Raw genomic sequence first — 141,018 nt, 5'->3', positions numbered from 1 at the left:
TCTGTTCGGAGCATGCACATATTTGGCTTTTGATTTTTTGTCCTCCCTGACACCTTTTAGGATAAAAAGACTTGGTTTGGGAGGTTCAGTAGCTCTGAAAAACGGAGTGTTTTTCTGAGATTAACCATCCCTACTTCAGGGAAGTATCATATGATACTTTCAATTTCTGGCCAGGGTAACTGCAAGGTTAAACCATCTGGGGAGCAGGAGGCAAGTCGGGCCGCGCTACGCCGGATCCGCCAGTTTCGGGGATGCTGCAGGCGCGTGGCGCTCCCCAAGGACGCCAAGCAGCTTTGTCACCTGAAAGACTGAGTCTAACAGCAAATACGAGTGGCAGCAGACTTATTTACAAAAATAAATGTGCCTGACTGCAGAAGTGCATTGGATTCACCTGGTATTTGCTCCAAGGCTCTGACACTGTGCATTGCCCTGGAGCATGGCAAAGGGCTGGGGAAGAAAACAGGCAGTTATTTGGCATCCGCACACTCGTGCTGCATCTCTGCTCCGCTAGGTTCGCTAAGAGAGCCCCACGGGGATGCAAATGAGGGATGGGGTTTTGTTTGCATTGGCCTCTAGTGTTAAGTCTATAGCATTTTCAAAACTGGAAAAAAAAAAGACACATGTGCCTCTTGTTGACAGAAACATGTTAATCCCAAATGCAGGGGAGAAAGCACTCAAGAAATGGGTCCTCCAAAGGAAATATTGCTCCTGTCCTGCTGCCAAGGCCAGGTCCGGTTTGACTCCTCTACATTGTAGGTGCAGGTTGACTAAGTTAGATTCATCCTCCTGGATCTAGGACGGATTTCTAGGTTGTGCAGCTCATGCTGCCATCAACACAGAGCGTGTGGGCCAGAGGAGGAAGGGTCTGAGTCGTTTAAAGTCACTTTTTCTTCTTTCTCCGCCAGCTGGGGGCTGAGCCAGAAGGACACAGAGCAGGTCTCGGGTGGCTGAGACGCAGCAAATCTCAGCCACTAATAGGGAGAGCTTGGGAAAAACTCGGAGATGTCTTTGATTTCAAAGGGAGAAACAATGGCAAAGAGTCCTTCACAGTTAAGGAAGATATATATTTTTGACAGGTATGAAAATGCAGCTGTTTTTTCTCTTCTCCTACTCTGCCAACGCTGGAAGAAAGCTTGATTTTCCTTCTTATTTTAGACTGAGGACACCTGTAGCAGAAGGTGGCAGGAAGAACACCAGGAAATGCATTTTTGGTTCCTTGCAGCTCACCTTTAATTTCGCCGCACGTCCAGCGCCAGCCCTGTGTTACCCAGCTCGCCCCTCTTAGCTGACGGTAGCTCTGTTTCCCTCCCCGCTTCTGCTGCTCTCGAGCACTTTCTGTAGCCGCGACGTAACGTGCGCTGTTTACATGTCACTGAGCCAGAGGGATAAATATATCTTTCGCAGGTGCATTAACAAAGCTCCGCCAAGAAATGCTGGATCAGAGGATGCAACCGGGAGCCTTCCAAAAACCTGAAAGAGCTTGAAGCGTAAATGGCTCGGCTTCATATGGCAGGTTTTACTATTTTAGAGGCAGGCCCCAAACCTTAGCTGGATAAATGGCCTTAAACAACAGGAGCGGCTCCGTGCAGGGAGATTTCCCAATAGGTGCTTATGAAACCAACTGTTTTTAACGCCAGTTTTAGCAGCGCAACATGGGCAGTTGGTGGGTCAGGTCGCCTGGTCTCCCCAGCACGAGGAGAGTGGCCACTTGCTCCTGGATGCAGCTGGGTCCAACATAGTAAAGCGAGTTGATTTGGGAAAGCAGCTGTCGTTAAACAGAAGATCGTTCCGGGAACAAAATGGCAAGGTACGGTGAACGCTGGACCACAGGGCTTGAAAGAAAAATATTACCATATGTGTTTGGCAAAGTCAGGAGTCAAACTATCCACTACATCCAAAAGCAGGAGGGTTTTGCTGCACGGTGCCGCTCTGCCCTCACGGCAGCTACAGGCTGTGGGTTTTGGGCAGCTATGCCAAAAAAGCTGCAAAAGGTGGCATTGACAAGCAACACCAAGCTCGCAGTCCTCTTCCTGAAATTCACCTCAGCACAGATGTCATTCCCAGGCCTGATCTGCAGATTTGGAGCCAGCAAGATGAGTAAGAGAAGGAGGAGCAAAGGTGCGGTGGTGGTGGCCTCGAAACCCAACCTGGGGCATCAACAACCTGGGGCGAGCCCGTGCCCCCTGGGCACGCTAGTACCCGGGCAGCAGGCAGACACAGCGGCAAGGCATGGGAGACCTGCGTGGGGCAAACTAACCTCTTCTCTGAGTTTGTGCGGCGGGAATGGCAGGAGACCAATATTAAGGGAGGCGATTGGAGGTAGATCTCTGGCAACTGGCAGGACTCATAAATACCTGAGACCAGCAGAAGTGTTTTAGAAATACACTCCAAAAACACTCCGTGAACCAATGGAGACAGCCAGGAGAGGAAATAAAGATAAGGAGAGGGATTTTTCTAATGTGCTTGTACGATTTAGGAGGCCAAGGGCTGTTTTTGGAGGGACTAAGGCATCTGGGAGACTAGGAAAGCTGACAGACAACGCGTCTGTGGGTGTTGCCTGTTCTCAATTTGCTGTTTACCTTGACTTAGGCGCACAGCTGTGACAGTATGGTTCTGAAGAGAAGGTACAAACGACTCACAACGTTGCAGCGCTGAGAGCAGGGCCTGTGGAAAATAGCCACGGGCAACACGCTGTGCTTTATGCCATGGCAATTGAACAGAGGACTTCACCACAGACAAGGTAATATGGCCGCATGGTGACACGGCTGGGCATGTCGAGCAGTGACCAGCCAAACTCAACTCTAGCAGGAGGGCAAGACACACCAGCGTCAATGCAGCAACACATGGTCTTTCCAGTGCAGCTCATCCTCACCCAGGCAACTGGGTTGCCTGTTTGCCTGATCTATTAAATCAATGTATATCAGCTTGCAGAAAGAAGGAAAGGAAGGGAAATAAGTTTTTCACCGGTGGTTTATAATTTGCATTTGTCACAGACAGATCAGTCCTGAACTTGGCAGGTTTCTGCAGGCTCAGGCCTATCTCCCTCCTGCTCAGACAGACCTTTTGCATCTGTCAAAACCTGTCCCTCTCTCCTCACTCCAGTCCTGACACCATCTTAATCCAAAGCAAGAGCTGAAATAACATCCTGGTGCAGAACGGGAAATGCTGCAGAAAACTGTGATTTCTTTCTGCCCAGGGACTAAAGCAGTGTAGGGATGAAAAGGGAAGCAGCAGAGAGCAGGGAGCACAAGGAGCTGAGGAGTAAGGGAAGGGCAGAGCTTATAGGGAGAAGTGAAGCCAGTCCCCCCCTGAAACTGTTCCACTAGGACAGGCAGGACGTGGCCACCAGACAGACTCTTGCAGGAGCAAGAAGGAAGCTTTTCTGCAGAGAAATTTGCAGTGCATCCTGACGTGAAGGAGCTGCCTCTCTCGCCCGTGCTCCTAGCTGAAGTGGATTTGAGCAGTCCCAAGCCTTCTCGCGCTCCCACCCTGGGAAACTCAAAGAGGCCAGCATCCTGTCAGCACAGCCCTTCGTTGCCCAACGCCCCTGATGCAGAGAGGGGCCAGGAGTGGTCCCCAGGGTCTCTGCTGCATCCGTCATCCCAGAGGACTGTGTCTTTTGTCATATCACAACCCTGATGTAGCAGCAAACCAGGGCTAATGAGTCTTACTGGAAATTATTCCCAGCAATAGTCAGGCCAGCTGCTGTGTTTCGCAGTGTGACCCCCATGGAGGATCATCAAGCTGGGTTATTGGCTCGGCATTCCCGAGCATTCCCAGAAAACCACACTGGCAACCAGGTTCCTTCATTAACTGAAGCGCTCACCCTTTTTCCTGAGAGCTAGTAACGTGCTTGCAGTCTGCGTCCATCTGGGCTTGGAGAAAGCTTTCTTTTTTTTCAGGTGGGCATGGGGCTAGTGGGGCTGACCCCTTCACTGCCCTGACTGTAGGAAAAGACGAGGGCTGAGCCAGGCCTTCAGAAGCGAGAGGGGGGAGAACTAGGCATGGGGCAGGACAGAAAAGAAGAAACAGAGCCAAAGCTACATATAAAAGTGAACAGATCTGGTGTGGCTTTATGGGGGCATTTCCTCACTGAAGGCGACACTCTCGCTGCTGTGCACAGAGAAATGGGTGTGTAAGTCTGCTCTGCCTGCACAGCTCCTCTGATGGATGAGAGGCCCGCTGGCAGCACTCTGCTTTCTGCGTTCACCTGTCACCGAGGGCTGATGCTGCCACCAGATTTACTCAATCAGATGCATAGATAAGAGCAGGCGAGGAGAGTTCACGGTGACAGTGATAAATTTACGGTCTCTCCTGCACAAGCCATGAACGTGATTTTAAAAACAGTTAAAGGTCACAAGCAAGGAGAGTGCTGGGTGTGTGGGCTCCTGTCCCAGCCTTCAACAACACGAATGACAAAAACACTCTGCTCTGGCAGTGAATCAACTCAAACGTCTCATAACAAAAGCTGCATTGTCTGCGTTTGGAGGATCCTTCCTCCTCTCACCCCGGCACTGGGGAGGTTATCGGTGTCTGCGTTATTTCATTGTTCAAGAGTTCAAATATCAGCTGCAGAGGTTAGGAAAATACACCTCTGAAAAAGAAAAGCATGAGGGCACACGTGTGAAACGTGGTTTCCTCCTCCCCGCGCCGGGAAGGGCTGGAGGGAAGGAGACAGAGCTGCAGGCATACAGAGCACCACTACCTGCAGCCCCACCTCTCCGCATCCCCCTCCGCTCAGGACCGGGGCCGGGCCCTGAGCTGCCTTACACGGGAAACCAGAGACCACAGGAAGAGCTGCCTCCAGGACCACAACGCTGACTGTTAAGGAAACACCCCTACTCTAAACCCGAAGGTGGCCCTTCTGCACCAAACGCCAGCTCCTGGCAACATATGTCTGCCCAGAGGGAGGGGAGTGTGACTGCAGGGAGATGATAGGTCTCCTAGAGGTACCAAGGCAACCCCAAACCCTGACCCTGGGGCAGAACAGCCCCTTGCAGCAGGTCAGGGTGGCTGGCAGGGGAGCAATGCTGCACAGTGGGGGTCTGGGGATTCTGGTGCTCTTCAAGTTGCCTGTCAGCCAGCAGGGCATCTTTGTGGTGATGGGGGCCAATCACCTACTGGACTGCATTAACAAGAGTGCAGGAAGTCAAGGGAAGAAATTATCACCTCTACTTAGCATTTGTGAGACCTTATCTGGATGGTGTGCCCAGCATCATGCGCCCCAATACAGGACAGACGTTGATATACTGGAGCAAGTTCAGTGGAGGCCACCAGGAAGGTCGAGAGCTGGAGCATGTGAAGCGGGAAGAGAGTGTGTGGCAGCTGGGCTTGTCCAGCCTGGGGAGGGGAAAGTCCTTGGGGGATCTCATTGCTCCCCACAGTAATGGGGGGGGAGGGGTGCAGAGAAGATAGAGGACAGACTCTTCTTGGAGGTGCACAGTGAAAGGATGAGGGGAAGCAGACACAAGTTGCGATACAGGAAATCCCAACTAGGTGTTAGCAAAAAAAAACTTTTCACCATGGAGGTTGTCAGACACCAGGACAGTGGCCCAGAGAGGATGTGGGATCTCCATTGTTAGAGATGTTCAGACTTCAGATGGATTCAAGTCTGTAGAACCCCAGGCCACAAAGAGCCTGCGACATTTGACTTGCCTCCAACTTCTCTTGCTCAGACAAATGGGTGGGTGCTGACAGCCATCCCAACGCACTGGAGACAGCAAGGGACATTTTTAAAACTACGTAAAGTTTGCAATGAGAGGTCACATCTTCTAATAGGGCAATATATAGTGAGAAGAAAAATGAAATAGCAAAGCTTTTGGGCACCTGAACCTTTTGTCAGCTTGTCTGCTGGAAAACACTGTCTGTTTTTTTTCCATCTCTATCAGTCAGGCTAATAAAAGCTATGACCTCTCTCCGCAAACCTTGCCTCTCTCAGGATGACATGGAAAAGGCCAACAGCTCACCCGACAGTGATGAAAAACATACCTCTCCCTGCGGTTTGAGAGCGATTGTTCCTCTGAGAACAGCTCCCTGTAAAAACGCCCATCACATGCCCTGGACTGGGAAGACGCTTGTCCTGACTTTCTCTGTCCAGTTCATTCCTCAATCAGCATTTTATGCTCTTTCTGGAGACCTTTTTACCCAGTTTTCCATAACTGTCATCTGGCAGTATTACATGACAAGTACTGTGCATTAAGGGAGTTTTTATAGCAGCACAGCTCTGTCAAGGACAGAGGCAGTATTTTTTCCTCCATAGGAAATGGGGTTGGAGGTCCATGACCTCTTGTCTTGTGCATACCAGTCTGGCAAATTTCATCTTTGCAGCAAACATATTCGAAGACTTCTTTGTCCTGTCTCACCTCAGTTTCCTGCAGACTGGACAATCCTGCTTCTTCCAGGGGTTTTCCAGACCTCAAGACACTGCTTTTTCCAGCACCAGTTCCCACTGCGCCAAAGCCTTCCCAACATGCAGTCCATGAACCTGCACACAATATCTCAGAGATGCTCTTTCCCATTTCTCTCCACCTGCTCCCAGGTCAGTCAAAACCAATTCCCATCCCAGTCCTGTCCTCCTGAGCACCTGCAGCCATTTCCAGCATGGCCTCATGTGAAACTTCCCAAGCCTGTTCCCTGATCTTCCAGCTAACGCATTTGTAAGACTGTGAGTAGTGCTGGCCTCAGGATGCATATTTCCACGACCACCTCCAGTTTGACAAGGCCCCATTAACAGCTTGTTCTTCATCAGGAGCATATTAACTTGTTTACTTCTCAGATAATAACATAGGTGGAAAGGGACCTCTGGAGGTTTCTGGCCCAATTTCATACTCAGACCAGTGCCAGCCTGGAACAGGTAGCTAAAGGCAATGACAAATAAAGTTGTGAATATGTACAAGAATAGAAATCGTTCATGTTCAGTACACCTCCAAAAAACATCCAGCTCCATCACCTCTATACCCTGCTATTGGGCATCTGGAGACAGCAATTCTTGAGCCCCTCAAGAGAAAAGTATGTGTAAAACCGCTAACTGGGACCAAATCAGCCTGAGATGAGCAGGGCCATGTTCATCAGCAGGGTTAAAGTCATCTCTGTGTTAGATAGTGCCTGATCCCCAGATGCCCTCTTCCCACTGCCTCTCCAAGCCTTCCTCAGCTCTCCCTGAATCCTCAGCTCAGCATCCTCAGGGCCAAGGAAACAGGCTCCTTTCCCCTCCACCTCTGCTCATGATTCAGTAGTTTACCATTTCAAGTTTCATTTTTATTAAAAAGAAAAAAAAATTGCAAAACTCTGTCTCTTTGGCTTTTCTCCCTTTCACTCTGAAAATAGCTCGTAACACTGGTGAGGGAAGGATTCCTTCCTTCTGCTCTCCAGGCTGTTAACTGTTTGTGTGCTATAATATTCCCTATTTCAGGGCAGGAAGTGATGGCTACATGAGAAAGAGCCAGCACTGCAGGTGTACAGTGATTGCCATCTGAGGACCAACAGCCTCACAGCTTCTCTGCTGACAGGCCTGGCAGGTGACCTACAGCCAACACTGGCCATCCCACAGCACAGGGGCCATCCTGGGAGTCCCATAGGGGAGAATCTACCTCCTAAATGCTCCCCATCATATTCACTCTGGGAGATAAGTTAAATTTATTGCTTAAGCAGTGATTTAGCTCAGACACTGGATCAGTCTTTCTGTAACCTCCTTCCTTGTGACACTGAAGATTTATGGTCCAATGGCCTGTACCATAGACTGTCCTGAAATTTTTTACAACACATATTAAGCTTCATTAGTACTGAAAAGCAAGCACAGACCATGTTTATATATCCACATTTTAAGCCCAGAACAAGCCTTTTCCTTCCCTAAGATCCATTACTTGAATCTAGCCCGTAAGTTATTCAATATTTTACAGCATCATTAAATTCATAAATTTGGTAACACCATTAAAAAGAAAACTGCAAATTTGATGCAGGATAAATCGCATCTACTAGAGAACAGGAGAGCCACGATGTTCTTTGTGTCTTTTATTAGCAACAGGAGCCAAAAAAAATGAATTTGAATGGTCTGCCCAGATCACAGTGACACGCTGGGGACAGAGGAGAGAGAGAATGGGCAAAACCCTTTTGGTAGCACTGTGAGGCCTGTGCATTTGGGCTGCCAGCTGGCTGAACCCACTCTGCAGATGCAAAGTAAATCAGAAGGGTTATGAGGATGCTGTATGCTGTACTTAGCCTTGGAGGCTCTGGAGAACATCACTTCAATGTCATCCAGAGAAAGAATAACTAAGGCCTGCTTTTAGATATATAGCAGCTCCAGGATATTATTTGCTTTGGATGAGCTAAGCACCTGCATGCTGAAGTTTTATGCTTTGCCATCCTCTCCCACTCTTCAGCACTCCTGGGGTGACAAGGTTTTTCTCCCAAGAGAAAAAACCAGTCCAGCTGCCTTTCAGAGATACCTGGCACCCTGCCATCTAAACATTTGCCCATTACTCAGCTCTGAACTCGTATTACATTTGTGCTGGGCATGCCTTCTTTAGGCTTGTTGTTACTTCTTCTTTTTTTTCACCCTTTTTTTCTTTTTTTTTTTCTGTTAGGAGGTGGTATTTGTAACAAACCTCGCTTGCTTTCCTTCTGCTTATTACATCGAATTTCTGTTTTGCATAATTTCGGCATGGTGAGGAGTATGGTTCTTATTTGTTAAAAGAAAATAAACCAACCTGAGAATATCTTACTTGTGTGCTTTTACTCTCTGATTAAGATCAAGTTCAGAAATTAGTCATTTATCAGTGAATAACTCCATAAAGTAGTAAAACAAAGACTGTTTTAATCAGCTAAAACCAGGCCTTTTCAAACTCACTCGACGTAAAAAATGGGCTTTGTGATATTGAAGTGGGCCATAACAGACGCTCAACCACTGGCAAAGTTTGACAAAACAAGACAAAATGATTGCCATATTTCCTCCCCAGCTTAATAATCTCGCTGTATGAAGCGGTGCAACAGGCAGGATGTCAGCTAGCATGAAAAGCTGTGGAGCCAGGAGATAAGCCCTTCCCAAGGACTCCTGCTGAATTTCCCAAAATTCAGACAAGAAGGAAACCTCTAAGCCCAGTGTGTGTGGAGCAGATAGAGATTTTGGGTTCTAGGACTACTGAATGTGTGCTGTGGAGCCTCCCACAAGAGCTGTCTCAGGGCTCAAAGCCCCGAGTGGGGTAAGCATGACTTCTTGCTTAGAGAAAGCTTCAGGACAGACATGCCAGGCTGCTCCGACAAAGTGGCCCCAGCCTGCTCCAGACTTGCCAGCTTGCTGGAAGGGGGTGCAAGCGTGCACTTCCACCTCATCACAGGGAGCAGGCTTTTCTCAGAGAGGTGCATCTCGTTGGCATCACTCAGGTTCCTACGAGACTCCTTCAAATAGAGGCTGAAAGAGCCTCTTGGGGCAACCTTAGGACAAGCTGTTTGACAGCCAAGGGCAAACGACGCATTAGCATGTCTGCAGCATCTTTCATTCACCAATGCACGTGGGAAATGCTCATCCCTGAGAAAAAGGTATCTTCTCAAGGTATGGTGCATGGAATCAGTCTAACATCAAGTTAAACCTCTGTATGCAATGGTTTGCATTTGTCTCCAAATACTGGAAGGGCTGAGCTGGGCAATTTCTGGTCTTGAGCCTGGGAGCATCTATCCCTTGGCATCTCCAGGCCAGCTGAGAAGGAGGTGTCAGTACATCTATAATAGTAGTTAATCACCCACTTTAGGACTTGTCTTCTGCTTCCAAAACACTGGAGACCAGCTCCTGCTGGAGAAATGGAATAGGCTCATGCATATGGGGGGATTAACATCTTTCCACAGTGACATGGCAGGTCCTGCTGATCTGGCTAGGCTTAACATGACCCCAGATTTGAGGGTAGAGCTAAACAATGTTTTTCTCTGTAGGCTGTGGAGTGGTAGGAGTCTGCAGGAGAAAACATCACTTCCAGGAGTGGGATGCTGGATTTTGCTACAATTTTGGAATACAGTGATTCCCAAGGTTCCTCAGAAAACCTTTGCCAGTGATATGACTCTTATCTTCATCCAGGTCACGCAGAGCACCTCTGCTTGGGGGAAACAGCACAGCCGCTTGTGGAAGATGACAGCTGAAGCAGGGAAGCCTGGAAGCAGGCTTCGCTTCTGGGGTCACCACCCCATCTCCCTTAGTACCTCCTAGCTATGACTCTGAATGGGGGTCTCAATCTCAGGTTGACTGACTGGCTCCCAGGACTTAACAACCACATCAGCTTGGGAATCTTTCCCGAAGGGTCACCTGCCTGCGTCCATGTGCCCTGCCGCAGTGTTTCAGGACACACTCCAGGCATCCCTGTAGTTTTTGTAGTTTGACACAACAAAATTCTGTGGCAGATATTTTTACAATCGGTTCCTAATCTTACGATTGTTGGTGCTGTGGTTACTTCAGTGACAATACACGTAGCCACAATGACAAAACAAACCAACTGCTAGCCACTAACTGCACTATTTGTCAAGCACCGAAACTGTCACCGTGTGGGAAGGGACAGATGTTGCCTGATGGATTTGCCACCAACAAAGCCGGGCCAAGACAAGCCAGGAAACCTGAGCGGAGATTGAACACCATTCAGTTTCTTTGGTGCGTTCTGTTTTGATCTGATAAGAGCTAGTGTCTGTGGGCCAGGGAAAAACACAAGCCAGTTAGTATTATAATCTGTGGCTTTCATATATTTCTCAAATGAGAAGCAAAAATTCTTTGCATACACATGCTAGCAGTGACTTTATCACAATATATTTTATAAAAGAAACAAGACTATGACATTGGCACGTCCTATCATGTCAGAAACACACTGAGGGCAATTTGGGGTTAATTATATAGGGTTCAGCGTCTTTGGACAGAAAAAGATTTGAGTTTGCTCTCTAATGTCAGTTCCCTGTCGAGCTCATTTGGCTGTCATGTTTTTCTCTTCTCTTTTCCCATGAAGGGTTGGAGATAACTTAGCAGGCTTTGTTTTGTTTTTCTAAAAGCTGGGGAAAACATGCATCCTCCTATGTTGGTTCCAATTTTACTCTGCCATGTCACATCTGTGCTGCTCTGAAATGCCCACAAATCAGTAATTCCAGGGCCATCTGAGATGGTCCTTAAGAGGTGAGGGTTTGGCAGGGTACTTTTGACATCTGTCATGAGAGCAAGTGGATCAAGCTGGATTCCACAGCAAAAGACAATTCCAGTTTTTAGCCTAATTAGAACCAGTGCTCCTGTGAAAAGTTTCTCTCCATAAACTGGCATGTTCCCATGAGAGGAGCCAGGCACAGATGTTCCTACTTAGCTGCCTTTGGCACTTCTCCCCAAGGCTCAGCACCACACATCAGGCTTTCCAGCAGAGCTGTTCCCCGGCAAACAGTCCTTTTCTTCACACATGGCATCCAACAGCAATGGTCCTTGGCACACAGTGCTCAGCATGTAGTTCCTGGTCCAGCACAAACCCTCCAAAGGCCATGATGCATAAGTGCACCTCCAGCTGTGTCCTCAGCAATGTCCACTTCCACTTGCCTCCTCCCTTGTATTTCTCCAGACAGGTCTCTTCAACTTTGTCCTCGCATGTCCCCTTTTGTGTCTCCTCTCACATGTGTCCCCTCCTGTATCCTCCTAGCAGGTACCACCCTTTCTTAAATACATCTAAGCAGAGGCACTGTGTGTTCCTCTGGCACAGTTTTGCTCTGTGGCGGGTTGCTTCCATTGCTTTCAGAACTGTCTGGAATTGGTCATGAACAGCACTGGATGGCTCATGATCCTTTCTCACACAGGGCACCCTGCAGACCCTACTACCAAAACCCTGAGGTTTATGCCCAATACATTCTACTCCCTGCCTCTGCAAAATACATATTTAAGAAATGTTAGAATACATATCCATTAACAATGCAATTTTTAACATCATTGCAACCTTAACATACATTTATAAACTTTATCCTTTCTCCCCTTGTCCCTGCAGACCAGGCTATGGGGTTAACACTGCCACAAACTGAGCAGGTGTATCTTGCAAACATAGAATCATAGAATCGGTAAGGTTGGAAGGGACCTCTGGAGATCATCTAGTCCAACCTCCCTGCTCAAGCAGGGTCACCTAGAGCACGTTAGACAGGGTTGCATCCAGGCAGGCCTTGAAGATCTCCAGAGAAGGAGACTCCACATCCTCTCTGGGCAACCTGTTCCAGTGCTCTGTCACTCTCACAGGGAAGAAATTCCCCCTCACATTCAGGCGGAACTGCCTGTGCTTCAATTTCTGATCATTGCCTCTTGTCCTGTCACATGGGACAACTGAAAAGAGTTTGTCCCTGTCCTCTTGACACCCTCCCTTCAGGTACTTGTACACATTGATAAGATCCCCCCTCAGTCTTCTCTTCCCCAGGCTGAAGAGGCCCAGCTCTCGCAGCCGTTCCTCATAGGGCAGATGTTCCAGCCCTCTGATCATCTTCGTAGCCCTACGCTGGACTCTCTCCAGTAGCTCCATGTCTCTCTTGTAGTGGGGAGCCCAGAACTGGACACAGTACTCAAGATGAGGCCTCCCCAGGGCTGAGCAGAGGGGCAGGATCACCTCCCTCCACCTGCTGGCAACACTCTTCCTAATGCACCCCAGGAGACCAGTGGCCTTCTTGGCCACAAGGGCACATTGCTGGCTCATGGTCAACTTGTCATCCACCAGCACTCCCACGTCCTTCTCTGCAGAGCTGCTCTCCAGCAAGTCAGCCCCCAGCTTGTACTGGTGCCTGGGGTTATTCCTCCCTAGGTGCAGGACTCTGCACTTGCCCTTGTTGAACCTCATGAGGTTCCTCTCTGCCCAACTCTCCAGCCTGTCCAGGTCTCTCTGAATGGCAGCACAGCTCTCTGGTGTATCAGTCACTCCTCCCAGCTTGGTATTCTCAGCAAACTTGCTGAGGAGGCACTCTGTCCCCTCATCCAGGTCTTTGAGGAAGAAGTTGAACAGGATGGGACCCAGTACTGAGCCCTGGGGGACTCCACACCAGTGATGACGACCCTCTGAGCTTTGCCTTTCAGCCAGTTCTCAATCCACCTCACTGTCCACTCGTCTAACCCACACTTCCTGAGCTTCTCTAGGAGGATGTTACAGGAGACAGTGTCAAAAGCCTTGCTGAAGTCAAGGTACACAATGTCCACTGCTCTCCCCTCATCTACCCAGCCAGTCACTCCATCATAGAAGACTGTCAGGTTGGTTAAGCAGGATTTGCCCTTGGTGAATCCATGGTGGCTGCTCCTGGTCACCTTCTTTTCCTCCATATGCCTGGAGATGACATCCAGAAGGAGCTGTTCCATCACCTTTCCAGGGATGGAGGTGAGTCTGACTGGCCTCCAGTTGCCTGGGTCCTCCTTCTTGCCCTTCTTGAAGACTGGAGTGACATTGGCTTTCTTCCAGTCCTCAGGCACCTCTCCAGTTCTCCACGGCTTTTCAAAGATGATGGAGAGCAGCTTGGCAACATCTGCCAGCTCCCTCAGTACCTATGTGTGCACCCCATCTGGGCCCATCTGGGCCCATGGATTTGTGTATGTCTAGCCTGCCCAGAAGATCTCTAATCCTATCCTCTTCAATCAAAGGAAAGTCTTCCTTTCTCCAGAAACCAGGACCATCATCCTGGTCCTGGTAAAGCACAAATGCCAGAAGGTTACAACAGCTTGAACATTCAATGTGCTTTAGCACACAAGCCAATGATTAAGATACTATGAGCAATGAGTAACACTGCTGCTGGAGGTACTAATAGGTTAATGACTCCAGTTACTGTAGGGTTCATCCAGGCTTGAAATGAGTGCAGTGTTTGCTTGATGCAGTGAGGTGATTTCCTTACCTGGGGAGTAAAATGATGAACCAAACAGTTTTGGCCTCCTCGAGCTTTCTCCACATCAAACAAAAGCATTAGCTGAGCTCTGATCTTCTTACAGTTCCTTAACATGGGGCTATCGATCTCCAAAGGGCTTTCTGTCCCACCTCATCACATCCTTCTACTTTTTCTTCAGCAACATCCATAAGTCCCAGGATGTGGGTGAGGAACATGGAAAATTTTCAGCCTTTCTTGACACGTTTTCCTAGGTCCCTGAACTCCCTGCATCATCCTCAACCATGCTGCTAATCTCACATCTGTCTTCCAGCATGCTCCCCCCAGTACAGAACATACAAGTCTCTCCTTGACCAACAGGACTTCCCATCGGCTTATCAGGCAATATCCAGAGGGGCGTTGTAACCACCTAGCTGTCAGAGCCTTTGGGCATTAGTGATCACTGCCTTTTCAGGGTCACTTCCCCTCTTCCTCCAGGGTCACTGAGTGCAAACACACTCCAGCAGTCCAAGCAAACATAGCTGATTGCCTCCTCCTTCCCGGTCCCTCCACAGGCGTTTCTTACCTGCAGGATTACCAGTATCAGATCATTGCTCCACATAACCCCTTGTGAGCTAATCCCAAAACCCTCTGTTCCACAGGGCAGTGTTGCAAGTGGCACAGGCCCCAAGCTCCCCAGAGCAATGCTCTCTTGAGCCATTCACTGTGTCCCACCAGCTCTGGTTTCCCAGCACCACCACAGCCACCACAGGAGCACCTCCCTGAGGCAGCAGCTGCGGGTGTCCTGCCTTTCTTTAAAATCAATCTGAGTAAAGACATTTGAGTTCTTAGTTTCCTACTCCAGGTGTTGGATGCAGATTGCATCTATCCCTCCAGCCCAGTGAGCACTCTACTGCCACCACAGCACAATACTGCAAACGCCCAGCACCAAAACCAAGGCTCCTTCTGCAGTCTTGAAAACACAACAGTTCCTCCAGCTCCAGGCTCTGCCCAAACTGGGTGTTGCCCACATCTTCCACCAATTATTATCATGGGAAAAACAGCCGCTGCCAGGATATGGCTGCCATAACACGGGGCCTACAGACAGCACAGAGCACATTCTTCCACAAGCGTACCTCCAGCTGCATCCCCTACAATGTCCCTTTCTACTGGCTTCCTCCACTTCATTTCTCTAAACAGATCTCTTCATATTTCTCCTCACAAGTCCCCTTTTGCATCTTCTCTCACATCTCCCCTCTCTTAGTGATGGGGATGCAGCCCTCAGCCCAGAAGATCTGTGAATCAGTGCCACAAGTTGGATTGAACCAGATCTCATTCCTGATATTCCTGTTCTTTCCCCGAATTCCACAGCATCAGCCCACAGGCCAGCAATGGGATGGAAGCGGCAACCACTCTGCAGAGCACTGAGCTAGCAAGTAGAGCCACAGGCTGTGTGTGGGAGGACGCAGTGTGCAGGTGAGATGGTGGAGATGTTTGCGCTAGAAACGTGCATTGGGCGGCGGATTTGCAGCACATCCTAGAGCCTGTGGTTTGGGGTTAGGGGTGCAGATATCTGAGGAAAACAAGTCTGCCTGGAAATGACATTTTCTGCACTTCGGGTAAATATATCCCCACTAGCCTATGGTCCAACTACGGCCTTGGCTAGAAAGAGCACTTGGAAGGGCACTGCAGTCAGCCGTATGGAAACTTCCTGGACAGATGTCTGTCCTGCACCTTTTTAAGGCTCTCCAGGGAGATGGCAAGGTACCATAGGATGGAATCATGGGAGCAGTGAGGTGTTCACTGAGAACGGCAAATACAAGGATGTCCATGTTTTTAGAAAGATTTCTACAGGATTTCCTGCTGCTTTTCAAACATCTTTGAGTACTCAGAGGACCCTGGGCCAGGGAGCTCCAGCTTAGCCCCAGCTACACAGAGAAGCATCCTTGCCTCTTTCATTTTGAACCTGATCCATTAGGATTTTGTTCAATACTCCCTAGTTCTTGTATTGGAAAAACAGTGAAGGCTGAAGGAAAAAAGGTTCAGTAAGGGCTGGGTTTGATTTGACCCTTTATGTGGGATCTGAAGGTGATTGAGGGCCCCTATTACAGATGTCCTGGTGCCACAGCCATATTTAACGACAGCTGTAGCTATACCCCCACCAGTTTCACACCAGAATTCACCATCAGTAGTCGTTGACAGTTGATTCATTCATGCTAAAGTGCAGACATGCTCAACAGAGAGGGAGGCTGATACTCCTCAGGGCTGTTGAATATCTGTGTTAGTGCACTGCATGCCCAAAGAGGGATGGCAGGCGGATTTTGGAGCCCAAGGAGAACCTGGCCACCAAACCGCAAGCCAGCCCTGGTAGTATGGTGTCTAGCTATAATGAGAGTTTTCTCTGTTTTCCTGTGGAGGAAGGGGTGACTTTTTCCCCATGTGAACAAGCTGGTGGCAGAGAGTACTGCTGATTTGCAGCAGGTTGAGGTGGGGTCCCAGGCTTTCATTTAGGATCACTGTAGGCGTTACAGATAGAATAATTTGGGGGTTTGGGTGTCTGCCTATTTTAAAGGGCCTAAAAATACTTATTTGCGGCATGAGTGTGCCTGAATTCATCTCTGCCCTCTTTTCCTTTCAATTAGAAGGAAAAAAAAAAAAAAAAAAGGAGAGAGAGAGAACAGTACATGATCCCTCCTTCTAATTATTTCAATATGCGGATAAACGAGACTTACATTGGAAGCGACATGCCGTTTTGTGGCCAACTTGGCTGAATTTCAAGGGATAAAAAGCCCTAAAATGAACCCAGAACCTGTTTATGTTAAAGGCATTAGAGCACGATGTCTTCTACCTTGCAGGGTAATCCATTCGGCTGGGCTGATTACTACGCAGAGGGAGGCGATAGGGGCAGGGCTCCAAGGACCTGGGGGCATTTTGTCCCCTTGTTGCCTGGCAAGGATGTTCCCTAGGAGAGGAAGGACCCAAGCTTGCCTGAATCAGCCCGAGATGCATGTTAGCTGCTCTGAAAAGCAATCGCAACCTGCAGCGACACAGCACAGCCTGGCTACGTGAGCATCCCTCTGCATCCTCCTGCTTGCAACCCACTTTTAGGGGTGCCGTTTGGCTGCAAAAACCTCTCCTCTCCTGCATACTCAGCAGCACCTTGCTACCCCAAATGGCCAGGCCACACATCGGGGCTGAGCAGAGCCCAGACCTTACCTCAGCACAGGCAGAGCATGAAGGCAGCCGGAAAGTGTCCCGCCTGCAAGAGAGCCAGAAGAAATAGCCCTAAGAGCATCACTCCTGCATCCATGTCGCTGCTCGTGTGTCCCTGGGCAGGCATAAGCAGAGACCTAAAACGGAAGCCCCAAATGACATGTCAGGCATGGACTTGCAAAGCTCCTTTGCAAGCATGTGGGCATATACATATACATGCTGCATGTGCACAAGCCTACATGCAAACACACTCGCATGCATAGGCTGCATGCTACCCACAAGGAAGCATAAAGAAATAAAAACCATGACTTCTCTCTTGTGCATCTTCCTTGTAGCAGCTAATTAAAACACACTTGGCAAGACAAGCCTTCACACTGCATGTGCCCCAGCTCTCACAAATGACAAAAATCTGGGCTATTTCCACTGGGGGTTATGACCAAAAAAAAAGATGAAATTTCATTTTTAGGGACAAAGCAGTAACATTTGCAGGCACAGAGAGGAGGAGGGGTGCTCTTTGGGTAGCTATTGCAGGTTGGAAACATAGCGCGTCTTTCCCTCCCACGTCCTCCTCCTAGAATATTGCAACGAAAATGGAAAAAAAATCACTGCAGTCTTTATCCATGGAAAAAGTTGGTTTTCTGGCCAAGCTTCAAACTCAGGAAGATTTAGCCAGAAAACACCAAACCTTTCTCAGCTTGTGGATGCATGCTTCATTTTAAATTTTATGAGAAGCCAAAGCTTTCTGTAGAAAGGAAAAAGGCTTTTATGGTAAATTTTTGTTGTTGTCAAAAATCCAATTTTCCAAAGAGAAAAGAAAAGAAAAGAAAAGAAAAGAAAAGAAAAGAAAAGAAAAGAAAAGAAAAGAAAAGAAAAGAAAAGAAAAGAAAAGAAAAGAAAAGAAAAGAAAAGAAAACCCGGTGGAAAATTTTCAACCTGCCCTCAGTGCAGCTATCAGGGAGCTGGCCTTGTGCCCAGGATGTGTAGAGAAAATGTGTAACATAAGATGGACCCAGCTGTTCAAAGAAACAACTGACTCAGGCAGAAGTTAGACACATGGTATCTTTTTGGGGTTGGAGTGGAAAAAAATCTTTTTAAAAAAGCATTTGCAAAAAAATAGACAGGTATTTTCTTTCAGATATGTTATTCCTTCATTGGTTATACATCATATAAATGCAAAAAGCAGTGCACATGCTGTTAATTAAAAAAAATAGAAGTTAATTGTAATCTGCAAAAGTGTAATTAGATCTTTTCTGACCCTAACGAAACCAGAGCCCCAAACCGGGTAATACTCATGTAACACCACACTTGATACTGTGAAGGCCTTCTTGAAGGGTCAGTTTACGCTTTGCTGAGCTGTCAGAGACATCGTGCAGGGCTGCTGGCTGCAGGGGAAGACCGCGGGAAGGCAAAGCCAGCCCTCCCGGGGCTTCTTGTCTTTTGGGAGCAAGGGGGTTTATGCCTCCTGTCGGCTTGGGAGAAACATTAGTATAGGCCGCCCCACGCTGAGTTTGCAGCGTGGAGGTGCTGAGGCCGCAGTGTGAACTTCTGCAGTTTCCTTTCTCACCCTCCCCGAAGCCTAAATAACGGAGAAGGTGCTCCGGCAGCCGAGCGCCGCAGCGAACGGAGAGCGGGGCTTGCCCTCCAGCAGCAGCTCGCGTGGTCCTGGAGCCAACGACGCACTGCAGCACAGGTGGCCTCTTGCGCCAATTCTCCTGCGCTATTTTGGATGTTCCCTGAGCACTGAGCCGCTCGTTCCTGTGTCCCCATCCGAACCGCCACTAAAGGGGAGCAGAGGGCTGGAAAAGCATGTCTCTCAGGTGGGAGGGCAAGGGGAAACAGAGCAAAAGCCCAGCCATGAGCCGAAAGCACACCTGCGAAAGGTGCTTGCACTAGAGAAGAGCACAAAGCGCGAGCGTGCTCTGCAGAAGAGCATGCACGCCTGCGCCTCCAGTCCTGCCACATGCATGAAGCCAGAGGGATGCACTTCCTTGCTCTCATCCCTGCATGGTGGCACCACTCTGGGACAGACCATGCCCTGGATGCATGACAGAGAGAAAAAGTGCACGTGGTTTGTGATCTGGGCCTGGGAAAGGGCCTTTTGGAATGACTCCCAGCAACCCAGTTCCCAGGCTGGCCAGCAAGTCCAGCCCACTGCAGGGCTCTGCTGGGCCCTAAATCTCTCCAGCTCCAATATTGCCTGCCCTTCCCCTAAGCCAAAGGCAGCGGGTCTACCAGCCACACGAGCAGCCCTGGGCGGTGCGGGAATGGCGAGCGAGAGCCCGGCTCCCGGGCTGCCGCCTGCAGCACCTGCCTTCCCAGGGAGCACAAACAAGTCACTCGTCACAGCAAAACCATGAAAGAAAAACCGCAAAGACCTAAGCACTTCTGAGTCATTCCCCCTGCCTGCTACGGGGCGACATTCCTCTAAAACCGGCTGCCACCTGCAGCCCGCCCCGCGCTGCTGCTCTGCGCTCCTCGTGCCCGCTGTCACACCAAGCACCCTGCTGGGACTGGGCTCTGCTGGCACGATGGTTTCCTCTGCCCATCCCAAGCACCAGGACTAAGGGCTTGGGCAGGCAAAACCTTGAGGAAACGCTCCATTTCTCAGCGGGAGCCGCGTTTCTACGATTCACTGAACTGCTAAGAGCTTGAGCAGCAGGCTCTGGTTGCACCCTGGTGCTTCCATATCGTGCGCTCGTATGGAGTGCATACCTGGCAGCTGGTTTTGCTCGTCCCATTGCGACGGTCGTGATCCCCCCTCCTGGCAGCAGCTCCCAGGGAGGCAAAGGCCGTTTGGCCTGGGCACGCAGGCAAGGGCAGCATTAGCTCCATGTTAAAGACTGAAGAGCAAAGCACAGAGAAGAGCAGAGGTGACTGTTCTCAAGGTCTTAGCACCCTCAGCTGGGCCAAAGCAGCACGCGTGTGCTCAGGGCTGGCCAAGCGCTCTGCTGAAGGTCTCCCTCAGCTTTGCTTTAACACAGATTTGGTCACCGCCTCGGAGCCCTGGGACAGGAGCTGGGACGCGGCGTCCCCCTGGGATGCAGGAGCCGTGGCGGGCTTGGAGGTAACACGCAGCTTGGTGGAGTCTCCAGCCTTCGCCAGGACTTTGGGGTGGCCTCCTGCAGCAGGAGAGCAAAGGGGCTGCGACGTCCCAGCCCCGCAACGCCGGCTTTGCCCATCGACGGCTCTTTAAAGCCCCACGGACGAAGGATGCCGTAAGAGCTCGGCAGCCCCCCCCCCACGCCACGCTCGCCCGGATGTTTTGCCCTGACTGAGCCCCAAAACGTCGGGACAGCTTCGCGACGCAAACACTTCCTTCGCCTCTTTCCTGTAAAATCGTATGCCTTTTTTGTTTCTTTTATTTTCTTTTTTAATTGTGAAAAGGCTCATTTGAAACTTGAATGGAGATTAAAGATTCACAGAAAGTGCTATCAGAATTAGTCACCGGCTGCAGCTCTGCTATTTGCGTGAGTCACGGAGGTTAACTGCGAGGCTCTCCAACCAAAGCCCCGCCGCGTTTTCAATTTTTACGCTGGCCTCAGAAGACCTTTCGGTAACTTTTCGCCCGTTCTGCTCAGAACTGGCAGCTGCTCTCAGGCATGTGTGTTTACCGAAATACCAGTAGTAACTGCAAACACTTTTCCATGTGATTACGCGCGCCAGCCGGGGCTGTTTTGGCCGCGCTGCTTACTCACGCTATGAAAACAGCGGTGGGGCCGAGGCAGCGTCCGACAAGCTCCCCCTGCTGCTCAGCCGCGCCGGGCCGCTCCAGGGCTCGCCGGTGCCCAGAAATTGTGGATTTGGAGCCCTCCTCGCTCCTTGCTTTTATATGGGAGCCTCGGGGGCTGTCGCAGGGCAGCCGAGCACCAGTGCTCGATACGCACCTCGCACCACCAGGCACCTCCACATCGCGCAGAGGAGCTGGGCTCGGCGCCGGGACGGGGCACCCGCGACGCCTTCCCGGTTCGGCCCTGCCTCCCGGCCGCCGTGGGCTGGGCGGCCACGCAGGGCTCGCGGCAGCGTCGGGGAAGCCGCCGCTCCAGGTCCGGGATGAAACGCGAGGAGGTGAAATAGCGGAAGGGACGGCGGGACAGAGCACCATGGTCCCTTCGCAAAGCGCGCCGAGGAGGGGACACCTGCAAGCCCCACCGCGAGCCCCGCTGAAACGCAAGGTCTGGCCCCGCGGGGAGCCCGCTCTGGGCTCACCGGCGGCTAGCGCACGGTTATGTCTTTACAGCGCAGGTTTTGCCTCCTCATTGAAAATTCTCCCTTTGCGCACAAGATGCGAAGGAGGAGAAAGATCATGAGCATCAAACGGTTGGAGAGGACGTATCCAGTACAGCTTAGGGACTCTACTAGCTCAGCCAGAGCGACGGCAGCAGCGTTTAGCCTCCTTCGCTGGGAAGCAGTGGGGATTTAGCCCATGCTTATTCCCACCCAGGGGCTGTGGGAGCAACCCAGTGGGTCGTGGCACGGCGAGAAGAGTCAGGTGCTGGTGGCTTGGGTTCAGAGGTCCACCAGTTCGGAGAGCCAAAGGCAGCTCGGCCCTCGGGGCTGGCGCCGGCAGAGGTCACTGTTGCTGAAAAATTAGCACAGCGTGCACACGCACCAGCCAAAAAAGGGAACTTTGCAGGGAAAAGGCACTCACCACCCTTTGGGCGGGCTGTATTTTAAAAAAGTGCCGTGCTCGCATCACCAGGAGGTGCCGGAGGCAGCGGGCTCTCGGCGGGGACGAGACCCTCGGCTCGGCAGGCACGGGACGGGCCGCCTTCCCGCAGAGCCGCGTGGCTGACGAAGGCCGGGCGCCGCGCTAACCGCTTCCTGCCCCGCGGGCACGCTGCCTTACTGGAAACGGGAGACTCAGAAATTACCACTTCAGATGAGAGAAAAAAAAAAAGCAATAAAAAAAACCAATAAAAAAAGCAGCATCACTCCATCTCGAATGCTCCCCTGGATCGTGCTCGTTCATCACCCGGGCAGCTATGTACCCAAACACAACTCTCCTCCTCCGATCAGCCCGTGTTTTTTCACTGCTGCCTCGCCAGTGCGGACCCAGGGCTCAACGCCTGACTGATTTTATGAATTGTTAAAAGAGGGAAACTATTGGGGGGGGTAAGAAAGCAAAACAAAAAGATGTGGTTTGAGGCAGGCAGGTTGCTTTTTGACGGGGCGCCCGGCACGTGACTCGTGCTGGCAGCAGCGGCAAGTCACGGCGAGTTTTTCCAATTTCTGCGGCCGCAGATCCGCTCCTGTTCGCTGCAATAGGAGCGCGGCCGCAGTGCCCGGCCCGGCCCGGCTGTCCCCTACGGGGCTGCCAGCGCAAGGCCAAACCCTGCCCTGCCCCTCATGCATCATTTTCTTCCCTGTCTCAAGCTGATAGGGAAGCGCATGGATTAGCTGCTAGCTGCTATCAATTCACCCACTAGCGCCAATTGCCGATCCAGCCCTCAGTGCCTCCTGGCGTCCCTGGAGGGATCTGAGCAATGAGAGAAGCATCCGATAAAGAAAGGCCCTGTTTTCACTCCAAAGCAGCAGCAGCCTGGCTAAAAGGCAGCCTTGGCCAATTCTCTTTCAAGGGAGTTTGAGATTAAGTTCTCAGCAAAAGCAGCAAAGAGGAGGGGAACATCATAAAAACCTGCGTAACGCAGCGTAGGTTGGAGAAGCCGCCTTCTCCTCGTGCCTTAAAGCCAAGCTAGGGACTTCTGATAAAACAGAACAACCCGAGACTAAAAGAAAATGATGAAAGGAAATAGCCCTTTACGTATAGCGTGCAGCTAGAAGGGGAACTCGCTGCCACAGGATATTGCTGAGGCCAAAAATTTAGCGAGACGCAAAGAGGGACGGGATGGTCACGCTAGAAAAAGCGCCACAGTCGGAGCGCTAATGATGGGAAGAGGGCTGAAAGGGCCAAAAAAACCATTAGAATCATAGAATTGGTAAGGTTGGAAGGGACCTCTGGATATCATCTAGTCCAAGCCCCCTTCTCAAGCAGTGTCACCTAGAGCATGTTAGACAGGGTTGCAGCAACAAGGACCTCCCTTGCTGAAGCCCAGGCTTGAACCGTGGACCTTCAGATCTTCAGTCCAACACTCTCCCAGCTGAGCTACTTTGGCCCCCTGAGCCCTTCTGGAGGGCAGGATGAAATCAAACACAGGGACAGGTTACCCCTCACGCAGGGGATCGGTCATGACTAGCAATAACCACATCAGGGAGGGAAAGCCAGGGCCTCTGGATGCTGCATCTGCCATGATATTGCACCTACTTCGCTGAATAAACCTATGTTTCCCTGAGCTGGGCACTGCTAGCTCTCTAATTAAATCCTATTAGCATATTAGGAAGGCTATTAAATCCTCAGTAAAGAGATCTGGTTCCAAAGGGGCAATAGCAATACATAAAACAAATCCCTACTAAATAAAGTCTGAGATGATCTAAAAAGACGTCTTTGCTTCCCATGGTCAAAAAGGCATCATTCTGGTGGATTTAGTCAGGGGCAGGTCTTGAAGTCTCAGTCAGCCAAGGTTCTTTTTCACTGGCAAACAAGCGAGCGTCCCAAAATACGGATGTCTCAAGTCTTCCATGTGCTGGCCCACTGATGGGTACATCTGTTACATTTTAATGCTGAGATCAGTTCCCATCAACTCAAAAGGGAGGCTGTGCTGGATCCCCACCTAAATCAGGTGCCAGATGACATCTCACTGCTCTTTCCTCTCTGTCCTCACCCAAAGCTCAAGGGAAAGAATGCTTGTGCTAAGCACTCTGTATCTTAACCCATGACTTCAGATGTTCTCAGCCTTAGTTTGTGCCATACCCCTGCTACAAGACCTTGTCTGAGACTAATGTGGCCACAGGAACCCAAATCTGAAAGGAAGAGCCTCAGAAGTCCTGCTTGCTTGTGGCAGAAACCCTTGACATTTGTTTCAATGCGTCTCTTCTGCTGGGGAATGCACATGCAACAACCCTCATAGCATGAGTGGAGCTGTCACGCTCTGCAGACTCCTCCACAGGGCCAAGCCTGGGGGAGCCCTTTGCAAGTGCCCCATGGCCTAAGGCTCAGTGTGTGGGCAATCTTCACATCTCTATTTGACTGTCCAAAGGATCTAGTGGTTTCACAGGCTGCAGGAGACCCAAGATAGGAGCTGGATGGAAGCAGAGGTCAGAGCAAACATCAGTACAGCAGTCACATGGACCAGAGCAAGGGGTGGACCCCAATGCCTCTAGGCCCAGCCACACGACTTGGACAGTTGCTAGTTGTGGAGTTGGCCAGGTCTTGCCCATGCAGAGCCACAACATACCCTTCAAACCAAGTCCTCTTGCCAAAGTGGTGTTTGCAAACACATGTCCGCTCACATGGAAGAGCGCATACCCATGGTGGGAGCAAACTACGGGCTTCAGTCCTGTGAGTGGGCTGGGACAGGTTTCAAGGTGCCAGGAAACTTCACAAGGCAGCACCACCCTAACACCACAGTCACAGGAGAAGGCAAGGGGAAGCAGGAGATGCTACAGAATAAATCCCTCTCTGCTGAAGGGAGAGGACATTCCTCTGTAAGGTCTCAGCACTTGCTGAACCTCTCCCTCCTTAGCACACATCTCGCTCTCTCCACTGCCTAGACTTTATAGTGTCCACACATGGACCCACAGCCCCTGTGGGGAGTCTGGAGTCGCCCTTCTGCTCCCTTACAGTTGGGCACACATCCCACTGTGGTCCTACACCATGCCTCACCCAGAGCCCAATCTTTCCAAATAGATCATAGATTCATAGAATCAGTAAGGTTGGAAGGGACCTCTGGAGATCATCTAGTCCAACCTCCCTGCTCAGCAGGGTCACCCAGAGCATGTTAGACAAAGTTGTGTCCAGGCAGGCCTTGAAGATCTCCAGAGAAGGAAACTCCACAACCTCTGGGCAACCTGTTCCAGAGCCCTGTCACTCTCACAGTGAAGAAATTCCCCCTCACGTTCAGGTGGAATAGATGACTCTACCCAGGACAAGGTCTGAGGGAGAGAGCCAGGAAGACTGCCCTACAACTGGCTGTGGACCTGGAATGGTCCAGGCAAAACCAAAAAATAAGTTTGCATATCCATAATTTCATGAGCAGACAGATCTCACTTTAAACATGCAAACCTTAAGCTACATCCATGCTACACTGAGGGTACAGAATCCAAGCAAAAAACAGCAGCACAAGGAATATAAGGGCTTGCAGAAACTAATTCTTTTGCAATTTAAAGACATCAAAAGATAAATCAACCAGTTTCAGCATTTTAAGTGACTCCCAAAGACTCACCCATACCAGTAAATCACATCTTACCCTCGCTTGCTGGAAGAGCAGACACTGGGTGTCCAGCTGTGTCTCAGCCTGGCTGCCTTCAGAAGTGGCCCACAGGCAGCCCCTTCTTGCCCATGCTCCACGTGGGGAGGTGAAGGCCAAGCTGGCATTCGTAACGGGCGCCAGGCGCAGCCGAGCTGAAACTCCCCCGTCTCTCTGCCCAGATCATTGGTCCAGGTCGCAGCAGCGGTTGCTTTCAAATTCTGTTAAGCCTTAAAAAGGAAACAGGAAGCTTCTCAGCTCTTGACTTCATGCAGCTTGTGAGGCTCACACACACACACACACACTCTCCTTCCTACCCCCCAAAGGTTGAAGCAACTGCAGGCAAGGTGCTTGCAGGAGTCAGGCCCATGCACTGCTGCTCAAAACTCCTCTAAACCTGGACAAACCTCCCATCTGTCAGGTGGGAGAGTGACACTTTCCTTAGCATACCTTAAATTCAAATTTCTCAACTTCTCTGTTGAAAACCCAGCATTTTTATCATGTCCTCTTCCCTTCCACCCACAGTACACGTCGGACAACACACACACATACTAACTTTGTTCAGCTGGTTCCTAGGTGTGTGGCATGGGCTTTAGGAGGCTAACATTTGTTCTTATAAAACTCAGGGGCTGGTGAGCTGGGAAAAGCATGATTTTATTTGCTTGAGGTGTATTTAGTGTTTCATGGCTCTCCAGTTTATAAGGAAGAAGAAAATAAATTCCTCAATCTGTGAACAAGGGATGCACTCACACACGAGTACAGGCACTCACACACACACACACACACACACACACACACATATATATATATATATATATATATGTATGTATGTATACACACACACACATACACACAGGAGACAACAAAAGTATCTTCTACAGCTTTCCTAATCCTCTTTACTGTCAATCAAGATTTTATACGTTGATGACAAAAAGCAAGTATTAGCCCTTTCTCTCTTCTGTAGTGGTATAAGCCTCCTATGGGAGAGCCATTGAGCAAGACCACTTATGGCATAAGCAAGTAAGTTCCTTTGAGCTCTTGCTCCCAAATCTTTGCCTTCTAAAGCAAGTTTATTCAAGCTGTGTACTCTGTATACAAGTAAAGATATCAAAATCATCTTGAGTTTTCTACAGAGCTTGGTCTTTCACACATTTAACGGGTTTGTGAAAATTTTACCCTTACTGGCCCTAGCTCGAACTGCAACCCACATTCCCTGTGGACAGCAAAGAATATACAAGGGTGCTGTGGCTTTCTAAACCTCTGCTTAGAGTCTAGCACAGAACTGCAAACCAAGTGGAAGACTACAGGTCAGCCCCTAGCCTGGCAAACAGAAAAACAGCATTCATCCGGGTAGCTCAGGTGACAGTGGTCTAATACAGAGCATGCGAAAATCCAGGACTACATGGCTAGGTCTCATGATTCCATGCAACACAAGTGGCTTTCCCATATTTCTTCTGAGTAAATGGCTTTATTTACTTCACACAGCAAATAGATTTTTTTTTCCTGTTTTTCTTTTAGCCAGAGCAGGTTGTCCAGAAAGGTCTGGAGCATCTCCAAGGATGGATACTCCACACCCTCTCTGTGCAACCTTTTCCAGCATTCAACCACCCCTGCAGTGAAAATCAGCTTGCTTACATTCAGATGCAATTCCCTGTTTCAGTTTGTGCCTGTTGCCAATGTCCCTGGGTTCCAGCTGTCTGAGGGGTCCTGCTAGCTGCTCCTGCTCCTCTCCAAAATCTGGAATGCAAATTCTTGACAGCATGAACTGAGGCATCTTCTCCTGCACTCTGTGCAGAAAATGCCCCTGGGACACATTTGATTCCTCCAGCACTTGTTATTTCATCCAAGAACATCATACATGTCAGGTCCATCCTTCTTTGTAACCTCTCTTCTAATGCAGAGACCACGATCATAGGTCAGAAGAACCTGGGAGACACTCACCCCCAGGTCACTCAGTTCAGATAGTGCATGCAGAGAGAAAACCCATAAACTGAATTTCCATTACTAAAGGAGGGGTCCGTGCAATTTAAAAAACAGACTGAAGGCACATGCTTCTGAGCTACAGCTTTAAGTGCTTGTGTTTGAATTCTGTACTTCACCCATCATGTCGGTTAGAGACAACCTCCCCTGAAACAAAAGACTGACTTTCCTACAATGTGTGCCCAAGGAAATTAGATCAACTTCTGAATAGTTCAGATAGAAGGGGATTTGCCATGGGTTCCACATGGCTGTAATGGGCAGAGCTGGTAACAGATCTCAGGTCCTTCCTTCAGAAGGCTTTGAACCACTGCAAACCTTGGTTAAAGATGTCAAACGTTTTTAATAACGTTATAAAAGTTTGTAAAATTTTTCTACTTTTTTTTTATATATATATAATCACTCTTATTTTTCTTCCTCCTTTCATTTCCCCCCCTTTCCTCAATCTTTTGGTTCCCCTACTCAAGGGTTTGGAAAAAGGGAACCAAGATTTGCACAAGTCCCAGAGAATAAGATCAAATCTGAAATTTCAGAATAAGCAAAGTCCAACAACTTGGCTGTGGCTGCTTTTCTAGTAGTAACTAATTCCACCTCTGGCTGCTTTTATTGGAGCAACTCCACCTGTTTTATGAAAAATTAAGTGCTTTGCCTGCCCAGAACAAATAAAGAGTGAGCCATGTTCCAAGTTCAGTGCTCTGGGGAGATACATAAGGCATTGTAGCACAGATTAAGGAAATGCAAACGAATGCCCAATTATTTAAATTGTCTGACTAGTTTCAGTTCTTGCCCAGACATAACGTAACATTGTGGAGGCAGGTGTTTTCTCAGCAGCCACTGACTAATTACAGAACAAAGATTAGCAAAATAATAAAAAAAAGACATAAACAGTGCAATACTGAGTATGTGGCAAAAGTCAAGAGCAGAACAATTTATATTTAGAGTAAGAATGCTTACACAAGAGACACCCAGTAGCCTGTCAGAGAGAAGTCACGTGAAAGACCAAAAAATCATGCCAGTTCTTGAACAGCATTACTTGGCACAATCTGAGCAGTGTGGCAGGCAGTTTGCTTTCCTTCCCAGTCTGATACCCCCAGTGGAAAAGCAAGTTTGGCTTCTTCTGGGCTGCCTATCTCCTAAAATCAAGTACCTCATAGGAGCAGATTAAGATACACTATAGGCAAAGGAGTTATCAAAACAAGGAAATTATATGGTTCCCAGCCAAGGTCTTTTCAGAATTCACCACAAAAGATATATTTGTAAACAAGCTTTAGTTACAAAAGTAAATTTATTTATTAGTTCACTTTTACACATTTCTTAATTCATTGTAACAATTTATAAATAACTCCTGCTCACAGTCAACACATGTAGGGACAAGTTTTGAAGTTTTTGTCGTTTGAAAAGTTACAAAATTAAAGCACATTTTACCTGTCTTTCAAATAACATGAATCAGTGCACATCTGGCTCTATTGTTCAGTCACCACATGTAAAATGAATGTCATGAGTTTACATGCTGGCGTAACTACAGCACCATGGATTGTGGATTTCTAAGCAACAGAGGAGCAAGCCTTAGCAGCGCACGAACTGGCATATTCAATTGCTTGAACTTCAAAAGCAGCTCAGAGAAGTTCGTACTTCCTAAAGAGATTAGAGAAAAAGAAAACAATTACATATTGGTGTTACATGTGCCCAGGAAGAGAGTTATTAGTAGACCACAGAATCAGTCAGTGTGCAGGTTTGTATTTCTAGAGATGCGCTTCTCGCCATTCATATTGCTGCAACACTGTATTAATGAAAATTTTACTGCCTAACCAAGCAGAATTTAAAGACATCTCAAGTTTGTTTAGGATGGCAGGAACTCCCAGAATAGAGGCTTGTAACAGGCAGAGAGGACATAGCAAAGTAGGATAGACGTTTTTTGACCTGAATAAATGCACAGGCATCTGACCCAAAAATATCCAAGAAAAGCCCAGGATGGCATGGCTTGCAAAGTCTTCTGGGCCAGAGGCCTGTGGCCTCAAATAAGGCTTCAGCAATAGATTCCTCTCGCTCACCACTGAGGTAGCAACATTCATTTCACATCCCCTAGGGAAGCCACGGAGTTCCCCAAATCAAAGCCTAGCTGCATTCTTTTTTTTTTTTTTATAACAACCCAAGAAACTAAGCCAGTCCTTAGGCAAGCAAACAAGGAGAACAAGGAGTGGTATATCCTCAGGCAGGGTTGAGGGAGGGCAAAAGAAAAGCCGTCAAAAGGGCTCAGAATTTCCAGTTTCCAGATCACATTACCATTAGAAACCTAGAATGAGTGATCACTGACTAGGTTCTTAAAGGAAAAAGACTTATTGACATTCAGAATAAGGCTAACATAACAAAAAGGTTGATTTCCTCTGTCAAAGCCTCTCTCATCTAGTCTTGCTGCTCTTTAGGAACACAGTCATTTGAGGTCAAGAAAAGGCCAAGATGCTTTTATATTGGCTAATTCTGACTTCTTTAGTCCTGCTTAAAGTGTCTACCTTATACATTAGTACCATTCACAAAGACAAAAAAAATGATGGCACAGCTTTCAGAGGAAATGCACATTGCCACATAATGTACAGGATATACTCCTCTTAATATACAGCATAAACCCCCAAAATGTGTCCGTCAGTTCAGCATGACGTGTTGCACTCCAACCCTACCTTCTAAGCCTCCAGCTGCCAGCTGGCTTGGTGTTGGGACTGAGTGGTAAATGAGGAAGCAAGCAAGCATGCTCAGTTGGGATTCTTCCGTAGGCTGCCCACTTAAGTAGGAATGCAAAGAGATGTCTCCTCCAGCTGTAACATAAGACAATCTGATGAAGCTCGGGGAGCATTTGTGGAATGAAACAAAAGGTGAGACATTTTTTTTGTGCTACAGGAAGTGCCTGCTGAAAAGGGTCTCTCCATCTCCTGATACAGGGCAAGCTGAGGGCTGGTTTGCAAACTTTCTTCCGTCTGCTGTGGTCATTCTTCAGCCTAATCCCCTTCCTCTACTGTGGTCACCCCTCACTTCTGCTAGAAAAGTCTCCCAATACAACATTAGAAAAGGTTTCCCTAGGAAATACAGCCTTTCACATTAACTCAACTTTCCACCCAACAGAGCCATCAAACAATTCTTCAATGAATAGTTTACACCCAATCCACTACACCAAAAACTTACTGTCTTAATTTTTCACTCAGCTGTACAAGATGATGGACGCATTCACACACATACAAATACAAACAGAAGTACTCAAAACAATATTGAAATATTGCTTTCTTACTAAAAAGAATACACATCACTAGGTTTGAGATTTTAAAATTATAGTAGGACTAGCCTTAAGAGAACACTTCAGCTTTTAGAGCTGCCTGTATTCATGGAAATATTTAAGAGATGAAGACTTGCACAAAAAAAATGGACTGCTTAGAATCAATAATGGAAGCTTTGGTTACGGATTTCAATCTGGCCAACAATTAGATATACAGATTTAAAAGTGCATAGCATATTCTATTCTTTCCCTTGACTGACTTCCAGTAGCAAGTTAAAGAAAATTGAAACAAACAGCAGGTAGGCAAAATACGAAAGAGTTACAAAGAAGCAGTATTCAGACATGACTTCAGATTTCTTATGTAAATTGTCTCATATAAGTCTTCCCTTCAATTCTAAAAACAAAATGTTGTTTTGCTCCTGTATGTGACATGACCATAAGGCTAAAATGCCAGACAAGCTGTTTTATGCTAACATACAAGTGCTTTGCTTCAGTTATCGTTTGGCAGTATTTTGAGGTAAAAGTGCAACTGGACTGGCAGAAGGACAAGAATGCTGAATTGTGCCCATGACCATAGTATTAATGTTCTCTATACCTTGAAGCCATTGATCCAAAGCATTATCAATAGTGCACTTCATCACAGGCAGAAATTCAGAGTTCATGAAGAGTCCTCGGTTTGGATTCCTGCTCATCCTCTCCTGATGACTTCGGGAACTGAAAAATTCTAACACCAGCTTTATCTGCCACAGTTCACATGTCTCTGACATTTCTCTTCTTTCTAATCGCCTCACAGCCTAGCAGAGGGGAAATACAAAGCAATTAGAAAAATGTGAACTATACGAGGAAACAAATGTTGCTGTCATAAACATGAAGTGAATGAACATGCTCAAGAACACACTCTAAGTGCACCCTTTCGAAGTACCTACTGAGAAAAACCGTCAAATAATGTTTCTTGTGTAATTTCGGTCTTCATTACCTCAGACTGTTTTCCAAATTGCTTTAAAATCTCTTCTGTCTCCCTGCAAGCTCAGTAATATGTTTACCACTCTTTCTTCCTGATGTTTGTAAAAGTGCACGCAACTAACAAGTCTTGCACCAAAGTATGGCTATTAAACAAAATAGTATTTACTTCACCTGATCAATTGCTATGTACGTGGGCAGCATCTCTGGATTTTCTTGAGTAACACATTCATAAAGAATTGAGGAGAAAAGATCCAGGATTTCCTGTTTCTGATAAAAGACACATGTTTTACAAAGTGCACATGCTAGGTATAACTTATTACAGGTTCTTACACTGCACACATTTCTTTCCATTGCAGTTAACCCATACACTGACATTACATAAATTAATGATACATAGCTTGCTTTAGTTCTCGTGCTTATTAAAACTAGCCAAGACGTACTTATATTTTACTTCCTCCCTTAAGTCATTTTGCACAGAGAAACAGTTCTCCATGCAAAAACCCAACACTTCTGCTGTGATTTCACCTAAATACTGCAGGACACTAAGCAGGGCTCTCAGCATTTGTTAAAACACATTCTGCAGTGAATACAACTGGTGCATTTTCTAACACAACTAGCAGAAACTATGATGAAAACAATGGAAAATAATCTGTACGGTCAGCACTGTTTTGCCTCTTTTGTATTACAGAACATCCCTTACAATATTCCCAGTGCCCACCACCTGAAGGACTGTATCACTGAACTCTGCTCCCCACACTTTAACATAGATTTTCCTACTTTTTATTTTATGAAAAAAAGAAACAATGGTTAGTCCACCTCTAAGTATCATACCTGGCCCATGTTCACAGTTGGTTTGCAAAAATAATCAGCAAATGAAAACAGAGCAGGATCGGAAGTGAAAGCCGAAATTGCTTCTGGCTAAAAACAGATTAAAACATACTCTTAACACGAACTTTTTTATTTTACTGCACAAAAAAAATAGCAATTTACATCCACCCTTTTCCTCTACAGCACACAAATGAGAACACTGCAACCTACAGAAAGCACATCATGGGCAAAATTAGTATGACACTTCTGTCTGTCCACAACAAATGCATATGCACATGGTGGCTCTTGGCCCAAGCTCATCCCGTGCCCTATGAAAGCCACCAGACTTCCTTTCCTTGAAGCCAAGTAAATAACTTTAATACCCATAATCATGTGGCAGAGCTGAAAAATACAGCATGAGCAGCTGTGTGTCTCAACCATTCTACAGGTGTCATTCCCAGTTCACTGCCAGTCTGTCCTTAGATGCATCACTGCTAAAGCTCTTTTTAACGAGGATTTACCAGCCTGCACTGCTATATACCATATTGTCTATGTAAACAGAGGTCTCACTGCTGCTCTGCTCCAGCTAGAAAACCAATTTGGGAGCAATACCTTGAATGCTCGAGCTTCAGAGTTTCTGTGAGTAACAGTCTGTGCTAAGAGACTGCGCCAGCCCATCGGGTCCTCCTTGTATGAGAGCTGCCCAGCTCTCAGTTTCACATACAAGACGCCACCCTTAGAAAGAATTGACCTGAAATAAGAACAACTATGCTTACTTCACGTTGGTATTTATATACAATGAGGTAGACCTGTAAAAGATGCATGAAATGCAACAGCCTTATGTGATAATATCCTTTGCCCCGATTATTTAAACCCTGTCCCACATGCATATACATAGAAATCTTGCTTTCTCACAGGGCAGGCTGCTCTCAAATGATGATGCAGTGGCAGACAATGGGAGAGGAAAAAAGGGGTAAGCCATACTGATACAAGGAATATAACCTTCTGGAACCAATGCAAGTTCTTGCTAGATCATTAAAGGATGAGCTCCCACCACCAAGGACAACCACATAAGTATCTATTGGTTTATGGGCATGCTGTGATGGTGAAGAAGTCCTTCCTTGATTCAGAAAAACCCTGACATTCCTGACCAAGCCTACAAACAGAAATGTGCAACAGTTGAAAGCAGCACTGCTGCAAAGCAGCTGCATGTTTTATCTGATTTAGAGTGATATCAACAGTGCAATTGACTTCAGACCCATGGGTGCCCTTAAAATAACTACATTACCTGTACTGAAACTAACTACTTAGCATAACAACATAGCAGCAATTCACATGCAGTAAGACAGAAAAAAAGATTTCTCCCACACATGTGCACGTCTCCAAAACACCACCAGCCAGCCAGGTCTCTACTATTTTAAAGGGCTGTGGATAGGAAAACATATCAGCCTTCTGATAGGAGGGAGAGCTGACAGATTCAAAGCATCTGGAGTCTGAGGGAACAGGTGAATTCCAAAGGAGGCAAGTTTCCTGATTACCCAAGTTGCTTTCTGCTGCAGCAGCACAAAAAGGCTTTTCCAGAGAGACAAGCTCCAAAACATGATCAGTTTAAAGGAAAGAGTCAACCCAGCAGGAAAAACGCAGGTTTCTACCAGCTACAGTGCAGCAGATAAATCAGCACGTGCCTTCTGATCCAGGCAACTCTGCATTTTGCAGCAGTTCTGTTGGTTATCTTTAAAGGTATGCTGCATTACAGCACTTAATCTAATCTCAGAGTCACTTAAAGTAATCAGAGTAATTACATAACTGATGAAAAATACAGTTGGTTTCTTCTATACTATTCACAGTGACAAGTTACATTGTAAACTGTTAGGCACAAAGGTGAGAATTATTTTACCTACTGAAACTGTATTCCGGTAAGATTTCTGTTTTTCACAGTTGCCCAATGGTGAGTTAAAACATAAGTTAAAATGCATAAAGCAGGACTTTGTGTGCTTCTTGTAACATCAGAAAAATATTTCACAAAGCAGTAATAGTTAGCTAACTCATGTATCAACAGCTTGGGAAATATGACATCACATCAACTCAACTCAAAACTAAAACTATGAGTTTAAGGTAGTTTCTGGTACTACTAAATCCCGCTGCCAATATTTGTGGTTTTTACTATCAAGTTTTCCCCCACCCTGTTTTTGCATGAATAATTCACAACAGGTGAAACCAGCTATGCAGTTTCTGTCTTCACCTTAAAGTGCTGCCAAATGCATAACAGCGAACCAATTAAAACCCAAATTCTTTACAAACCGTAGGTGTTATAACTACAGGAGGTTAAAAAAAAAAGAAAAGAAAAAAACACCTACAAGGTCATTAACCAGTTAAGTAATATAAAGAATACTTACTTGAGATGGTGCGTTCCCTTGGTTAAATCTATTAATAATTCCCAGTACCGTGGTCCCTTCACTCTGATCTGTCAATGTAAGCATTTTTATTACTAGATATAAGCAGATTCATAAAATCAAGAGTTTTCCAGATAAGCCTAAAGTTCTTTCTCTGCCTTCAGAAGGACACATGCCCCTTTAAAGTACTACCTGCCCTTAAAATTCAGAGTGAAGAGAACCCAGCTTTGTTTCTCCTACAGTGAAGTTCTCTGGCATGCGGAATCTCCCTGCTATATCAGATCTTAAAAGCAAGTGACAGTCAAGTCCGAGGAGTAGGGCATGGAAGAAGTTAGCCTGCACACCTCAGTGATGGAATTGTCTTGAGAGCCATTACCATAGCACAGAGTTGCCCAGAGTCTGGCTAAGGTTGAACAGGGATCTGTCTGAGGTTAGACAGAAAATCAAAGAAAAGTCACTTTAGTCTCTTCTTGCAGCAAGTGTGGCACAGAATCTGAGCAATTAGACTTCTCATTACAGTGGAGACTTCCTTTACCTGCTTCAGTAAGTGAAGCTCTGGAAGAAGAGTGGGTGCCATCAGTTCCTCCGTGGCTTCTGCATACCACCGTGTACCCTTTAAAATGCCACCAACATTCACATATTAGTAAGGCTCATTTCAATGCAAATAGAAAGAAAACGTGCTCCTCATTAAGCTGGCAGAGGTCAATCAGTTCCTGTTGCTGGGTTCAGATTAAATACATGGCTTGACATTGCTCTTAACATCACAGGATGCAAGTCTAAATTAAAGGAATGTTTCCCACAGATGGACCAATGCACAACACAATGCAAACCAGGCATGCTGCAGCTGAAAACAAACCAGGCATGCTGCAGCTGAAAATCCAAAGGTTTGAAAAGTAAACTATACTGTCAAAGCTAGCCTTCCACAGCAACAATCACTAACAGAATTTCATCACTTTTGCCAGATCCACGAAGGATCTGCTCTGAAGCTTTTCTCCCCTCAAATCCCAGCAACATTTTCTTTAGTCCTCTCAAGGGTATCATCTGTCTCACGTTAATCTGTAAACAATAAATCCTGCATAAAGGAAGGGGACTCCTCCCCAAAAGACACATAATGCAAGCATCAGGGAAAGCCACTAACTTGCCAGTTTTGGCAGAATTAGGGAAAGGCTGTTAAAATCATTGCCAGTTCCAACAACCTCTGTGCCCCCTCTTCAGAAAGATGAGGACTGTGACCCTAGCTTAGTTTTTACACACTTGACTGTCTGAAGACTTTATGGTGCCTCTTACACATGTCCCATGTTCTGCCCTCAAGGTGTCAAAGCACATACAATTTGTGAGTGGGCTGAGCACATCTCTTCAAATATTTGCCTAAAGAGTTTGGTTTGTCTCCACAACTTGAAAATAAACCCAAGATGCTGGCCACAACAATGAAAACAGCATGCCTTTGGTATATCAGCATTTTCAATCGTTTCCCACACCTTCGCAAAGGCCTTCTCTCTTTCTCCCCTCCCAGACCCATTACCTTGTACGTAACCTCTATCAGTGCATAACAAGGAGTGTTTGAATCCACATCAACAGGTGTCAAGAGTCTAGGTTCTGCTGCCAGCACATACAAGTGACGTAAGGCCTGAAGATGGTACCTGTGTGCGGGAATAAGGAATTCAGCACCTTTGTATACTAAACTGCACACAGCTCAATAGCCAACTACAGCTGTCAAACAAGCATGAAATTTGTAGTAACGTAGTAGCTTTTTTAAATTTTGGTAACATTAGCACTTCCAGCACTTTAGCTAACAGGACAAGACTTCATGAATCACATATTTAAAACTGATTAAGAGTCATAAACGGACAGACCTTGCAAGCAAACTTTTCTGCTGGAATAGCTATGCCACAGTAGCAAGGAGTAGAGCCTCAAGAAATCTGCTTGCATTTCTTTGCTGATCAAAAATCACTACTACCATCCTAAATCTACACTTATTTCTTCAGGTTGCTATAGCTGTGGAAAGCCTCCAAAAATTATTTATAAGGTATCTAGGTAAAAGTTCTAGATCATTTGTCTGTCGATAACTTCTTTTGCAAGGAGATTTAGCTTAAATTAAGAAAATACAAATCATACAAAAGTCTTACCGATTGTCTGTGCTGTGAACAGGGAAATGAGGGTACAGTGCACAAAGCAGAGCAGCAATTGAAGAATTTGAAGTGCTCAGCGAGTATCTGCAGGGAAACATTTTCTATTAGTTTTCAGTGCTAACAATTACTGGCAACTCTACCAGAAGTGTTCAAAATATTTTTGCATCCCACAAAAGGGAAGGACAACAGTGAAGTGCAGAAATGCAATGAATTTGCAGAGGTGTTCCTACAGTAGGCAAAATGAACATGTAGCAGTGGGAAATGAACATAAGCCAGAAACATTCCTATGCCATTTCTAAGTAATGTAATATCTACAAGACACTAAGACTTGCATTTGCAATAGAAAACACCTCTATGCGACTACATATTAAAAAAAAAAAAAAAAAAGTAAATGTCTAGATAAATGTCTAGATCTTCCAGACAACAGGGACAGTTTCCAAGCTGCCACACTTGAGAGTTTGGTGAGGGTTTTTTCTGCTTTTTCTTTTTTTTTTCTTTTTTTAAGGCCTGGACAGAATGGAAATTACTTTGGCATTGATGTTTGTTTTGTCTGTTGCAAAACAGGGAACAATATTGCTAGAAAGGCAGCACTCTTAAAATAGTAACAATCCTAGGAGATGAGTGTGCCTAATACATAACAAAGATGATGGAAAAGCCATGTCAGCATTAAGAGGAGACAAAACAGAGATAGATGCCAAATTCTCACTTCTACTAAGTCAGGAAGAATGAAGTATCCTGTGTTTTCTGACTGTAGTCCTCAGAAGTCAAAGGCTCTGCTCAAGTCAGTGGAAGGCCAAGGAAAAGAATTTGGCACCAGAGAGATGGCCAATAAAAATTCATATTGCCTGAGCTATCTGTCATGTAGCTCTATAAAGCTTCATGCTAGAGTATGCATTTAAGGAAACTAAGTTGAAGAAAGAATTAAGCAGAAAATACTAAATTCTGGCCAACTGGAGTGTGGCAGGAAGGTGGTGGATACTGCATTCAAAGAATGCTTAAGAGGCAGTAAGCGATGAGCATCAAGACATAGGAGAAAAAAAGGAAGATGAAAATGATGCAAATGAATCTGTCCAGAGAATGTCTGGAGGAACGTAGCCACTGAAGGCAAGTGGTTTTGCTGACTGACCTTAAGTTGTATCAGGTTATCCTGACAGAAAGGAGGGCTAAAAGAAGGAGCAATTTAAGCAAACGGAGAAACCAGCGGAGGAAAGAGATAGTTCTCTTCCAGGGTGGACACAAGCACAGTTGCTCCTCCCAATCCCAAAACTGAGTAGCTGCCATGATCTCTTTGGTACATTTATGCATGCCACTTCAAAGCACTACACTTACTAGACTGTCGTGGCTCTAATCCTCCTTTACTTAGAATATACAAAAATATTCAAATGCTAGTAACTACTAAAAGCTTGATCCAGAACTGTTCTGTGCACAAGCTGAGCTCTGACATGAAAACAAGCTGAAAAAAAGCTGTGACAATTTCTGCTGTTTGTCATCAGCTTTCTAAATTCTAAGAGACTGTCCAATCTCCATGAGTCCAAACATGAGGAGGTTCACTGCGTATACATTATTAAACATGAGGTGACAAATAAAAGATCAAACAACTGATACTGAAATATCAAAAGCAGCAAATGTAGGTATGAGTACAGAAAAACAGGAAAAGAATCCTCAGGACCCAAAGCAGAGTCAAAGACATGCAAATCCTCCTCCTCCAGAAAACATCTCTGTCATTTGCCTATGAGTTATCTTCTGACACCCTTTGGAGCTCAAAAACCCTCATGCTTTTCTGCACATTGCTTCAGCTTCCACAGTGAAGGTGGAAGATGAAAAAGGTTGTCTTTGGAAATGCAAGTTACCTTCCTCCTCCCAGAAAGAGGAGCCCCAAAGCCATGTGGTGAGCCAGGTGGAACCCGTAGTTCATCTCTCCGCCTGTCTTCTTATGCATGAAACGGCAAAGCTGAAGAACCTTCAGGTTTCCAGAGCCAGCCATCACCATTGCAAGAGACAGTAGCAAGACACTCAAGCATGTTTCAAGATTATAGTGACCTGTCTTCAAGCACATTAGGAAAAGAGTTATTACACTTCTGTAGTCAAATATATGCTGTTGATCAGACTTAGTATGTAGTTCTCTACTCGAGCTCAAAAATCACGTTCCACAGAAACAGGGAGAGTGGAGAACCAGCAAAGTCCTTAATAAAAATGATTCACAGCCCTGTCACATTCTATAAATTCATTCAGTAAGACAGAAAAGTAAAAGGGATGTTTTTGTTTGCATTAAGACTTCAGTGAGAGTAGAAGTATATCACAGTCTCCCTTCCACCGAAAAAAATCTTCAAAGAACTTACTATTGAAGCTGTTGGTGATGACAAACATTTTAGGAAATCTGTTGCATATTTGTACTGGAAAGAAAAGAAACATATATTAAACAGGGATACAAAGGATAGATTATAACTCTATAGGAAATCTAGGGGGAAAAGTACAAAAACTTCTTACCAAACACTTAAATGCTGCCATATTTTCTGAACCAGCAAATCGAAATCCCAGTGATAAACATGCACCAGCAATGATGTAGACATGAGCTTGCCTAATAAGCAACATAAACGAGTATCTCTTTTACTCATCTGAATAAGCATCACCAACTTCCTCATTATATAAAAAAAGATTCCTCCTCTAAAGTAAGCTGAGAAAAAAAATCCCTGAATATCAAGGAATAGATTTTCTTTACATATTGGTATCTCTATAAGTTTAGGTTGCACATTTCAGAAGTAAAATTTGGCTTTATACAATCTTCCTCTCTAGCTGCAACCAATCTTTGCTGTGTTACTTACGCCAGTGTCTCTAAACTCAGGTCTTCAGACGAAGGCAGCTCTGTTGCGTGAAGGGATATACTATTCTCTCTTATGATCTGTAAAAAGCATAAAAGGTAGAAAAAGTGATCCACAGGATCCTCTCTGAACGTTTCTGACACCTAGGCTTCATAAATCATACAAAACAGAAGGTCTGTTTCACAGGATTACAAAAGTTAACTTCTTCCACTAGCTATTGCTTCATCACACTTCTGATCCAAAAGGGATGCTTTTCAATGCTCACATATCTGGTTTCTTAAAGACTTCTAAAGGCAATGGCAAAATTGTGTCAGAACCTGTCACTGTATGTACTCAAAACAGAACCAGATGACTCCTAAGGAGACCATCCTGTCCACTTGCATCCTGTATTTCTGACAGATAAATATCTGACTTGTTCTTAAAAACTCCAGTGGTGGTAAATCCATGCTCTATGCAACATATCTTGGAGTATTGCTGATCTCATTGTTAGACAGTTATTCCTAATGCTCAGCTGAAATCTCCTTGCAGCAATTTAGCATATGGCTTCTTGTCTCATGGATGTGGAGAAAAGTTTAATGCCTTTCTCCTTCTGGCTCTTTCTTCATCTTGAAGAGTTGTACCTCTCTTCAATCCTCTCTTCTCTAGCTCTAAAGCATCAATATACTCTACAAAGAGTCCCCAACACTTCCATCATGGTCCAGAAATCCAGTGCAACAATCTTCTGTTGTGTGAATATCAAATTCAAAACTTGTCTTGATTGCAGTCTTTGGTCCAACAACACCTGGAATGTCTCACAGGAAGGCAACTCTGGAAGCCTCTGGTTCAAGCCTCTGCTCAAAGGAGGCCACCTTCAAAGCTAGATCAGGTTTGCTCAGGGCCTTATCTGGTTTAGCTTTGAATAACCTCAAAGATGGATATCACACAGACTCTCTGAGCTCCTCTCCTAATATTTGACTACCCACACTGTGAACACTTCTTGTCCTCATATATAAGCAGAAATTCTCATGTTGTAGTTTGTGTCCATTACCTTCATTCTAACGGCCTTTCTTCAATGGCCCATCAAGATTTATTTAGCCCATCAAGACTTTTGTAAAAACAGAGCTGTTGGTCCAGCCCACAGTTTTTCCTACATCATAGTAAGTTTCATATAGCAAAGAAATATTACAAATTAACATGTGTTTTACTGTGAAGATCATGTGACAAAGGAAATGCTCACGTGAGTAACTATTCAGAGAGATGTAAAATTTGGAAGCAAACACATTAAGTGTAAATACCTACTTGAGGCACATTGCTATTGACCCACTTGGAATTGGGCAAGATATCATCCCACAAGATCAGGCATCGAGCCAGGGTCTAGAAAGGTGAGAAAGCCAAAATGTAAGGAAGGAAAAAAGTACACAATGATAACTGGTTTTTTTTTCTTAACTATAAGAAATGCATCCAGAAAGAACAGAAAATCTAGCTACCCCCAGCAGCTCTTTAATTGCTTCTCAGCCTTCATATCAAAAACTCTTGTTTTCAGGAATTTCACATTCTGTTTGCAAAGGAGTCCCATAATAAATTCTCTTGCGGTTTGTATATACAGCTAGAAAACAAGCTGAAGTATAGCATGTACCTGTAACAGATCCCTCAGGCCTGACTGATTTTTTAGTCAGTGAAGTTCATTGAGAAAAGCTAAAGAAATTTACTATTCAATTTAATTTAAGACTCCTCATGAAATGTATTGTTCAAATATTTCTCTCTAAATTCTGCCTCTCTCTAGTGCTGCTCGACACGCAAACTGCCCTCCCACAAGCAGAGATTTGTTTGAAGGTCTCAGTTTGGCAGGCAAGTAATGAATTTCTGAGTTATCAGATAATTTAGGTCTTCTACATGATAGACGGGTGCACTGGATTTTAAGATGCATTTTTAGCATTGTTGAATAAACTGAGAAATGAAACAAAAGAAAATCTTACTCTCAATAAAAGGAACTCTGGTTTTACAAAGTCCAATAAATACATTGTATCTGGTGCTTGAAGCCAATCAGCAATGGATCTGCAGAGCATAGTAAAGGAACAGAGTTTAGAGATTGTACCTGGATGCACAAAATTGCCTGAGCTGCACAAAGCATGGCCAACATTATGGCAGTTTAAATGCCCACAAATTATTACAAAAAATCCAAGTAATTCCAAGGTTAATACCTGTTATTAGTCTTTAGATAGATCATTGCAAGCGCAAGGGTGGCACCTGGACAAGTAACATCCACATTTATGGTGTCTCCTTCCTGTGAAAATACAACACACTTTCAGATTAGGCAACTAGGAAGGCAACAGCCTGTACTGATGTGTATAAGCATTCAAAACTCCCATGGCGCACTGAGAAACAGACACACTGTAGTCTAAGCCACCAGTATTTTCAGCATAAGCAAGCAAGAATGATGAACAGATTATAATATGTACCTTAATCTGGTAACTGGGAGACTTGTGTTTCTCTCTGTGCATTCCTGCTTGAAACCGCCGGTGACCTCCAACCATGTACTGGTAGAGCTGCTCAGGAACGTTGAGGTCTGACATGCCTATCAAATTACTGCCATGCTAAGGAATGAAGAGGAGAAGAAATAAGAAAAGTGCCTCTTCATGCAAGAAAAAAAGTGCATTTGGCCAAAAGCAGTTGGGATTCAAGAACGAAACAGTTCTCAGCACCTCTGTCCCAACCTATAATGATTCTTCTACTAGTTGCAGCTTAAATGAAGAGAGGCTCTTACCCCCAGGCAAACCATGCCTAAGGCTAGCCCAGATGCAAGCGAATAGGATTCTCTGTCGGTGCAGTACTCCATTTCTGGTCCAGGGGGACGTCCTTGAGAGAAACAAAACAGTGAGATTCATCTTCTAAAATTCCAGCTAAATAAACATAGTTTAATCAATCATTACATTTCTAATGAAATGAAGGAAAAAAAATCTGGCACTTCAACAAAATCAGGAAAGTTCTCTCTCCCATAATTGTTATTCCATCAAACGATAAAGTCCTCCAGAAGTAGTAAATATTGCCAAGTGGTATGGTTAGAGTTTATAAATCCAGCAAAAATGCCATGCTACAATTACATATATTTTGAACGTATTTACACCTATCAAATGTTGGCTGCAGAGTTCAGAAACTATAGTCAAAAAAGACTGCGTATATTGAAATACTAGAAACAAAATAGATATAACTTCATCCTTAAAAGTTATCCCATTCTCAGTTTAATAAACTGTAGCCTCTTTTAACTGAAGAGTTACATATAAACATGAATTAAAACTTAACTGTCAGAAATAACATCAGAACAACTACACAGAGAGTTCAGATGATCAAAACCACTTATCAGCGAGAGCTGTTTGGAAGGCCTTAAACTACACAATTTGAAACAAGAGACTTGAGGAAATGATGGCTCCACTTCCACCATCCTAGTGAGTCAAACAGACTGTCCTTGCAAGACATAAGCTTTTTTCCATCGGGTGCCTCAGTCTCTAGTTTCTGAAGGGACAACTCCTTTGTGGATAGATATGAACAACAACATGTCTGAGAAGTGCCAGCTCCAGCAAGCATACATTAAGCAACAGATCTGCTCAGGTGCTGTAGAGAGTCAGGATTTCCGTATACATAGCATGCAAGTCAGGAGAAACATGTTACTACAGACCATTTAGCACACAGCTGGCCACCCTAGACTAGTTCTACTTGGACAAAATTTCCACATGGATAAAGTACGTAGGTCCAGCCCTAGTGCTGTTATTACATTTCTACTAATTCAGTGAGCACTTTCTGTGATACAGAACAGAGTTCACAGTAACATCTATTCCTTTGAACAGCAGAGGATAGGGTTTGGCAAATGAGAGGTGACTATTGCAGTGGCAGAGGTATAACAGAAAAGATTCATTACAATTTTCAGGTCACAGATGCACCGTGTAAAACATGCACGTGTTGCCTCTCTCCCCCCTAGTCCACACCCAATTTTTCCTGTGTTAGCACTTACCTATTTCAGCCAGCAGGACCTCAGCCGTGTGCCTGTGAGCAGTGCCTTGATAAACGAGGCCTATTCCTATCACAGCAGCCACCTGCACATTGTGCGGGACATCCAGCTCCGTTGAAGTTGGTGGCAGGAGGGCAGGTATGTGAATGCTCAGGAGCCGGGTAATAGCCATATCCATTGTGCCCAGCTTGGCAGCAGAAACACCAAGCAACAGTCCAATACTTGTCATTTCATGGCCCTGAGGCAGGAAACATATGCATGATGAAATAAGGTAGGGAAGTTCAGAGCGGGAAAAATGCTCATCCCAGCTGAAATTTAAGTCTTACATTTTCAAATATACACAGCAGTTAAGCTTTATGAATCCATCTCTTAAGGAAAATGAACTATCGCTGTTGCAGGTGTAAAGGTTATTTTCCAAATTTATGCTCTTGTTGTAGGGGCAGACTTCAACCCAAATGGAAATTCTTACACAATGAAATGCTAAGCATGGTTATAATGGGGAGTTTTAGTTTCCAAAAAATAAGTTAAGTTTTTTAAAAAATAGAAACAAAACCTGAAGTTTTTGCTTTTAAAAGGTCCTCATCTCCCTAGCAGTTCATTTTCAATGCTTCTCTCACACCAAGCCTGATGTTCACTGGTGTATAAGCTTGAAAGAAATCACACATTTACAACTTCTTACAACTTAAGGTGGGATTTCAAGAACACATAAGATTTTCAGTTTTTTAATGCAAACTACATAAAATCTTGAGCCTAGCTCTCACTCTGTACCGCAGAAAGATTAACAACATGAACTTTTTGATACAGAATGAGCAGAAGTAATTCACCTACCACAATGAGGTGTGCATCAACACAGTGCAGAAAGATCTAGTGACAAAACTGCTAGAAAAAACTCTTCAACAGAAATAAGTCATACACTAACATTAATGAAGTAATTGTGAGTCTTCTGTATCAGGAAACTTCCAATTCAGTGTTTCAAAGTAACTTTGTTGGAGCGATGCTGTGAGAAAAACCCTGCAAATAGTTAACAAGATTTAAGGACTATGGAGAGAGAAAAACAGTACTGCAAAGGATAGCCAGCTCCAGCCGAATAACTTTGATGAAACCACAGCACCTTGAAGAATGTGAGAGGTAGGCAAGAAAAAAAAAACAGAACAACCCAGAAGTAACCTTAGGTTCATTAAGGTTTAACAACATATTGTACAACACACCCTTAAATGAATAATGAGAGGGAAATGACATGATAATAATGTTACCACCTCTTCTCCACTTTCTACGCTAATTAACAGGAACATTAAAGTGCAAGTGTGGAGAGAATACCTGATGTAATGAAATTGTAACCAACAGAAAAATTTGTATAGAGTACTCCCTGAAAAGTGTATAAAAATGAAGAATGAAGTGTGCTAGCTTCGAGGATCTACCACCTAGCACCCATCTCTGCGCAGAAATGAAATAAACAAATATCTCGACCCCATGCGTCTATTGGATGCTTGCACACCGGGTAACAGAACCCAGTTTTGGGACAACAATTTGATTTTTTTTTTATGTTTAAAGAATTGAAGTTCTATAGATATTTCTCTCCATTGCATATGAAAGAAGGCCTCACCTTTGTTAAGTAGTCATGTATATTGAGCGTGGCAAGTTTTGTGAGATGTCCATTGAGACCCAGAGCCATGAGGAAGCCTGCATATTCATTTGCTAGTTCAGCAATTTTTGGCTTGTTATAGACAATCCACGCAGAATCTATCTGTGAGGCAGGTGCTATCTTCAGTCCAGCAGCCACACCGTTGTGAAAGCTAGCCCAACAAGCCATGTTTGGAGGTACATCAATGTTCCCACTGTTAAGGTCAACAGTAGTGTTCCTAGGAGGAGCACGGCCTGCCCAAGATAGAATCATTAAAAACAACTAAGACAAACTAAAAGAGAGAACAGCAAAGAATAACTCTGTTTAGCAGTGCTGTCTTCTTGTTTCATTGAAATCCCAGAGGAACAATATTAAAAAGTGCTAATCCAAAGAACTTCAGAAACAGCTCTCAGCTCCAGTAGGATACTGTCAGTGAACAAACACTGACAGTGTGCTAGGTAACACTTCTGTTCTGAAGACAGTCAAGGGTATCTTCAGACATGTCAGATGACAGAAGCACAGTATACTAGATAAAACAGCAATTCGGATTTTGGAGTATCCAAGTCCAATATGGTCCTAATACTGACCTAATTCTGCATGTCCTCGGGCAACTTTTTTCACTCATCTCAAAGCATAGCTAACATAAGATGCCAGCGGTAGATAATAACATTGCCCTTATGCATCTGAGGACAAGAAACTAGCAGGTGCCAAATTCAAAACAATAAAAGGAGCTACTTTGTCATATAAAGCACACTTAAGCTACAGAATACTACATAAGTTGCAAATCTTTACAAAAAGACATAGAAGATAAAAAGTTTAGATAGCTTCAAAAAGCAACGGGGTAACTGCTGAAAGAAACTCCATATTCTGTTAAATGCAAAAATAGCCCAGACACTGGCGGCTGAAAGAATGTATCAGGGTAGCATCACTCCTGCTTGTTCTCAGTTGTTGGCAGCTATCAGATGGGACAATGGGCCAGAAGTCAGAGGACCACAAGTTTAGACTGTGTGAGGGGAAAGGAGTAGAGCCAAGTAAGCAAGAAGGGAATGGGAGCACCTAGAAAGAATAAGGGGAAAGGAGTCACACTTGGGAGAAAATAGGCAGCAAAAGAATCTGATCTCTAGGATGTGTTCTGCCTTCAGAGCCTAGAGCAGAACTGCGTTTCCCTAAAACCTCATCATTCCTCTGCTGTCAGGAAATACCTGTGAAAGCCACTGGCCAAACTCCCCCTTTCCTTTCTAGCTAGTCCAATAGGTCAATAGCTTTCTGCTGCAATTTATTTAATCTGTCGTTGCAGTGAATTCAAGTGGCAGGATCTTGTGCGGTGACTGCACAGGCTCCAACACAGCAAGAAGTCACTGCCTGCGAAAGATACAGTTTAGCTGTAGATATGCATTTGGAGATGCAATTAACTTGCAGGGAAGACAAAGTGCATTCTTTAATTGGGTTATTTATGTTAAAGTCAACACAATTTGCAGGGCATGTTCCTATGTTCTTGAGAAGGGCATTTATCCAGGAAAGCAGATGTATTCCAGCAGACAATTATTGCAACTTCAACAAACCAAACCCTGAAGAAAATGCTGACCAACATACCTGTTAGATTCAGTTTTGGGATAGGCAACTGTTCTGTTGGAACAGGATGATATGAGAACAAAGTAAACATTCCTCGTCCGACAGGTAGTGCCATGGTTCGCTGGCAAAGCTGCAACAACCTGTTGTGGAGATTAAATCAAAACTAAGCCAATTGCTTAATACAAACAAATATTCCAAATACATGATACAGAATGAACCTACAGAACAGGCACTAGCGAGTTGTTTTTCTGACTATAAGACAGCATATCATCTTCACTTTTTTAGTAGGCTAAACTTGTAAAGCAAAATCTTCAGTGTTTAAAAGGTTAACCTCAAAGATATGCTGACAACATGTTGAAACTTTCCTCTATATTTTTCTTAAAGCTGGGGGTTGTTAAATACGCTATGGACAATTTAGCAGCCGTATCAGAGACAAAGATGAAAGTAGAAAGCAAAACAAAGTTGACTGCCATATGCAATCTTGCTATGACTAGTGATCACATCTAGTAATAACCTGTGTACAGAATTGCAGCGAACAGAGCCAGCAGTTTGCGTAGCATTGTCTCAACTCTGCCTTGAACTTCTGGGGCCCATGTTGGACATTGTGGTCTGCTGACCCTTGTGGGACGAGGGGACTACAGAGTGACTCTGCTAACAGGTAAGGGGAGCTGGGCAAGGGCAACTGCAGGAAGCCTTAAGCTCTCCTGGAAGAAGCCCCAGCACTTATCACCCACTGTAGCTGGGTATAGCTACTGCTAAAGAGCAGTCTCCGTTGCCCCCTGAATAGAGGGAGCTGGGGCTTTTGACACAGGTAGCCCTTGTTTAGCGTGGATCAAGTACCCTGTGAGTCGGTAGTAGGAAGAGGTCTATTTAAGAGCCAGGCCTGGAGTGCAGCGAACAGATGCAGCAGTTTGTGCAGGAGGAGTGTAGTTAGGTACAAGAGGATATCTTTCTTCTTCCCGTGCTAGAAGCGCCCACTTTTGCTAACACGGTTGTAACTCGCCGTAAAGCATTTGCCAGTGGCTGTGGGAACTGCTACATCAGCTGTGTCGGAAGTTTAACCCAGACAGAGCCTCTTGTAGCAGATGCTGCCCTACAGGTCTCAGGCTGCAAGGAGTGCTTAGAGCCTCTCCAGAAGGCCTGGACTGATGGTCCGCCCTCCTGCAAGAGGTGTGCTGTTGTTGAGGATTTGTGTCGTCAAGTCGAAGAGTTGTGGGACGAAGTCAGTAGGCTGCAAAACATGCGAGAAAATTTTTGTGAGCAGGAGATAGACAGGGTTTTCTCAGAGACCTTACTGCTCCCAGAGTCCCAATCCCCTGCAGCAGGGGAGTTGCTGGAGGACTCTGTGAAGAGCGAAATAGTACAGCACAGCACTGTCGAAGAAGGCCATAAGCTAGTTGCTTCTCAGACTAAAAGAAGAAAGGCCCCTAGTCCTCCTGTAGATCTGGAGTTGCAGTTGAAGAACACGTTTAGCACACTCCAGGATGAGGAGAACCCGGACCTGGCCTCAAGGGAAGCAACTGAGCTGTCTGACCCTGTGCCTTGCGTGACCACTCGGAAGAGGCGACGAGTGGTTGTAGTGGGTGATTCCGTGCTGAGGAGGACAGAGGTGCCTATCTGCCGACCTGACCCCTCCTCTAGAGAGGTTTGCTGCCTGCCAGAGGCAAGGATATGAGACATGTCTGAAACGCTACCAAAGCTTGTCCGCTCCTCAGACTACCACCCTTTGCTGCTCTTTCATGTGGGTGCTAACGATACAGAGAACAAACTGGAAACATTCAAAGAAGACTTCAAGGCCTTGGGCATGGTGGTCAAGGGGCTGGGAGCCCAGGCGGTCTTCTCATCGGTCCTGCCAATTAGGGGGAGGCATGGGAGGAGGAGTAGGAAGATTTCCCAGATCAACAACTGGCTACACCACTAGTGTTGGCAACAGGGTTTTAGATTCTATGACCGTGGAACATGGTTTGAAGACCAACAAGTAGTGGGGAGAGATGGGATTCACCTCACCAAGCAGGGCACATTTGCCTTTGCAGACAGGTTGGCCAGCCTAGTAAAGAGGGCTTTAAACTAGGTGGCGGGGGGTGTCATAGAGACAGAGTAGACAACAAAACACAAGTTGGGTTGGGAGGCCTCCAACAGGTACATGGAGCTGGGAATGTGTGTTTGGGACATGGCTATGGGGGACCACTGTATACCCTTCCTGGGAAACCTGCAGGCATGACCACCTCTCTGAAATGCCTGTACACCAATGCACACAGCATGGGGAACAAACAGGATGAGCTGGAGATCCGTGTGTGGTCACAGGGCCATGATCTCATTGCAATCACAGAGACATGGTAGGATAGCTCATGTGACTGGAATGCTGCCATGGATGGTTATGTGCTTTTTAGGAAAGACAGGTCAGGAAGGCGAGGTGGTGGAACTGCTCTTTATGTGAGAGAGCAACTGGAATGCACCGAGCTCTGCCTAGGGGTGGAGGAGGAAGAGGCAGTCAAGAGCTTATGGGTAAAGATCAAAGGGCAGGCCGGCACAGGGGCACTGTTGTGGGTGCCTGCTACAGACCACCTGACCAGGAAGAGAAAGTTGATGAGGCCTTCTGTAGGCAGCTGGAGGTAGCCTCATGATCACAAGCCCTGGTTCTCATGGGAGACTTCAATCACCCTGACGCCTGCCGGAGGGACTACGCAGCAAGGCACAAACAGTCCAGGGAGGCTCCTGCAACACATTGATGATAACTTCTTGTCGCAAATGGTGGAAGAGCCTACAAGGAAGGGTGTCCTGCTGGACCTTGCTCCTCCCAACAAAGAGGGACTGGTTAGTGATGTGAAGGTTGGGGGCAGCCTTGGCTGCAGTGACTGCGAGATGGTGGAGTTCAGGATCCGGCATGAAAGAACTAAGGCAACAGCAGGATTGCAACCTTGGACTTCAGGAGAGCGGACTTTGGTCTCTTCGGAGACCTACTTGGAGGAATCCCATGGGTTAAGGCCCTAGAAGGAAGGGGGGCTCCAGGAGAACTGGCTACTATTCAAACATCGCTTCCTCCAAGCTCAAGAGCAGTGCATCCCTCTGAGTAAGAAGTGCAGCAAAAGGGGCAGGAGACCTGCGTGGGTGAGCAAGGAGCTCCTGGCCAAATTCAGACAGAAGAAAAAAGTCCATAGAATGTGGAAGAGGGGACGGGCTACTTGGGAGGATTACAGGAACGCAGTCAGAGTATGCAGAGATGCTGCGAGGAAGGCTAAGGCCCAGCTGGACTTGAGTCTGGCAAGGGATGTCAAGGACAATGGGAAGGGCTTCTTCAAATACATCAGCAGCGAGAGGAGGACTGGGGGAATGTGGGCCCGCTACTGAATGGGGCAGGGGCCCTGGTGACAAGGGATACAGAGGAGGCTGAATTACTGAATGCCTTCTTTGCTTCAGTCTTCACTGCTAAGGGCAGCCCTCGTGAATCCTGCAGCCTGGACGTGAGGGAGAAAGTCTGGAGAAGGGAAGACTTCCCTTTGGTTGAGGAGGGTAGGATTGGAGAGCTTCTGGGCAGGCTAGACATCCACAGATCCATGGGCCCAGGTGGGATGCACACATAGGTACTGAGGGAGCTGGCAGATGGTGTTGCCAGGCCACTCTCCATCATCTTTGAAAGGTCCTGGAGAACTGGAGAGGTGCCTGAGGACTGGAAGAAAGCCAATCCTGGTCAGCTAGGGGCTGACCTGCTAGAGAGCAGCTCTGCAGAGAAGGACCTGGGAGTGCTGGTGGACGACAAGTTGACCATGAGCCAGCAATGTGCCCTTGTGGCCAAGAAGGCCACTGGTCTCCTGGGGTGCATTAGGAAGAGTGTTGCCAGCAGGTGGAGGGAGGTGATCCTGCCCCTCTGCTCAGCCCTGGGGAGGCCTCATCTCGAGTACTGTGTCCAGTTCTGGGCTCCCCAGTACAAGGGAGACGTGAAGCTACTGCAGAGAGGCCAGCGTAAGGCTACGAAGATGATCAGAGGGCTGGAGCATCTGCCCTATGAGGAACGGCTGCGAGAGCTGGGCCTCTTCAGCCTGGGGAAAAGACTGAGGGGGGATCTTATCAATGTGTACAAGCACCTGAAGGGAGGGTGTCAAGGGGACAGGGACAAACTCTTTTCGGTTGCCCCATGTGACAGGACAAGAGGCAATGGTCAGAAATTGAAGCACAGGCAGTTCCGCCTGAATGTGAGGGGGAATTTCTTCCCTGTGAGAGTGACAGAGCACTGGAACAGGTTGCCCAGAGAGGTTGTGGAGTCTTCTCTGGAGATCTTCAGGGCCCGCCTGGATGCAACCCTGTCTAACGTGCTCTAGGTGACCCTGCTTGAGCAGGGAGGTTGGACTAGATGATCTCCAGAGGTCCCTTCTGTGAAGGCTGACCATAATTCTCTACAATTTACTCTGGAAACACTTTCTAGACTTGTTAGATGACTCAGCTTGTTAGGTCAGATAACTTACTGCATTCCTTCAGCTTCCAACTTTCATAGTGCTTTGCATGCTAATGATCTTCTGAAGATTTAGTTTTCAGTGAGAATACACTTTTAAACCACCCCCCTCATTAAAAAGCTCAGTGAATAAGATGCATATGTCCAAGCTAATGTGAACAGCCTGTGCCAAGCTTACTAAACTGTGTAGCAATTCTGTGGCTTGCGACCACTGGTTTTCATCTAATTCAGCAATACCCTTAGGAATAGTTGACTATTAAATATATGTAATATGTATATGCATGTGTGTGTATATTTATAATATATATATTTTCAATACATAAAGATGATTAGATGGACAGCATAGCAGCAAGCCAAGATTCAGTGAACTCTGTTGGACATCTTAGCTTACCAATACTATGTGGTATCTTTTATGAACAGCATTTCCCTGTACCTTTTTCTACGAAGAACTAGGTATCAGTAGAAGTAAACCTAGTTAAAGCAATACATGAGGAAGCAAATGGGGGGGCGAAATTCCACTGCTTCATTACATACCCACCCTTAAATCCACCAGCACCTCCACAGGAACACTTCCACCAACAAAGAAAGGGATAGTCTTTAACACAAGTAGCCCAAACAGCTGCTTGAGGCTTTGCAGCTCTAGCTCTGCAAAAACCTGCATGTCTGGGGAAAGACAGGGGTGTAGGGCAGCAGACGGTATAGCACCAGAACATGGCAGCTAAAGAGGCTGAAGTGAGCCATGGTTTTGGGTGCAATCAGAGGGTGGAAGGAAGGCATGAATGTTTGTGATGCATGACATTATTCAGACTAAGGCTTGAGGGAAGGAATCAGGATCAACTTACACATTACCTAGACTGGGGAGGGAGAGTGCTTATAGTGTGTAGAGTCTGTATCACACAGATTAACCTTTACCAGACAAATATGCCCCATTTAACCCCATGTTATGACTATGATGCTCTCTCTACAGTGTGTTTCTCCTGAGTAGCTCCCAAACCTGCTTTTATCCTGCTTTTTAGAGGGAGAAGAATGCTGCAACCTGCTTTCACATTGCAGTTGAGATCAATGTGCTGTTTGGAGTTCAAACCAACAATCTTTCCCATATGCAGCTTGAATCCTGAGAGCATTTCAACTCAATACAGAACGGTTTAAGTCCACTGAACCTTAAAGACTTTCACTCTAAAATCCAACCCTCCTCTATGAGTGTTTACACTCAGGCCTGTCTACTTTAATGTTCATTCCAGGACTAGAATATATCACATTGTTTAGTAGCCACATTTAACTTTAAGACACTAAAAATATTCGTTTTTTTCATCTTAATGTAATACTTATGAAAAACTGCCAGAAATGGAGAGAATTCTTTACCGGTTTTCTTTTTCTTCTATGTATTCATGGTCACTAGCTTCTGGCATCTGCACTACATTGACACGTACAGGACGGGCACTTTGCAGGAGTCTTCGTACTTCCTGTACTCTCAAATCCTCACTCCATATTAGTGACATCACTTCTTCATTCATATCATTCATGCCATCCTCATCCTCTTCTGATTCAGATCCTGAAGGAATATCAGAGGACAGCACTTGGCCCACAGACTGAAAGAGAAAGAAAAAGAAAAGGTATAATTTCCAGAAGTACAGACACAACACAAAATAGCAAGCATCAGAAAGGCAGCAAATACTAGCACCATAACTGGAGTACACTCAGCAGTTACCTGCACTGAAATCAGTCTGCAAATCATATGGAATGAGATTCTTGCCATCACAAGTGACATTATTCACCCGTTCATTATAAAGCCTCTAAGATTTCTTAACACTGTAATCAACTACAGCTGAATAGAATAAATAACTATCAAGACAGAAGGAGATGACACCTCAAAGATAAAGCAAAGGTTCTTGGGCAAGGACTGAAGAGCAGAAGCTTGAAGAAGTGATTTCAGAAATCTTGTTCTTTCTTCCTAAACTAGTTGTTGTTCCAGAGCTGCAGAATGAAATGATTTTCCTTTCTTGCCTGCACAATTATCTACAACTGCTAAGGAAACACTTGTATTCTTTCTCCAATTTCAGCAGTAAAACAGAAATCTATACCAGTATTCCAACAAGTATTTGAACAGAGGTTTAATCCCTGAAGAAACAGTCTGCTGTGGACAACCTGGGTTTCAGATTAGATACCTACAGACTCTCATCCCAATTGGGACTGCTGTTCTGCATACTCAATGCCTCTCCATCCAGGCACATGTTTATTAGCCTGATCATGCATATTTTCCTGAATCAGGACTTTAATTTGGATCTGAATTTTTTCCAACAACCTCTGAAAAAAAATAGATTACCTATTAAAATAAACAGTTAACCCACAGAGAAGTGAAATCCAAATGTTTGTCGTCGTCATCAACCAACTTGGGTTCCACTGTGGTACTGGAACATTTTTTGAACTCACATGCCAACTTCTTCATGACCAGAGAATACTGAAGCTTTCAAAGTGATTGGAAGCATAGTGGAAATGCCCTCTCCATCTTTGGATGAATTACAAAAACCTGGTTTAGGTCTCTGTCCCCCCTGTTTATTTGCATCAAACTAGTGAGGGAAAGGACCAATAACAAGAATGACAAAGATGGTATTGGTCAGGATGCAGAGTATGCCCACAATTTGCTTACACTATACTTTCTCCAAACTAGTCTGTCACTCAATATGAAGCACAAATTCATTTAATTTGTTAAGTAGCTCTACAGAGATAAGCTTTCCTGCCAAATGTAGTATTTCCTTATGGCCTGACCAAATGATTTGGACGTCTACCTTAAGGTGGGCTAGCATGTTCTTCTTTCTTCTCTATCTGTCATGGAGACAAATATTGATATAATTAATCTAGGAAGAAAAATTACAACAAAATCTCTAAACTGGTTATTTTTCCTGTTTTACTCCTCAGAACTTCAGCAAGTTGACAGAGAGAAACACAGACTAGACCTAAAACAGGATCTTCCTAAGCCTCACTGGTAACACATAACATGAGGAATGCAAGTAAATTACCAGCTGATGAATAAAACCATTTTTTTCTGATAAATATGCCCTAAATCTCAATACATAACTGCACCACCCACATAGCCAGCGTCCGTTTTGAAACAGGAAACTCCACCCTGCCCCACTGAGAAAAGACAAACAATTTGGCATTTGAAGATTACTTTATCCTTTTAAGGTAACACACTTTTGAAGCATTGTTATAAAGTAAGCGATGAAATCTGATTTATCATCATTTTAGATTTAGCATAGTTACATGAGGGCAGAAAGTTCACCAGCTGAAAAATGAAATGGATTTTTAATGAATGGTGGCAAATGAGATTTGAACAAGTAATTTGTTTACTTTTCCTCCAAATTATTTCTAAAAAAACCCACATTTTTTCTGATATGTAGTCAGTCAAAGTTTTGTTAAAAAAATTTAAATTCTGTCTTAGCTTTGAAAGTGATTTAAAAGGGCCTCGACCAAAAGGTACTTGAGAATGCAAGTTTCCTCTTTGTGAATTCTGAAAAGACTGCAGACAATTCACACAACAGGAGCGGAGACTTTTATACATGCCACTATAGCCAACTTTCAAGTAGAGTTTTGGCTCACCACACAGTCCTTGACAAAACCACCTACCTAAGGCAAGTTGCCACACACTCACTATTAGAAGAGAATGTTTAAGGGAAAACAAAAAAAAAAAAAAAAAGTGCTTTTTTCCTCTCTCTACTTCAGGATACAAAGAATTAAAGCTTTTTCGAGAAAGAAGAGAAATATGAAGACAGGGTACCTCAGAAAATATACTAGCTCTTCCAGAGAAGAGATTCCAGCTCTGCCAACTCACAAAGGTATCAGACTGACAAACATCCACTTCCCTTCACTGTGCCATTGCCTGTTTTGATAGCAGTGTCTCTGAATGGAGCACCAAAATCTCTAACACCTCCCAAAAATGCAGCTATTTTAGAGAAGAGGACTTACAGAAGCATTACCCCACAGGCAAAGTTTTTGAGGACCATACTTAAATGAAGTTTAAAATCTATTTTATATCAATAGTCTCCAAAGTTATGCACCATTACTCTTCCTGTGTCAGATGCTGATTTTTATACTGCAGTCCTCACAGGGGCATAGACCACATGCTTCTCTCTCAAATCCTGCACCTTCTGTATGCTGTAACCTACAGCCCTGAACATCTGCAGCTGGTGCAGTTCTGAACAGCTGGAGAGCTCTGTCCTGTATCCAGTATCATGAAATCCATGTACGTCCATACTCACAGATTTACCCTTTTGCAGGTTCCCTTCACAGGCTTGCTTGGAAAGATCCTGGCGCCCAATCAAAAGACAAACTGCTTCTGGCCAGTCTGAGGCAGGCTGCTCTCGGCAATAATATATTGCATCTCTAATAGGAAGGGCTACACCAAAGGGGAGAGACTCCAGATCCCTTAAGGTGAAACCTTAAAATTAGTGAGGGAGGTAGAGGGGAACAAAAAAAAAAAAAAAAAAAAAAAAACTTAATCAAAACCAGGCAAAACGTATTTCAGATTATGCAAGCACAAGACATTTATGGTTGTAACCATTTTGCACATTGAAAAACTGCTCTTACCAAGATCAGTCATCCAAATAACTAACTTTTCAGCCAGGCTAGACACAGATGCACTCTGTCTGAAACTACATCTGTAAAATAATGGAGAATAAAGGAGAAGCCAATAAAAGCTAGTCAAACTCAGAGTGTCAAAAAAGAGTAAAATTATAATTGAACAGCATTAAAAACATACCTATTGTCATCCTGCTCTATTTGCTGTTTTCGTTGTCCTAAGACAGACAAATAAGGTCATGTTAGTCCCATTTTCTCCAAAAAGTAAGCATATAACACATACACAAAAAAGACGCTGTGAGATACTACAAGGGCATCACAGCATCATTACCTGTTGTAATTTTGTATAAGTAATGGGAGGCTTCATTAGATACAGCTCTCTCATCACCAAGTATGTACAGAGCCACACTCTAAATAGGAAAGAAACCATGACACTAAGTTATTTAGTCTGCAGCTAATATTATATTGCCTATCAAAACCAACAGAAGATATCTTTAGTAACTTCAGTGGGACAAGTCTATTATGGAAACATCATTAGTAAGTGTAGATTAAAAATAACTGAAGCAAGTAAATGAAACTCTTCTGCTTTAGATTTAAGTTTGTCAAAATAAATCCCGAAACCATTAAACAAGTTTTCCCTGATTGTTTCAAAGGAAAAAAACATATATATGTATATATACATATATAAATATGCTCAAACAGAAAGCATTCCCAGTGATTTTTGCTACATTTCTCACATTTCTTTGAATTTTTGTTAAACACACATTTTCTACCAACACAATTTTTCACACACAGTCCCTCTACATCTTGAATGTCAGCTACTTTGTGAAGGCTACAAGTGAAAGCTTTTCCCATTCAAAGCAGGGTTCATTTCATCTAGCTAGGCAATGAAATCAGTGATCTGTCACCATGTTTACCTTTTGGTACTGCTAAACAAGCTGCCAGGCCAAAAGCCAAGAAAAGAAAAAGGAAAAAAAGCAAGAAAAAAAAAATCTTTTAACTTGAAGGAATTTCAGTGCTGCTGCTTCAACTCCTCATACTTTCAAGGAGAAGACAGACTGGCCTGGCCACTCAAATCAGTGACTCTGTAACTAGTTCTGAACACTTGGGTCACAGCAGAGTCTCTGGCCTGTTTTCCCTCTTCAGGCATGTCAGTCAACATTTCTGTTTTGAATCCTGCATTGAAAAGTTTTCTCCATATATTCTTGGTGAACAAGGGAGCAAGGCTGGCCAGAAAATACTATCAGCATTGATAACTACTCATGCAACTAAATGCTTACGTTGGTACATGCTCAAGAAAAAAAGCTGGGAAATTCTCACTCACAAAATACGGTTAACTCTAAGTTACATTATTACTTTGCACATGCCATTGCTGCAAACCACAAAAAAAACTTCAGTGAAGCGTAGGCCACTCACTCTGCACTCACCAGCTCTTCTTCCCAACCTCAAATATCTCCTCCCATCTGCTAAAACCCATCTGCACCTTGAAGTAATATTGATGTGATAAAGAAAGGGACTCTCAGGGATTTCTCTGCTAAACACATATTATTCCCATTGTAGAGAGGCTGACAGCTCACAATTCACTGTATTACAGAGACTCAAGAGAATTTCATGCAGATGGACAAGGTTTATTCAGTATGGAGCAGCAATGCCCCGACTGTGTGCTCAGGTTTTCCAAATAGTACGGCCACAGTCATATCTCTCAGGAGAGTTATTTAGCACAGACTCAACACTGCTCCAGTAGGCTATTCATCTGCTTCAGTATGCATCTCTTGCTCAGTGAAAGACGATTAATTGCTTTGTTACTTGAATTTGCTCTGAGGACATTTCACTCGCAGGAAATTAAACACAGGGGGCAAACCCTGGCAGCACTGGCACCACTGTGCTGCTATGCCAAGAGAAGACAAAGCATTCCCTTTGCCAAATTACATACCAGTACTACCAGTTTGCTCCTTTCACAGATTCCCGGTAAGTAAGGATAAGGCTGCACTCCTTCTCCCTTCAGACAGGAACTCAGCCACTGAAAGATACTTGGAGGCTCAGTAGAAAAAAATGCGGGATGGTGCATGAAACCTGTTTGGACTTAATCATATGAAAAGTAATGACACTGAGCTCAGAGCAAACGCACAGAAATTTTCCACTATTCACAAAGCAAGCCCAACAGTATTTCTTTAACTAAAGAAAAAGAAAACCCAAAACAGTGTTTCTTCAAAACTTTATAGATCTCTCTTCCCTCCTGTTAGATAGAGGTTTACATATGGACTATAACAAAAGCATGAAACATCTGCTTTTCAAGAACAAGTATCTCAGACCACAGTCAAAAGAAACACGCATAATTAGTACTTCTCAAAACGTCAGCGGAAAAGCCCTGCAATATAACAATATTAAAATATTTAAGTGAGATGACAGCCTAACTGTAATCTATTTGCCTTTCCTGTCCACAGAACAGTCTGGAAAGGCTGACCAATCCCATCAGAATATTTTTGGTCAGAAGAAGCAGTTGTCTGTTTTATACCACTAGTGAATTTCAGCTGGTAAGACAGATGCACAAACAAGATATGCCCTTTAACTTCAGGAGCTGCTTGCTTCTAGCTCTAATTTAGTTCTTACCAAATATGAACTGAGAGCCTGCTGTCCACAGATGCTTGTCCACAGGAGAGCCACAGCTCATTCCCAGGCTTTTACAGAGCTTTCTGCTGACATTTCGCAGCCAGCCCAAGGGGGAAATCATCATTCCCTCCCAAGCCCTTGTTCTGTAAAGAGTTCCATAAGACTGGACTGAAGGCACGAACCCATGACTGTGCAATTCTGACAGCTCTCCAGTCTTTGTAAGAGGCTATTAAAAACAAAGGAGCAAGGCAACCTCAGCACTGTGAGCGTGGTTTTGCATTTGGGGACTAAGTCCTGAACAGCTTTAAAGACAACAGTAACCAACAGTTTTAGAGAGATTACTTGCACACCACTACCAGTGACTTATTGGCTCCACAGAGCCTTAATTAAGCTCACCTTGATCAATTACACAAGTCTGTCTAGAAGTCTTCACAAGGGCTGGATAGTCTCTGTAGTAATAATCTATATAAGCCTCAAGTTTTAAGTCTCTAGAATGAAAGAGATAACAGAAAACGTCACAGAAATGCAAACAGGTTTTTTGTCTTCCAATATGATTCATGTTTATTTAATGTTTGTGTACACACTAGATATGTGAAGGTCCAACTTGCTTACCTAAGACAGACTGTGCTCATGGACAGTTTTAAGTAGCTAATCTGTATGTTTTTTTTCTTAAATGCAGTTCTCTCCAGTTATTAGCTTGGTCTGCTTTGTCCCACATCACCACCACCAGTGCTAAGGCCTGTCACTACAGTTTTCCTAAAATTTTACTGGGGAAAATTTTAAAGCCAGTAATAAATTTAGTTATCTGAAAGATATGCATACATACAAAAAGGCTAGGAAGCTGGCATCTTCTAAAGAATGATGCAATCCTTCATCGTAGACTTTTTTCTTACCAGCATTACAGAATAAACAACAGGGCAACCCTTTCAGCATAAGAGACTAGATGCCGCTTCAGAAAACTATCCTAGGCATTCACTGGTGCTACTGGTGAAGAATCTGTTGCCATAGGGATATTTTGGTAGCAATACAAAATACCATTTGGGGAGATGATACTGGGTCTTTTATTTACGTGTGTATCTATAGCTGTACTTCACATATAGAGATATAACAACATCTGAAGGCAGTTGTGGAACAGACACAGGAAGATGCAGCCATCAGCACATGGGAAGACACAAGAACCCATGAGCTCTCATGAGCTGAGCTGAGACAATGCAGCGCACACAGCCTAGAGAGGCGATGCGACAAAGCAGGTTCTGCTCAAATACATCAGTCTCTAATGTAACACAAGACCCTTTTTAACTTCCCAAAGCATTATAGCACAGCACATCAAGAGGTTGAAATACAACAGCCACTATAAACTATCAACTTCATCACATTGCTTATTTGACTTTGAAACTGAGGGTACAGTCTTAAGAAAATTCTGAGTCTAGATGTAACTCCTCATTTCTTCCTCCCTCTCTCAAAAACAGTAACTATATTTAACCTTCTTAAATTTTTTTAAGTAAAATATGAATAAAAATAGCCATTAATAGAGGAAGGATAATCTAATGTAACAAGAGTACCATTCCATGGATTCTCAGAGACTCCTCAATTATTCAAGATACTACTTAGGTAGCTTCTGAAGCACATGATTACAATTTTATTCAACTCCTAGGAGTTGAAATCAAAAAGTCTAGACAGAACTGAAGTACTAGATCGCTTTACCACTCCCTCATTGCAAAACTGAGGCCTCTGTTAATGTTCACCCCAAACTCACAATGCTTCCCAAAGAAGCTCTGTAGCTGGCTCTTTAGCTTTCCAAAGTAATCCTGGCAATAGAACGAGGAGTTCTGGGTCTCATTATTCCATTATTCCCCAACAGCAATAAGTTGCCCCTAAGCTATACTGGGGCCCAGCATTACCACTGGTACCAGCACATTCTCTCCAGTTTGCTAACAGTACAAAAATACCCCAGTTTCTCATTATGACCTAAATCTTACCAGAAGCTAGATGATGGGTTGTAGATGTTGTAACCCTCATGGGTTACAGAACAAAAAAAATTAAGTGTGTGAAACCATTAAATGCAGAGGACTATGGACTATGGCTTCCAGAGGACTGGAAGCCAAGAATGTCTACATTAATTCTGTTTCTGCCTGCAGCAGGATTCTCCACTCTCTAGTCTAGAAAATTTGTTGAGCACTCTCCTGTAGTCTTTTTGTGCCAGACAGGGGTAAGAGCCACTTACCAAGAACTAATATTTGTGAATCACACTATGACAGAAAGTGGTACAAACTGTATAAAGGGTTTGCTACAGCAGGCATCTCTAATTATAGATTTTTTTTTTTTTTGAATATTCATTAATTTTCTTCAAATATATGGAAAGTCAGTTCCACTTTGCAGGTAATCCACAAATTCCCCATAAAAATAACACACCTCCATCATCAAGAGACAATGTACAATACATACGTGCTGCGATTTGAATGTTAGACATACCTGGCCAGCTGAACCAGAAGAACAACAAGTGAACGAATTGCTTCTCCCATTAGACAGTTCAGTTTAAGCTCCTCATAGATCAGATGAAGAACAAAGAAAATAGCAGGAATGTGGGTGAAAAGGAGGGTTGAGGAATCCAAGCTAAGGCTCTGTGAAAAGTCGTCCTTTGGAGATGAAATTTCCAGAGGTTCCAGTCGCAAAGCCTTGGCTACAGGATGAGACTCAAAATTTCTATGGTAATCAGAGTTCAAGAGATATTCCCAGTCCTAGACCAAACAAAGGGGAAGAGGTTCCACGATAAGGATAATCTGCCAGTAAGATAACTCCAAAGCATTTTTAGAGAGGAGGTTTTTCTCTACATACAATTAACATCAATATGATTGTTCTGTAGCAAATGTGTATGAGTATCTCAAACCCTACAAGCTACGGAGCAGAGACTCAGGTGGTTTACCTTTTTTGCTATAGAGCCTAAAAGAATCAATGAAACCTTAGGTTTAAAGGAACAAGATAAATGCAAACAGATTTAGAGGGCCTTCTTTGCACCACTATTCTGTGCATGAGACTTCACTGAGTATTTGTACAAATCATCCAGCACTCTGCCTTTACTGTACCTTCATAGTCCATAGTACATCAGACATTAGATCCTGACCTATGCATCACGTAGACAATGAACTGTAACCCCACGGGCTCACTGAGCTGTTCGTTCACAAAAAGTTAATGGCATGACTGGAACCCCATAGCTTGTAAGCCTCCTGTGCAAACTATCTTGGGATGACTCTAAGCTTCATCCAGTTTACTGTCTAAGTAAAAACATTTTATTTATGCAAAAGCCAGTGAATCAGTCTTGAACACTCCATTAAATTCTGTAAGAATCACTTCACCTAACAAACTAGAGGTGCTGAGTGGCCAAGAGAGCGAGCCAACTTCGAAGGGGTAGAGCACCTAGGAGATTTGACACTGTCAAGAAACTACCTGGGGTTGCTGTGTAATCCAGGTTAGATTCACTCCTGAGTGTGACTTGCTTCTCTGAAAGTATGGCCCTAACAGGAAAGGTAACTTGATACCAGCCACTGCATAGGGCAATGTAACTTTTCTTCCTCCGAAGGCTTGTAATGTCACATGAGCTCAGAGGAAATGTGCCACTCAAATGGCGTTTCCTCTCGCTTGGTTATTTTATTAAACAAAAGCAAACACTTATTTGTGAAACAGAACAATTTCTTACTTCATCCGACCCTGTTTCTGATGGCCTAGCCTTCTTTGGAGCAATAACTGGTGAAAGTGATCCCTCAAAGTCAAGCTGCAAGAAACAAAAAAAAAAAAAACAAAAAAAAAAAACAAAAAAAAATCATTCAATACTGGAATTTCCATGGTTGCATAACTGAATCAACAATCACAACATCTAAATTCAAATGGATGAGTTAGTGTTAATAACGGAGATATATTTTAATTGCTTTCATTGCTATCCACATATCTATGTTGTTTTTTTCCTGTAACTATTGCAAACATATTTACTACTAGGAAACTCACAGAAAACTGCAAATACATTCAGTAAAACAATTGCAAAAATAGAACTTTAAAAGTTGTAATTCAAAAATTGCATGCAAAACCCTTTTCGGAAAACAGCAACTTGAACTGTGACTTGTACTTCCGATCAAATTAGGCTTAATATAGATTTGTTGAATCAAAACTTTAATGTAACACTGTCAGTAATGAAATGGAATAAAGTCTTCATAACTCATTTTTATTAGGCCAAGACAGTTGGTGGTAAATACATTTTAAATATCTCATATGATAAGCACAGCTTAAAACATATACTTGAAACTTAAAAACATGGAATTGACTGTGACATCTTGTTACTTAAAGAATATACACTACTTCTGACTTTCAATGTTTCTCTAAACATTTTGAGCCTTGAAGAATTGTCAATGGTATTAATATAAGCTAGAAAATCAAACTCACGAGCTTGCTTACATTTCGTGTCCAAGCTAATCTCTCTGTATTGTAACCCATCATATTCATGAGACATGTCACAAATAAATTCCATTCTGAGTGATAGCTTGGTCCTCCTGGAGCATTATAAGCATTGTACCACTTGACAAGCATCTGTACAGCTATCTCCTTGGGTAAGACAGATTTGAGCCCTTGCAGACATCTTTTCACTGTTAGAAAAGAAAAAAAAAAAAGGCATATTTTGCATTTTACTTCCTAGTATTACTCTTCCCATCACTGTTGGAAATCTCTACAGCTTTTGGACCTATTTTTAACTTTCTGGAAACTCTTTCAGAATAAGACACACCACACAACCCCTGTCAGCTGTTCTTTAAGTTCAGGTTGAGCACAGCCTTTCTACCTCATCATGCAAAAGGAAAAATTTATTTTGCTGTTCTAAATGTTACTCTTCTTTCATCTATGGTACACAGAAAATGTCATTTACCAAAAAAACAAAAAAACAAAAAACAAAAAAAAACACCCTTTCAGCTCATTCTTGAAACCAACATGTGTCTAAACTGACATCTCAAACCTTGCTCAAGCTGTAATACATGCAACATTAGAGAACAGCACTATCTAAAGAACAAAGGAAATTTTGAAAGTCCAGCTGGTGATGCATTAAGAAAGCCACAGAACACCCCAAATAAACAGTAGTAGCTCTAGGAGGTAAGTTAATAGAGCATGGAATACAAGGTACTGAATCATTACAGGCTAAGCAATGCATAAGCTACCACCTTAAGAAAAGATTTTTCTAAAAATTACAAAATGTTTCATGTGATGGACTCTGATTCATACCTAATTCTGAAGTGGCAATTTCAGGAACTGTAATTCGAACCATCGTATTATTGCTGAGTTCCTACAAAGAAAAAAAAAGTTGAACCACAAAATGCATCTCCGAGTAAAAACAGGGCCCTTTTCCATCAACTCAGAATTCATTTATACATTAAGCCTATTCCTAGTATTTGGCTCTTTGCTACACTACAGATCTGCAACATCAAATGCTAGCTCCATGAAACATTTAAAATGGTTCTTGAACTGAATTATCTGAATGACTCAATTAACTTCAGTGAATTCTAGAGTACTCTGCAGAGAGAAAAATGTGGAAGCACCAAAGCAGGTGTCATGCTTAACTGTGGCCCAGGAGCTGTCAGCAATGTGTCACTATACAGCAGAAGTCAATTTGGTCCTCATTTTGTTTTGATAGCAAAGCAATGATTAAGCCTACAAGAGAACACCTACCAAAGTTACTCTGTTGTGGACAGGATCTCTCAGAGCATGAATGAAAGTCCCCAACTGCTGAAAAGTACAATCTTCAGTATAAGCAGAGTCATGAAGTTTGGAAGAATCCCTTAGCTCTGGAACTGGTGACAACAGCACACCCTGCAAAGTAATAAAATGATTGCTTAGGATGGTTAAGAGGATCTGAGCAAAGAGCAGCTAAAATTACTATTTTTAATGTACCAACCAGTATTTTGAAAACAATTGTCTTTCAAATCTTTACCTCAGAAAATTTTATAAAATCAAAAAAGAGCAGCCCTAAATATATGCAGGTTAATCCCTGTTTATTCAGAAGCTGTATTGAAGAAGAAATTAAAAAATGTTTAGTTCAAGGAGGCACTCTCAGAAGTTTTTTTTTTTTAATCATTTGAAGAAGAAATGCCCACTTTTAATTGCCAGACAGACATTAAACCAATAGGTTCTTTAAGTGCCTTTTCAATTTACTGTCAGTTATTCAAATATTTTGAGCAACATGAGGTTAGACTTCCATCACATGCCCAGCTTAGTCCTCAGCCACAACACTACATATTCATTTATCCTAATGTATCAACACATTCAAACAGGACAGTGAAATAAGGGCCTGTGGTAGCCATGGATGGAGACTGTGGATATGCAGTGTCAGAAACAAAGGTGGGAAAAAAAAAAAAAACAGTGTGTGACAAGCCATAGATAAGAGAAGCAGAGTCTTAACAAGTCTTCACAACAGTTTCTCTGGCAAAACACTCAAGGATTATCTCTCCTCCAACATTTATCCATATTAAGCAATGAGAAGGGACTGGAGACCACTCTGCAAGACAGTCAATACATCTGTCTTCAAATATCATGCAACAAAGAAACAGATATATCTCAAAGTGTTTGAAAGCTTCATTATGCACTCTTAAATAGAATTTACTAGTGATGAATACCATTTCCACTACCACTGAAACAAGCCTCTCTCCATAAGAGTAACAGAATATGCACAAAATTTATATTCACAAAAAATATGTTCTGGTAAAAAATTTCCAGTTACTTGGTAAGTTGCATCCAACCTGATACAAATAAACCCTTTTCAAAGCAGGATCTTCTTTTCTTACCTCTTCTAAGGGCCCCAGATGCTTATTCAAAGGCTTGGATGGAGTGCTGATACTATCCAAAGGAGTGCTTGGCCAAGGCATTTGGTTGGACATTGTCAGGGAGGGAGCAGGTAGTCCAGGAATGAAAACCTTCCCCACCTTTTTGTGTAGAATATATAGGAAAAGATATAGTTGATCTTCATGCCTTTTCAAAAAGCTTGCTTACAAATATGGACACTTTGTTTTCAATATCTTAAATAAAAGTAGATGTATACTGAAACTAAAGCCTCTGAACATGAGATTAGAGATTGCCTAATTTACTTCCTTTCTTCAGATGACGACATACTGGAAAAGTACCATATAGGTCAGTGTTGCACATTGATACAGGTCTACTTCCACTAGCAGTTCTGGCAGGGTTTCACTCAGAAAGCTCCATTTTCAAAGGGCATATAAAAACAGATAAACAGAAAGTACATATTTCAGGGTCCAAGGTTCCTGTATGCAGAGAAAGAGCACAGTGCATCTCTCCACAATTAAAAGACACAATTATAATTATTTTGAATTCATTGTGCCCATCCTAACAACAACCCTTTGTAAAGCAAGATAATTTGACATCTAGAACTCTGGCATGCCACAGTGAAATTTGAAAACTTAGTTTAGGAGATATCCTTACTTTCAATATTCTTGAAGTTTTCTTTTATTAAAAGCATTTTATTACTTTAATCCTTTGCTACCACAGAAAAAAAACTCAAGGGGTTATTTAACTGTACCACAAGGTGTCAGTGATTCTTCAGAACTGTGTTTCCAGCACTGCACACAAATTGCACTTGATATAAGGGCACATCCACTTTCCTAAGTAAGTCTCAAGCCACAAGCATTCTACAGTAGTTTAAAATGAAACCTTGAGGTACAACACACACAGGATCTGATTGCACAGTCCAGTTTACACCCAAAGATTCAAACATTTGGGGACAGAAAAATTGTGAGCGTGTTCAGCTACTTACCCGAACCACTCCAGAATAAAGTACTAGATTTCCGCTGCCATCCAGAACCAGCAATGTATCAATACCCTGTAAGAATTAAGCAGCATATTCACACCCTTGTGTTTAAGTAAAAAGATGACAATTAGATGACAAAAGAGACAAAGTAGAGAGATACTCCACAGCAGATACTCCATACAGCAGTACATACCTGCACTGGAGCTGCATCCTTTGCTTGAATATTGGTGACAGAACCAAAGATCAGCTGTGACTTATCGTTACTCTCTTGAAATTTTACACAGCTAAAAGATTTGAGAAAAGAATAAACATGTAAAAGGACTGTCCTTCTACTTGGTCTTACAGAAAGACGACAGAAAATTGAAGTTGTGTTACATGTTGCAGTTACTTTTATTATGGTATACCTGGCTCCTTCCTCCTTTCTTTGCTTGTTTTGCCCTGCTAATCAACTTTTACTCTGATGGTGTAACTAAAACCCCCAATGCACTTCTATAGGGTAAAGTTGGCAGTAAATATCATTCAAAGTATAGCAAATACCATATCACAATTTCAGTCCAAACTGTCTATGCTACTGCAGGTAAATACATCTTATGATGGTCAGATTGATGTGCACCTCATGTCACCATTACAGATTCCACTAGCTGAGGGAATATGCATGTTAAAACCCATATCTAGTTGATAATTTTTAGAGGGCTCCCCTTTGTTCAGCTATCCCCAAGATATGCATGGGAATGCTCACCGTAGCTGGAGCTGGGATTCCACTAAAAAGCACAAGAACTTTTGCCCACAGAGGTCCGTGGTAATAAACACTTTTGATGCTTGAGAATTCTTCTCTCTGTAAATAAGACAGTGATCAGCAGAGTATTTGGTCCACTATAAAAATGTTAATGGAGGAAAACATGTCCAACAAACTGTTAGATCACACTGAACTTCAATTAGCACATCAAGTGGCCAGAATATGCCAGTCTCCATTTCAGCCACTGCTCTAGAAACTAGTTTTCCAGCATCTCAGTTCTCATATTCCTTATTTTTTCGTGTGCACAGCACATGCTAATTGGCTTTATTCTCTAGTTTAATCTTAAGTTTTATGCTTTAGTTTGGCATTCTACCCATGGTCATATTTTATTGCAGGCAGCTGTGCCCACTGAAAGCTGCATCTGGTTACACCAGAAGAGTTCACTGCTAGATAGATCACTATCAGCCATCTCACACTCAATGCCGCAAACTGACACAGGCACAGACAGCTAAGGAACTCGAGCAAATACAAACTTACAGTTATAGTCTGATATGAACAAAAAAGGTAAGTCTAAGAGAGGCAGCTGTGCCTTTCCCCAGCCTCAAGCTGCACTTTCTTTTCTGACAACTAGAATCATCTTCCTGCAGCAGTCATGAAGAAAGAGAAATAATCCCTATTTGTAGTGTGTTTCCCTGTCTCCTCTCCTTCTGCCAGATCAAACAGGAGCCTTCTACAGCTCTGGAGATATGTTTTAGCTCAGTCAGAAATAAGACAAAGCTCTTATGTGTGTTTCACGTCTTTTGGTGGTAATGGGGAAAAAGGCACTCCACCTAAAAGATTACAAAAATCCAAAGCAGTAATGTTTGAACTTAATCTGCTTGAGGCATTTCATGAAATCACTCTCCAATACAGAAGGTCATGAGCCAGCATAACACAAGTACCTAATCCCCTTTTCAAAGCAGAGCTAGGTACTTCACAAGCGTGATTAAAAAAAAAAAAAAAAGACTTGGAAGTACAAGTCCACGCATCCATTTTAAGGTGTAGAAAGCATATATCAAAACAAGCTGTCATTTTATTTTTTCCCCCAAGCAGAAATCCAGAACCTCTGAAATCCAAATACAAGCATCTAACCTCATGTTTGTGATGGTTTCCGTCCACAGGTGATCAATACACAGCTCTGGAACAATTGGTTCAGTTTCAGGTACAACGAAAGAATCACTGGCAGTGCTGTTTGGAGAATGGGTAATACTGTGCCTCTTTGGTGACTGCACATTACTGGAAAAGTTGAACCTCTGCACTCCTGAGAAAGAGTGCACTCCCAGGGCAGGGGAATGAGAGCGGCTGCAAACCAAGACATAAAACACTACTTAAAAGTGGATTTACAAAAGCATTTACAGAATTTCTGCTAAGCTTGGGATCTCCTACAGTGGTAGAGAATTTGAAAACAAAGCAACCCACATACACACCCAAACCCGAGAAAGTAGCTAGTTCAGTATTTGCTTCCTTTAGCAATACACCTTGGCAGAGGAAAACAGTTCTCTAATTCACTTCTAAGCATCTGTCTGAATCCAATATATGAAATTTTAACAGGAAGAAAACTAACACTAATTGTGGCATCCATTCTGTCAAAAATCTATCCCCACCTGTTCCTTCTAAATACAATTTGTTTTAAAAATACTAAAAAACTTTACTCTCTAAGTCTGCAAATAATTCCTAATTCCCTTAGTGACTGGCTATGTGACCACAGGACAGTCTCTCTGGCACACCAGTCACCCCCTTGTACTACGGGGATAATAGCACACCTGTGCCACAAGAGCACTCTCAGGAGACTTTGAGGTGTGACAGGGCAGGCACATACACCTCAGGTAACAGAATTGTAAGAGCAATACAAGGCGCACTGCCTATTCTACAGGGCCTATTCTTTTGGCATCGTCTGCGTACACGGTATGTTCAGCACTCACCTCAAAGCAGCCATGTTGGAGATGGATGGTGAGCGGGACTGCATGCTGGGTGAAGACATGGATCTGCTCTGGCTGTGAATAGACGAATAGTTCTGGAAAGGGGAAGCCACAGGAGAGTCTCCTTTCGAGAGGCTCCTGAGATGAGCGGTCAAAGAGCTGCTGGTGGCCACATGCTGCGGCGTGCCCATCTGTTCAGCAAACTTCAGCACTGTGTTCTGCTCCTGGGTAAGAAAACAGAACACTCTAGGCACAAACAACATATAGGCAACAACCTAGCCAGGAAGTCATTTGAATAGCTTGTTTCAACAAGTAGGTGCTACATCTTCAGACCAAGCTGCTGCTTGAGCTGTTTGAGCTTCTGCTCACATTTCAGACCACTTCAAATTAAGACTCCTCACTGAGCACATGCAAACATGTCAAGCAGTAATCTTACTGTCTGGCGCTCTCTGCACGAGGCATACGGCAGATGAGGTAGGATTACTCAAGTTATTTCCTTTTATGAACAGGTAGAAGTTACTCCCTCCAATCATGTTTTCTCACTCCCAGTCACAGAAACTACTCCTGTTTTTCAAGGCAGTGAGTTGTCATTGCTTTTCTCAGAGAAAACTGCTTAAGCAGAATCAAAACCTTCCAGCATCATGAAAGTAATATCATGACAAACACAGCATCCTGCATGACTATTACCATTGCACAAGTTGTAACTTTGCATCTAGTATCAATAAGCGATTGGGAAACTTGATCCTCTGACTGTGATACAGGCTAACACATGAAAGAATCTGCTTTTTTAACATCTTACTCTATTATATAAAATACATCAGAAATATCAGGCACTTCGATAAATACATGCATAAGGGCATAAAAACACACCAATATTTTTGATAATCATGTTTAGTCAACAGTAAATTTGTACCTCTGGCTTTACTCTACGAAGAGCCCAAACTGTGTGTAAACTCTGAACAGTATCATATGTCATCATGATGGAAGGTTCAGCATTGACAAATACAATCCTCAAGGTGTAGTCAGCAACGTACTGCACTCTGGCAGAGCCGAACACACCTAACAAAGATACAGTGAACAGGTTAATCTCAGTTAAGGCAAAGGGATCATTTCTGTAGCAGTGTTATCAATATAGGGCTGGCATCTTTCATACCCTCTTTCTTTTGTAATTCGGATTTCTTCGCATTTTCCTTGATTAAATGGGATTGGGAGATTTACAGAGCTTCACATATTAAGAGTTAGTATTAAGCACTCAGATGCCAGACAGCAAATGCCCTCTGTTAATGCAGCAAAGTGCTTCATTAACATTTTTAAAATTTCTTCAACAGGAGCTTCGTGGGCCTATCCACATGTACAATTCTCAAACAAAAATTTAGCACACAGACAGTTCCAGTGCTATAGTATACGCTGTCTGCTGAAAGGTTTGGACAAATCTCTAAACACTCCAAAGCCTGTTTCCCCAACCACCAAAGGAAGAATGCAACACAACATAAATCATTTATAAAACATTGATCACTTAATGAGAAATAAATATTTTCTAATATTCATACATCAAACACCTAAACATTGTTATATGCACATATATATTTAATAAACATGTATAGATATTATACCTACATTTGATTACATAAATTTTGTCCTATGTTTACTACAGGATACATTCAGCTGTATGCCAACAAATCTCATTATTGTTTAACCAATGAGAAGTAAACTTTAAGGAAACAACTAAAATAGGAAAGGTGATTAAAATAGCTATCAATCAATGTTTCTGCTAATGATTAAAAATAATTTTCATAAATCTCTTGACTAATTAACTTAAATCCCAGCTGCATGTGCTGGTAGGAAAAATCCTGACTAGGCTTGATGTTACTATAGTTAGAGGAAATAAACTGTTATATAGACATGCTAAATATACTACTTTATTATTTATAAATATCTTAATCAGAGTTCAAGTATATCCCAGTTCTGTCAGAGAGGGATCTTGTCATGACATGCATACAGAAGCTGACTGCAGATGTGACACAGTTTCAAGGAATTAACGAGACTTAAGGGAAAGAGCTTAAATACAACCACCACCTTTGAGCAAAAGGCTCTTCATACCTATGAAGACAGGCACAATGTATTTATTATGCCCGATCTAAACACCTAAAGTTGCACAGGAGACTTGGACTCTGTTCTACAAGCTCATTTGTGCAAGGGAGGCAGGAATATTGTTCACACATGCTTCATCAGCATGTCAGAACATCACTCAAAGATGGCAAAACTAAGATTGTGTTGAAGCAATGATGTGTGCTTGAACTTCATACTTCCTGCTCTGAAAATGCTCGAGTGTGTCAGAACTCAACAACTCTGATTCTTCTTTTTTGTTGCATGCCACCATTTCAATGTTAGTATTCTGTGAACAGAAAGCATCTCTGACCTCCCTTCTTCAATCCCTTCACCTAATGAGCACAGGATGAGAAAAAAAAATGGTGCTCATGGGGTGGGACTGTGACTAAACAGGGAAAAAAAGTGCCAACTCAGTAGTCCCAACCTTCATCTCTTTTGCTACCACCTTCTCTTTCCCATTCATCATAAAACACTTTTTCACCATGCCCAATCTTCCTTGCTCTGCTGAGCATTTCCTGATATCCTCCTTCCACAGTTTCAAATCTCTCTTCCTCTTCGCCTACGCTCACATCAGTTCTCTTCCTTCCACTCTCCCAATAGTTCATAACAGTAACACACAAACTTATTTCTCTGCTCCAACTTTTTAGCTCCACATCAAGAAAAGTTGCGAGAAACTGACAGAAGGACACAAAGGTTATTTATTAGGAAACCCGTCACCAGAAAATCCAGGAGTGGCTCCACCCTAGACCCCATTGAGTACCCCTGCCCAGCGTGTTTTGCTTATCAAGCTTTCAATCTTTTTCTTCCCTCTAGGTTACACTAATTCTCTTGACAACACTTCTGCTGTAAAAACCATTACCTGCATTCAGTTTCTGATAACACTTTAAAACATTGCCCTTACAATGGGCCAATTTTCAAATAAGCATCTGAGGAATGCAACTTTAGCTGAATACATCCCATGTGGATTGCAAGTAGGTTGGAGAGGATAAGAGCCTCAGTTTGAACACAAAGGATATGAAACTCCCTTTCCCATTCCCTAAAACAAAACTTTTCAGAAAGCAGCTTTTATAGAGAGCGCACATTTGGAGGTGGGTCTCAAAAAAAAAAAAAAAACCCTTGGTCACCCAACCACAAATTTGAATCACTGACTAGTCACATACACAAAAAGCAAGTGTTGGATTTCAGAGCATTTAGAATAGCTTTAAAACAAACAGACTTCAGCAGCACTACTACATATTCACCACAACAACATAAAGGGAAGAATCTGCTTTCTAGAGTTCTTAACTTTATGTATAGTAACATGCCAGAGCAACACCACCACAAAGATAAACTTGCTCTTATCTTCCAAGATGTTCAAGGAGTCCAATTATAGCATCAATTGCTCCTAGCAGTAGATGAGGCAGCTAAAACAACCCATTTCTGAATTCCTGAAGAAGAAATTTCATTTGAAATTTCATAATGACAAAAATGCTTGCTGATACATTAAGCATTTGATGCCACACTGATAGACTCCAGCTGACACACCTAAAGATGTAAACCTACCTCCAGATTTGCAGACAAGAGGTGTTATCTCATCTAATGGATGTAGCATGCTGAACATAGTAGGCAAAGGCTCCCTGGAAATAAATAAAATATGTTCAAAAGCAAATTTTATGAAGCATAGTTGTTCTCTCTTGAAGCTGGTACAGCTGCTGTGATTCCAAAACAGCTCCTCAGACCTTAAAGTCAGAACTTGAAAGCTAACATAGAGACATATTGCATTAATGGAAGCTTGCTGGATTCATTGAACTAAGTCAGAGTGGCATATCAAACAGGATGACTTATTTCAGTTTGTGTCTTACAGCACTTGAGAATGACCCCACCTGCTGGCCACACCAGAGACTCTGGCTGGCCTAAAGGAACAGAGCTAGCACCAGGCTGAACACCAGTCTCTGAGGCCTGGGATCGATGATACAGCAGTAAGAAGAGAAAGCTCTTTTAACTCCGACTCAACTGAAGAGGTTGGGTTCCACAGCTCCCCAGGGTCTCAGTCCAGCAGACACCCCGAGGTAATTTTTCATCTAACACATGGCAGCTATCGAGCCAACCACTGACAGTGGCAGGAGCAAAAGGGCGAGTTTTCATTGCAGGGGGAGTTTAAGTACAGTCAACTAGGATTTTTGCAGACCACAAGAGAACAAGCAAGCCTGGGACTAGTGAAACTTTACTCTTTACTGGACCACAAAGAGATCCAGTCTAGACAGGTAGTCAACTGCTAGCCACCAGAAATAAAACATAGGGTAGGACGCTGGACGATCCTGAGCCACGGCCAGGGGTTCATATCCAGTGAAGCAGGTCTCCCAACTCTTTACCTCTGTTCTTAACTGGATCAGGACACCTCACTATCCCCATTGATAGAATATGGAGAACACATCATACCCATACACTGAATGTGCCATCCAAGCTAACATTTAAGTTGGTACTAAAATAGAACATCCACGTAACTTAGTTTGAGCAAAGAGGTTTCAGGTGATCCCCCCTTGAACACTTTGAAGATCTCTATTTTTAATCTCAAGTCTCCCAAGGACTAGAGTATCACTAGAATAGATGCAAAGCCCATGAGAGAGCAAGTAGATATTCAAGCTGCTCATCAGCATACTCATCAACTCTTTATTCTGCCTCTTGGCTGTATGACCAGCCATGAAGCATGGGGTCTGCAATTCTAACCAAGTATGTGGAAGAGATAGGGCAGTGGAAACATCTGACATCCAGGAGGGATGCTCCATCTATTCAAAGCATTTTGCAGCTGAGAGAAAACTATTTTTCCACAGTAGTCCCTCAATGCCTCTCCCAGCCCACCATGAAATTCACAGCCTTGAACTAATTCCCAGGACAAACATTAGTGAAATTGGGTTAGTAATACTCTGCCTACCTCCCATACCCTGTTCCCAGGATCATCATTCTAAACTGGTATCATAGTATCAGAAATGGAGTTATGACTGTTAGCATATAACCCCTTCCTGCACGTTCATGATATTTCACCCAACTTCGAAGTTCACTTGCCCCTGAGAATCACAGACCCTTTCATTACTGCTCCTCAGCTCTTGAATTCATGCATTAAATTAGCAAACAGTCTATAACAAAACAGTCAAAAACTACACACTACATACCTGGGTGGACTTAGAGGCATTTCATGTGAAGAACTACTGCGCTCAAATAACAAACCATATTTTGTTGGCCAGACGTTTGCCACCTATAAAAAGTTACAAACATTTATGACAAAAAAAATCAAGTTTTTACTATATTGCATGTTTGAATATCTATTTATGTAGGTGCAATGTTAAGCCCTTTTTTGATAGGAGTGTAATGTAAACCACAGCCCATTCTCAAACTGTGAGGATAGCATACCTATAAGCTTCCCACATCCTACACCTGATTGCTGTTGCTACTCAGATCTGATAGCATAACAGGCCTGTCTAAGGCTGTGACCTCTCAATCATGCAGAAACAGCTGCAGCATTTTAAGGCAGTATAATCTGCATCTCACAGCCTGTTACCACCCATACCTTAGCTAGCAGAATGAATCAGGTGAATATTCTTGACATGCTCTGATTCTCATAGGTCCATTCCTTTGGGCAAGCTTCTAAGAATTTGCTGTTCAATCAAAAAAAACTTGTTCTGTGATCCATCATTACAATGTCTGAGAACCCTCAAAATACAGAATATCAATATAATAAAACATTCCTAGATAACTCCACAGAGTTTTCAGTTCTTTGAGTTTAAGCTACAGACAGGACTAGAATAAAGTATTCCAACACCCAACCACAAAGCCACACTTGAATCAGCTTTGCCACATCCACCCATTGGAATGAAGAATTCATGCAAACAGCAGCGCTTCATGTATGCCTCCCCACCTTAATACTCCGTACAAAGAGATAAATAGACTTAATCTGGGGCAAAAATAAATAAATAAAGCACATACCTGAAAAGGTAAAGCAGCAATGTAATCCTTTCCCTCTATGCTATGCACATTTATACACGAGTTCTGCAATATGCAGATACATTTCTCTACTATTTCGTTGCTACCTGAAACTGGGGAAAAAAAAAACACAGTGAAGCTTCTCTGTTTCCTTGGATATCTCTTGTATACAAAATATAAGCTTGTTCTGGGGCAAAAGGGATTCTTAACATAGCAGTTCTGGATGACTAAACTTCTCATGCCAAGCAAACTAAATTCAAAGTATTTGCTTGGTATTAAAATAAGCATAAAACTTACCTTCAGCTTTTTCAGATTTTTCCTGGGGTATAGTGAAGTCACACCATAAGGCCTAAAGCCAAATACAATACAATTATTTCTGAAGAACAATCTGATGCTTCTATTGAATTTGATCATTCTTTATTTCACAAAATAAACCCATCTTAGACCCCTGAAGCACTTTTTGAAAACACTCAACTAGTATCCCTTAGCTAACATACATTCTTTCAATTGCTTCCTGTCCACATTTTCATACCTGTAAAACAGGGCTGTCAACAGTGAAAGCCTTATAAACAGTAGATGCTTGGTTTTTACTTCCTTTGCTCCAAATGACCATATTGCTGGCCACATACAGCTCTTCATCATAGTCCACTTCCTCCCCAACAGCGCTGACACCTTTCCTCAATTGCCAACTTTCCTGAAAACCAAGAGTTTTAGGAAAAGTTACAAGATTTAACCAATAACAGGATAATAATTTAATAAGCAGTGTGACTACGGTTGGTGATAATTTCTCAATGATCATTTTTAAATAATCACTTTACTTTTAAAATAAATTGACCAAATCAAGTTAAAATTTTTGGAAGCTACCGAAAAGTAGACTAAGTACTGGTTTGCACTGCTGATGTTTTTCCCTGCCTTCTCCCTTTTTCTTAAAAAAAAAATAAACAAACAAAAAATGCCCCAAAGTCAAAACCAGAAAGAAATAATTTGACATAGTGAGACAGACCAAGAGTAAAACCAAGTTTTTATTAGCAAGTGCTGCGCCCACTGTTCTCACTCTGCCTCCAACGCCAAATCCAAGGAACGCCCCTCAGGAGCATCCCGTGTCACTGTTGTCAGCAAGTACATCAGGCTCGGTGCACCAGCTAGCAGCCTGCCGCTTCTGAACGAAACGAACAGGACCAACTGCAAGCAGCACCCGATGGGGTCAGACAGACAGTCCATCGTCTCCAACGGCATCAGGAGGAAGTGCTATCTAGCACCAGTGCCTGAGCCTGGCCATTTCGCGTTCTCTGCTCCGCTGCTATCCACAGGCACCAGACCAGGGGGTTCATTCTCTGCAGTGCCTGTTTACGGGCCTGCTGTCTAACCCCTTCTGAGCTGGACAGTACTGTTTGCTCTCCACAGCTTTCTGTGGCAGCTAGTTCCATAAGTTCACTCTCCATGTGCATATGTGAAGAAATTATTGCTATTATCCGCTTCAGACTGATCCCTCATTGACTTCGGCAGGATCCCTCACCGCCCCGCAAGCTGGGGGGAGGCCGCGGCTCTACACTCCCCACAGCCATCACCCTCATTAGCCTGTAAGCCTGTCCCTGCCCCCCGATCCCTCCAGACAGGGGTCTTCCTAGCCTCTCCTCCCAGGGCCGCTGCCCCGACCCCTTCCCCACGTATACATACACATATATACAAATATACATATATAGAGAGAATTTTTTTAAAAGCACTACCCTGCGCTTCTCGTGGATGGAGACCTCCTGCAGGGAGCCCACCAGGCCGGCGGCCCCGTCCGAGGACCAGAGCTCGGAGGCGGGCTGCAGGCGCCGCAGCTGCAGCGTCAGGGCGTGCGGGTGGCGCTGGCAGTGCTGGCGGCCGCAAGGGGCGAACTCCTGCAGGTCCCCGGCCGCAATCATCGTCGCCCTCTCTTCACACTTGTCCGACATGGGGGCCCGATATCAACATTATTTCTGCAACGGAGCCGAGGCGCGCGGCTAGGCACCCCCACACACACCGGCAGGCCCTTGGCAGGGGCGACGCCAGGCTCCGGCGGCTCCTTCCCAGGGCGGCGGCGGCGGCGCCTTCTCCTCATATGGGCGCGGCCATCTTGGCGCTCCCAGAAGCCCGCGCGGCGTGGCGGGAAGGGGCGGGGAGTGTCGCCATGACAACGCCGAGGGGGCCGGGCGGGAAATGGCGGGCAGGGCGGTGGGGCGGGAGGGGAAATGGCGGGTGGGGGCGTCCCAGGCTGCGGGTGGGTTGCGGCGGGCTCTGGAGGCTATGCTTGTTCCCCTTGGGGTGATGCCGTGGGCTGAGTCCTGCCGTGCTGAGGGAAAACCGGTTTCAGACCCTCGCATGTGCTCACTGGAGCCTTCCTCCTTCCATCCCGCCTCAGGAGCAGGCCTCCTGGAGAAGGAAGGGTAGCCGTGGCGTGACAGAGCAGCTAGTGCCGTGTTTCCAAGGGCCTTTCTCTGGTGGCACAGACATCTGGGTCTTCCAGGCGGCATCGCTGGCCTGGGATTTCAGCAGTCACTGCATCAAGGCTGTTCACAGGCCAGGCGCTCTGCAAAGAGGCAGGCAACGGTTGCGGGTGTTTCCACATCCCATTTTCTAGATGAGGTGGCTAGACAAGGTTCATTTCATCCTCAACAAGTTGCCTTCATCAAGGGATAGGCTTGTGTTGCCACACTTTGAAACAAAGAATGTGTGAGCTACGAAACAGCAGCAGACAGTTTCACACCATCTGTCCAGTAGCAGCATGCTGGAAGCATCCATACTAGGGACTGTGATGGTCAGATTGGGCTGAATATCCACAGACAAAAAGAAAAAGTGCCCTAAAACTATGTACAGTTCTCCATAACCGTCCAATTTGGTGCTGTCATTCTTTTTCAGGCAGGAGTATATGCACTCGCAAGCTTTTTCACCCACAGCCTTCAGTATAGGGCTGAACTGTTAAACCTTAGCTGATCAGTAGCCTAAATCACTGGGAGCTGTTGTTTTCTGGTCAGCTCTCTCTACCTTCCTTTTTCTGGGAATAAACAGGACTTTCTCAGCACAGTACTATTCAGCTGCCTGACGCTGCTCGCTACACAGTCACTTGCAGCAATATTGCAGCCTCTGCTGACTCTCAGGAGTCCGGTGTCACTGAAATAGGCAATTTCTTTCGAGATGTTTTTAACTCTCATTGTTTATTCTGCCATACAGATTTATAATGGATTAAACAGAGAGCACTAGATCCATTGTTAAAATTTCTTGAGGGTTTCCTGTTGGCATTTGAGATCCCTTTGTGTGTGAGGGTGCTGATGGGACTCCCTGCCAAGCTCTTGACAGGAGGAAGCACCAAGCCCTAGAGATTGCTTAGCAGCTGCAGTGCAGGGACCATGTTCTGCACGCATAAGGCTCAGCATGAGCAAAGGTGCTTACTTAAGGTGCTTTCCTCCCAATCATAAGTCTTTCCCCCAGCAACAGAGAAGAGAAAACCCTTTAAAAGTGGGGAAACTGCTCCAGATTGGCTGGAACTCTAGATGACTTCTAATGCTTTCTTTAAGAAACTAGGCAGCCATGGCACAAAAGGGGAGGTCATCTCATGGATAAATGATTGGCTGTAGGATAGGAAACAGAGGATAGGAGCAAATGGGGGTTTCACAGGGGAGAGAGTTTCCTGACTCTGAACAGGAGCCAATTAACTGCATTCTAATGGGGCATCACTAGAGCTGTACTGTTGGGTCAAGATCAGCTGTACTGATGGATACAAGGAGTACATGTAAACCCTACCCTGTAAACCCCAGAGTACTCCCCAAAGAAGGGAAGCACGGCTCTTAAAAAGAAAATACAGCATCCCTTAGACATATACATAGGACTAGCAGGGCCTCCCAGACCCCTGCTACCCTGCAGTCATCAACAGGAATGTTGTACCACCCCCTTCACAAATTTTAGATGCTCATATGGTATGGATTAGCATAACTCCTTCAAAGTCGGAGTGCCAGCTAAAAATGCAATACCTTAAACGCCCATGGTCAGTATCTGGGGTGGCTGTTCTTTTGTCTTGAGAGCAAAAGGTGTTGTATCATCCACAGTCATTCCTGAATCCACCCAGAGACAGCCTGTGACTTTTGTAAAATCTAAGGCTGGGGATGCTGAAACCTTCACAGCTGCATCTCTGTGTGCCAGCACTAGGTGTCAGGCAGTTATCATGGCATTTTGCTGAGAACAACCAGATTTTCCCATACTCAAAAAGAGTTATGTGTTTGCATGCATTTATGTACAACCAAATGTCACCTGTGTGTAATTAGGCCTTTTGGCTTCCAACACCTGCTGTTCTACGTTGGTTACTGTGTCATGGCACAACATGCAGAAATAGTTGGGATCTGGCATGTACTCAGCTGCCAAAATCTAGGAGGAAAATCGGATTATTTGTATTCTGTTAAGAACAAGTTACACCTGTGAGATCATCTCAGTGCTATTAGTCTGTCCATATTGCAGGCACTGTAACATATACAGAGAGCCCTCTGCACCACACAGATACAGTAAGAAAGCCTAGCATTTTCAACCATTTGTACATTGTAATGTGAGCTTCTTTCTTTAACTCTCACATTTATTATAGCACACCTAAACAAGAGGATGTTGCTGGCTACATTGTTACAGAAGTACACTTTCTCCATTCATATCAAAGTAGTATAGCAGAGAGTGCTTTTCTTTTTTCCTTAGTACCTATATGAAGTGCAAAAGGAGCTGAAAGGAAGACTGAGGGAGATAATCACTTATTTCTTTTTCAGTTACAGTCTTACAGGAGTTGCATTTGTTTAACAGACAATAATCAAAGGAGAAAGAACAAAACATTTAAGAAATACCCTGACAGGAACTGGAAGATACCAGTTTCATGTGAGAAATCAAAAGCAGGAGAAGTTGAGAAAGCATTGAAATCATATTTGAGAGCACTGGTCAAACAAGTGGTTTTGAGACTCCTTAGTTTAAGTCATGACAATAATCATAATCATTTTCTCAGAACTGAGAAGAAGCCTGCTGGGGAAAACCAGATTGAGCAGAAGTGGTAAGGGTTCACCACCTGCAGAGTGCTTTCAGATCATATCACAACTTCTGGCAGGAAGAGACAGAAGAAATGGTAGCCTGAATCTACAGAGCAAAGGACAAGTTTCCATATAAAGAACGATGGAAGTGTTTGCACCAATAGGACTGTGAAATACAAACAGCAACTTTATGGGCAAGAAAGAATGCACAGGGCTCAAAACTAAGAACGTTTTAGCCAGCATCCAGCCTTTGGAGATGGCTTCTATTTTTGCAAAATTATCTACAGACCAGGAGAAATTATCGTAGGAGGAAACAACTGAGACAAGGGACAGAATGTGCCTGGTAAGAGACACAGCATGCACAATGTGCCTAAAGAAAGCAGGAAAAAAAAAGGAATATTTTTATAGCAGCAGAAAACATTTAGTTTTCTCTGTGCAAATTGTTTGAGAGCTATATCCCGAGACCAGGATATAACATTTAACACAAATGGCACATCTACCTTGAGCTAAAAACATGTCACTGAAAGAGTATACTATTAAAAAAACAGAAGTCCCTACAAATAGAAAAAAAAAAACAACATATAAAACAACATATACAAAGAGGAAGCAGAAAAGAAGGAATGAAGAGATTTAACAAAAGGAAAATGAAAATACAGAAATAGCAAGTGGTAACAGCAGATGACATCCCACAACCCGATTGCTATGAGAGTTGCATTTCTGGTAAACAATCTGATTTCATACATATTGCACTGAGTCCAAAGTCTCTGAATGGTCTTGTGAAGAAATGTTCTCAATGCTGTGAAATGAAACTGCAAAAAACCTGAAGGATCAAATTCTGGCACCACTACATTGCCGGGCACTTATGAAAGCTCATGTAACGCTTACTGAGATGCTGCTTAAGAGAAAGCCGAGAATACCGGGGGAACTCTTGATGCTACCCAGTGGGGATTATAACTTCTCATAAAGCATCAGAAGGCCTATGATGATAAAGATCTGCATCTTTGCACCCACAAACAGGACTCTGCATGTTTCTGTGCGTAGGTATACAAATACAGCAGCAAATTAGGACTCAAAGGGCACTGGCCTCTTTTCAGTGGGAAGTCCTGAACACATATGTAAATACAATAATCTTTGCATTGGAGAGCCACAGGCTGAAACAGGGACTTAGAAACTGCTGATGTCTGTGCAGTTGTATAAGCGCTCTCCCCTTCTTTGGAGACCACACTCACCAACGTGATGTGTGCTGTGCTGTATCACGTGGAGAGCGGCAAGCACAACTGATTTAGCTGGTTCAGAAACATATCCTGGCACTCAAACAGACAAGTCAGACAGCTTTTGTTTTCTTCTCTTACAATCTGTCCTCTGATGAATAAAGATTCTCCCTTTATTTCAGTCCTTATTCCTTTGACATCTTCCACTTCCCAGGAAGGGCTGTGAGGTATTTTTCAGGGCCAAATGTTGACTGAAGCGCAGCCCTAAAAGGAAAGACACTGGAGACAGTGGGAAAAGGAGATGATATTTAGGGAGATCTTGTGAGTCTGACCACACAGGTACTTTGGGACCAAAAACACTCGCCAGCTGAGTGCTGCTTCCTGGCAAATGTTGAGTTTGGGCTCTGAAACAAAAAAGTACTTCATCTTCTCTGAGAAAAGGTGATCAAGTTTGAAACAATTTGTGGTCCAGAGTTCTAGTCTTGGAAACAACCTGAAAAAAAAAACAAAATCATTTTGAACAAACATATAATCTGCATACGCTGGTACGTTTCAGCACTAACTGTTGGAATCTGGCAAAGCTTTAAGTGATGGAAAGATGAGTTGTATAATAGAAAGTATCAAGGCAAACCAAAAAGTGTTAGTGATACTGAGCCTGTATGTTGTATGCCCTTATAATGACATGGAAGGAAATGAAACTATTGTCAGCACAAAACTCCCGGTGGGAAAGGAGTAAATTCATGAATTTATCTATGCATGAAGTTAGATGGGAATATCAGTAATCTAACAGCCAAGCTTCCTTTTGGAAGAAGAGGGCTTTCCATATTCGGTAGAGGCTGAAGACAAACATTGCCATCCTTTGGCAATATGCTGGGGGAAAATGGAGACTGTGTCACCAAACCCAAGAGCAGGCAAAGTGGTCACACTCATTTCCAGGGCAGCTCATGCTGACTGGTAACTTACCTTTCGTATCATGATCTTGGCATAAGACTTTCTTCCTTGGTCGCTGTTTCTTCCTCCTCTTCCATGCACAAGCATCTTTTTTCATATCAAACTGTGCCCAAATGAACTGAAACAAATCATATTAAGCTATAGACACCAGCTCCAGGCACCAATTTACACCAGTGCTGACAGATACCAACCTACTGTAAATAAGTGACCCAAACTAAGGGATTTTAAAGAGCTTCTAAAATCCTCTTTAGGTGCCCGTGTGTTTTCCTTGTTTTTTACCTTTTTTTTTTCACTCTTCCTTTTTTTTTCCATACAAATTTGGTCCTGCTTCCTCTCCTAATCCAAATACATGTTAGCAGGGTACATGATGTGGTCGCTATGTGAAGAGATGTTTCCACTCCATAGCCCACAAAAGCTCTTCCATTGCTTTGTTCCCAAATAACACAAAGCCAGCAGCAATGGGAAACATAGCCAGATGAAAGAGCATCCACAAATAACAAGCTCATGTAGTGATTTCCAAGAGCCAGACTGGAAAGATGAGGGGACAAATTCCTTCTCCCCAGTCTCTTCCTTGCTCTTAAGTGATGTTGAATGCACAGGGAATTCACTCAGAATTTTGAAGGAAAAGTAACACTGCTGAACTTGCGTGGAAGGCACTAGCTTTTCAGCACTGCTGAAGATGTTTAGTCTTCTTGCAGCAGCTGTAATACATTTTTCTTCTCCCCTTTAATCTGGGCCTCCAGTGACACGTGCCTTTTCTTAGCTGCTGATCACTTCAAGATGTTAGAGGTTTGTCTGGAGTGAAAGAGGCAGTGAAGGGGAAATTCAATCTCTATCACCAGGGCCTGAGAATATGCAATGAATAAGCAGCTTTGCAAATCAAAGAAGTCTGGCAATGATTTGTTCTTTTTTTCACTGAACTTGGATATTTTTTCTTCCCAACTGGAATAGATTTCAGACTAGATTTCATACAGTTCTTTTGTTTCTAGTAGTCTGAGAAGGGTACTACCTTTCCGAGCTCTCATTATAAATTACACACAAATAGAAATAATAGCATCAACAGAGAGCTGTCTTTTCGCTACCTATTTCCGTGATGCGCTGATGCTTTTTTAATTGGAAGAGAACAAAACATACATCTCTTTTAGTAACTTCATTTTTCTGCAAAGCTATGAGAAGACTCTATGGAGTTCTTGGAAGAAAATTACACTTGTGTAATAGTTTCAGGGAATTTTATGTGCAGGGAACAGAGAGATTTCAGTAGAAAAATACACAAAGTCTAGTCAAGTATGAGCCAGTCAAGACTGACTGCCCATTTCCCAGGTCCCAGTCCCTTCCCATTTATGGTGGATGAAATGCTGATGGTCTCAATACAACTTATTCTTAACCTCTTCAAGCATGTCCAGCATTCAAATCAACAAAGTTACACAAGCAAATAATTTAGGCCAGGACAGAGATGAATTTCTTAGACCTGCATGTCCACTTGTCACCCTCTGCCACCTGGCCCATCTAATCCAGCGAGGAGCAAAACCTTTTTCCATAGCAATGTGGGAGCTTGAATGTCGTGGGCCAGCTGAGCAAAGAGCAGTGGGAATTCCTAGCCCAGTGGCAAGTCTCATGGTTTTGGAACCAGTGGCTTGATGCTCAAAGACTTGCATGGTCTTCAAGGTTTTGTCTAACCCAAAAGGAATGACAGTCTCTTTTCAGGTACCCAGGAAGTCCCTCATTTCCTTTCAGTGCCATCAGGAGACACTTGTTCTCATTACATCTCCCCTTACATCAAAGGGCCTGTATTGCACACTGGTTTTGTTTGGCCTCTCTTCCTCCTTTTCTAATTATGGCCTCTTTTTATCTCTGTCTGCTTTTGTCCTGCTATTTTCATCCAGGAGAATGAAAAGGAACTTATGAAAGCCACTGCCCTTCTTTCATCACACCATACTCTTGCACAGGGTCGTGCATCTGCTCCAGCAGGCAGCAATGTCCCAGTCTGTCTGGGTATCCAGCTAGATGTGGTGTTCTGCAGGAGGAAGAGGTGAGAAAGAAAAGAGCCAGCCTTGTCAACTTGGAAATACGGCTGTAAATACTCTCCTGGAGATAAAACTAGTCCCCATGTGTAGAGAAGTTGTTCATCCCTGGACATCTGAAAGACAAACTCTTATCCTAAGCAGCAGTGATTGATCTCAGCTTTTTACAGGGATCAAGCCCAGCATGTAAGCTTGGTGGAAGATGGCTTAGATAGCTCTTGATCTACCAGGTCAGCGTCCTGGGGCTCCAGCTGGGCTTGCAGAGAGAAAATGTCCCTACTAAAGCACTTCAACAAATAAGGCCCAAAAAATGTAACTGCCTGTCCTCCCACCCCAGGAAACTGGAATGATTGGCAAGCTGTACTACCTTCTGTATGGCTGTCCCCAGCACCAGTGCTTGTGTGCCAGTGCCTGGGTGTCCATGTGGCATTGCAGGGTGTATCCATGTCCCAGTGCCCAAATCAGCATATCCAGGTGGAGGATGTACCCATGTCTCAGTGCCCAAGACCCTGTAACCCAGTGCTCAGCAGCTCATATCCCAGTGCAGGGGGTGCCAATATCCCAGTACCTGAATTCCCACATGCTAGGGGAGGATATACCTGTGTCCCAGTGCCCAAATGCCCATATCCTAGTGAGGTATGTACCCATGTCCCTGATCCCAACGCCCATGTCCCAGGACTCAGCTAGCATGTCCCAGTGCATGGTGCACCATGTTCCAGTGCACAATATACCATACCTGAGTGCCTCTGTCCCAGTTCATACTATATTCATGTCATAGTGCCTATGTCCTAGTGTATGATCTACCTGTGTCCCAGTGCTCATGTCCCAACAGAGGGGCTTCCTGTGTCCCGGTGCCAGGTGTATTTATGTCCCAGGGCCCATGTCCCAGTGTCCATGCTGGGTGTACCTGTGTCCTAGTGCCCACATCTCGGTGCCAACTGTATCCATGTCCCAGTGCCCATGTCCAAGTGCTTGGTGTACTGGTGTCCCAGTGCACACGTCCCAGCAGAGGCGCTACCCCTGTTGCACTGCTGGGTGTACTTGTGTGACAGTGCCCATGTCCCAGTGCTGGGTGTACCCATGTCCAGTGCTCATGTCCCATTGCGTGTTCTACTCATGTTCTAGTGCCCCCATGCCAGTAGAGGGGCTGCCCTTGTCCCAGTGTCAAGTGTGCTTGTGTCCCAGTGCTCGTGCTATGGTGCTGGGTGTCCCCGTGTCCCCGTGGCATGTCCCAGCACAGGGGCTCCCTGTGTCCCAGTGCCAGGTGTCCCCCTGTCCCAGTGCCGTGTCCCAGTGCAGGGGCTCCCTGTCTCCCAGTGCCGGGTGTCCCCGTGTCCCAGTGCGGTGTCCCAGCACAGGGGCTCTCTGTGTCCCGGTGCCGGTGTCCCCGTGTCCCGCCCCTCGCGCCGGGAGCCCCGCTGCGGCGGGAGGCGGCGATGGGCCGGGCCGGGCCGGGCCGGGCCGGGCGGGGCGGAGCCGCGCTGCGCCGGGGCGCCGAGGCGCAGCGCAGCGCGGCGCGGCGCAGCGCGGGGCAGCGCAGCGGGGCCGCGGCCGGGGCCGGCGATGGGCGCGGGGCGCTGGGCGCTGCTGGCGGCGCTGCTGGCGGCGCTGCTCCCGCCGCGCTCCGGGGCCGGTGAGTCCGTGCGGCGGCGGGGGATGCCGCGGCGCGGCGCGGCGCGGTGCGGTGCGGTGGCACGCGGGAGCTGGGGTGCCGGAGCTATGCAGACACCCCCCCCCCCAGCAGCCAGGCCCGGCTGGGCAGCTGCCCCCTGGCTCTGGGTGCTGCTGGGGCCGGGCAGGGCAATGCGGGGGGAAGCAGGGTTTGCCCAGCTAGAGCAAGGAGCAAAGGGTGAAGGACCCCGAGTTGTGCAAGGCTGTGGTCCTGCTGGAGCCCCTGCGGCTTCGGAAAGGGCCCAGCCAAGAGCAGGGCGCTTGCTCCCTGCCGTGGGGCCTGTGTGCACGGGGAGCATTTCACGCCGTGCTCGCAGCTTAGCCCAGCAGTGCTTCGGCACAAGCAGGTCTGTGCATGGGCAGCCCCATGCCCACAGCGATGTGGGCAAAGATTACATCCCAGTCGGGAGGCTCGGCCGTGCTTTCCCTGGTAGTTTCTGGCAGCAGCACAACTCTGTCAATCCCAAACACGGAGCAGTAGCTAGATTCACGGGGAGTCTTTCACAGGGAGCCTGTAATGTGCACGCAGTCCTGCAGAGGCAACGTGTGTCCTGGGAAATACTGGGGTTTGTGCTGCAGGGACACTTTTTAGGGGGCTATCAATCCCCTGCATTTTCAGTTGCGCACATTTGCCTAGAAAAAGAAATGCAAAGAAGCAAACAGGTTTTGCACTTATGTGCGGTGGTCAGGGCTGCCTTATGCTCAATTGCAGGTTGTGAACTCCTGTGGGTTTATAGTCTGTGTTCAGGGATGCTGGACATCTTGGTGTCAGTACAGATGGCAGTCATGCAAATATTTGGGGCAGAGTAAGGTAAAAATCGTGACTATAACAGCAAAAATCTGCAATAATGGGAGCTCAGAGGAGTTCCCAGATTTGAACAGTAATCTAGTAATGTTTTTTTTAAAAAAAAGCAGCCTTTGAATCCAGAGAATCTCTTTGGAAGTGAAATGTACCCCTGGGAAAATTTGCTTCTTCTGACACCTCTCTGAGGAAGATAGAAAATGCCACAGGCTGAGATGCAAACACTCTATATCTCCTTATATCACATTCCTACACTCTGGATGTGAAGATGCACTTCAACAAGTGTGTGAGCAGAAGGCTGTTGTCATCAGGTGAATTATTTCCAGTAACAGGAAAACCAGGGCTACAGATGTAGTGATTTTTTTTGGCACATCTGTATGTTTTCTAATACATTCCTTACTGGGACAGTAGTAGAATGGCTTACTGTTTCAGGCATGCAGTATGTAATTTCCCATTTATTGTTTTAATCCGTAATAAAGTATCTTACCCCTAATAATAGGCAAACTTGCTTGTTAAGACTTTCTCTAGACATTCTCTAGGCTAGTAACAGGAAAGGAATGCCAGACCTGCTGGGTGTACACTGAGCCTCTTTCTTTCTCTAATACCTGCTTCGTCACAGCAGTTGGTTATTCTGCCCCTAGGGCTCTGGCTGCACGTTAGGAGGTGGCATTACTACACTTTAGTTTTGCTGTGATTCCAGATGCTGATTCCAGGTGTTTCAAGAGACCGGCATTTTTTTGGAAAGGAGTTTTTTTTTCCATGCTAGTTTTTGTGTTGGTCCAAGGTGTAGTAAGGAAAGGGGGCTGCTCCAGTACCTTGGGTAGCCACGCAGGACCTTTGGAGGTTGGTTTCAGCTCCTTTGCTCTAGTATGAGCTTTTAGTGTGATTCTGAGCAAATTGCTCTGAACACAATAAGAGATGTCCTAGGCCCCTCTAAGACACCATAAGGATATCTGTATCCCAAATGGCATGGTATGGAAGGGGTACTTAAAAGGAGAGCTCTAGATTTGAGAAATTTCTGTTGTTGCATAAGTCAGAGCACAGAGAAGAAAGTGTTCCAGTCCTGAGCCTGCAAGCATCTTTTTCCAGCTAGTCAGTGTAGAAATTATGGCTGAGAGCCCTTTTGCCTTTAGAACTTTTTCTTTAAACTTGAAGCAATCGAGAGTATGGGGGGAGCTCCCAGGGAAGAGAAATCAAACCGTGCTTTTTGGGGCCCCACGGGCTATGCGCAGCGTCTGCCAAAGGCAGCGACTGCCAGCAGACGTGTGTTGCTTGTGTCCTCCCCAGGGCAGGAATCACCTTAGGAAATGGTTAAAGGCTACACATAGCTCAAAGGAAAGCTGAAAAGCCTTGAAATGGAGCATGAAAATTGCTATTTCAATCCAAGTGCAAGCTTTTCTTTAATTCAGTGATTAAAAAAGTCTGCTCGGGTGGCTTGTGTCAGGAAGTGAATGCGTACAGTTTGGATAACCTCTGCTAACAGGAGAGGAAGGGAGGGGGCTTTCGGGCCGCTTGCTGCCTGGTTTGTTTTCGACAAATCTTTTTGGAGCTGTTTGGCCCTTTTAAAGTCGGTCACCTGGCCAGCGGGCTCAGTGGCACAGAAGTAAATTGCAATAGGCTGCAAGTTTAGCGGCAGTCACATGGCCTTTGTTTGTGTTAGGATAGTAAAGATTAGGAAGCACATTTAAAAAGCTTAGAGTCTTTTTTTTTTTTTTTTTTTTTTTCCTGAAAGGGAAACCCACTCTTTTGTACAGTAAGCCGCGAAAGCGTTTTTTCTTTCCTCCCTAAGACCAGGCTAGGCAAAGTTTAAAACTTCTCAAACTTCTGTTTAGCAGTGTCACTTCTCAAGAGTTAAAAATAGCGAGCAATTTAGTAAAGGAATATATCCAGCCTCAAAATTAGGTTGTGTTTCTTGGCTCTCCGTAAAGTACACTAGACTCATGCTCCATTACTCACAATAGTAATGACGTAGCTTTAAAATCTTGGAGTTGTTTGATGTTTCGAGACTAATACTTGCCTCGAAATAAACTCCACTGACCTCTGGTTGAGTAAAAAGACCGTGTTTTTTACCTGCATTACTCTTTTTTTTAAATTGTAAGTAGCTTTTTTGGAAGTGGCAGATTAATTTAGATAAAATTCCTGTATGGCACAAAGAGTTTGTTTGTTGAAAGCAGCAAGGTAGATTTACCTATCTGGTGGGGATTTTTGTTTACCTGGGAAAACCTCAAGAAAGTTGGAAGCGATCTAGTAAAAGCATCTACTTGTGGCATATTCTTTAGATCTCTTCCCTTGAAAGTTTTGTTTTGGAGGAATTGCTTTATATGGAGCTACTTTTCATCTCGCTCATGGCTGGTGTGGGGAGTGCTGGGAGGGAGGAGGAAAATGCAGTTGGAGGACTGCATGTTAAGTAATTTGTAGGTGGGGGAATGAAGCCCTTCGAAAGATCTGGTAAATAATCTTCCCTTGGGAAAAATGTCTGGAAAAAAATAGTCTGCAGAGAGGAATGCGGCACTAGGAAAACAACGCTAAATAGCACCCGGCTCCTACACACCGTTTGGAGGCCTTTCTTCATAACTCCACAGTTATTTTTGCTCTGAAAGCAACTCAGTGAAGGCAGTTTGCAGAAACGCCTTTGTGATTGACTCCCGGAGTGTCTCTGTGTTACAAAGCAGCTACCAGCTGTGTAGAGCAGGCAAAATACCCCAAAATGCTTTCTTTGCTCTGTGCATTTACCTTTTTTTTACAAGCTGCCTTCTTCCTCCTGCTCCAAACACTGCTGCTGTAACTGCTCTACTCACCCTGTCCTGCCTGCAAATTGCCTAAAAACAGATCCCCCTCTGGGACTCTGCCTGAGGCCCTTTCCCCCTTCATTTTTGTCATGTTAATTGAACCAAATTGAGCGGGATCAGCTTACACCACCCCTGTGGCCCCCGGTGGTTGATCAGAAAGAAAAGGCTGGCCAAGCAGATGCCTTAAACTGCCCCTGAAATCCTGCGAAGGTCAGCTGAATGCCTTTTCTCATCCCGCCCTTTGACCACAGAGGTTGCAGTCCGTCTAGTTTTGGCCATCACACATCCGGACAGCTGAGGTCCAGGTTGCCTATGTCAAGTGTGGTGAGTCCAGTGAAAACAGGTCTGGGTTGAAGCTGGCTAGAGATGGCCAAACTCAAATCATGCTCCTGTGCTGTTGCTACGGCTGTACCTTCCTTTTCCTTCCAAAACATCTGCCTCTGTTTTTGCTGTCTGGCTGTGGAGGACTCGGTTGGAGGGCAGCACGGGCAAGTTGCAGCATGGGCAGCTGGGGAAGTGCTGAGTGCGAACAGAAGTGCTGCTGTGGTTCTTCACACCACTTGTGCATGTAGCAATGGCAGGTAGTCAGCTGAAAGTGTCTGAGATGAGGGCCCCGAAAAGGATTTACAGAAGCGGTGTGTCCCAAATTCCTCCTGCTTGGGGATCCTTTTATATTCCAGTCCTGGGGCGTGATTCAGCAGAAAGCGCTACCTCCAGCTCCTACTTTTCCCCTGCCAAAGAGAAGTGTAAGCCTGAGCAATTCCCTTAGCTCAGGCCCTCTGGTTTGTTTCAAGAGATTTTTGGAGATGTTTCTTATACATCCAGGCTTGAGACAGCCCCCAGCTTCATGTTACCTCCTTGGGGCTCTTAGAGGTTCTGAATTTACAGTTTCATCTGTAAACAAACAACCTTTAATTATTTATTGATGCAATTGGGCTTTGAAGGGGGAACTTTTAGGAGAGTTACTGGGTGGTGGTAACAAAACTGGGGTCTTTTTTTGCAGATGATGCTCATAGGAATCAAGGCCTGAGGCTATATCTATCGCTATTAGCAGGAGCACTGTCAGCAGAGTCCCACCATGCTAAGAGAGGCATCACTCCCATTAGTCATTGGCCTCACCAGAGCACAAAGCAGACCCGAGAAGAGCCTTCAGCCACCTCTCTAGGACAGATTAAATTTAACCCCACAGTTGGACACATTGTGATTAATGAGCACAAAGACGTCACGTTCAATTGCTCCATTAAAGTACCTCATTGGCTGGTCAGGCCAGACACCCCTGGCATTTCCTTGTGGAAGGATGGGAGCGAAATGCACACACTGGACCGCATCGCCACCAGCCACTTTGAAATCTCCGATGAGGAGGAAGTAGCAATGACCTCCACCTTCAGGTAACCAGTGCAGTCCTTCTTGTGCAGATGGGGAGGAGGGGCTCCTCTAGCCCCCTGAGTGTTGGCTCATGGGGAGAGGCTGGAGGGCAGGTAGGTAGCAAAATTAGGAGGCTGGGACTTGGATTATGGTTTGGAGTGGGGGGAGGACTGAAGTTTGCTGTCACTAAATATCCAGAGCTCAACTCTTCTTAGGCACTATCCTCAATGAACAATGAGGAAAGCAAACTGCTGTACCTCGTTGACTGACTTCTGCCCATTCTCCCCATTTGCAGTTAAAGGCTATGCCAACCCGAGCAGCCAGGAGTGAAGATAATCTTCATTCTGGCCGCCCCTAGTCCTCAAAGCCTTGTTTTGGAAACCCAGCTTTTGTTAGAAGTGTGTTATGGGGTAGCTGATACTGATTCAAGCCCACCTCCAGCTTGACAGTATTACTGTGTCCTTCTGTGGAAGCTGTTTGCAGGACAAGTCTCCCTGTAAAAGCCCTTATATGGTCTCTGTTCTCTCTTGTAGCATCCGTGCTGCCCAGCGCTCAGATAATGGCTCCTATGTCTGCAAACTCAACATCTCCAATGTAGAGATTGCATCAGATCCAATCTTCATGCAGCTAGAAGGTGAGCTGGAAGAGAACAAAGCCAAAAGTGTTGATGGTGTGAGATTTGCTGAGATCTGTCTGAGGGGCATTCCTAGGAGCTGTGACCTCAGAGCTGAGAGCTGCTGGCCGTCCACCAGCAATTTTAAGTATTAGATGGGAAGGGGCTTATTGCCAGACCTGGGGACAGCTTCAAGCAGGACAGTTTGCGGGCTGTTGTTACAGACATTGCCCACATGCATGATGCTGTAACTCCTGAATCTCTTGCTTCTCTGCTTGTGTCTGGACAGGGCTCCCACACTTCATTCGTCAGCCTGAGAAGTTGAATGTCACGAAGAACAGCCCTTTCAACCTCACATGTCAAGCTGTGGGCCCACCAGACCCTGTGGAAATCTACTGGTTTCGGAACAACATCCAAGTCAATGCAAAGCCTCACATATCCCCGTCAGTCCTGACTGTACCAGGTAAGCCTGGCAGTATCTTTGCATGCTGGGGAGGCCTGTGCATGGCCTTCAGGAAGGGAATGGTAGGAATGTGTCTTGAGCAGCCTAGCCTTACAGCCTGTCCTCTTGGCTTTACAGCTCCCTATTAGGCAGATGATGTGTTCCCATTCACCATCATAAGATTGTTGCAATCTATTTTATTTTTGTTTGGCACCATCCATTGCTGATGCTTGGCTGGAAGGCTGTAATCTTGTGTCACCAAGCACTGAGTCAGTGTTGCAGGACTGTGGTGGCCTATGGCAGACCTATTCAAGGCGGGCAGAAGCAAGACCTTTCAGGCAAAATGGGCAACATAGTGTCATGGAGGCACAGGATAAAAAGCACATTCAATGAACTCGCACAGCATTGGTGTGGGTGCTGGACACCTTTGCTGCATCTGTAGCGTGGCATTTGAGCATCTCTTTGAAGACCTAGATGCTATTGTCAGGAGTTTAGTTTACAGCCCTGCAGTTCACATAGCATGTGCTCCCAGAATCTCAGGCAGCGAAAGGAATGCATCAGGAGGATGCAAAGGACAGAAGAGCCCAGTCTCTTGTGGGAGCTCCTTCCCTGCCCCGGCTGTGATCACTTTCACCCCATGAAGGCTTTTCCCCACCAGCAGGGACCCAGAGAGACTGTGGGATCTCCATCCTTGGAGATATTCACCACTTGACTGGACCATGAGAAATCTGACCTAACTTAGGAGTTGGATTTAACTTCAGAGATGTCTCTGCATTGAGTGGGGGTTTGGACTAGTGACCTCCAGAGGTCTCTTACAACCTTACTGTATTTTAACTCATCTTATTTTAGTGAAGGACTCTTAGCCCAAAGACTCATCCATGTTTTCTAGGGCACAGCAGTTAGTCTAATAAATAAATAAAAAAACCCTTCTCTCCTATATCCTTACTATTGTGGGTAGAACATGGCAGTGTGTGTTGGCAGTTTTCTGATAGATTCCTCCTACCAGGAAGATAAAACCAGCTCAGCATAGGTAAGTTTCCCAAGAGGTTTGGCACAAAATATGAATGTCAAATTGTATACAGCAGGGCTCAGCAGTCCAGTTGAGTTTGCAGAGATACCAGTTTGCAAAATTAAGCTCCAGCCTGCAGATGCTCAATCTGTCTCCCTTGCAGCCACTGATTGACCAATTGTGCCAGTCTCTCTGAGCTACCTCCCTGTTGCTAAATTGCTTAGCACTGGGGCCACATCCAGCTCTTGCAACTCTCCATCCTTACCACTGAGAGCATGGTTCTGCCCAGCAGCCATCTGTGCTGCTTATTTGGCAGCCCTGGGGACTGCTCTGTCAGGGATGATCTGGGAGCAACAATGCCTATGCAGCTGCCTCTGGCTGTAGAAATTTCCTCTGCAGAAGAAGGGCCTGCAAACTCTGTCCTACGCAACAAGCTGATTTTTCTTGTAGTTTGTGGCCAAGCCACCCAGTACCTTGCAGCTATTATGGGCTATATTACTGGTTATGTGCTCTTTTGTCTCTAGGAGGCTTGGTGTAGGCCCCTGTATCATGTCTGCAGGCCAGCATGGTGGACCACAGGGAGAAAAGTCCTCCATTGTAGCATAAAAACTCATGTGATTTTGCTGCAGATGCAGAAAAGAGGATTTCTTGATTTGCTCTCAGAAGAAGGCTGCTAGCTGATAAGCAGCTAGACTATAACTGACTTGTCTCAACATCCAAAGATCTTTAAAAGGCAGTGAAAGTCAGAAGAAGTGACTCTGCTTGGATTTTCTGGCATCTGGTAGGCAAATGTTAGGTCAGGTCACTTGAACAGTCTCCCTCCTGGTCCAGGAGTTTTGTTGAACTTCGAGGAACTGCTGCTTTTTTTGGTGAAGGCTCGGCATGTCCAGGACACTACAGCAAATCCTTACATGTTGCAATAACAAGAAGGCATTTCACCAAAATCAACACAGATAAGGTTGTTTTTGATCCCCCTAATAACAGGGTGTTGCTACAGGATTGTGACCAGGTGCTACTACAGCTGGTGTCCCGATAGCCTTGATTTCTCTCTGGGCTTGGGTCGGTCCACAATGAATGGGTTCATTCTAGTTCTACAACTGCAAGACTGTATTCTTTCCACTAGAGAGGAAAAGGCTGTAAAACCAAGACCTGGACATTGCAAACAGCAATGAAGTGTGCTGGTATAATGGAACAGGCTGCTATATCGTCTCCTTTCCCCCTTTTTGTCCAGTGACAGTTACACCCTCCCTCTTTGCAGCCAACCTTCCAGATAACTGCTGTAGGCCTGGCTAAATGAGCTGCAGAGGCATATGGCTGGGTTTGTGCACTTCAGTGCAGATCTTTGAGGATTGATGAGCTGAATTAAAACTTCTATGAATGTTGCATACAGTTTGAACTTCTCTTGGGGAAGGTGGCAGGGAAATGCTCCCAGGTACCCCTCCAGGTGTGCCCTGGAGGAACAGCTTTGCATTCGCAGAAGAGCCTTTGCACAAGACCAAAATCCTGAGCCCTGTGGCTTGCTGGGGTCATCTCACACAGGCCCTGCTAACACTCTAGGGATAATGAGCAGGAGTCTGTACTTGGGTATTTCCACTGACCCCGAAAGCAGTCTTATCAGCAGGGAGATTTGAGCAATCTTCAAAAAGTGTTAAGTCATCTGGTTCAAGCTATGGTGGTGGGCTCTTCTGCTTTCTGCCTTTCCCTTTTTGAATATGAAGCAAGTGCTTACTCAGCAGGTTGTGCAAGGCGTCCATAAAAACACACAGTCCTATCCGTTCTGCCAGATCTCACACCGACCATGCTCACAAGCTTGTGGTGTGGAAGATGGGTGAATTAGCTTGTTGGGGGTCACCCCTGGCCACTGTGCTGCAGAAGGGATGAAGGAAGTGGTTAGTGTGAAAAGAGAGGTCTTTTGTGTTACTGAAAAAGAAGAAAGTAGCCATAAAACAAAGGAAGCCGTAAGAGTTTTCTGTGAACAGCAGGTGGAGGGTTGATGTGATTTGGGTGTTTTGGACAGTACAGCAAGCAGATCCTTGTTTTTCCCACTGCAGGTCTTAACGAGACAGCACTGTTCAGCTGTGAGGCTCACAACAGTAAAGGGCTGACGGCGTCGAACCCAGGGCAGGTCAATGTGAAAGGTAAGCAGGAACGTGTCAATAGCCTTACCTATTCAGTACAGATGTACAGCAGGAGCTGTTCTTGTCTCCACCCTTCCCAGTAATCATTCTTACATTAGCAGACAGGCGTATTTTTAGGATTTCCATATTTATTTTTCCCCATTTGAAACCTACATTTAAAAATCAAAACAGGATGCATGTTAGAGCATGGTCACCCAATGCAGTTCCGTCATTTGGGCAAGCATAGCTCTAGTGTTGCAGCCATGGGAGGAAGCACCAAAAAGCACATGTGAAAGTAGAACTGTCAAACTCAGAGGAGGTTTCGGAAGGGCTGCATCACTCTTTTCCTTCCTTCACAGCCTGGGCTGTGCTTATAATTTTCCATGGGAAATGATGGAAATTCTTGACATTCCTGATGGGAAGGAACAACTCTGGCAACGTAAGGAAGTTGTTCCCAAAATATATCATTGGCACTAAGCAACCCAGAGTGCTGTTTTCAGCTTAGAAATACATAATACGGTTGAAATAGATCTGAAAAATGTCTCTTTGTACCTGCCCATTGGTCTAAAATATCCATAATATGCTGATATTGCAGCTATAGCCAAGGCAATCCATATATTTCACTACAGTCTGAAAACTACAGGAGTTGCCTGTGGGAAGCCAGACAGGCCATGTTTGTAAAAGGGCATGAGCTTACATGGGCTTATACAAGGCATCCAGGTTGTGGTACTTTTGTACAGGCCTTTCTGTGGCCACAGGTCCTCCCATGCCCCATGTGCCCTTACTAATGCAGCCCCACTGCCTCCCTCTGAGGTAGACTGAGCATCCCACAGGCCTCCAGCTCAAGGCATAAGGACCAGATTCAGCTCCATCCCCATCTTGGAGCCTGGAGTTTCTGCAGCCTGGAAATTTGCAGAAATAAGAGCATGTGGGCCCATGAGTTCAGTGTCATGCTGCTTCTGGACAAAACTGGCATACTTCACTTGTGGCATGGTGGGCAAATGCCTGTCCACGGGATACACTTTACACTAGCAATGTTTAGGCAGTATCAGAGAAGAGTGGACTCGTTTTTTCTCTGCAGGAATACCGTCTGCACCCACTAGTGTGCGTGTCCTGAACAGAACAGCCCACAGCATTGCAATATCCTGGGTCCCAGGCTTTGATGCATTCTCTGCTTTAAACAGCTGCAGTGTCCAGGTAAGCATGTGGCCCTTGTCCCTACAACCCACTCGTACATGGAGATTCAGGGGCAGGTAGTAATCAGTGTTCCTGTAGTCTTTGGTATGAACCACACAGATTTTACTAGGCCATTAGTTTGGGCACATTGACTGAAATAAGAACTGTTCTGCCTGGACCCTGCCATCTGGGTAGCCAGTGGATTTGTGGTTACGTAAGGTAAGTGGTGCAAGCTCAACAGTGAGCAGAGTCCCTAGAGGTTTGGATCTGGGGCAGCTGGAGCACTGTTGAGTTGGGCAGGAAGCTTTGAAGGAGCTGCTGAAGACCAACTGTGGACCTGGTGCTGTCTGCTTAGAAACAGCAGCTTTGCTGTGCCTGCTGCAAGGGCAAAGACTCTGCAAGAGGGATCTCACGGAGAAGCCAACAAGAGAAGTTGTGAAGCAGGATTTTGTCCCAGGAGCAATGTGGTTGAGTGGAGCAGAAACGAGGGGCAGTGGGAACAGCAGAGTCCCCCGTTGGGAAGAGCCCACATGGGTTTGTGCCTGTGAAGTGTGTAGGAGGAAACCACAAACTTTTGCACTTTTAGCCAGCTGTGCTATCCAGTTCCAGAGTAACAGTCATTTCCTTGGCTTACAACTTCCCCACAGAATTTATCTTTGGCATAGCCACATGGGCAGAGCTGGGTGACATACTGGCAGAGAGGTTTTGACATGAGGAAAAGAGTAATTCAAGGGAGGTGGTGGATTGTGATGGCACAGGCCAGTTTTCTCTGCAGTACGGAGGTGCTGCTCAGCTACCTGGTCATTGCAAGGATGGGACAGGAGGAGCAGAGCCATAAACTGGGCTGTGCTGGGTGCCACTGCACAGCTGGCTGTTTGAGTGGGCAGAGTAATCAGGATACGAGTCCTGGTCCTCAAACTGTGAATCATTAAGGCAAAAGTTCATGCTATCCCTTTTTAGACATCTACAAAACAGACAATCAAGGAGAAAGAAGGGAACTTCTTAGATGGAGTTTTAAATCTCTCTCTTTGGGTGAGATAGTCAGATTGTCATATCTCCTCCTAGAGAGGTGCCCAGCACTGGTCCAAGAAGCTCTTTGGGAGATTTTGAAAGTCTTGAGTTTACTAGCACATGCTTGTCCTTACTTTTATCCTACTGATTAAACACTTCCCAACCAAATGACCTTCCTAGTGGGGTTTGGAGATGGGGGCTCATCTCAACTTCCACTCCTGACATATTGCAAGCGCTTAGGAGGAGCTGAGGGGTCTGTCTCCTGGACATGTCAGTGGATGCCATCTGTATGCAGACAGTCCTGCAAGTAGTTTCCACCTGCTCCCACTCTTTGATGTTGAGTTTCATAGTTCAAGCCCATTGCTTGCTCTCTTGTGGATGTGTTTTTTTATTTGCTTAACTTGAACTTCAGTTCAGATAACACAGTCTATTCTAGGATGAAGAGTAGCCACTGGCCAGGAAAAATTCTACATAATATAAATGCAGCCTATTGTGACTTAATTAAAGTTTCAGCATTTACAAACCCTTTGTATTTATTAACCTTAGTGTCAGAGCAATCCACTTAGGTACTTATCTCAAAAGTTGCATCTCTTTCGGGGCATAAACAGTTATCTGCTTTAAAAATGTTGTGTGAAATTTTACTGGCTGGAAGAGAACAAGCTTTGGGATCTGGATGATGACGACAACTGAGATCAGGGTTCAAGCCTGGTCCAATACCCTCCTATTACCATCTGATACCCTCCCATGAGTCAGAGCTCTGTTAGCACCTACTGATGAGCAAAGGACTGCACAGTGAAAAGAACCAGCAAGACAGACTGTGTTTCCTCCCTTTTCCTCTCAGCAGTCTCCCCCATTTCTGTGTTACATTTCCTCTCCCTCCTCAGGAGGGATGCAATGTGTAAGACCAGGTAAAAGTGAAAGGACTTACAGAGAAGAAAAGTACTAGTGCTAATCTTAGTGCAGTATCTACTGCTACGTTCCTACTAGAGCTCAGGAAGCGGGGTGGAGGGCCAAAGAATTTCCTATGACTTAATGTTCACAGTCTGTTGTTAGGAAGTAGCCTTTCAAATTGGAAAACAAGGCATATTTATGGCAAAAACATAGCTGTGACTAAGCCTTTTTTCTCCTGTCCCCTTTGATACCCCCCCTAGTTTGGGTAATGTGACCCACCCACCAAGTAACTCATTTCTGAACATATGGGTGATTAAAATAGAAGCTGTTATAATCACACATAGCAAGTTTCAGCTGATTAAGTTTGTAAAAAGCCTATTTTTTTCTTTTAATACATTGATCTAATAGACTGTTTCTAGAAAGACAAGTTTAGGATAGAGATAACTCGGCTGGCTCAGAAGAATGGCCAGTCTTAGTGGTATTTTCAGAAGCTGTTTGTGTTGCTGGTCCCCTCATCAGAGTATTTTACCCTAGCTTTGTGACCTTCTTAGCCTTGTTCCTATCTGCTTTATGAGGCTGAAGGCAATTCTCTTTAACTTTTTGCTGGAAAATACTGACAATGTCAATGCTAAGATTGTCTTGTATGGCCCAGGCTGCCCTGTGGGTAGTCTTATTCCTCAGTCACAAAAACAGGCTGCCCGCCACCCTCAAACCGTGTTCAAAGGCTTTTGGGAGGACTGTGTAGCTTTGTACTTGTAATTCATGCTAAAACACAGGTGAGATGAGACAAAACTGCCTAGAGCTGGGAGAAAGGCTGTCTTTTCAAGGATATTTCATCCCAGATTGGGTTGTCTTTCAAGTTCATTGCCTTACTCACACTAGTGTCCCTCATTTTCTTTGTTTAAAAAGAGGTTTTCTTTGTGTAAAAAGTGTGATTTGTTTTTAATACATTGAATTCATTCATGCTGCTAAATTTAATGATAGAGTTTAATGAGGTCTGTGATTAGTTTTTCTAGAATGTTTCTTGAGAGAAAGTAGTGCTAATACAGTGAGAGAGGTACTGTGGGGCGAGTGCCTTTAGGACTTTGAAGAGTCACAGGTTGCATCTAGACCTTTAACAGCCTTGGCAGCTCAGTCCTCCCTGAATTTGTCTAACTCTCTTTTGAATCAGTTTATACTCTTGGCTTCTGCAACATCTGTTGACAATGAATTCTGTAGTATAATGATGTGTTGTATGAAAAAGGACTTGATTTTGTTTGTCTGAAACTTGCTACCTGGTAATTTTATTGTGCACTCCTTTTGCTTCTTATGGCACAAGAAAGGGCAATTCATCACTCCCCTTTCCACAGTAGTCACAGTTCTACACGCCTCTGTCTTGTGCCTGCTGCAACTGTTTCTTCTCTCCGTGTTTGAGACCTAGCCTTAGGCTCTGTGAATGGCCTGCTATTGGTTTTGCACTCAGTAGAGATGAGACAGCATCCAAGAACAAGGCCCTGGTGTTGTTTTGATGAAAGAGCGAGAGAGGCAGAGCTCTGGATCCTGTTTACAGATGTGAAATTCCTGCAGTGCGTCTCATTTCTGCAGGTTGTTGCTGACTAATCCCTGTTGTGGACTGCTTTTTTTTTTTCAATTAAGGTCAGAGAAGTTGTTCCACAAAGCAATGTCTCACTTCTGCTCTTCAGCACCTCAGTGCCTCCCCATGTGTATCACATCCAGCACCTGTGGCCCATGGAGGACTATAACATTAGTGTTTCCTGCAAAAATGAAGTTGGCTGGTCAGAGTTCAGCCCCTGGATAACAGCCAGTACTACTGAAGGAGGTAGGAAATGAGTAGCTAATATTGAAAAGGGCTTCCCTGCCTAAGTCATGCAGCTGTGTTTTGTGCAAGGCTGCCTGGATGAGATGCTAGTCTAGAGTTGTGAGTACTTACAAGCTGGGACATCTTTGCTCTGTTGACTGGAGAAAGGAAATTTACCCACAAGCGGTCACCTGCTGGAAATATTAAAAGCTATAGGAAATACTGTGTACTTTCTGGTTGAACTATGGCTTTTCCTAATGGCAGCAGAAGCCCTCTAGGGAGTCTTTCTTATTCTGTTCCTTGATCTTGTCCTTAGGAACCCTGCAGAGAGAGAGCAACAAGCTGAATACAACAGCCAGGCTGCTGAGGGGGAAGGCATAGCTACTGGGAATCACAGGGATGTAGGAGCAGGGGATCTGACTGGGAGTGGGCCTTCATTAGACAGCAGATCTTGATCTGCAAGAATTGTTTGCAGTCAGACTATGATATCCACAAGGGCTAGACACCTCTACCTTGCTCCCTTCACCTTCTTTCTCTTTGATTTCTGCAGCTCCGACCACTCCACCACTGAATGTCACAGTATTGTTCAATGAATCCACCTCCTCCCTGGAAATCCGATGGGTGAAACCACCCCTAGGGAAGATGCATGGGGAACTGCAGGGCTATCATGTCTGGTACGGGTGCCAGGACTCCAAGGGATTGGTAAGTCACTAGGGGAATGGGAAAGAGTGACTAAAGCATAGCAAAAATCCCAGTAGGGATCAAGCAGTGAAGCCTGTTTTGATCTTGGTGCTTCCCTATGTTCTTTCGGAGCCTGTTTGTCTTGTTGTCTTGTGCTCTCATCTCAACGTGTTTGATACAAATGGTCTCTCTGACATATGTTTATGGTGGGCATAGGTCATACAATTAATGTTAGGAAGAAGGAGTTCTGCTTAAAGAAGACAAGATGTTTGCCCACCATGGCTCCTTGCAGCTGATCAGAACCTGCTTTCTATAAAATAGAAGCGAGATGCTCTTCCTTGTGTTGAAAATCTTTGGTATTGTCTTTGGAGAGAGTGTCTGGGCTTGGTAGCATCCCATGGCACTTTTATCAATAGAATTAATCATAAGGCATTTGCAAGAATTTGTTCACTGGGATTTGAGTCATTCTCCTGCCTCACATTATAGTCCTCTCAGTAAAGTCCTAGATCATCATAGGTATTGGGCAAAACAGCCCAAGAGATGGGCAATGCAGCTTCCCAGCCAGGCTCTACATGTTGTTGGAGAGCCTTTGGAATGGAGACCTCAGGACACTCACCAACATCATGCAGACATATCCAGTCATTGCTTCAGCACTACGGTTTGGTCATCCTCTGTCCCAAGCTGAAAGCACTGAAGGCCTATATTCTGTGTGGAAGGAGTGACTCACATTCTTTTTTTGTAAGATGTTGCATTTTCTGTTCTCCTTTTATGTTTCTAAAAAAGAGCATGTATAGATCCAGCATGATGAAGTCAAGGAAACAATATTATGGTCTTGTGACTATCATGAAAAAAAAATGCTGACACATTTGTTGTCTCACAAGCAATAAGTAAAAAACAAGACTTGCCCTCTGAGCTCTGGGAGATTGTATGTTTTTGCTTTTTTTAAAGTCAGTTATGCAGTGAAGTTTCTGCATAGAGCCCAGGTCAGATAGCTGTTCTCATTAATGCTGGCTTTCAGGAGGCTAAAAAATACTTCTGGTGAGGATTAGATTCAGATGAAAGGTAGGGGTGAAAGGAAGATTTCCTCTGGAGGGCCTTGACTCTTTGCAGAGAAGAGGTTGCAGTTGTGTTAATTGCTGATTCATTTCATCAGCTTATGGGTTTTATGGAAGAGCAAAAATGCAGGTAGTGATTTCAGCATACAGACACCCAAGGGCAGGGACCAACACTTCTTTTTATGAAGTCCATTAGAAGATTAAGAAACACAGGAATGGCTTTATGCCTGTGCTGTAACCTATCTCCAGAGCACCTGTGAGTTAGCTAACCTTACTGTGATGCTGGATGCTCAAAAGCATCTTGCTAGGCTGCCTTTGATCTTCTTCTGGAGCAGATGGACAGACAGATTGAAGCTCAAAAGCAAGGTGCCTTCTGTCAAATGAAGCTCTTTTCTCTCAAAAAGAAAGTCTCTGGACAGGCTAAATATGAAATGGCAGATATTCCCTATTTCTTTTGTCCTTCCTGTGCTATGGCACCAGACGGCACAAGTACAGCAAATAACACATATCCTTCTCAGACTCCTCCCAAAAAGATAAACAGTTTACAAATCCCACACAATAAATACTATGAGATTCTTTATTTCTGTGCCGGCAGGGCCACCTGCAGGCCTATTTTTCTCTACAACCACTCAAAAAAGGATTTAAAAACTGAAAATTTGGTTTATTTTATTATTAAAACAGCAATTATTGTATGACCCAAGGCACCTGAAGTTGGGACTTGAAGAATTTCCTCAACTATTACAAGATTCATAAAAATCTTTAGATTTGGCAGTTTTGTGCTGCTAGAATTGCTGTCACTGCTGAGTGACAGTGAATATAAACATGGGGACAGTGATTTTTTGCAAGATTCAGCTGTCTACAGGCTGTGTATCCCACACAAAAGCCTGTTGTCCCACATCTCCATAGACAGCGCTATACCAGCAATAGTGACCCATGAGGCACCAGTCATCTCTCCCACCACCTGCACTTTGCTGAGGCTGGAAGTCTGATACCCTGTGGCCTGTAACCTCAGCAGGGGAGTCATCAGATGGCCTAAAGAGGCAGCCTGGGTGGGAAGGGGGTCTCATCTGCAGTCCCTTTTTACTCATCCCATTGGCTGCATTGCAGACATTGCCCTCCTAAGGTGCTCTCCATGATCTGTTTGATATCTCTATAGCTCTGTCCTCAAATGACATAGCAGAGCTGTGTGAGATATTAAAGGATCCTGGTGCATTTTTTACAGTAGCAGTGGGGAAATGGTCTCATCTGCATTTCCGCCTAAGGATACCATGAAAGCAAAGCTATTGGGAAAGGGTGGGAAAATGAGGATAGGAGCTGAGCCAGCAGCGCATGTATCCACACAGGCAGGTTTCTGAGGACCTCTTTCATTAGCATGTATGGAGCTGTGCCTGGTGCTTGTGCATGTTTCACATCCATTTCTGTGGCTCTTTTATATGCCTGTAAACAGAAATTAGTTCCCTCCGAACACTTATTTCCTCCTCCTTGTCCACCAGTTCTCCTCTATTATTGTTTTTGCTTGGCCCTGGAACAGCCAGGCTCTGCTGTCCACACCAGCCTGCCAGATGTTTTGCTCATCACAGAGTAGTTGCTTTGCAGATGGGAGTCAGCATGGAGCAGAGGCAGTCACTTTCTCAGCTATTTGGCTGACTCACAAAAAGATCAGGAAATAACAGGGAATTTGCAGGGAAAAGAATGGCTTGTATTTTTGTCAAAGAAAAAAATCTGTGCCGCAGAACACAGCGACATCTACAATGTTACCAAGCAGGGAGATGCACTCTAAAACTGGAAATATTATTAGCTTGACACAGAACCACAGTCAGAAAATATCTGCCCCAAGATCTACTTTTTGCAGCACTTTAATGATCAGACCAGGAGTGCTGTGTCTAAATGCCAACAGAGGTACCTTGCAGATGAGTGGAGGAGACAGATTCCGGCTGCCAGCAAGCATCCAAGCTCTACTGCTTTCGAGGCTTGCAAGCTTGTAAGTCTCAGCTGAGCAAGCCGAACACTTTTACTAGTTGTGACAACGAAGGCTGTGGGCCAACACGCGCATTACCAGTTCTGGCTGTGTTTTGCTGGTGCTTTCCTTTTGCACTCCCCTACCGTACCAGGCAAAACACCAGCACTGCAGAGGATGGCGCTCTGCCAGCAGAAGCACAGAGCACACACTGTCTCCGGACGGAGCTGGCTCTCCCTGTGCGTCAAATCCCCCATGTTATATAAGACACACCACGTGGTCCAAAGAGGGACAGAGCTACAGCGTCGTGGCGTCTTCTGTGCCAGCTTCTGTAAATCTGGTTCACAGTCTCAGTCAGGAAAGGAGCTTTAACTCTTGCTCTAAAAATGAAGATTGACATCCAAGTTTTTATGGGAGATATGTATTTTCAGGGAATGGAGTTGACATCCTGCAGAAGGGAGGGAGTTAGGAAAAGAGAGGCATTTCAACCCTCAATGCCTTTCCTTCTTCCCTGCAAGACCACTTCTCAAGTGTTGCCTTCTTGCCTCTTTTCTAGCTAAAGCTATCCATCCCACTGCTGTGACAATCAAAGAGCAATAGCAGCTAGAGGGTTAAACGGGAAACACTGCTCAGCTCCTTCCCAAATCCCATTTGGTTCTCGAAGGGCTATTATTCTCTATAAATAGCTTGCTGCTGCTGTATTTCCTCTGGGCTTTTGAAAGCAAAGTCTTGTAAAACCTTGCTAAGGGAACAACTCTCAATAAATCTCAGGGTTTCACTCCTGTTGTGCCCTTGGCTGGTAGGCTGCTCTCTCCCTCAACACAGGCTTTTCTTCCTTTTCCTTTTCCAGCAGAATGTCTCCTCTGAAGCCCAGCAGAACACCAGCGTGGCCATCGTGCCCGTGGAGACCACAAATGCCACATGCTCTGTGCGTGTGGCTGCCATCTCCAAGGGAGGAGTGGGGCCTTTCAGCAGCCCAGCAGAAATCTTCGTCCCTGCCAGTGGCGGTGGTGAGATGCCTATATCTTGCATGTGCAGCGTGATTACAGGAGGAGGGAGGGATCTAGCCGGTGAGGTGTGAAGGCACGTGGCTCGCCTTCTGTTTGCCCACTGGTTTGGTTATGTCCGTCTGATCAGAATCCCCCACTGCTGCCCTGCCCGCTCCATATGGCATCCCCATGTTCCCATTTGGATGCCCTTGCCTTGGACTAAGCTATCTGGATAGAGCACGAAGAATATGGGGTCTTAAGCATGCTTTGATAGCCAGAAAAAACTGCAGCCAGAAGAGACTTGCTCTCCCCGTACTGCTTAGCGTTGCTAAGATAAACCCACTTATTGATGCATGCTGTTCATAGGCTATTTTCCCCCTGCCTTCATCTCCCTTATAACTCTCTGAGTTTTATTGGGTTTGATGTCAGCCGCTGAGAAGTCCTCCCTGGTTCCCAGGGCACTGCAGACTGACTCTCTCTCTCTGTCTCTGTTATGAGATGTTTTCTCAGGGTTAATAACCTCAGTCCCCTCTTCGACTGCAGCCTCCAGGAATGCAGACTCCTTTATCATAGCCCTGGGCTTTATCTGTGGGACGGTTTCTGTTGGACTCATCCTCTGCTTGTCTGTGGTCATCCAGAAAAGATGCATGGAAACAAAGTATGGGTAAGCCAAAGGGAAAACAGTCTGTGGTTGTGCACTAAGCTGAGCAGGTCACAAGCAGCTGGGACAAGGCCAGACAGGGACGTTTTGCTTGCATCTAACACTGCACAAAGGGAGAAGGCTTCTGCCTCCTGGACCAGTGTCATTCCCGCAGATAGCATTGTGTGTGCTGGTGGTGAGGGAATGAGTATGGTTTTATTGCATGGTACTTCCCTTCCTTCCTTAGCCCAGCAGTTCACCTTTCACTCACTATTCCTATTTCTAAAGGGAAGTAGACTTGTGCAACTTGGTATAGGAGGAGTGCTCTTGACATTTTGACACAGTGATGAGAGAGCAGAGATGTATAATATCCTGTGCCTTGTGGCCTCAAGAAACCCTCCTCCTGCCTCTTCAAACACAAACCTTTTCTGAACCAATGCCTGAGTGTGATGATCCTCAGTCCATCTAGTGGCACGCTTGTTCCAGTTCTCAGCCTTCTCCAGGCCAGAGAGACTGCCTGCTGGACTGCACTACTTAGCAGTATTTTTAATAATGTAGATAAAGGACTGTTTTCTACTATAGTAAGCCAACACTACTTCCTCCCCTTGTGACTTTCTAAGTGGCATTCATCTGCCCTGTGCCATTGTTTGTGGGAAACAATTGTGGTGTTCGTAGCTTTTCTTATAATCAGTATCATTCTGATATCCAATCACAAATGGAAATTTAATTAATCCCTTTGTAAGAGCATCATTTCAATAAGGTAGTATACTGAGCTGGATAAGGAATCACACCTACTTTGATCTCCCAAAGCATCACCCCTGATCCCACTTTGGAAACTGTTTTTTTTTTTCAGGATCCCTTTTCTAACTTGTGTAACATTATGGAAATCTCTCTCCTTCCAATGCTTTTTCCTTGAAATATCTTGAACAACCATTGTGTTTTTCTTCTCCAGAGCTGGAACTCCACATGGTCTCACATCAGAGATGTTGCACAGCATCTTCCAGCAACATGTGCACAGCCATTTCAGGGCTGTACTGTAGGGCTCCCTTTGATTTCTTTTTGGCTAAAGTCATGATGGCCCCATGTGCTAACACAGAGCCTTGAAACATTGGAGTTATGTATCACACAAGCAAACAGATTGCTTTAGGAAGTGATTGGTCTGAGCATGACATTCCTACCAGTGCAGACTGCTGTGTGATTGGGAAATGAGTATCCCGTTTCCTCCCCAAAATACCTCTGTGACTAACTCTTTTATAGATCAGCCATGTTTATCAAGTGGCTGTTTTGATCAGACATTGTAAGCAATGGCACTGATCGAGTAAGAGGGAAATGAAAGAGATTAGGGCAAACATGTATTTCCTTCTTTACTGTTGCTTTCATTGGTAACAGTGTAGTCACCCACCCCTGCAGCTGCAGCACTGTCTTCCTTGAATAGAAGAGAAAAAGCCATATGTGGTCCAGCATGTTCTGTTTCCGTCCCACTAGGAATGCTTTCAGCAGAAATGATTCAGAGCTGGCAGTGAACTACACGGCTAAGAAGTCCTACTGTCGCAGAGCTGTTGAAGTTACATGTAAGTATTTTTTGTTCCTCTCTACTGCCAAGGAGGCAATAGAGGATATCTCAGCAGAGTCAACAGAACAAACCAGCAGTAAATGTGTGTATCCAGGTATAGGGCTGATTCTTTCAGCTTCTACTGTGTCTGCCAAGCTGGGCTTTCTTGCCCGGTCAGCCATGAAACCTTTATGCTCCATCTCTGGCTGGACAGCCCATGGGCATCAGCGGAAGCTTGGCTGTAGCAAAACTATGAAGCCCTGGCCCTTTACCATCTTCCCCTGTTCGTACCGTGCAGCACTCTGGTGTGTTTAGTCACAGGCTCATTGCAAATGGTTATCCCATGGCTACAATCTCTGTTGGAGGTAAGCTGAGCTCCTGCTCCCTTCTCTTACAGTGGGCAGCCTGGGCATCAGCAACGAGCTCCAGCAGAAGCTGCAGGATGTTGTCATTGACAGAAATGCCCTCAGCCTGGGGAAGATCCTGGGAGAAGGTAAGTGATGGTGGTGCCAGGGCTGGGGATGGACTTGAGGCTGAGCTGATGTAGTATGGAGTGTAACTGTTGCTTCCATGTACTCTTTCCTGTGTCATTCTCCAACTTCAGACCCAGGGGAGGTGAGTCAAGATGCCCAAGTGCTAGCTGAGAATTAGGACCCCTGGGTTTGTGTCCTCATTCTGCCATTGATGAGACAAACCTTCTCCAGGTAGCCTTTGGGGGATGAGGTCTCTATCTTACAGCCTGTCAGATCTTTGAGGATATAATGATGTCCTAATAGGTGGTGCTCTGGGGTGTGGGTAAAATGTTTGCTTCTTTCCCGTGCTACAGGGGAGTTTGGGTCAGTGATGGAGGGACGTCTCAGTCAGCCCGAAGGCACCATGCAGAAGGTGGCTGTGAAGACCATGAAGCGTAAGTTGCCCTGGCCTTGGAACGCTTAATATTGTTTGTTCCGGTGGGTGCCAGAGTTCCCTATCTGGTGCTCTTTTACCCTGGACCATGCAGCACTTAATGGAGTCAGTCAAAACCATGTGAGAGAGCCTTGCTCTAAGCTCCCACACCACCCACCATTCTTCCTTTCCTTCCCTGTGTGATTCAGACCTCTGGACTCTCATGGCTCAGTGGGATCACTGGGTCAACGTTGCTGTCTCTCTCACTGCATCCTCCCTGTTCTTCCACCACCAGTTCTTGGTGTCAGCCAGAGAGAGACCAAACCAAGGCAGGTGTTCTGAGCAGATGCTGAGTAGATGCTGAGCAGCAGAGGAGAAAGCATGCTGGGTATTTGGGGAGAAATGTGTGGGTTGTCACATGTCCTTTTCCAGGTGGTGGTGAAGGCTGATGTCTTTGCTTGTTTCCGACCAAAGTTTTGCTGGGAAAGGAAGCTCATGTCTTTTGGCCAAGGTTCTCTTGAAGTGTTGGGAAGTGACAGGACTCATCTCCTGCTAGATGAGAGACTCCTGGCTTTTTAGGGGTCTCTAATCAAATCTAACCTTTTCTTCATACCACAGCCCCTCTACACCCTGAGCTTGGTGCTGCTGCCTGAATGGGACAGGGCTGCTCCCTGCTTCTGCATATTAAATAAACCCGATGCTGGTGCAGACCACTGGAGTGAGGTCCACCCTAGTCTGTCTCTGCCATCCTGGTGGTCCCTTCCCTCTAGATCTACATGGGAGATGTGCTGGAGCAAAGAGTGAGGACAGCAATGACTCAGGTTGTTAAAGCTCTCTGTGTTTTAAACCTCCTCCTTTCCTGTGCTTTCCAGTGGATAACTTTTCCCAAAGGGAGATAGAAGAGTTCCTCAGTGAAGCAGCGTGTATGAAGGATTTCGACCATCCCAATGTCATCAAGCTCCTAGGTACAAACTATTGCTCCCTACCTTCTAGCTGAGATGGGTTTCCTGGTTTTGGGCTACAGACCCAGAGTGGGGAGTGCTTAGGTCTCGTTTATCTGTGGGAGGTGGTGCCTTTGCCCACAGGGCTCTGAAAACTGTTTTTTCCAGGTGTGTGCATCGAGCTGAGCTCTCAGCAGGTCCCCAAACCCATGGTGATTCTCCCATTCATGAAATACGGCGACCTGCACAGCTTCCTGCTTCGCTCACGGCTGGAGATGGCCCCCCAGGTAATGAATGCAGGGAGCAGAGAGCCCTGTGACTGGGAGGAGTGAGGTGGGAGGTGGGACTGTGTTTCTGTGTTTCTTTTGGGGATAATAGGCAAAACCTGCCTTTTTATTTTTATTTTTATTTATTTTTTTTTTGGTTTGTGGTCCTGCTTCCTGCCTTTGTCAGATGATGATGGTGGAATCTGTCTCTCACAAAAGCCTTCTCAGGATTCTCGTTCCAGAGTTCACCAAGGCTGAACTATTTCTGTTATCTGTTTCAGCTGAGAAGCTGAAGCCTTTCAGATACAGGGAGAACTTGGTACCCACAACCACATAATACTAGGAAAATTTAGCTCAGAGGGGACATCTAGAGTTTTCTGGTCCAGCCTCTTGTTCAGAAAAGGCCAGTTTCAAAGGTAGATCAAGTTGCTCAGGGATTGTCTAGTCTAGTCAAGTTTTGAATATCTCCAAGGATGTAGACTCCACAGCCTCTCTGGGCTCCTGTTCCAATGTTTGACCACCTTCACGGGTAAATATTTTTTTCCTAATACCTAAACAAAATTTCCCTTTTTCCACCTTGTGTCAATTGTCCTTCATTCTTCCACTGTGCACCTCTGAGCAGTGTTTAACACTGTCTTCTCTGTAACTCCCCATCATGTAGTTGGAAATAGCAGTTAGACCTCTCTTTTGCCTTCCTTTCTCCAAGCTGAACAAGCGCAGCTATCTCAGGCTTTCCTTGTATACCATGTTCTTTAGGCCCCATCTTAGTGGTCTCCTCTGAACTTGCTCCAACATGTTGATGTTTTTCTTATGCTGAGGAGCCCCAAAGCAGTATCCAGATGTGGCCTCACCAAGGTGAAATAAAGGGGAGGAATTACTTCCCTCAACCTGCTCGCTGCCCACTTGGTAATGCAGCCTGTTAAAAGGTTGGGTTTTATTGATACAAAGATGAACTTCTGAATCATGGTCAACTTGCTCTACATCAGGATCCAGGGGTCCTTTTCTGTAGAGCTTTTTCCAAAAATGTGTGATATTAAGGCTGCAGGAGGGAAATGCAAGGAGGAAAAACATCTAGCTGCAGGCAATGTCCAAATAATCTGAAAGAGGTGTGATGGGTATTCAGTGTTAAAACAGACCACAGCAGTGTATGGTTTGCCAGGACAGGCTCTTCTGGCTGGCAGGATAGCCTGGCAGACAGTGCTTACTGTTACTTCTAGAACAACTGTCCCAGCATGTGCAACTCCTGCAGGTTTGTGATTCAGTAAATCCTGTGGTCTGAGGCTGTTACCCAACAGGGATGACAGAGTCCACAGTGGCTGTCGCTGTGGGCTCCTTGTATTCTCCAAGAATAGCTAAACCAGTAGGAGTTCAGCCAGTAGCCCTGAACAAGGAAGTGTTTCAGATAAGACAACATCTGTTAGAGCCTGGGGAAAGCCAAACACTCTCGTGCCTTGCAGTTCTGCAGCAGTCAGCATGGCCTGTGCACTGTCAGTCTTTCTGCAGAAAGGGCAAATATCCCTTTCTTTTAAGGAAGGACAATGCACATTGACTGTGCTCCAGTCTTAGCCCTCTGAAGCCCTTGTTACTCCTCTGAGTGCTCGACCTGAACAGGGGTATTCTTTTAAGATGGTCGCCTGCCCTGTTGTGTCCTTCCCAAAGGACTTCCATGTTCTAACCAGTATCTTCCCATCCCAGTTTGTGTCCCTGCAGACATTGCTGAAGTTCATGGTTGATATCGCCCTGGGGATGGAGTATTTGAGCAGTCGTCATTTTCTACACAGGGATTTAGCAGCTCGAAATTGCATGTGAGTTTGTTTTCCTCCATTTCATCATGGATAGACAAACAACAGTGGAGACGCTGTGGTTTTATACCAGTTGGAATGAACCTTCAACTTGGTTTTCCTTAAATAAAATCACCATTGAACTTGAGAGACATGGAAAAATAATTCAGTCTGAGGTCTCTAATTCAGAATTTGTTTTATCAAACTTTTTTGTTGTCATTTTCTAAGCTGTAGAAAGCAGTGAGAGGAAGAGACGGTCATATACAATGTATTCCAAGGGCTAGCCTGTTGGAGACCTGTGCATTAGTCCTTTCTTTGCAGGCTTTGCCTCAGCAGGACTTTCTGATGCTATTTCTGCCTGACAGGTTACGGGACGACATGACAGTGTGCGTAGCAGACTTTGGTTTGTCTAAGAAGATTTACAGCGGTGATTACTATCGTCAAGGCCGAATAGCAAAAATGCCAGTGAAGTGGATTGCAATAGAGTCTCTGGCTGACCGCGTGTACACCACCAAGAGTGATGTGGTAGGTAAATATGGTTGGTCACACAAAAAGAGGGAGTCTTTAGTTGGAGGACTGATTCTGAGGGCTGCTAGGTGTAGTTGTCCATATTTGTGGCAGTTCATTTTGTTTGTTTGTGTGCCTTATAAATGCAAAAGCCGGAGGAACAGGAGGGTGTCAGTAACAAGATGCACTGACCTTTCATTGCCTGCCCAATATCCTGGAATAGGTTTACTGAGTGGGCTGCTGGGCTATTCTGTGCCACTGCTTATTTCCAAATTCGGGGAAGGCAGGGTTGGAGATATAACTATTAGCATTGTGCAAAAGCCCAGTGGACATTAGAAAATGACCTTTCCCAATGAAAAGACTCATTCATTCCTCCTGGAAATGTCCTTTCAGCATGCTTTCCCTTTGTTCTTGCAGTGGGCATTTGGTGTTACCATGTGGGAGATAGCAACGCGAGGGATGACGCCGTATCCAGGAGTGCAGAACCATGAGATCTATGAGTACCTCTTCCACGGGCACCGGCTCAAAAAACCTGAGGACTGCTTAGATAAGCTGTGAGTGTTTCTCTCTACTCCTGCCTCTAGACTGCAGTGCAGCCTGCTTGCTCACCTCCTGGTTGTGGAATTAACCTGTGTTTTGCTTATCCTAGGCCGAGGCTGTTTTTCTGGGGCATTACTCATCGTGTGGCAGGTTTAGCTTAGCTGGTTAGAGCATGGTGCTGCTAATGCCAAGCTCGTGGGTTTAATCCCCGTATGGGCTACGCTGAGGGTAGACTAGATGATCTCCAGAGGTCCCTTCCAACCTTACCATTCTATAATTCTATGATTCTCTTCCCTTTGCAGTTCTCAGTTCTTAATGTCCTTTTTTGTAAGGACACAACAACCAACACACGTTGTGGATTTGTGGCTTAGCACCATATTTGGCTGAAAAGCCCCCAGACCTGTGCCTGGTGGTGCAATTAAAGAATGTTCCCGTATGACTATATTCCCAGCTGCTGCAAACCTCTCCAAGTAGAATAAGAAAACCCTGTACCAGAGAGAGAGTTACCTTCCATTTCACCCTAGAAGGGTTCTCTGGTGATTTCTCTGACAGTCCCCAAAACAAAAATTGTTAAAGAATGAATTTTTAAAATGGCAAGGACTTAACCTTCTTTTCTTTGTGGGGTTGACTGGCAGAGATTTTACAGGAACCCACAAGTTTATGCTCAGAAGAAAACTAACCAGAATAACAGTTTGGGACAAATTTTAAATGAAAGCATCGCAGAAAGAAAAAGTTCAAAACCTTTAAAAATTTTCATACTCTCAGTTTCAAATAGCCCAATAAGAGCCAAATCTCAGAGTAGAGCAGAATTTAACCTAGAGATAAAGAAAACCATCTTTTTAGTTCCAAGCAAACTTCTGCATGGAAATCCCAATGAAAATCTCCAAAGGAAGCAATGTGTTTGCAGGGTTTGCACAGAAGGCTATTGAGCTGAGCTGTTTGCAGCATGGTGGGGTGGGAAGCGCGAGAGATCACCTAGCTTGGTCCTAGGCTGTGAAGACAGGAGCAGTTTGCCATTTGTGATGAAGGGATCAGACTTTTTTCTTTTTTTCAAAGATAGTATATATTTTAGCCAAAAAGTCTTTGCTGGTGATGCTGTTCTCTACCCTGCAAGTTGCACTCAGTCATTCTGTTCCTAAAACCAGCAAACTTGGAGAAGGGAAATGGCCACATTAGGAACCTGAAAACATCTATGTTTCTAAGCATCTCAGAGAGGGCTTTTGTTTGAAGTTGACTGAGCTGTCTTTAGTCCCTGAGTTATTCTCAAGTACCGTTACAGCTGAAAATGTTTAAACCCCACCATGCAGCTCCATGAACAAGAGCTGCAAACAGAAAACTGTCAAATTAGCAAAGTTGGTAGGGGTTGTGCAACGATGCTTCAATGGTCCCTATTCAAGACAGTAGCCAAAAGCCTGCAGTCCCCTACGAAAGAGTGTGTTTGTCATAGGCTTGAGGTCCTTTCTCCTTCATAGCCGCCTGCCTTACCAAAGAGCACAGGGCAGATCTGCAAGGTGGGCACGGCACGTGGTGAGTGCCAGCACAGCCCACAGGGAGAGGTTTGCAGCCATGTCCTGCAGCTCTCCCCCTCTCTTTGCACGGCTGTAATATGTTTGCTACGTGAACCACATGGAAAGTTTGACTTTCCCAGGGGAACTACTGGCAAGCAATTATACCCAGAGATGTTACTCAAGCCCTGGAGCTTGGGGTGTTTGAAAGGCCTTTCCTTGAAGTAAGCAGCAAACAGACCTTTTATTGGATCCAGTCTGCTGGATGGCAGATGAGATGGTGCACATTCAGCAGTTAATTGCTTTCAAAGAGGTGCTGTGAGTTTCCACTTTGTCCTGATGTCCCTAGTGAGAGAGGACACCTGCAGAAACAGTACTGTAATAGGGCAGCTGCATGTGTATGGTGACAGACCAGCCTAAGAGGAGGAGTTGGTTTTGCTTTGTTTTAAAGCATAGCTGCTCAGGGCTTTACCAGTTCTCAGCTGTCTGTGAGGAGCAGAGAAACTAGCACACGTACCTCCCATAGCCTAGCACCTAGTAATATCCTGCATGATACCAGCTTCGTCTCCATGCTTCCCAGGTATGAAATAATGTCTGCGTGCTGGAGAGCTGACCCTGCCAACCGACCGACATTCTCACAACTGAGGGTTCATCTAGAGAAGCTGCTGGAAAGCCTGCCTGCCATGATGGAGTCCAGGGATGTCATCTACATCAACACAGGCCCATTGGAGGAGAGCCTGGACTCCACCCAGGACTCGGGGTTCCCCCAAGCAGACTCTAATTTGGACCCTGCAGACATTGCCGAGCTCTGCTGCTCCCAGGCGGAGACAGCGCTGGTGGCCGTGGATGTCCACAGCGATGAACGATGCGGGGCAAGGTATGTCCTCAAGAGCACCAGTGAGGAGCAGCTCAGCAGCCTCGTGGAGGAGGCTTACGTACCACTGCTGCCTGATGCAACAGCCCCTGTGGGCCCAGCATGGTCCGAGGCGAGCACCTTGCCTGTGGACAGCTCGCTCACGCAGGCACTACCACACACCGACAGCTGCATGGAGGATGCTGAAGTGCTGTGAAATGGGAAGGCTGTGAAAAGGGGAATGGAAGTCATCCTAGTGAGAAAGTTTCTAGGGAGAAAGACAGAGATGTTATATTTTAATAAACAATGGTCTGTTTTATTTCTTCTTGCATTATTACTTTCATATTGGAAGATGCCCCTTCCCAGGAGCTGTTTCCTGGGTTGAAGTCATGATGTTTTGGTTTTGGTTTGGTAATTAAATGCTAGAACTGTTTTTTCTGTGTTTGGAAGGCTTCTGATACTTAAACTCTTGGGGCTCACACATCAGAGACAGCCGCTCTTCCCTCGCCGTGGTGGAGATGGAACGATGGCAGCAGCTACCTAGTGTGGAGGTGTGAAAGGAAACAGATATACTAGCAGGTCTCCCTGTGCCAGGAGAAGGCATGGGAGAAAGTCCAGCCTGCCTTTTGGAGTGCGCTTTGGCTGAGGAGAGGCTTGTGGTGACTTTGGGAGGTTTAGGCTCTGCCTCCCCTGGTGCCTTGAGCGGGGATCCTGTGGGAGACAGCTCTCCGGGCTGCGTCATCCCTGGACAGACAGGTGGTTCCTGGTGCATCAGTGTCGTGGAGATGCCAGGACAGGGGAGGGCACCGGACCGGCTGGGACTGGGCAGAGGTGTTTTCCGGTTAAAGCTGTGGCCACTTCTTCAGCTTCTGCAGCTCTCAGTGGAGAGATGGCTTTTTGAGTTAACAGCACATGGTTTTGCAAGCGTGACCAGTCCCTGATGGCACATTTTCACTTGTGTTGTTCAAACTGGTCAGTGGACAACTACCCTGTGTCTGCACCCAGATCTGGGTGGGAGCCAACCTTAGGTATCTGTCTTCTCCCTGTTCCAGTATTCATTATCCCTAGTGTACCTGTTTCCTGTAAGTGCAGAACTGGAGAACCTGCTCTGGTTTCAAAGGAAAAATAATGACACTTCGGGGTTTCCCATGAAGGCAGTCAAAAGAGAGGGTGTGATTTCAGAGCAGGGAGGATTGCTCATCTGGAAACTGTAAAGTTCCCAGTCCATGCTTTGTTCAATGGGGAGTTACAGAATCTCAGATGAAGTGGAGAACTGAGAGTCAAGGCTAAATTATCTGCACAGTGCTGTCTGCGGTGCCTCGGGAACTGGAGGTGGTAAATGGTGGCTTTTTCAATGGGAATCACCATGAATGGTAGGGGAACCTGATATACAGCCCACTGGGAGATTTCATACTGAGAAACATCCCAATCAAAAATTGCAGGCAGATCCCAAACAGGAACACAGGTCCCCTTTTCAAAATTCCCTTTTCTCAGACCACCTATTTCAGTCCATCTCCGTAGCATCACTGCTCGGATGGAGGCACCAGCTCTGATAGTTGCTGCAGGGAGAGTTGGTGAGTCAGAGACCAGCCCTGCAGTGCCAGGGTGTCCCTGCAAGCTCCTCTGCAGGTATTTCCAGGGAATATGCAGAGAAAATGAAGAATCTTAGTTCAATAATAGGGAAGAAAGAAGCTCTAAGAGGGGAGGTTTCCCACAGGGATGGACTACCTTCTCCTCCAAGTTCCCCCTGCTTATGTTTTGCCCCCAAAACTCTCCCTGATATCCTCCCTTGTGGATACTGGTCAGTGGGCTGGTGGTAACAGGGTGGGCACCCCATGGTGCTGGGCTCGCCCGTGCTGGGCCCTGTTTTCTCAGAGCTGATCTAGGTCTTGTCTTCTTCTCCCACAGTTCGGTGGCTCCACTAGCCTTGTGGGTGATCACACAGCACAGCCACCACGGGAAGGGCTGGTAGGCCCCATAGGGTTAAAAAGGAGGGGAGCTTGTTCAGCATGGAGGCAGAAGGAGTGGAGTTCCAGGAGGTGCATTGTCAGCCACATGGTTCTTTCAACAGGAGTTTCAGCTGTGCAGTGTTCTTGTTTCATTCCAGAGGGCATGTGATGGCGTGGACCTTCTGAGCACTCTGGTGCTTATATTTCTCTTCTGTTTCGGGCAATTTCCACTCTTCCCATAGCATGGACTGCTTTATAGCAACCCACTGCAGAACAGAGAGATGTCTTAGTCTTTTGATCCCCTCTGCTGTGTGGGCAGTTAGTCAGACCTGGACGCCACAGCAGTCAATTCATTGTGTTGCCATGCTGCAGTTGCAGAGATGTGAGGTATGTGCCATGGGACTAGTCCAACAAGTTCCTGCCCCCTGGGTGCCCAGAGCTCTTTGAAGCATCAATAACCACTTCTGGAGGGGACATTCTGTAGCAGATCCTCGGTTCAGGGGCTCCTGGAGGTATTACACATCTACCCTGCTTACACTTTACTCTGACTAAGTGTGCCCCAGAATAGCTGAACTGTGGTGCAGTGGATTGAGGTCCCTCCAGTCCCACATCAGCAAACCCCCAGGCCTCAGGCATGTCAGCCTGAGGGCAGGCAGTTCTCCGTACCTTGCAAGCAAATGTGCAGGCTCTGGTCCTGGCAGGATTCTGGCTTGCATGCACCAGGAGCACCATCTACTGGTGTCTCCTTGGGCATGTGAACAGCAGACAGAACTAGACTGCTGCTTCATCACCTCTGAGCTGAGCACAAAGGGAGGCCACGGCCCCTTCCCCCCCTCTCCCCCCCCCCATGGCTGGAAGGTTTGACTCACACTGCGATGTTCTGACAAGCTAGGACAGGATGAAGATGGATGAAACGGGTTTCTTCCCTATCTCTCCCAGGGAGAAGGAGGTGTCCAGGACTTCAGGAGCTAGGACAAGTCACTGATAACAGTCCCACTGAAGCCTGGGATCTGGGACAGGATGTCCAAGGATATCATGTTCCCTGGAAAGATGTGCTGACCCTGGGGCAGACACCAGTCTGAAGAGGGCTGGAGAGCTATCTCAGTAGCTTGTGGTCAAAGCAGAGGAGAGAGAAAAAAGTGCTTCTTCCAGTGCCATCACCCATGACATAGACCTAGCTCGGGCCACACACAGGCTTTTCTGCCCTGCAGTTCTTTCTTCAGTGTCAGAGGAAAGTGAAAGGAGGAATGAGCAATTTGTCAGGGTGAACATCCCTCATTTCCAGCTTCCACTTCTTTGCCTTGCCCAGTAGATGGTGCAGGGACCCAGCACAAACCAGCCCATCAGCGTCAGGCTGTCTCTCACAGACTTCTATCCACAGAGCTTTGTTTACCTAAAGCTGTGCCTAAAGCCTTAACAGGCGGTACGGAGTAGAGAAACATGGGCTTGTACTGGGGAGGAGATCCTGCTGCCTAGGTACCACGTCAAGGAACAGCCCCAGCCGCAGCCAAAGCAAGTTGCTGATGGCTGAACATGACCTGACATGTGTCTGCTTGGAACTAGCCCCATCTCAGTACACCAGCAATGAAAGGCAGTCAAAGAAACAGCCTGTTGGACCTCTGCAACAAAATCCTTGTAGAAGAACACTGTGTCAGGTGCATTTAAGCCCACACAGCTGCTTCCTGCAGTGTGCAAGTTTGACCATAAGAGCGTCATAAAAACCTGTGATCAGGGACACACTGCTACATACTTTTTGAAGCCAATAAAGTTAGCTAATAAGATACTTTATAAAATAAAAGATCTAATAAGATGAAGCTAGTAAGGTAGCAATTGCTGATAGCTCCCATGATTAACCAAAGTCTCTCCTCATCGCTAGTTAAAACATAGTTATTGCAAAGCAGAAACTGCCCAGGCACAGAAAGAGAGGTATAATGGTTCAGACAGGGTCTTCGTCCTATTTTTCTCTTGCTGAGCTGGCAGATACGGCTTGACTTAGCTCACCGGGAGCAGTGGATAGGCTTCTGCTTGCAGCCCCTGTGCTGCTGGTGACTGTGCTTAAATGGGGGCAAGGGTGCCTGGGAGGAGCTGTGCTGGATCGTGGCATCAGGTCCTTGCCCAGTACTCTGACAATTTAGCTAGTAATGAGGGTTTGGGGGACTTTGGCCAGGCAGCCGGGAGCAGGGGCACAGGCCAGGTGTAGCCAGCATGGGCTCCATCTCCAGCGCCAGGGCTGGGGTACGTGCCCACTGCTGCCAGCTCCCCCCACACTGGTGTCCTCTGGCTAGGTGACCAACGAGAAGAGCAGCCCATGCAGGAGAGCCCAGCAGAGCTTTTTCACCCGCCAGCAGCTGGTTATTGCCCAAGGAGATCCACGGATCCAGAGAGGGAGGATGCAGACAGCTACTGCTCCGGAGCTGGTCTCCCCTCCCATGCAAGCAGGCAGTGAGCCTCTTCTTCCCCGGGGCGGAGGAAGCACAGTCCTCCCCATCCGAGGGCAAATGCAAATCCCTGCAATATCCCACTGGGGCGGACTCACTGCTGCGGGGCTTGCCAGGGAGCCGGCACATTGCTGAGCGCAAGGAGCAGCCCGCCGGGCTAGCAAACGCCCGGGGACCAGCGTGCGTGGCCAGGCAGAGCCCAGCTCCTCCAGCAGCCCGCTGCTGCCGTGCACTGAGCGCAGGGCTGGTGTGGGAGGGATAACTCATCCCAGAGCCAGAGCCAGAGGTGTCGGACGGAAAGAGCTCGCCGCAGAGGCAAACTTCACTGCCAGTGCCGCCTTCCTGGAATTGCCGGGGACATCCAGGAGGTGGGAAACCTTTTGAGAGGAGAGCCTTTTTCCCTCAGCAGGATCATGACTCGGGGGTTTCGGTACAGCCTCTTTCTGTTGCTGTTCCTCGTGGCATGCCAGGAGGCGCGGGCTTCCCAGGTGAGCATCGCGGCCGGGCTCGGATGGGGGAAGGAGGACCAGGGCCCCTCTCTTGCAAAAACAGCATGGCACTGACCACTGGGGATGTTTGCAGGAAAATCAGCAGGCTAAGCAGGGGCAGACTGGATATGCCCAGTTTTCTGCGCTGCTGCTCTTTCTCCTGGCTCTCACATTTTCCAAGACCTGAGTTTGTTGCAAAGATATCTGCCTTAGAAATGCTTTCTGGAGCTTTTTGTTTTCTTCTTTTTCCTATCTTTCCAAAGCAGGAATTTCAGGGTAAGCAAGCCTTCTGGATTTCTCTACCTCCCTCTTGAAATCTTCTTCGCTAGTTTACACAGTTCAAGACATGAATATATGTTTCAAGTTCTGTAAAATTCACTCCACCTGTGTCCCTAACAAATGGGTCAGGACTCTTTCTCCACGCTTGCACCCCCAGCCCAGTTGTTCTCCTGGGAAAGTCCAGGCAGAATTTCAGGTGTCCCCAGCATCTCTCCCCGCTGCTTTGTAGCCAGCTGCACCAGCATTTTGAAGGCAGTTGCCAGGCTGTGAGCCCAGATGGTGTTAGCAAGGATGTTACCTTTATAGAGCGTGGTTTCCGTAGGGCTTTTGGTTGAGTCTGATTCCCACAAACACACATTAAATCATGACCAAGCACACAAGAACCAGCGAGCACAACCATTTTAGTGGGAGAGCCAGAGTTTGTGACAGTTAAACATCCCTACAGGCAGTCAGTGGGTGCCCTGAAATCAGACCACGTTCAGATGTGGTGAAGAACTGCTACCTTGCATCTTGTCCTCCAAGCGCACAGAGAGGGTGAAGCAACGGCTGCAAGGCTATTTGCTGGCCCAGGGGGGGATGGTTAGAGACAGGCCTCCTGAGCGATGCTTTGAGAGCCGTCCAAGCCCAGGCTTCTGGCCACATGGGCTCTTTAATAAACCAGTGAATGAGTGGAGGGGTAGGGAAAGGGAGGTGGAAATTTCCCGCCTGGAAGAAGGCATGGCCAAGTGTCCAACAATACTACTGGTAAGGATATGGAGGGTAAAGATAGACCCAAAGCAGGTAAATCCTGCCAAGATTTCTGCTTTTTTTTTGTTAAAGTAACCAATTTACCATTTCCTTTTTTTTTTTTTTTAAGTGCTTCTGTGACACAGGGCAGTTTGGGGTGAGACTGGCCTTGCAGTGGGAGGAAGGTGAGCAGGTTGGGCACAGTGGGAAGTGAGTGAGGCCATTAGGTTGTTTATTCATCGGACAGGATCAGGCCATTCTGGTGTTAGCAGTCACAGGGGCATGCAGTTTAGAGGTCTACATTTTTTTTCCTCCATAGACCTTCAATAGCCATCGCAAAGGCACTTACCCACACTTTGTGCACCAGACTAGTGACAGGACCTGGAGGCCGACAGTCCTCCTTCTGCAAGGGTTCAGCCCAGGCAGAAGCGCTTAGCCCAAGCCTTTCTCCCCAGCAACCAAACAGAGGGATGTGGAGCCCCTTGTTTTCTCCATTTGCTTTGCCTTTGCGTGCTTTGCCCAGCAGACGCATGGACCAATTCAGAGCCAAGACTCTGATGGCTTGGGCTTCCCCAGGAACGCTTCCTCGTTGAAAAGAAAAGCTTTGTCTAGGATGGAAATGAAGCTCTGCAAATCTTTGAGGTGCAGAAATGACTACTTTGCTTTGCTCAGCTCTTGGTCTTTTTTTTTTAGTTTTTTTTTTTTTTTTTTGGTTTTAAGTTAGTTCTGCAGGAAACCTATAATAAAGATGCCCATCTCCTGAATGAGTCAGTCCCTTGGTAGCTATTAGTTTGCAGGCAAAAGTCCCACAAGTGTTTCTGGCTCCAGAAGAACTCACAAGACATCTGTTTTCCTATTATTTTGTAATATGGAAGTGGGACACAGACCTAGTTCCAGCAGGACTAAATATGAGTTATGGCATCTCTCCCAGGACTAACAAAGTGATTACAGCTCTGCTTGTAGCATTAAAGTGCTGCATTATCCTCTTAAACATCGGAAGCAGGCTTGAGCTAAGGATTTCTCTCACAGGCTAAAAAACCCTTGCATCTGGTCACATGGAAAAAAAACAAAACAAAAAAATGCCATATCTGAGAAGATCTTTGATGCTGCAGAAATCTTGAAAAGACCATTCTCATAGAGCCAGTGCAGGCTGTTTGCAAGCAGGCTAGGTCCTGGGTCCTATTCCTGCTTCAGAGCTAGTGGAGTCATATACTAAAATCATGTCAGGAACCGCAAGCTCAAAGGGGTGGAGGAGGTGATGTTGCTCCTCCTTCACACGGCACAACCACTGCTCCTGGGGCTCATGCAACAAGGTTGTTTTCCATGGCAACATCAAACAGTGAGGAGCAGCTCACGAAACAGCAAGTCTTGACAATGATTTGGGTCAGGGAGGTGGATTCTTGCCACAAAGCTCTCCGTGACACTGCGAAGCACCCATGTGGGTACTGAGATATCTACCAGCTGCTTTCCAGTGTCACTTTCCTAAAATCTATTTGCTGGGAGACCTTCTCCCGGACAGGGAGTTTCCACCAGGTATTCTCCTATTTGAAAGCCATCATAATCATCTTGGTAACTCTTGCACAAAGCACTTTTTACAAGGACTAGCTGTGGTAGCAAAGTTGCTGCTGCTCTTGTGTGCAACTATCACAAGACACAAGGCCTATAGATTACATTTGGTTGCGAGGAAGCCAGTCCTCTGGGTGTTACAGAGCAGTTTCCAGATCTGTGTAGACCATAGAGTTTTCTTTCTACTGCCTTTCTGGAGGCTGTGAAGAACTGAGAGGGAACAAACCCTCTTCCCAACCTGTCCATGACAGTGGCATAAGGAGGTGTCTCTACTGGAAGGTGATGGATGTATACAGCTCTAGACATGCTCCAGCAGGCAGGTCACTTCCATAAAGACATCTACACTACTCTCAAAATGTTAAGAAACCCCACCATATTCCATTTGGGCCTGCTTGGACACCACACAATGAGTTCAGAGAGTCATGTAGGGGTTCCCCTGTTCAAATCTTGCACGGGGACAGTAGGTTGGAGCAGCAGGTGGAAACCAGGGAAGCAGGAGAGAGGAGGAAGGGGTAAATGCTTGGCCTATGTCCCTGCACATTCTCTACAGGGGAAGCAGTCTGGGGGCATTTGAGGCACCGGCTCTTCCTGTTGAACTAGTGGTTTCATCTTTGCAGAACTGCCTAAACAAGCAGCAGCTCCTGGCTGCCATCCGCCAGATGCAGCAGCTGCTGAAGGGGCAGGAGACGCGCTTCACTGAGGGCATCCGCATGATGAAGAGTCGGCTGACTACACTGCAGAACACAGTGACCAAAGCTGCCCTGGACCCTCCTGCTGGTAAGGCCATGGGCTATCTGTGGCGTTGGTTCCAGCTTGCATGGCTCTCCAGGCACTGTCTGCTGCCTAACTGCTCTGCCTCTCTCTGGGGACAAAACCAGATGCAGAGCCCATCCTTTCATCCTTGGGCAGGGCTGCCCCAGGGAGGGGGCTGGATAGCTCCACAGCTGGGTCCTAGATCTCACCATCAGCTGGGGTCCTCTGAGAAGGCAGACTCCTGCATATTTATTGAGCATCCTGGGTCCCAGCCTGCCTGCCGTTTGGCTGTGACCAGCAGGAGAAAAGACTGGACTGTGGGTGGATGAAGCACTGAGCATCCATCCTTGTCTCCCATCCCCAGTTGTCACCCCCAGCTCTGCCCCAGATAGTTGCTGGTAATGTGTAGACACTTTTTGTGGATACAAATGGTTTCCCCAAAAGCCTAGCAGTGACTCCTCCAAGCATGAAAGAGGGAAAGGATTTTTCATGCGCAGATAGGTAAGCCTGGGTCGGGTGGATCCCCATCACTGCCCCCCTTCTGGGAATGCTGTGCATCCATCTTCCTCTTCCTCCAGCTTCTTACTCACCACTTCATTCCTGGCCCTGGGAAGCACCTTGGGATCCAGTTACTGTTGGTGCCCTGAGCAGAGTTTGGTCAAGCACATGGTTCAGTGTGCAGTCAATGCAGCCCTTTATAAAACAGCTCCAGTTACCTTTATAGAATCAGAAGATTACTGAGGAGAGCAGGAAGTTCTGGAGATCTCTGATCTGATCCCATGCTCAGAGCAGGGACAAGCAGATCAGGTAGCTCACGGCTATGTCCAGTTGAGGTTTGGGTATCCCCAAGGATAGAGATCCCACAGCCTTCCTGGGCTCTTGTTCCTGTGTTGGCCACTCTTGTGGTGAAAATATTTTTCCTGATACCTAACTGGAGTTTTCCATGTCACAGCTGGTACCTATTGCACCATGTCCACCCACTGTGCACCTCTGAGAAGCAGCTGGTTCTACCTCCTCTATCACCCCCCATCAGACAGTGGAAGATGCAAAGAGATCATTCCTTTGCCTTCCTTTCTCCAGGATGACAAATTCAGCTCCCTCACCTTCTCCTCTTACATTGGGCACTCCAGTCCCCATCGTGTGGGTGGCCACCACTGGACTTGCTCCAGTATAATGATTTTTCTGTTGTTTGGGGGCTGGGAGAGGGGACAGAATTGGACACAGTACTCCAGATATGGTCTCACAAGTGTGAATTGTGAGTTTTAGAATCCCTGAACATCCTCATGCTAAAATGCTCCCAGTTGACACTGGCATCTGGAGCATCACCATGGCTTTGCTCAGGTTGTAACTTTACAGATGCTGGTGTGTACTGGCAGATGACCCTCTTCCTATGCAGATTCAGCTGAGGGCAGCTCTATCTCTTTCTGTAACAGGCACCACTGCCAAGGGGTCCTGGGAAGTGCTCCTTTCGAGACTGGTATCGAGGAAGGTTGCTGGAGTTTTCTTTAAGCCTCTGAGCCTGGGAAATGGAGACAGTTCCTAAGGCAGAGCTCTCCCTGGAACCTGGGCACCAGCTCTGGGCTAAGATGCCCAGTAAAAGCAATGGTCTTGTATGCAGCTGCACCATTGCCACTGAAGGACTGATGTGCATGCATGCCAAATGCTACTTTTTTCTTTGGGATGTGTCTTGACTGGGCCTCACTTAATTCTCTTCCACTCAGACAGCAAGCAGTAGGCCTTGGATGTTCAAAACCATGCTCTGTGGTGTTTCCTGTTTGAACAAAATGGGTGCAAAATCAGATGAACTCTCAAACATCGACAGCAGGGAGTGCTTTAACCACAGAGCTTGAGCAGAATGTCTGCTGAATTCCTCTCATTTTCTGATAAATACTTGGCTCAAACTCAAGCAACTCTCCAGCCTAGTAAGATATGGGAAGATTCAAGAGCCCTTGCTCAAGCCATACAGTTAGCTGTAAAGCAGAGAGCTCTTGGCATGCTACTGAGGAAGAGTAGGCTGAAAAATTACATCTGCAACAAAAAAAACCCACAGTTTTCTTGCCTGGATCATGAAACCTGGATGGTCAGCAAAAACCCTTCCTAGAAAGGGCAGAACTATGCTGTTGCAAAGGTAGAGACATCTCAATCTGGCCCAGCATCAGTTCAGGCAGCTGTAGGAAAAATCATTTATGCAGTCAAGAAAAGGAGTCTCCTCTTGCATGGGAAATGAAAATATTGCTTGGGAGCAAGACTGGCGTGCGGTAAAAGGTTATGCTGCTTAGCAGCACCCAACGGCCGTGCTGACTGTGCAAGGCTCGTACATGAGATCAGGAGGACAAGGCATGGGGCACCATTGGTCTTCTGGTGCAGCAGCCAGACTGTGGCAGTGGCATCTTTGCAGTGTGGTAAGGAGTAAACTCCACTCTCCCTGCTCCTTCCCGGACTGGCACAACTCTTTGGTCTTCAAAGGATCATGCAGATTCACGGAGAGCAGGTCCATGAGGGGGTGGGTAGCTAATAGGATAAAGAAGGGATGCTCACTCACCCCACCTGAACTGCTGCGGGGCTGCTCAGCTCTGTGCATCTCTTCTTGGCTTTCTCTTCAGGGTTGGATATTAATGATTAGCCTCTGCATAGCTGGAAAATCATAGAAGCAGCTGTTAAAGAGATTTGGTCTTGTACGCTGGAGGAACTGGGTAAACTGTGTCTCAGGTGAAGTTAGAGACAGTCAAGATAAGTCGATCTTATCTGAGAGCACTGACTGAACATTGCATGGGTTGTTTTCTACTGTATTTGAATGCCTAATGAACCGTGTGGCCATGCTAGGACTCTAATAAAACGATTGGGCAGAACAGCAAATATTGGTCAGCAATGGGCACTGGCCCATTGTGTTTGCCTGGTTCCTTCCTGAGAGCTTGTAAACCTTGCCTCTGTAATATCGGTTTCCTTGTTTGACAACAGGCCTTCCAGACTGTGGTAGTGACCATTAACCCAGCAGGTTCACAGGGACTCTCCCCACCTCCTTGCACACTGGGATGGCAGGGCAGGTGGAAAGGAGCAGAGTCTAGGGGGATAGGAGAGCTGTCAAACGCCAGGGCCCTTCGATTAAAGAACAAGCTACACCTGAGTAAGCCAGGTGCAACACCTCAGTGAGTGTCATGCTTTCCCTGTTAAACTGATTTAAACTCTGCCCCCTGCTTCTTTCTCTTCTTCCTCCTATCCTGTATTAGGAGGGGACTGTGGGTGGCCAAGGTGCAGTGGCTCTAGCAAGCTTTGCTGCAGCCCTACTTTCTCCTTCTTTGCATGTGCAGTGGTGTCTCCCTGGGTCTACCCAAGGAATTATGCTTGAAGCTGAATTGGGAGTGATGCTTATAGGGGCATTTGCAAATCTGGTGCTGCCTAGCCATCAGCATGTTGCCATTGCCCACCTAGGCAATCATCTCTTAGCAGGGTAATTTTGCAGGTGGTTTTAGGACTGGTGATGATAGGTGTCACAGCTTTTGGAGGGCTTAATCTATCAAAGTTTTTATGAAGAGAAAGGAGATTAAGCTCTAAACAGGGCAGAAGGTGAATAAGGAGTGCATGGGTAGATTTTCAGCATGTAAACTGTTCTTGCTGCAGGCTGAAGAGCTGCTCACACAAAGAGTATTTGGTCAAGTCCTCCCTCCATGGGGATGCTGTCTAGGAGGCTACTGTGGAAGTTGCTCTCTGGGGGTATTTTGGATGTGTGTTACAGTTATGGCTGAGACAGCTCTGCTCTCTCAGCTGCTAAACCACACGGATGGTGAGTGATTGCTAGCATGAAGGATGCAAGTAATTCTGCACACAGGCTGGCTGCCTACTTTGATAGAGTAGTCTCTGTGAGATAAGGTGTGTTTGCAAAACAGGTGAAAGCTTTGACCTCCTGTGCTTTGGTTTATTTTCTTAAAGGCTTGCCTCCTGCAGCTTATGCTTTGAGGTCAGATGGTGGTGTGCTGGGTCCGTCTGAGTAGTGCCTTATTGCTGCCCCTTCCAACTCCTGGATCAGAGCTTATTTTCTGTGTATGAGGCTGTTGGTGCTGGCTGTCACCAAATGGGGCATCCTATCTCTCTCCCTTAGAAACTGTGCAGTATTTTCCCATGTGTGCTTGAGTGTGTCCTTCAACTGCCTACAAAGCAAGGGAGTAGCTGCTCTAATCCTGCCTGCTCCTTCTTATCTCTCCAGAAGCACGTGTGAATACCTAACCGCTTATATTCCCCATGGTGCCTTTGCAGTGTCCTGCCCTGCCCTACTAGCTCCTGTGGATGGACGGAAGTTTGGTACGAAGTATTTGGTGGACCATGAAATCCACTTCACCTGCAACCCAGGCTTTGAACTCCTGGGCTCCAGCACACGGATATGCCAGGCAAATGGCAGCTGGACTGGAGAGGAACCTCAATGCAAAGGTACTTTCTCTTCCAATTTGAAGATGGGAGACCTCATCACCACACAACTCCAGAAGTAGTAAGCATGTGTATCTGCAGATGAGAGGACAAAAGGGACATTTTGGGGAGTTGATCTGCTACATGTTTTTCGGCCAGTTCTTAGCATCCTGTGTGCACACTGGCAATACCAGCCTGGGAATCTGGCACTTACCTCCACAGCATTCAGGTCTTTATGCTGTGGACCTTAAACACCAGTGGCCTGGGGGTGAGAAACATCATTGTTTGCCTTCTGCTCTCAATAGGTTTTATGAAATCCAGCATTTGTTGCTGAGCTTTGTCAGTACTGCTCCAGAAGTCATTCAGCATCTGCCTGTCTTTTGTGGAGTATATTTTGAGTACTGGTAATAAGAGATGCTGCCACATGCATCAGATTTCTAGAGAAGCACAGGATGTTTCATAGCCCAGATGACTGTCCCATCTGTCTTCTCTTGAATTGGAATGTTTTTAGATTTTGGTGCTGAGAGCTGATGATCTGAGCATAAAATAAAGCTTCAATATACAACTTATTTCATAATAAAAATCAGTGCCCAGAAGTGACTGGCACAGCCCATTATAATAACTCCCTTCAAATGCTTGGCCAGAAAGCTGCCTTCCCATCAGTGCATGACAGGTTGAATCTGGCAAACAAGAATGCTGGATATAATTGCCTTTGCTAAAAATATTTCCTGGGGAAAAAATAAATGTGTTAGCTGCTGTTTGGTTAGTGCATTTGCACAGAAAAGGATAGTATGGTCTTATTTAAGAGTGCATTTTGTAAAATGACTAGAGCATGAAGCTGAAGTGTTGCCTACAGTGCTTGTTATGCACCGTCATGCATTTGGGTCCAAGGCAGTATGTCTGGGTCCTAATGCAGGCTCTGTATGGCAATTGGTAGAGTCTCTTGTCCCATCCTTCCCAAGCTGACAATGTATGACATCTTCCCAAGTAGGTTTCTAGTTCTGGCCTACACTATTGCAACCAACAAGAAGACAGGTATTTTGTTGCCAGGTACTGCTTGTTCTCAGGAAGAATCTCATTGGGGCAGGAGGGTCGTATTGAACAGGGATCCTTTATACCTCTTTGCCTAGATCTTTCCATGGCAGCTGTTTGCCATGTCCAGTTGTAAGAGCAGGATGCTATGGCAAGACGGATTCCTGGGATCTATCAAATGGGCAGGTACTTCAGTTGTCCCCAAGTCCCCCTTACTAGTGATAAGGTCTCTGAATTTCATCCCCTGGCCAGAGCTTATGGTCCTCACACATCCTCCCTGTCCCTATGCTCAGGTTTCACTTTTTGGCTTCTCCTGCTCTCTAACTTTGCAGTGAGCCAAAGTCTTCAGCTGCTGCAGTTCTTAAAGTTCCAGCTCCAAAGGCATGTTATTTCACAAGGTCTTCTCTCCAACCATGGTTCTGGAGAGAAGCTAGAAATTACAGCTGAAAGCTAACCTAGAAGCTCAGCAACTAGAGATGAGGGGAAGAAGACGGCCTCAATTCTTCCTTCTAAGGCAGAGAGTCATTGTCTTTAGAAAAACTTGATGAGTTTTCAGCCTTTGGAAAGGGAAGAGTTGCTTGAAAACACCTCTTAATAACAAAGCCAAACCCACTTTCTTGTGCTTTGCTACAATCTCATCTGACCTCAAAGAGCGGGTATTTTGTAATGTTTTTTCTCAGAGCCTGCTCTCTGCAATCAGTCAGTGCCTTGCACTTCCAGCATGTATGATGAGCCACAAATGAAGCAAGGGTTGTGTGGAAGGGAATGTTAGAGGCAGCTCTTGTTGAAATATTGGCATTGGCTTGTGGAAACCCCCAGGAGAAATCCTGGAGATGCTCTGCCAACAGCACTGCTTGAAGCCTGTCATTCATGGGCTGCTCTGTTCTTTGTCCTGTTGGAGAGGAGGGCTGTGCTTAGCTCCAGAGAGGCACTGCTGAGTGCAATATGTAGTCCATTGGACAAATATTACAACTGTTTCCAACTGATGAAGGTGGGCCTTGTGAAGCCCCCCTACTTTGGGGACCAAGGAAGAAAGTCTCGTGCTAGGTAGATATCTCATGATGCCAGTGCCTTGCATGCACAGCTCTGTGTTCAGACTTGCTTCCAAGAGATGCAGCAGGAAAATGTTCTATCAAGGTCAGAGTGAAGGACTGAAACAACAGTTCCTGCAATCTTAAATAAATCATTCAGGTAACACTCATGAAAGGGACCCAGACTTCTTTGGATGATCACAGAACTGGTAGCCATCCTCCCTAGTCATGATGAAATGCACTGATTTTTTTCAAGCCATTACAGCAAACCACATGCACGCATTGTGGACTGGCAACAGAACTAGCAGGCAAAGAAGTTACATGCTGACTATCCTCAAATCCCTCTATCATATGCAAACATTGCACTGAGGCAGTGTTATATCAGAAACAAAAGCCTGTGTTTGAGTTTGATGCCTGCAAGCTGAATTGCATTGTTTGCCCTACCCGATGCCAGGTATGGGTATGACCTTTCCTGTCTGCAGTATCACTCCCTGTGGTAAATATTTCTTTCCCCTCTACAGGAAATAGAGGGCAAGAAAGGTGGCCAGTACCCACCTGGCATGGGCTCCCGGGTGTCTGCTGCCTGGGTGAATTCCCTGTAGTGCTGAGAGCTTACACCGCTATTCTCCAGCAGCACACTGGCTTCTTCCAATGAAAGCATCTTGAGAGATTATCTCTCTCTCTCCAGACCTGCTGACAGTCTGGACATGTAGGAGAACAAGAAAAGCTAGGGACAGGGGCTCAGAACCACTTAATTCTCTAGGCTTGCTATTGCCCTGAGGAAGAAAAGTTTCTTTAGGTAGCTGTTGGGATGAGTGAATGGTTGGTTACAAAACCCTTTGTGGCCCTCCCTCAAGGAATATTTGAGCATGTCATGGCCTTCCAGCTCTCAGGACTGAGCCAAGCGACTTGTGTCTTGCAGGCAGTAAGTCCAAGGCTGAAGGAGGAAGAGGGGGACAATGCTCTTTGACTTCTTGGTCAGCAACTTCATAGTCTGTTGGACCCAGGGTATTTGGGGTATGCTATTGATGACACACCAGCCCAGCTTGTGGTAGATGCTGAGGGTTGTTCCAGTTCAGTCTGGTTCTCTGCATTTCCCCACCACTGATATCTTATGGGAAATATATAGTCGGAACAGTTTAAATTGCTTTGATTTAGATTCCCAGAGAAGTTCTGCCTGGCCTGTATCTGGAGAGAATTTGGGTTTGTTTTCCCACTGGGAAGAGCCCCTCCTTTGAGGGGTCAGAGGTGCTCTCCCCCCTCTAACCCCATGGAAACACCAGTTTTAGCTTGAAATAACTTGGATAAGAAAGTCAGGTACCCCTGCTGTGAGGCATCCCTCCAAGCTCAGATGCTGGGTTACTTCCACAAAACACAACTGGGGGAGAGCTGTCCTGCCTTACTAATTTTCCAGAGGTGATGGCACCATTTGTAGCCAATGGAGAGAAATCACTTCCCATCTGAGACCTACTTCTCCCAGTCAAATGCTAAACCCACCAGGCTGGGCCGTGCAGTGTTGAGGATTTCATAACCTCTTCCACCTTATCTAAATCATTCCAATATTTGTCTAAGTCATCTCTCAGCTGAGTGGCACTCCTGGGGGCTGGTTTCTAAAAAGATGTGGCTTTCTCTCATGGCAGGTATCAGTAAGTGCTCTAGTCACCCATGTCAGAACGGCGGGACGTGCGTGGATGGCCAGAACCAGTACGAGTGCCTCTGCCCACAGGACTGGACCGGAGTGAACTGCCAGTATCAAACGCAGACGGGTGCGTGAGCTGCTTCCCCAGGGAAGAAGAGGGGAATGAAGCTCAGGTGTGCCACCCAGAGCCTCTTCCCCTTGAGTACAACCCCTTGGTGCTGGTTTGTCCCACAGTGAGGTTTCAAGGCCTCTACCCTGCTGTCCCAGCTCTAACGCTGTCCTAACTTTTTGTGTGCAGCAGCTTCCTGACTTTTGAGGCCATTAAAGGGCACCCAAAGTCAATGCAGGCTTTTGTGTGGTCTGAAAGGCAAAGCAGGATTTGAATTAGGACACCCAAGGGAGCAGGAAGGAAGATCAGATGAAAAAAACTATGGATTGCAAATGAAAATGGAAGGGCTCACTCCTAAAAAAGCCCTCTGGTACATTTTGCCCCCCTATCTCACTTCAAAACCCAGCTCCTCATGCCAAGGCCACTTGCACAAAAGAGGTGCAGCAGCTCAGGTGAGCTGGTGCTCACTGCTGTGCACTACCTGAGTGCAGAGCTGTCCCTTTTCCCCACAGTGCCCCCCACCCGGAGCGTCACCAATGACCCTGCTTTCAGCCGCAAGCCCCGGTGTGCTAAGACTGACCGGACCCAGCACTGCAGCTGCGAGGCAGGTTTCCACATGAGCGGCACGGTGGACAACGGCATGTGCCAGGGTAAGTGGGTGGTGGAGCATGGCCACGTGCTGTCACTGCACTAGGGATGGCCGCGGGCCGCTCACCTGGAGCATGGCACAGTTGTGTTTTCTCCCTGCAGACATCGATGAGTGTGAGGTCTACAAGCTGGAGGGGGCCCCTCGCCTCTGCATGCACACCTGCATCAACATCCCCGGTTCCTATCGTTGCGCCTGCCCCCATGGCTACAACCTCCTCAGCGATGGGAAAAGCTGCGAAGGTGAGGTCCCCCATGAATCTCAGTATAGTTTTACAGACAAATATTTTTATAGGATGAATGTGGAGGAAGGGAAAAATAACATCATTAAAACACTGGTAAATACCCAACACTAGGGCAACTTTATAATGAACATGAGCGCTATTGCAGCCATGGCTCTGTCCACCAAAATGCTTCTATGATGCTCTCAGAGATAGCAGACAAATACACAATTTAAAATAGGCACCAAGCATTAGACTTCAGAGGCCAGTTTGGAGATTGACAACTCCTTTTTCTAAACCAGGACAGTTAAGGTGTGAAGGGTAAACAATATGCAGCAGGTAGACATGGTGGCCAGAATTGCTTGCATAAAAATTTGCTGAAAAGCTTTGTGCTGTATAAATGGTGAGGACTGCCTAAAAGGCAATTCACATGAAAAGAGTATGCTTTCTTTTTTTTCTAAGTTGTTACCACAGTTATTGCATGGTTTGATAGCATCTTAGTGATGTTTCCAACAAATATCTTCATTATTTATAGGTAGGTAAATAGATTTAGTGTGTTTGCGTACTTCATAAACAAAAATACAATGTCTCAAACAACTTAGCAGAAAGTTAGGAAAATAAATTGTCCTGCTGCTGCTGTGAATTTCTTATGCTTTTCTGACATCCCTGGCTAGCCCTGGGGCAGTTAACCTGCAGGCAGAAGCAGGGGGAAGAGATGAGAGAGACAAGAAGTGGCAGGAGAATGTGACTGAAGTGTTTTCAGCAAAAGCTGATTATTTTGATCAGATTTGATCTGGTTGCTTTACAGACATAGATGAATGCGCTCTGTCCCAAAATAACTGCACAAGGGGGACCACATGCATCAACACAGGAGGGGGCTTTCAGTGCGTCAGCTCAGAGTGTCCCCAGTCCAGTGGCAACATCAGCTATGTGAAAACATCGCCCTTGTAAGTATAACAGGAAGAGAAGGGGAATGGATCTGTCATGTTTTGGGGGCATGCTGTGAAACCTAGGCCACCACATGCCACATTTTCAGGTCTGGCAGCTTTGATTTGAGCATCCTTATGTCTCTTGGGACTCACCTGAAACTTTTTTCCTTTCCTCATCAGCCAGTGTGAACGCAATCCCTGCCCAATGGACAGCAGAGCCTGCCACCATGCACCCAAAACCATCTCTTTCCACTACCTCCCCCTGCCATCTAACCTGATAACTCCTACTCCCCTCTTCCGCATGGCGACCGCCTCTGCTCCCGGCCGGCCAGGGCCGGACAGTCTGCGCTTTGGGATTGTGGGAGGCAATAACAGAGGGCACTTCGTGATGCAACGGTCAGACAGACAGACCGGGGAGCTGATCCTCGTGCAAAGCCTGAAGGGCCCCCAGACAATAGAAGTGGATGTGGACATGTCCGAGTACCTGGACCGTGCTTTCCAGGCAAAGCACATGTCCAAAATCACAGTCTTTGTGTCTCCCTATGAGTTCTAGAGGAGGCAGGGAGTGGCAGCCAGAAAGCCAGCAGCTCGTGGCTGGTCCTGCCCATCCACCACCTTCTCCTAGCACTTGTGCAAATGAAATGAACTGCCTTCGTCACCTAATAACCACCTGTGCCCTGGGAGAGCACCAGCAAACAGTGAGAGGCCATGGCACTGTAATTGCTCAGAGAAGCACAGCCTTCAAAGCCCAGACCAAAGAGATGAGGGTACCTGAGGTGACTTCAGCATTTGGATGATCTCACAAGCTTGCTTGTTCTCATAATGACATTCCCTTTTCAGCATCTTCTGCAACTCACACAGCCAAAAGCCCTAACCCTTGAAGCAGATGTGTAACAGAGAGGCTTCAGATGGTAGCTTGAGCAGAAGCCTCTCTGCAGTTAACCATCTTCTCCTCTAGATTAAGGTTGTTTTGTCTGAGTCTCCAGGCTGGTTTTACACTCTCAAACATGGAAAAACAGCAAATGAAGTGCAAAAGAAATCATGTGCTCTCCAATAACAAGCAGCTGTTCCACCGCAGAAACTTGGCGAACCCTATGGGTGGGAATTGCAATGGGCTATCTGCTTACTGAGACAAAAGAGAGAGATGTACTCATCAGGAGGAAGTATACCGTGAGGCCTGTGCCAAGTAGGATTTTATCTTCTTCCAAGGCTCAGAGAGATGTCCCATAGCCTTTGTGCCTCCACAGTGCAGAAAACAGTGGATGGAAATTAAAGCCTTTATTTTCTTTTTAGTACTTCCTTCTGCAAAGTAGTTAAGCTGGTACAGCCAAGAGGAGAAAGGAGATAGCACAACAGAGCTCAGTCATAGTGGCTACTACTCTTCAAGCTTGCCCAGGCTTGTTTGTACTGACCACAGCCTAACAAGAGCATGACTATGCTCCCCTTTGAATGATGAAAAACCTGCATTAGCCTATGAGGTGTTCCAGCTGTTTCAACAAAGCAAGGTGGTTCACTTCTCTTAGAGTAGACCAAGACTGGAAAACTACCAGTCTGGACTTACAGCCCGCAGCTAAGATTTCAGCATTGCATAGTGTTCAGGTCTCAGGACACTGGAGATGGCACCCAGTGAGCTGTAAGACAATGCTGTCAGTGCATGTCACTGTAAGACAATGCTAAAACTATGGGTTTAGTATAAAGTATATTGCACTTGTAGCCCTCAGTACATGTAACAAACTCAAGAAGTCAAAATCCATTCCAGCCTTTGCTCACAGACTATTTTCTAAATAGCAATTTCAGAGCGAGACCACACGAAAATCAAGTAGCCATTTTTCATTTCACAGATGGAGGGAAGTAAGTGCTATCTTCAGCTCTTGAAACAAACTCTGTTCCCAGTTTCTTATAAATTCAAGGCATAACTTTGGGAGTCAGTTATCCTGAGGAGTCACTGGAGATGCACAGGGAGGACTTTATCTGGTATGCTGTATAGAAACAGCTGGTGAGAAGTTGCACTTTTCAACTCTTCTTTCATTATGATAGTCCATGATCTTATCCCTATGATAATATATCTTGTGTTGCACCTAGCTGGTTCTCAGTATCCTCTTCAGGAAGAGGACACCAGTGTCAGGCAAAGAAGGGAGAAGTCCAAAGAAGACACACTGGACTTAAGCAGTTGGTATCACATGTGAGAAACTGGAACTGGAAAAAGTAGTAATTGGTGCAAGGATTGTGAGGACCTAGGGGGGCAGAGCAGCAAGTAGTGCAGAGAAAGATCAGTTCCTAGGTAGTGACCTCCCAGCCCCTTCAGCCTCTTCAGCTTGGAAATGTGGGACCAAGTCTTGGCCAATCTTTGGAGCATTGTGAGTGTGCCACAAGAAGAGCAAATGTTACTTGACTGAAGAATTGTTACACTCTAGAAATTGCATACAACTGCACAAAATCTGCATGTCCACTCACCCCACCTTACTTTTAACAAGCAGATTTGGTATGCCTTCAACCAGCAAAGTGGCCAAGTATGCTGGGACCAATAAGCATCGAATCAATGTCAGTATCTCCTCTGCGCAATGGAGAGCTTTTTGTCTCAGTGCTTTTGGAAGTGGTTGACCCAAGCACTGTTTTCACCCTGAAGTACAGGCTAGTGGATAGCACAGTGCTCTGGTCCCCTTCAAGTGTTTTAAACAGCTCCTGCCCCATGAAGTAGTCAGCCACAATGCCAAGTGCTGCAGAATGGCTCAATCTTCTCCTGCATTTCCTTTGCATGATGATGGGCTAAGATCTGTGCTACAGCACGTTCCCATGTTTCAGCTGATGGGCAGCAACTCCTTAAACCTCTTGAACATGGTCATGCGCATTCATCTACCCAAGACCACAGGGAAGGCCTCTGTAAGTTTGTATGAACGTGTCATGCAGCAGGCAGAGGGAAACTATTTCAGCTGCATTTGGTACTTGCATTGAGGGAACTCAAGGTGTGAACATTCCATTTTTAATAAACCACTGCCTCCACTGTCAGTTATGTTTAGGCAGCTCTAGGAAGCACTAGCTCAGATTCAGCAGTTCAGCTTCTGTTCTTTGCATATGCAGACATAACAACACATGCACATGGGGAGGCACCTCTGACTTATCACCCCTTTCATCCTTAGGTACCTGTTCCTCAAGTGCAGAGCTTGTGCATTTTAACCACAAAAACACAATGTTATGCATGTTTCTTTACTATAATGGTTTTAATACAATTAAATCATGATATAGCCTTTCAGCAGGTGCAGAATGGAATAAAGTACTTGATGTGTCTGTGGTTTGCTCCTGCTCCTTGTGTGGCTGAGAAAGCCATGTGCAGTGTGGGTTTTATAGTGAGAGGGACTGCTCACCTCCAAAACAACCCTGGAGGCAGAAAACTCCTGTCCTTGGAGGGAGGTGGGGGACTGGATTGAGGGAGTGATTTTACCACTAAGCTGCCTTGGTTATTTTCATTTTTCTGCTTTATAATGTTTGGAAGCAGACAGTGGTTGCTTCTGGTTGTTTTTTCTGAGGCAAACTGGTGACTTTAGTGTAAATAGGGGGCCTTGTAGCTGCTACTGAGTTATGACTATGGCACCAAGAAAAGACTAGCCTGGCAGCTGCCTACAGGAGGTCTCACCACAATCAGAGTGGGATTTGGGCTGGAAGCCTTGGGACATCTGCTCTGCTGGGACTGCAACGGTAAGAAGGTCCCAGCCCAAACAAGAATGGTTTCTTAGGTCGCTCTTTGGCATGAGCATGCTCATGTCCCTCTAGAGCCAAAGTAAGAAGTGTTTGCAGCCAGTCATTTGCCTGGCCTTCTCTTCGGCTATCTCCTGTCTTCTTCCAGCCACCGGACTTGCTGGTGCAGCTGGCAGTGCTGTGCTCCTGCTAAAATTATCCCAGCATGTTCCTGTGTGCTCTCCCTGCACTGATTTATGGGGTCCTTTTCCTGCCACTGCTCACTCTTGCAGGCAGCCTTGCCCTCAGCCCTCATGGGGCATTGGGGGCCAGCAAGACCCTCTGACCTGGTCAGTCACAGGTCAACCCCTGGCTTCAGGTATGACCTGGAAGCCTCTTCGCAGGAGGACTCTTTTTCCCCCCCCCCCTTTCATCTTCAAAGAATCTCAAAAGCTGTGATGCATTCTTCCCACCAAAGCATCCTCTGAGGATGTCAAGAGCCTGTGCTGCCCAAAGCAGTCTTGGGGAGAGAGGTAAGGCAGGTGAGCAAAGAGCTCCTATGACCTGCAGGGGTGGTAGAGTGTGTGCACTGCATTTGTGGGTTCTCAGCTGACACGCTCTGAGAGAGGGAATGCGTATGAAGGTTCCTAATAGAGGCAGGGAAAGAGCCCCTGCTCTGGGGAACTACCACGCCTGGTGAGGAGACACAAGAGGTTGGAAGGCCCTTAAGCTGAGAACCTGTAGCTCTGGAGGAGGCTGAGAGACAGCAGTGAGGAGCTGGAGGCTGCTGCACAGCCAGGCCTCTGCTGCAGTGGTCAGGACTTCCTAGAAAGCAGTGAGAAAGTTGCAGATTGCAGTAAATTCCTGGTCAGACAGCCCCAGATGTCAGACACAAAAGCGGGATCACATAAGAGAAGGGACTTGTTCCAACAGCAAAACCACGTTCCTGAAGGAAAATTCCCTGGCACCAAACCAAGCTCACAACAAAAGTAAGTACAAGAGCAGCACCACCGCTAAAATAATGTGGGTGCTTCCTCCATGCGGAGAATTTGGCCCTCTCATCTAAATAGATCAAGGGTACCAAACATAACCCTTGGGTACATAAGTTATGTACATAACAGGGTACAGCAGAACTGCCATGATTACAGGTCATCGCAATAGCACAGACACTCGGGTACAAAAACAGATGTGTTTTTGTTTCTTTGCATCTGCAGTGTGGCACTAAGATATTTTCATCTAATATGTTCTCCAGTCCAGGATATTTTTCACATCTACTGGAAGCATTTGTCTGATGGTGTGTATTGGGTTAAATGGTTTTAACAGCCCTCCATCCATCTGCAAGATGGAGAAAATACTACTTTGTCACTTGGGTGAGTCACTTTCTGCTATCTGTAAATCAATGAGCTTTCTAGAGGATAAAAAGCAAAACTGTGAAGCTGATGAACAGAAGTCAGTCTATTCCTGCTAGGAGTTTTTATCCAACCTCTGTATGCACAGCTGAGACTGAGAAGAGTCCAGCAGGAACCAGCCAAGAGTGCAAGTCCTGAGCATGTCTCTGCTTCAGAGAGATAGCAATGAGGTCCTTCAGCCATCAGGAATGGGGTTCTGGACTAGACAGAAGAGGGGAAAGAGTAGGGGGTCATGGTCCTAAACCAACCCTAGCCCTTCTCCTTTGAATGGGGAGATCAGGATGGTCAGCATTGCTGAGACCCCACACTACACGTGTTGGGCTCCTAGTAGCTGCACAGTACATTGGGTTTTACAGACCCTTGTCTAAAGGAGCTTCAAGGGTCAGTTTTCACTGATAGGCCTGGAAACGGAGCTAGTAAGCTCTGCAGTAATGCAGATCACAAGGCTTCAGAGGCAGCTAGACTGTGCCAAGGGCATGGTCAAGCTCCTGGTTCCCGTTCCAAAAATCTGCACGGTGTTATGGGCCAGAGGAAATCAAAACCATTTCCTCCTCTCAGCTCTGGCCCTTGCAGAGGGGCTGCAGGAGGCAACCCGGGGAGCTCTTTGTCAGATTGAAACAGTGTTTTTATAAACAGCCTCATTAATCATGACAAGGACGATGACTCCATTCCAGGGGGAGAAACTGCAGAGCCAAGCGGCACCGACTGAAAACATTCCCACTCTTCAGAAGACTGAGAATATCTATAAATAGAAATCTGGATGCTGGGATATTTTTTTAACAGACACTGTGGTCACGATGATCAGTTCACAAAGTAATAACTATTGTGAGACCAAGTGTGCTATTTCTGCTCATTGGCACCAGGGATTTGCAAATAATAGCACGGGATGACACCTGAGAGCCTTTCAAAAAACAGAGCTTCCTTGTTTTTCAGGAATTCAGCCCCAGATACTAAGAAATCCTATTGTCTAGGAGAAAGGAGATATCTATTTGCCAAAGGAAAAGAAACTTAACAAGAAGCCTGTTATACAAAGAAACCATCCAGAGACAAATTGTGATCATCTAGGTTTACAAGTAGCTTTCTCATTCATCTGCCCTGTCTCTGGGACAAAAATCACAGTGGATGAGTTATTTACAGGATGTGCCAAGTGAGTTTCTTCTTTCACATCATGCCCTTGAAGACACATAATACATGATAAATCCTCTACTTTCCGCCAGAACGTCTGCCTCCAGACATAGGCTGAATTCTTGCTGACTAGAATAAGCAGTGGTACCTAACTAGCAAAGCTTAGAACCGCTGGAGCCAGGAAAACCTAAAAAGCACGTCTGCCCACAGCAACGCTTGGGCCAGTCTAGGGTAGAGCCACTAGGGCCATGACTCCCAAGACTAGACATGGGAACATAGTTCATAAAATTATTGATGAAGATAACTGTTCCCAGGGTTGAAATGAGAGCAACTGTATCACCTTCTTTAACATGAGGACACTATCTTGGGCAGAGGAATGCAAGCCAAGGAATTTCCTCTCCCCCAAGTGATGGAAGGCCTGATGTGCTCTGTCAGGACAGAAGCTGTGCTGGTTCATCAGTTCCAAGACAAGGGCAAACCCAGAAGGTGGAGGAGGCTCCTTTAGTCTCAGCTGAGCCATGGATGCACTGAGACAACTCGGTGCTGCTGCCAGTCTAGCATTTATAGTTTCCCATATGTGGCACCATTTTGGGGATGAAGCTTCCAGACGTGGGGGCTTGGTGTAGCTTTTCTGCAGGAGTTCTTCTGATGGCAACCCCTTGGACTGGAAGCAGGGAAAGGACCTCTCCCCGAAGCACAAGGACAGACATTCAGTCTCCGCAACGATAAAGCATTCGCAAGGCACGCTCCTTCCTTTGCTGGAATGACTGGTCTGTGTGTCTTTGGTTTCAATAAGGAGCACTATTGTTGATTCAGGGCTTACCCGACTGAGCCCAGATACAGAAGGAAGTTTGAATTGGCCAGCACTCCCCCAGTATACACAAGGCTGAAATCGTTGGTTTGTAAGTCATGATCAGGTCTGAATCACCAATGTGTTCACAGCACAGCAGCTGCAAGGTCCATTTCCATCATTATGTAACTGCTGGGGGCAGAGCCAGGGAAGGGACTAAGCTCTCCAGGTAGCAACAACTAATGTTAGCCTGTTTGACACCCCATCCTGGAGCCTGTATTTGTGCAGTGCTCATCAGGACTAGAACATCTTTGTCTCATGTCTCATGCCATGGACAGGATGAGCCTGGCAAGAAGAAAGCTCTGGTGCTTCATTGTTTTGCCCTACATAGCCCAACTGAGCCCTGAAGAGAATAGCCCTAAGCCCTAAGCTGCAAGATGAACTGTTGGGAGGAGGCCAGTGCAACACCACATTCAGCACACAGCTCGGAGCATTGCTCGGCCCAATGGCACTGGCCTGCCACTGGCTTCTGCAAGGACCACACACACTTCCAGACTTCTCTGCTACCAGCAAGGAGCCAGCCAAGGCCATAATTCACTTTGTGGTTAACCTGGGCTGGAGATCAGCACAGAAAGTCCTGCAGCTGCATGAAAATGGAGTTTGGGTCGCAAATCAGGAAACGAGCAAGCCATCAGCTGGTGGAGCTGGGGAGATCTGGGGCTGCTTAGTGCTGGCTTCCTTGAAGTCAGGCCAAGACCTCCTCTCCTCTCATAAACCACAAAAATCCTTTAGTCTTACCTGGCTCTACCTTCTCAGTGAAACTCTGAGGACAACTACTTAATCCTGAGATTGAAAGTGGTGGGGGGTGGCCTTAAACACAATATTAGGCACAACTTTTTAGTTGCTTGTTCTAGCTTTCCTGTATGGCCCATTCTTTATTGAAGACACAGCATGCTCCAGAGACCTCTGGAATAGGAGTAGCATGGAGCTGGAAACCTTTGCCTGACTGATTAGGTCCAGTGTTTCCTTGGAGTCCAAGGAAACAAAAGCTGGTGGTGGTGCCACAGCCACATGTGCAGCTGTTCCCTTGGAGGCTCAGAGGACGCTTGCATGCAATGTGGCAAACCACACAGAGCCATGCTGTTTCTAAAGTTCTTTTATTTTGGGGCAGGTCAGCAATTTATTCTCTTAGTTGCTTACTGAGTCTCTTCAACGCCTTAAACTGAGCTGCTAGCAGCTAGACCTCAGTGTGAGAAGGTGCTGCTGAAGTTCAGTTCATCTTTTTGGTGTATCTGTGTGTTTCCAACACTTTGGGCTTGATCTTCATATGCCATTTGGTTTCTGTGCTGGCACTTATGGAGGGTGTAGACTTGTGTTTCCATCCAAAGTATGGCTTTCAGCTCTTGGGAAGATCTCTTGCACTAAGATATGTTGCAGCTCTTCTTGGCTTGGAAAATTTGTCATCCTTTCTCAGGAGAGTTTGGACTCTTCATGCCCTTTGTGCAGGAACAGAAGGGTTGATAGTGGGTAAAAGTAAAGACTGAGCTGTGGGTGCTTTAACATGGCCTTTGTGATGCAGCAACAGAAGTGGGGAGATGAAAACCTGTCCCATACCTGTATTTTCCCAAAGCTGACCGTTGCTCCCAGTGGAGCAACTCAACTGAGAATGGAAGTTGAGACTGGAAGAAAAAAGCCAGACCAGCACAATGGAGATTAGGCTGAGGGCCACAAAACTCTGGGATGCC

General features: G+C 45.6%; 3 protein-coding genes across 7 annotated transcripts; 2 read left to right on the top strand and 1 right to left on the bottom strand.

Moving 5' to 3' along the window:
• Positions 1-28,574: 28,574 nt before the first annotated feature.
• Positions 28,575-77,106, bottom strand: ANAPC1 (anaphase promoting complex subunit 1). Of its 2 annotated transcripts, none has more exons than XM_062571655.1 (47): positions 76,765-77,106; positions 75,570-75,731; positions 75,335-75,386; positions 75,041-75,150; positions 74,230-74,312; positions 72,623-72,696; positions 69,885-70,030; positions 68,975-69,195; positions 68,145-68,354; positions 67,017-67,112; positions 66,471-66,561; positions 66,284-66,349; positions 65,301-65,438; positions 64,189-64,329; positions 63,745-63,805; positions 62,932-63,119; positions 62,183-62,257; positions 60,961-61,226; positions 58,885-58,976; positions 57,812-57,960; positions 56,210-56,288; positions 56,060-56,096; positions 55,888-55,958; positions 55,560-55,738; positions 52,666-52,892; positions 46,878-46,996; positions 45,267-45,538; positions 43,667-43,901; positions 42,425-42,516; positions 42,120-42,254; positions 41,862-41,944; positions 41,637-41,715; positions 40,960-41,034; positions 39,685-39,761; positions 39,350-39,440; positions 39,202-39,255; positions 38,713-38,906; positions 36,860-36,946; positions 36,256-36,373; positions 35,269-35,346; positions 34,737-34,804; positions 32,953-33,091; positions 32,365-32,451; positions 31,705-31,800; positions 31,166-31,364; positions 29,984-30,118; positions 28,575-28,943 (listed from the first exon to the last, which is right to left on the bottom strand). In XM_062571655.1, exons 1-47 carry the CDS (start codon positions 76,975-76,977, stop codon positions 28,828-28,830), a joined length of 5,856 nt encoding a protein of 1,951 aa, XP_062427639.1. In that variant the 5' UTR covers positions 76,978-77,106; the 3' UTR covers positions 28,575-28,827. The 2 variants fall into 2 exon arrangements, with proteins under 2 accessions (XP_062427639.1, XP_062427640.1); XM_062571656.1 differs by having other exon boundaries at positions 75,041-75,144.
• Positions 77,107-85,791: 8,685 nt separating this feature from the next.
• MERTK (MER proto-oncogene, tyrosine kinase) lies at positions 85,792-114,507 on the top strand. 4 transcript variants are annotated; one of them, XM_062571651.1, is made up of 19 exons: positions 85,792-85,871; positions 90,504-90,888; positions 91,399-91,499; positions 91,768-91,941; positions 94,981-95,067; positions 96,128-96,243; positions 99,760-99,943; positions 100,473-100,624; positions 104,469-104,625; positions 105,103-105,268; positions 106,730-106,815; positions 107,194-107,289; positions 107,623-107,703; positions 108,554-108,646; positions 108,791-108,909; positions 110,584-110,693; positions 111,035-111,194; positions 111,594-111,730; positions 113,802-114,507. In XM_062571651.1, the coding sequence occupies exons 1-19, from the start codon at positions 85,802-85,804 to the stop codon at positions 114,289-114,291; spliced, it is 2,964 nt and encodes a 987-aa protein (XP_062427635.1). In that variant the 5' UTR covers positions 85,792-85,801; the 3' UTR covers positions 114,292-114,507. The 4 variants fall into 4 exon arrangements, with proteins under 4 accessions (XP_062427635.1, XP_062427637.1, XP_062427636.1 ...); XM_062571653.1 differs by having other exon boundaries at positions 104,466-104,625; positions 105,148-105,268; XM_062571652.1 differs by having other exon boundaries at positions 104,466-104,625; positions 105,115-105,268.
• A 3,995-nt stretch (positions 114,508-118,502) lies between these two features.
• Positions 118,503-135,553, top strand: FBLN7 (fibulin 7). Its single transcript, XM_062573535.1, has 8 exons — positions 118,503-118,949; positions 122,138-122,297; positions 126,525-126,695; positions 130,375-130,500; positions 130,995-131,132; positions 131,233-131,370; positions 132,157-132,295; positions 132,458-135,553. Exons 1-8 carry the CDS (start codon positions 118,875-118,877, stop codon positions 132,828-132,830), a joined length of 1,320 nt encoding a protein of 439 aa, XP_062429519.1. The 5' UTR covers positions 118,503-118,874; the 3' UTR covers positions 132,831-135,553.
• Positions 135,554-141,018: the final 5,465 nt, after the last annotated feature.

The sequence above is a fragment of the Rhea pennata genome, chromosome 3, assembly GCF_028389875.1.
Source record: "Rhea pennata isolate bPtePen1 chromosome 3, bPtePen1.pri, whole genome shotgun sequence".
Classification (NCBI taxonomy): Eukaryota; Metazoa; Chordata; class Aves; order Rheiformes; family Rheidae; genus Rhea; species Rhea pennata.
The sequence above is the reverse complement of the archived record's forward strand: the minus strand, read 5'-3'. Positions and strand labels throughout refer to the sequence as shown.

Coding starts and splice junctions, on each gene's coding strand:
- ANAPC1 (XM_062571655.1), bottom strand. CDS start 76,977: ATGTCGGACAAGTGTGAAGAGAGGGCGACGATGATTGCGGCCGGGGAC. Junction 67,113..68,144: donor GAAACCATCACAAACATGAG/GTTAGATGCTTG, acceptor TCTTATTTACAG/AGAGAAGAATTCTCAAGCAT. Junction 66,562..67,016: donor GAATCCCAGCTCCAGCTACG/GTGAGCATTCCC, acceptor CAAATCTTTTAG/CTGTGTAAAATTTCAAGAGA.
- MERTK (XM_062571650.1), top strand. CDS start 85,802: ATGGGCGCGGGGCGCTGGGCGCTGCTGGCGGCGCTGCTGGCGGCGCTG. Junction 99,944..100,472: donor AGCCAGTACTACTGAAGGAG/GTAGGAAATGAG, acceptor TGATTTCTGCAG/CTCCGACCACTCCACCACTG. Junction 107,704..108,553: donor GGCTGTGAAGACCATGAAGC/GTAAGTTGCCCT, acceptor TGTGCTTTCCAG/TGGATAACTTTTCCCAAAGG.
- FBLN7 (XM_062573535.1), top strand. CDS start 118,875: ATGACTCGGGGGTTTCGGTACAGCCTCTTTCTGTTGCTGTTCCTCGTG. Junction 126,696..130,374: donor AGAGGAACCTCAATGCAAAG/GTACTTTCTCTT, acceptor CTCTCATGGCAG/GTATCAGTAAGTGCTCTAGT. Junction 131,133..131,232: donor GGACAACGGCATGTGCCAGG/GTAAGTGGGTGG, acceptor TTCTCCCTGCAG/ACATCGATGAGTGTGAGGTC.